The following is a 144179-nucleotide window of genomic DNA, read 5'->3' on the forward strand; positions in this document are numbered from 1 at the left end:
TTATCATTATATAATAATGGAAATGGAACATATATCCAGAATACCTATTAGTTTTCAAATCAAATTGTCTTATAAACATGAACAATATCCTATTTGTGAGGATTTTTATGAAAATAACCCATAATCTTATAGAAAAAACATCAACACAAAGTTAATCTTAATACTATGGCTTAAAACATTGAATAATTACAAACCTCCTCTAAGAGGTCATTAGCTACACTGTGATCTATGTAAACAGTGAAATAATTCAACAAAAATAACAACTATAAATACTAATATAGTAGTATAAAGAAATCTTTGGTTGATAATTTTTAGGGTGTTTGTTTTGAAAAACGTTCAAATCAGGCCTTGAAATTACTAGCTTTGAACTTGAGATGATCCTCCTACCTCAGTGTTTCAAGTGCTGGGATTACAGGCATGTTCCACCAAGACTGGCTGCAATCTTTATAAATGGTACTAGGTGGAAAGAAATTTAGACCTTAACTCCCAAAAAAACACACCAATATTAGTATAAACTGGATTAGATAAATTAGAACATGGACAGTATAAGTTATCATTATATACTTCAGAACATATTCCTTTCATATATAATTTCATATTATAAGAACTCTCCAATGTTATTAAAGAAACATCACAAATATTCTGGCTTGGAACTTGAAATATATCAATACATGGGATTTATCTAAATACAGCAGTCATCAACACTGATTTCATATTGAAAATGCCTGGTGAAATGTAACCTGTGTGTTTCAAGCCCAGAAATTATGATTTCAATGACATGGTAAACATAGTTTGAAAATCAAGATTTTGAGGGTATGGGGAGATGGCTCAGAAGTTAAGAGCAATTACTACTGCTGCAGAGGACATAGGTTTGGTTCTCAGTCAAACCACAGTGGTTCATAACTGCCTGTAACTCTGGGTCCAGGGGATGTGATGACCTCTTCTGAGCTCTGCAGATTTCTAGACGCATGTGGTGCAGATAAATACATTCACACACACACACACACACACACACACACACACAGTTGGTGCTGGAAGTCCTTCTGTATATGTGATGCTTTCATTGGTTATTTCACTTGGAGCTTGTTTTCTTCTTGGCAAAACTGGCCTTTGGACAAGGAACTACCCATGCATTGACCACTGACAATATGCACCATGTCCAGACAGGACAAGCAGGATATAAGAAAAAAGACTGTCAAATCTTGCCAAGATCTGGTTAGATGATTTTGAAAATTTTTCTGCCTCTGAAAATGGTCTGTCAGTTACTCTATGCTTTAGCCAAATTTGGTTGCTCCAACCTTGCAAATGAAACTTTGGGTGATTGCCCAACTAACCAGTTGTCTCTGTCGTTTTTTGTACATTTTGGAAGTTGCTTGATTGCACTTCCTGCTTACTCAAGTAATATTATTTCCCTTCCCAGTTCTTTGACTGGATTGAAGACTAGATAGTCATAGTTACTTTTCTCTTGTGACTTGGCCAATTTATTTATAATACAAGACTTAGACTCCTTAGGATAGGATAATTATTGAAACATTTATCACATGTTTTTTGCTTGATATTGATTATGCTCGTTGTAATTCTAATTTTTATACTTGATATTTGTTCTTACTGTATGTAATTTTGTATTAGGCTTAAAACTCTCTTATTTAAACAAAAGGGAGGTTGCTATAGGAAATCCTTCAGCCAGTAGCCTTTAGGTAACCAGCCCACTTGGGCATGGCCTCTTATACTATACTATAAATGCCTCTCTCTTCCGGCTGCTGGATTCGGTTGCTGTTCCCCATTCGAGCAGAGGAGTGTGATCTGTGAGTCTACTCCTAAATAAATAATCCTCTGTTATACTCAATTCTGAGCTAGTGTAGGGCTTCTTTTTAGTGTCTGTCTTCATACAGCTAATAAAAATTTTAAAAGTATTTATAAAGGTTCCCTGGTTTCTCTGACATGAATCTGGGATTCGAAAATCTCTCAACCAGCCTGTCTCTTCTGTTTATCTTTTCTTTCTTTCCTGTCTCCTTTCTTTATCTTTCCTGCCTTTTAAACAAATGTAGGAGAGAGGTAGGTATGGTGGCACAGACACACAATATCAGCACTATCAAGGCAAAGGGAGGAGGACTGAGAATTTAAGGTCACCTTGGGCTAAATAGCAACTTCTATGTCAAGCTGGGTACATAGTGAGACCCTATCTCTGTAAACAAAACTCAAACATAAATAAGGACTATGAAATATGCTAGAAATTTCTCAGTGTTTTCACAAATGTATATTCTCCAAAGGAATTCTGAGAAGCGAACTAAACAACACAGTTGGAAAGCTGACCATTCAATATTCAATCTAAATAAACCTTTAAGGAGGCTTTCTGCAGGCATAGAAAATTAATAGCCATGACCTATTAATTATAGAACTGGAGACATGGAATTAAGAGATGCAGGTATAAAAAGAAACTGCAGCCATTTTACAATGAGGTAAAGGAAAAACCTATTTAGAGAACACGATTAGGGGAATTCTAATTTTCTCTTGCCATATTTGATTAAGTGTTTTTAAAATTGTTTTTATTGAGTTATAAATTTTTCTCTGCTCCCCTCCCTTCCTCCACCCCCCTTCTAGCCGTGGCCATGATACCCACACTCCTAATTTACTTAGGAGATTCTGTCTTTTTTTACTTCCCATGTTGATTAGATCTATGTATGTCTCTCTTGCAGTCCTCTTTGTTGTCTAGGTTCTCTGGGATTGTGAATGATAGACTGTTTTTCTTTGTTTTATGTCTAAAAGCCACTTATGAGTGAGTATGTGTCTTTTCTAGCTCCATCCATTTGTTTGCAAATTTCAAGATGTCATTTTTTTTTCTGCTTTGTAATACTCCTTAAGGGTGATACCCATATTGCTTTATACTTAGTTCCTGAAGTCAAGAATAGTACACATGGTCAAATGGAAGACCATACAGTAAGTTACAAAGGTATTCTTTGATTGTTGATTTGGCTTCCATATTAAAAAACATGCCTCTTTCTTGAAGAGAACATAGAGAGTTTTTTTATGAAAGAATAAACTCTGGAATCAAACCAATCAAAATTTGAATGAATTGTGGTTCCATCATGTACTAACGAAATGTCTTGAATGCATCACTCCCAGTTAGGGAACCCTAACTTCTGTGTCTCCGGCTGTAAACCCTATGTAAAGTGTTCGGAGGCATAGCCACCAACTGAGTGCTCCTTGTAAGTGCTTCCCTTGTGTTTTTCACACTGACTAGGCCTCAGTGTCCTTGCCTTTGTAGTGGTACTAATGTGGGCTATATATTACAGCTCAGGCTGTAAGACAAGGAAGCTCAAATATTGGTTCTTAATCAGTTATTTTAACTTTACATCTGTTACATCAAAATAGGAGTACTTCGCTTCTATTAATTTTCTAAGATTTAAACTCATCAAAACAAAATGTGGTACAAATAATATAGCCATTAAGACTGTTCAGTTAAGAATATTTAGGATTTTAGATACTATGTCATGAAATATCCATGAAGAGTTTCAAGTTCTATATTATTTCACTGAAACAAAAATTTCAGAAGACCCAATCAGCACTTACAGCTGCATTATGTAAAGAAAATTATATTTTCTTCATTCTTGTCCTTTGAGGAACTCAAAATGAAATATTTAAAAGATTTTTTAAAAGAAAAACTAGTTAAGATTTTGGATAAGTCATTCAACCTTGACTAAAATTCATTTGCCTTTGTAAAATACAAAGTTCCTTTCCTACTACCCTTTGTTAGAATATTATGTTTTATCCTTCTTCTCCCTGTTTCTTGAGTCTTTGGATATATGTATATAAAAACATACTACCAAATGAAAAATAAATAAAAGACCACAAGTCACAGAGCACATCACTTCCCCTGGTTTCAAAAACAATAGAAAACAATGGAATACTAGTCTATGATAATAGACATGAAATGCTAATGAAAAAATATGAAACTCCTTTGCTTGTTTTTACAGATAATATTCAACATCAGCCAAGACAGAAATCAATATGTTTTACAGGTAGCAAAAAAAAAAAACCATAAGGAAGCATAAAAGTATGTGACTTTGTCATTGTCGTTCAAAGACCATCTTAAGGAAATAATTCAAAGAAAGGAAAGAAGCAAGTTGTGCAAAGAAGAAACTTCACTGCATTAAATCAGTGTCTGCCCATCCCTGTCTCTGTCCCTCTCTCTTCCTATGAATGTGAAATTCTTAGTGTATAAAGTATCTTCTTACAGTCACAATTTTTAATATTGAAAGATGAAGTCCTATATATCCTATGATGCCATGAATGAATTCAAGCACCAAGGAAACTTACCTCTACTGATAACCATTCACAGACAACACTAGAAGATTCTATGTACTGGAGTAGAAATGTAATTATTAATCTCACCTAGATATAAACCTTGAGAACAACAATAGTGACCTGACTGCATGATATACCCACTGGTGCAATAGTGTCATAAATGCCAATGGAGTAACCAATATCCCTGCTCTTTTTATTAAATTTAAAATCCAATAGAATTTTTTATGCTCCATGAAATAGAGCTAATTAATATCTGGCACTATTAACAAAGCCAATGACCTGAGACTCAATAAGTCATAGGCCCTAGAGAAATCCTGCTAGCATTCTGCTAAGTGAAAATGGAAGTAAAACAACTCCTAATGGTATATTGCTATTCCAAAAGATTAGTGCATTACTCAGTCTTCATCAGAGAAATTTTGGTGATTAAGACAGAGGCCCAGAACTGTATAATATACGGAGAGTGACAAACTTTATATTACTTTATATCTTTCTCACATCCCTCCTCTCAAGGCTCATGGATCTGTGCAGAAGGAGGCAGAACGATTGTAAAAGCCGGAGGATGATTCTTAGGAAGCAGAATTTTCCAGAAACAACAGGACTGATGCACATATGAACTCACAAAGACTGTAAAAGCATATCCAAGAACTGCATCAGTTCAAGTCAGACAAAATCCAACCTTGAAGAAAGGCAAGAGGACACAAGGTCTTGCCCCTAACCAAAAAGCTATTTTCCCTTTATAACTGCTAGGAGAAAAAAGTTTTCCTCAGTGGAGAGACACTGGGTCTAACAACCATACTCCAGGACAGGCTACATGCTAAGAAAGTAATAGGTCAACAAAAACTGGAATCCATGGTTTTTTTTTTTTTGTTGTTGTTGTTGTGGGGGTGAGTGGTTTTGGGGAAGGATCTTTAAGGAGTTGAGGAAAGAGAAAGAATATGATCAAAACATACAGATCTAAATATATACAAAAAGCATGCCATTTAAGATAATGCAGGCAGACAGAGCTCCAAAAAGAACTGTCTTGAAAAAGAGATGCCAAAATCATACTTTATTATCTAATAATGTTTCTATGATCTGATTGAGAACCACAATTAACACAGTTCTCACACCTGTGATTTAATATTAAACTGGATACAGAAATATGGTGACATGATAGTATCTCTTGCCGTTCATGCCCTATGCATTTCAAGAATGATGCTCTTGAATTGGCAAAAACAGGTCCTGATCTCAAAGGGATTTCAGTTCTTCAGCGGACAGGTAAGATGCGGAGGAGGCTGTGAAACGACCTCTGTATATGACATGGTTATCATAATCATGAACTTATAACAGCTGTGGTTATGTGCACAAGCCGTATACAAGATCAAAACAGCTAAAAGTTTAGCCTGGAAAGAGAGAAAAAGATTAAGGTGCATAGCTTGAAGGAAAGGGAGTACTTATTTAAGTTGGGAACATGTGTGGAATGTGAAGTACCGACAGGACACACAACTACTCAAAATACAGTTGGTGATAAAGATACAGAATGGAGGACAGTGAGCAGTGAGAACATTGAGAATGGATAAGCTCTAAGATGTGAATGTATTGAAAGGAAGGACTAAAAGATTAAAATGGTAATAAAGTTGGAGTTAGATAACACACAAAAGGAAAGCAGAAAGCAAAGAGTGGGAAGCAGGGAATAATGCAAAAGTTGAATTTCACAGAATAGGTTTGAGTAATGATAGTGGAGTCAAGGAATGTACCAGAGAAGGTCTATTTGTTTTGTCAAGAGATCATATTCAGGAGCTGGAGAGATGGCTTAGCAGTAAGAACACTGGTTGCTCTTTCGGAGAACCCAGGTTTAATTCTCAGCAGCCACAAAGCTGCTAACAATGTATCTGTAACTCCAGTTCTAGAGGATCTGACATCTCTGGCCTCCATGGGAACTGCACATATGTGGTACAAACACATACGCGTAGGCAAAACACCCCCACACATAAAATAAACAAAATCTTTAAAAAGAGAGAGAGATTGCTATTTATCATTGAGAGTCACTATTCAGCATACTATGATTAACAGAGAGCCAAGTATACAGCTAGTGGAGACACCAATGGGGAGGGTGGTTTATTAGAAAACATGATTATTCGGGACTACATCTAATTTGGAAGAAAATAAAACAGTTCTTGCAATATGGTTCCCAGGAAAAGGCAATGTGAGTTAAAATACTTGTTGATGAAAGAAAATAAGCCAGAAGTGGTTATGCTTTGTCTGATAAATGCCTCTTATATGTGGTCTTGCTAGGCTTTTTGTTTGTTTGTTTGCTTGCTTGCTTGCCTGCTTGACTGCTTGCTTGCTTTGTTTTTAGTTACATGAAGATCTGAGTTTGATCCCAGCATCCACATAGAAAGCCAGGCTTAGCCAGGCTGTGGGGACACATGACTTTAATTCTAACACTTTGGTGGCAGAGGCAGGCCTGATCTACAGAGTGAGCTCCAGGACAGCCAGAACTATTACACAGAGAAACCCTGTCCCAAAAAAAGAAAAGAAAAGAAAAAGAAACAAATAAAAACAGGCATGAATCAACGATGATCCAAAAATATTCAGTAGAAAATTTCAAAAATAAATAATTCATAAATCAGAAATTGTGTGCCATTCTGAATAGCATGATGAAAATTTACATCTTTCCTCAATCCTATCTAAGCTAATCTATCCCTTTGTTCACTGTGGTGTGTATACTAACTACCTCATTATTCACTTAGTAAGTGTCTCAGCTTTCGAGACAACTATCAAAACATATTCGTGTAACCCTTGCATATAAGGCCATATCAAAATGTCTACATAATTTATTTCACTTCATCAGGTTGACATTGTATGATCTAACATCAGCATAAAAAGAAAGAATATGGTACAAAAGATATTTAGGAAATAAGTGAGACATCATAGTCACATAACTTATTCTTATAAATGCTTTATTTTTTCTACTTTATTAACAAACACTGTTAATCTTTACTGTGTCAAATTTGTAAAATTATTATAGAGTTGTAGGTATAAGAAAACACTATGTGGGTATATGTATATATGATCCAGGATTATATATGATTTCAGGCAATCACTTGGGGTCTTAGACTGGTATCACCTGAATATGGGGAAATTACTATGTATCTAATTGTACACTGCATAAATATATAACCAGTAACGTATGAGGACAGATGGAGTAATCCAAAACAAAATAAATGAGGGACTCAGACTCCATCGACAGACATTGGTAATGATCAGTCTCACAGGCAGTATTGAGAGAAAGAAAACAGCTGCTAAAGAAACCAGACAGAAAAGATTTTATTCTGTATACATGTACATACTTCTATATTCAAAGTTAGGACAAATTGATCTCTGCTATTGAAAGTCAAGCCAGTAGCTACACTTATAGAAAGTGAGCAGAATGGCCCCACTGCAGTTCCAGGGTTGGTGATCAGTTGCTGTTGATCTATGTGAGTGCTAATAATAATGGTGTTTCCACTGAACCTGATAGAAGAGAAAATGGGAAGTACCCTACAACATATGGGCACTGGAGATCGCTTCCTATGTATAACCCCAGCAGCACAGACATTAAGGGCAACATTGAATAAATGGGACCTCCTGAAACTGAGAAGCTTCTGTAAAGCAAAGGACACTGTCATTAAGACAAAGAGGCAGCCTACTGACTGGGAGAAGATCTTCACCAACCCCGCAACAGACAAAGGTCTGATCTCCAAAATATATAAAGAACTCAAGAAACTAGACTTTAAAAGGATAATTAACCCAATTAAAAAATGGGGCACTGAACTGAACAGAGAATTCTCAACAGAAGAAGTAAAAATGGCCAAAAGATACTTAAGGTCATGCTCAACCTCCTTAGCGATCAGAGAAATGCAAATCAAAACAACTTTGAGATATCATCTTACACCTGTCAGAATGGCTAAAATCAAAAACACCAAGGATAGCCTTTGCTGGAGAGGTTGTGGAGAAAGGGGTACCCTCATCCATTGCTGGTGGGACTGCAAACTTGTGCAACCACTTTGGAAATCAGTGTGGCGGTTTCTCAGAAAAATTGGGATCAACCTACCCCTGGACCCAGCAATACCACTCTTGGGAATATACCCAAGAGATGCCCTATCATATGACAAAAGCATTTGTCCAACTATGTTCATAGCAGCATTATTTGTAATAGCCAGAACCTGGAAGCAACCTAGATGCCCTTCAATGGAAGAATGGATGAAGAAAGTGTGGAATATATACACATTAGAGTACTACTCTGCGGTGAAAAACAATGACTTCTCGAATTTTGCATGCAAATGGATGGAAAGAGAAAATACTATCCTGAGTGAGGTAACCCAGACCCAAAAAGAAGAACATGGGATGTACTCACTCATAATTGGTTTCTAGCCATGGATAGGGGGCCACTGAGTCTATAATTTGTGATCCTAAAGAAGCTAAACAAGAGGGTAAACCCAAGGAAAAACATATAGATATCCTCCCAGCTATGGGAAATAGACATGACTGATGGGCAAAAAATTGGAATCTTGGGGGTGGGGTGGGATGGGGATGAGGGGTGATGGGGAGAGAAAAGTGTGAAGGAGAGGATGAGGGGAACTGGGGGAATCGGGGTGATTGGGGATAAAGGAAGGTTGGATAGGGGAGCAGGGAAACTCATACCTTAGGTAAGGGAACCACCTAAGGGGTGGCAAGAGACTTGAACTTGGAATGGCTACCAGATGCCCAGGGCAATGTCCCCAGTTAGTTCATTGGGGCACCTGAGGATAGGGAACCTGAAATGAACCTATCCTATAATCATACTGATGAATATCTTGCATATCGCCATAGAACCTTCATCTAGCGATGGATGGAGATAGAACCAGAGACCCACACTGGAGCACCGGACTGAGCTCCCAAGGTTATAATGAGGAGCAGAAGGAGAGAGAACATGAACAAGGAAGTCAGGACCATGAGGGGTGCACCCAACCACTGAGACAGTGGGGCCGATCTATTGGGAGCTCACCAAGGTCAGCTGGACTGCTACTGAAAAAACATGGGATAAAACCGGACTCTCGGAATGTGGCGGACAATGAGAGCTGACGAGAGGCCAAGGAGAATGGCACAGGAACTTTCAACTGGCGATAGATCGAGAGAGAGACAGAGACCCAAATTGGAGCAACGGTCTGAGCTCTTAAGGTCCAAATGAGGAGCAGAAGGAGGGAGAACATGAGCAAGGAAATCAGGACCACGAGGCGTGCACCCACCCACTGTGACAGTGGAACTGATCTATTGGGAGCTCTTCAAGGCCAGCTGGACTGGGAATGAATAAGCATGGGTTGAAACTGGACTCTCTGAACATGGCGGACAATGAAGGCTGATGAGAAGCCAAGGACAATGGCACTAGGTTTTGATCCTAATACATGAACTGGCTTTGTGGGAGCTTAGCCTGTTTGGATGCTCACCTTCCTGGGCCTGGATGGAAGTGGGAGGACCTTGGTCTTCCTGAAGGGCAGGGAATTTGGACTGCTCTTCAGTATCGAGAGGGAGGGGGAATGGACTGGGGGGAGGAGAAGAGGAGTGGGGATGGGGGAGGGGAGTGGGGGGAGGGGGCAATGTGTGGGAGGAGGGGAGGGAAATGGGAAACGGGGAGCAGTTGGAAATTTTAATTAAAAAAGAATAAAAAAAATGGAAAAAAAAACAATATAACAAATCCTATTTGTAAAGATACCATATGCTGTGTTGATAAGACTTAAAGGAATTGAATAGGAAGCTATGGTACACTGGCTAGTTTTCACAGTGCTGGAAGATACTATGTAAGCAATGGAGAGAGTATTGCCCATTTTTGGATCTTGAATACACTATACCAAACTGCCAGGTAAAATGAGCCCACTAGAAAAATTGTGATACATTTGCTATTGGGATAATAAACTGTTTACTGATTGATAAAAAAAAAAATAATGGTGTTTCACTTTATGATAACACATCAAGGTGTATGCTTATTAGTCATATGTATAACATTTTTTCTTGTACTGCTGGGAACTGAAACTAGGGTTGGTCTTGAACATGCTACTCAAGTGCTCTGCCACTGAGCTACTTTCCTTGGCACTATTTGCATACTTCAGGGGGAAAGGTAAAATAAAATAACATGCAGAATTGAGTTATAATACAATGATAAAAGTGTTCTTGTCTGCTATTGTAAATAGAACTGCTGGTAGCTAAGCGATGCTACATATGTAGTGATGGGGTAAGAATGCTCCCATGGGCTCATACATTTGAGTGCTTAGTCAGCAGGAAGTGGACAGCTTTGAAAGAACTAGGATTAGGTGTGTCCTCCTGGAGGAAGTATGGCCTTGTTGGAGTATGTCACCAGGAATGGACTTTGAGATTTCAAAAATCCATGCCAGGTCCAGTGTCTATCTCTCTCTGTCTCTCACTGTCTCTGTCTCTGTCTCTCTCTCTCTCTTTCTCTCTGCCTGTTTGTTGCTTTGTTTCAGAATGTAAAGGTCTCAGCTACTTCTCCCACACCATACATGCCACCATGCTCCCTGCCATGATGACAATGGACAAACATCTGTAGTCAGGTCCTTAAGTTTGTATAGTAAACACTTTAGACTCGGACCCACTTCCCCAGCTCCCAGTTTTCATTTTATGTATTTGCTGAACCTGAATGTTAACTCTGAGAAAATACTTAAGTTTTCTACTCTGTCTTATAAAAATGATATGATCTAAGCTACTAAGACCCAAACTTAGTGAGGCAAGTTAAAATATTCTTTTGTGTTCAGAAGGTCTAATGCCTCTGAAACTTTATTATATTTTCAACTAGGCCATTTTATAAAACATTTCATTTTTTCAGCTAATTCAAGCGCTCATTAAGTATGAAAAATGTTTCCACCACATTTGAAACAAATAATAGCCATCAACTCACTAATCCTTACAAGTATATACATCTTGTCCTTGACATGTAATTGCTTATGTGGCCAAATAATCTAATTTTAATAATTCAAAAGGTATTTAAATCTGTTAATTTTTGTACTTGGAGCCTATTCAAAGTTTATTACATTTAACCAATTCTGTGGTTTGGAAAATATCCCTGGTGATTAAAAATATCCACAAGGAAAAGAAATCTTACAAGGAAGTATGGAAGGTACATTTAGTTCCCCAAGCTTCGCAATATTCGATGCCAAAAACATACGAATGGACATGGTGACTTTGTTCCCTGTACCTTCCTCTAATAGTTATTGACGCTTACTAGATTACAAATGTCTGACTCTTTAGAGAATCTAAAATATACTGCACAATTCTGTTGTCACGTACCTCTGAAAAGGAAGAAAGCTAGCACTAGAATCAATGTGTACCCAAAGTACATAAAGGTGCTTCTGATGCCAGTCACCTGAAGTTTGGTAAAGAAGTAATGAATTGCATATAGAAGAACATAAATGGATGTAAAACTGCCGGTCCAAAAGGCTCTCCACCACCAACCACAATCCTGTTAAAACAGAAATAAAAACTGCTTAGGTGAAATCATAGCTATAAATATAAAGTCATTATATTTATAACACAAGATGGACTCTATAACATTACTAATTAAAAGTAGAAAATGTAGTGACTGGAAAGATAGTTCAGTGGTGAGGATCACTGGTTGCACTTCCAGAGGACCCAGGTTTGATTCCCAGCACTCACATGGTGGCTCACAGTTCTCTCTAACGCCAGTTCCAGAGAATCTCATGTCTTCTTTTCACCTCTGCAGACACGGCACACACATGGTGCACAGGCATACATGCAGGCGAAACACCCATACAAATTTCTAAAAATACAAATAAAAGTTGATTTTCCATAAGCAATTTAATAAAACACGTAATTATGTCATGTTTGAGATGCTCTAGCTACTGTAAACTCTATTTCCAGGGATATCACATGTGCCTTCTGAAGCATGAAGTTATAATTCATGGGGAATGCAATTTTAAGACTGCCTCAGGCATTCAGCTCAACTTCCTTTACTGCCATGAGTTCTGCTGTGCCCAGTTTGGAGTCTCTGTAGTAACTATCATCTACTGCAAAAACTAAGTCTCTCTGGAAAAGCTGACAGTAGCACTGCTCAATGGTAATAAAAACATTCAGGTGGAAATATGGCAGGCACATCTTGTCCACTAAGGAAAACAATAGCAATGGTTCGCTACTAGAGCTAATAATACGACCAAATAGGATGTTGACTAAGCTTACTATGGCAGGCACGAATTTCCGCCTACCCACAATATCTCAAATCCAATAAAAATCAATTGGCTTCCCCAGTAACAGACTTGCCACTATTGCACCAATGCCAGATGCATTGCCTGGCTATTTGATAATATAACATGAAGGGTCCATAGCTAAGTAGGACTGCTAATATGACAATTCTCCTATGGCAATCTCTATCCTCTTTACTACTATAAGAACCAAACAACAGGGAGGGAGGTTCCGGGTCAGTTTCAGTTTGATTCATCCATGTCTTCTGACCAAATGACTATCTAATACTAGTGGGCAACCAATAGTAGTGGCAAGAATCTACTGTTTAGCCCTAATGTGACACCTATATAACCACCGCTGAGTCTCAGGAGACATGGGAATAAGGAGCAGAAAAAAAAGTCAGAGGAAAGTTGCAGAGTGTTATAGGATGCTTTCTACTGTGCGTGGCATGGTCACTGCACTCTCAAACTCTCAGAAACTGTGATTCTCAGCACCAGGCATGTACAAAACTGAGACTGTTAACATTCTATCACAGAAGAGAATAGATCACAAGACCCCGCCCTCACCGAGTAGGTAAATGAAGTTAATGACTGCTAGGAAAGAGAGAGGTATTTTCTTCAGTGGTATAGCCACCTGTAAGTCACACATGTCCTATGCATAACCCCTCCCGCATGCTCCTGTAAGAAATCATAACTAAATTCTATGGGTTACCAAAAGGAAAAGATATGACAGCGAAAGGGGAACTAGTTGGAAAGAGTGGTATCAAAGGGAGTGGGGGGGTCACAAAAGAAAAAGTTATGGCATATGAACAAATACATTATATAGATAGAGGAAAAGCTCAGGATAGGGCAGTTATGTTGGTGGGGCTTCATGAGTGCAGCTTTTGGCATTACTAGGAGATACAATCTCACAGCAAGCTCCCTGATCCTCTGACTCTTAAAAATATTTCTGTCACCTTCTTCCCTAGTATTCACTGAGCCTTAGGTACAAAAGTGTTTTGCAGATGTATCTGTTAGAACTGAGCTCCAAAACTCTGTGTTTTGATTGATGTGATTTGTTGTAGTGTTCTTCATCTGTTGCGAAGAGAAGTTTCGCAGACATATCAAAGTGGATGGGGAAGGGAAACCCATGAGACCTCAACCCTACACAAAGACAACTAAGAGACACTAAGGATGGGGGAAACAGTCTTCGCCAGGAAGAGTACACCAATTGCTTATTTTATGCCAAATGGTTATCTCTGAAAACATACATACAAGTAACATTATACAGACTGAGTAGGTTGTATTTAAGGATTTATATGTACATATATTTATTCATGTATTATGCAAATCAATTTTTAAAAGAGGGTACAAATTTGAAAGAAAACAAGGAATGATATATGGGAGGGTATTTAGAGAGGATATTCAGGAAATGAAAAATATGTAATTATAATCTAAAAAAATAGAAGAAAAGTTCATAATGAAACCCATTATTTTAAAAAATGCAATACTATGTCTAGTGATGACTTAGGTCAGTTACAAGAAAAAGTATTGGGGCGGCGGAGGCACCAGCACGCAGGCAAGTCCGGGCGGCAGAGGCACCGGCGTGCAGGCAGGCCCGGGTGGCGGAGGCACCGACAGTCAGGCCCGGCAGGCAGGCCTAGGCAGCGGAAGCACCGGCGCACAGACAGTTCCGGGTGGCGGAGGCACCGGCAGGCAGGCCTAGGCGGCGGAAGCACCGGCGCGCAGGCAGGCCCGGGCGGCGGAGGCACCAGCACGCAGGCAAGTCCGGGCGGCAGAGGCACCGGCGTGCAGGCAGGCCCGGGTGGCGGAGGCACTGGCAGTCAGGCCCGGCAGGCAGGCCTAGGCAGCGGAAGCACCGGCGCACAGACAGGCCCGGGCGGCGGAGGCACCAGCACGCAGGCAAGTCCGGGCGGCAGAGGCACCGGCGTGCAGGCAGGCCCGGGTGGCGGAGGCACCGACAGTCAGGCCCGGCAGGCAGGCCTAGGCGGTGGAAGCACCGGCGCGCAGGCAGGCCCAGGTGGCGGAGGCACCGGCAGGCAGGCCTAGGCGGCGGAAGCACCCGCGCACAGACAGTTCCGGGCGGCGGAGGCACCGGCAGGCAGGCCCGGGCGGCGGAGGCACTGGATACAGGATAGTGCGGGCAAGAAACAGTGAAGCCTGCACTGAGAACAGATTGCCCCGCTACAATTAAATCAAACCCAATAGATAGCATCGGTAAGAGGAGATGGGCAGACGCCAAGGCAAGAATTCACCCAACAATCTGAAAAACAACATGAAAACACCAGAACCCAATGACCTTACAACACAAGGACTTGAACACCCTATCACAAGAGAAGAGGAAAAAACTGACTTTTTGAAAGCAATAGAGTCCCTTAAACAACATGTAAAAAACGCCCTCATAGAAATGGATGAGAAGTATAACAAAAAGTTTGAAGAAATGAGTAAATACGTAAATGATACCCTGGGAAGCCAAGAAAAAACGATCAAACAGGTAATGGAAACAGTCCAAGAATTGAAAACTGAAATGGAAGCAAGGAAGAAAACACAAACTGAGGACCAGCTGGATATGGCAAATATAGGTCAACGAGCAGAGACTACAGAAACAAGCATAATCAACAGAATACAAGAGATAGAAGAAAGAATCTCAGACTCTGAAGACAACATAGAGAAAATAAACGGACTGATCAAAGAAAACACCAAAACCAACAAATTCTCATCACAAAACATTCAGGAAATATGGGACACAATAAAAAGACCAAACCTAAGAATAATAGGGATAGAAGAAGGAGAAGAGGCACAGCTCAAAGGTCCAGAAAACATTTTTAACAAAATTATGGAAGAAAACTTCCCCAACATAAAGAAAGATATTCCTTTGAATATTCAAGAAGCATACAGAACACCAAACAGACTGGATAAAAAAAAAACGTCCCCTCGCCATATAATAATCAAAACACAAAATATACAGATTAAAGAAAGAATATTAAGAGCTGCAAAGGAAAAAGGCCAAGTAACTTATAAAGGTAAACCGATCAGACTTACACCTGACTTCTCTATGGAAACCATGAAAGCCAGAAGGTCCTGGATAGAGGTACTACAGAAACTAAGAGACCATGGATGCAAACCCAAACTACTATACCCAGCCAAGCTATCGTTCACTATCAATGGAGAAAACAAGACATTCCAGGATAAGAACAAATTTAAACAATACGTTGCCACAAATCCAGCCCTACAGAAAGTAATAGAAGGAAAATCACAACCCAAGGAATCCAACATTGCCAACACTGCCTACAATAACCCAGGCATCTAGCGACCCTTCAACAGCACAACTCAAAGAAGGGAGACACACAAACTCTTCTACCAAAAGCAGTAAGAATAACCGGAGTTAACAACCACTGGTCATTAATATCACTTAATATTAATGGTCTCAATTCACCAATAAAAAGGCACAGGCTAAGAGATTGGATACGAAAACAGGATCCAACAGTCTGCTGTTTGCAAGAAACTCATCTCAACCACAAAGACAGGCATCTACTCAGAATAAAGGGTTGGGAAAAGGTTTTTCAAGCAAATGGTCCTAAGAAAAAAGCAGGTGTGGCCATACTAATTTCTAACAAAACTGACTTCAAACTAAAATCAATCAGAAGAGATCGACAGGGACACTTTATACTCATAACAGGAACGATTCAGCAGGATGAAGTCTCAATCCTGAATATCTATGCCCCTAATATAAAAGCACCCACTTATGTAAAAGAAATATTGCTAAAACTCAAGGCAGACATCAAATCACACACACTAGTAGTAGGAGACTTCAACACACCTCTCTCACCAATGGACAGGTCAATCAGACAGAAAACTAATAGAGAATTAAGAGAATTGTTGGAGGTAATGAATCAAATGGACTTAACAGACATCTATAGAACACTCCACCCAAATAGGAAAGAATACACCTTCTTCTCTGCAGCTCATGGAACCTTCTCGAAAATTGACCACATACTTGGAAACAAAGGAAACCTCCACAGATACAAAAAAATATCAGTGTCCACCTGTGTCTTATCAGATCACCACGGATTAAAGTTAGAAGCCACCAACAAAGCTACCCCCAGAAAGCTGACAAACTCATGGAAACTGAACAGTCAACTACTGAACCACACCTGGGTCAAGGAAGAAATTAAGAAAGAAATTAAAGTCTTCCTTGAATTTAATGAAAACAAAGAGACAACATACTCAAACCTATGGGACACGATGAAAGCAGTGCTAAGAGGAAAGTTCATAGCACTAAGTGCCCACTTAAAGAAAACGGAGAAAGCATACATTGGGGACTTAACAGCACACCTGAAAGCTCTAGAAAAAAAAGAAGCAGACGCGCCCAGGAGGAGTAGAAGACTGGAAATAATCAAACTGAGGGCAGAAATCAACAAAATAGAAACACAGAAAACAGTCCAAAGAATCAATGAAACAAAAAGTTGGTTCTTGGAGAAAATCAACAAGATTGACAAACCCCTATCCAAACTAATTAAACGACAGAGAGAGAACACGCAAATAAATAAGATCAGAAATGAAAAGGGGGACATAACCACAGACACAGAGGAAATTCAGAGAATCATTAGATCTTACTACAAAAGCCTGTATGCCACAAAACTGGAAAATGCAAAAGAAATGGACACTTTTTTAGATAAGTACCATATACCAAACCTAAACCAAGACCAGGTGAACGATCTAAATAGACCTGTTAGTCGCGAAGAATTAGAAACAGTTATCAAAAATCTCCCTTCCAAAAAAAGCCCAGGGCCAGATGGTTTCAATGCAGAATTCTACCAGAACTTCCAAGAAGAACTAATACCTATACTTCTTAATGTATTTCACAATATAGAAACAGAAGAGTCATTGCCAAATTCCTTTTATGAAGCTACAGTTACCCTGATACCAAAACCACACAAAGACCCAACCAAGAAAGAGAATTACAGGCCTATCTCACTCATGAACATCGACGCAAAAATTCTCAATAAAATACTGGCAAACCGAATCCAAGAACACATTAGAAAAGTTATCCATTATGATCAAGTAGGCTTCATTCCAGAGATGCAGGGCTGGTTCAACATACGCAAATCTATCAATGTAATCAACCATATAAATAAACTGAAAGAAAAAAACCATATGATCATTTCATTAGATGCTGAAAAAGCATTCGACAAAATTCAACACTCCTTTATGATAAAGGTCTTGGAGAGATTAGGGATACAAGGGGCATACCTAAATATAATAAAAGCTATTTACAGCAAGCCGACAGCTAACATTAAATTAAACGGAGAAAAGCTCAAAGCCATCCCACTAAAATCAGGAACACGACAAGGATGTCCACTCTCTCCATACCTCTTCAATATAGTGCTTGAAGTTCTAGCAATAGCAATAAGACAACATAAGGGGATCAAGGGGATCCGTATTGGAAAGGAAGAAGTTAAGCTTTCATTATTTGCAGATGATATGATAGTATACATAACCGACCCCAAAAACTCTACCAAAGAACTCCTACAGCTGATAAACACCTTTGGTAATGTGGCAGGATACAAAATCAACTCCAAAAAATCAGTTGCCTTCCTATACACTAAGGATAAGGAAGCAGAGAGGGAAATCAGAGAAGCATCACCTTTCACGATAGCCACAAATAGCATAAAATACCTTGGGGTAACTCTGACCAAGGAAGTGAAAGATCTATTTGGCAAGAACTTTAAGTCTTTGAAGAAAGAAATTGAAGAGGACACCAGAAAATGGAAGGACCTCCCTTGCTCTTGGATTGGGAGGATCAACATAGTAAAAATGGCAATTCTACCAAAAGCAATCTATAGATTCAACGCAATCCCCATCAAAATCCCATCAAAATTCTTCACAGATCTGGAGAAGACAATAATCAACTTTATATGGAAAAACAAAAAACCCAGGATAGCCAAAACAATCTTATACAATAAAGGATTGTCTGGAGGCATTACCATCCCTGACTTCAAACTCTATTACAGAGCTACAGTACTGAAAACGGCTTGGTACTGGCATAAAAACAGAGAAGTCGACCAATGGAATAGAATAGAAGACCCAGACTTTAGCCCACAAACCTATGAACACCTGATTTTCGATAAAGGAGCTAAAAGTATACAAGGGAAAAAAGAGAGCATCTTCAACAAATTGTGCTGGCAAAACTGGAAGTCAATCTGTAGAAGAATGAAAATAGATCCATATATATCACCATGCACAAAACTCAAGTCCAAATGGATTAAAGACCTCAATATCAGTCCAAACACACTGAATCTGATAGAAGAGAAAGTGGGAAGTACTCTACAACACATGGGCACAGGAGAACACTTCCTACGTACAACCCCAGCAGCACAAACACTAAGGACATCATTGAATAAATGGGACCTCCTGAGACTGAGAAGCTTCTGTAAAGCAAAGGACACTGTCACTAAGACAGAAAGGCAACCCACTGACTGGGAGAAGATCTTCACCAACCCCGCAACTGACAAAGGTCTGATATCCAAAATATACAAAGAACTCAAGAAATTAGACCGTAAAAGGTTAATCAATCCAATTATAAAATGGGGCACTGAGCTGAACAGAGAATTTTCAACAGAAGAAGTTCAAATGGCCAAAAGTCACTTAAGATCATGCTCAACTTCCTTAGCAATCAGAGAAATGCAAATCAAGACAACATTAAGATACCATCTTACACCGGTCAGAATGGCTAAAATCAAAAACACCAATGATAGCCTCTGCTGGAGAGGTTGTGGAGAAAGGGGCACTCTCATCCATTGCTGGTGGGAATGCAAACTTGTGCAACCACTTTGGAAAGCAGTGTGGCGGTTTCTCAGGAAAGTCGGGTTCAACCTACCTCTTGACCCAGCAATACCACTATTGGGAATATACCCAAGAGATGCCCAAACATACAACAAAAGTATATGCTCAACTATGTTCATAGCAGCATTGTTTGTAATAGCCAGAACCTGGAAACAACCTAGATGTCCTTCAATGGAAGAATGGATGAAGAAAGTATGGAATATATACATATTAGAGTACTACTCAGCAGTAAAAAACAATGACTTCTTGAATTTTGCATACAAATGGACGGAAATTGAAAACACTATCCTGAGTGAGGTAAGCCAGACCCAAAAAGAGGAACATGGGATGTACTCACTCATATTTGGTTTCTAGCCATAAATAAAGGACATTGAGACTATAATTCGTGACTCTAGAGAAGCTAAATAAGAAGGTGAACCCAAAGAAAAACATATAAGCATCCCCCTGAATATTAACCTTCATCAGGCGATGAAAGAAGACAGAGACAGAGACCAACATTGGAGCACTGGACTGAAGTCTCACGATCCAAAGGAGGAGCAGAAGGAGAGTGAGCACGAGCAAGGAACTCAGGACGGCGAGGGGTGCACCCACACACTGAGGCAATGGGGATGATCTATCGGGAACTCACCAAGGCCAGCTGGCCGGGGACTGAAAAAGCATGGGACAAAACCGGTCTCGCTGAACATAATGGACAATGAGGACTACTGAGAACTGAAGAACAATGGCAATGGGTTCTTGATCCTATTGCATGTAATGGCTTTGTGGGAGCCCAGGTAGTTTGGATGCTCACCTTAATAGACCTGGATGGAGGTGGGTGGTCCTTGGACCTCCCACAGGGCAGAGAAACCTGCTTGCTCTTTGGGCTGAGGAGGAAGGAAGACTTGATTGGGGGAGGGGGAGGGAATGGGAGGTGGTGGCGGGGAAGAGGCAGAAATCTTTAATAATTAAATTAATTAATTAATAAAAAAAAAGAAACTAAAAAAAAAAAAAAAAAAGAAAAAGTATTATAGAAATTTAAGATAGACCTTGTAGCTAATGGGATTTTCTAGCTAAATTCAGGATCTATGGGGGACATGAGGTCAATATGAAGCCTGATCTTGCCATGACTCATGAACTGTGTCTTTTTCCCTTGTTCATTATGGTGTGTCTTCTTCTGTAATAAACTCTAGCCACATGTATACTGATGTTTGGTACCATGAGTTCTTCTGGTTAATTATTGATGTTCAAGATATCCCAAGTATTTTCTAAGAAATAAAATATACCCACAATATGCTTGCTTCTTTATGCTCACTAACGATTGTTACATCTTCTATTTATGATAAAAATGCACCAGAAAATTTATCAGTAGCTAAATATAATACATATTTAATTATATATTTCATACCTACATCTAAAGAATAAAATGCTGCAAAGCAACAAGTACTATAATCATTCTCATAATTCTTTATTGTTACCTTTAGACAATGACATTTAACAATAATAAAATGATGATTTATGAGATTTAACCTAACCCTAGTGCTAACCCTGAAACAAGGTGAGGCTAGAGAGATGGCTTAGCAATTAAAAGGGCACACACATAGATAGATGGACAGACAGACAGACAGACAGACAGATAGATAGATAGATAGACAGACAGACAGATAGATAGACAGATAGATAGACAGACAGATAGATACATACATACATAGATAGATGATAGATAGATAGATAGATAGATAGATAGATAGATAGATAGATAGATAGATTTTAAGAGAGAGACGTAATCATGGTGGTGGCAAAGGCCTTTAATCCCAGCACTCTGGAGGCAGAGGCAGGTGGGTCTCTGTGAGTTCAAGGCCAGCCTGGTCTACAGAGCGAATTCCAGGACATATATAGAAGAAGAGAAATATATTAGAAGAAGAGAAAAGGACCTGCAGCGGGGACCTCAATCCCACAAAATATAATCCTTGCCAGCACTACAAAGAAACCTTTAATTGTTTTTCAAAATCACTGTCCTATGTCTTTTACATGTCTAAATGAAAATTAGTCACCTACCCCCATATTTTTAAACTCAAACCAGCCTCCCACTGCCATATTTTTTCAATGTTAACTGAATAACAAGCAAAAATTACAGTAACCACCCAAAGAGAAATTGCTTTCTTTTTAAATCTTGCATCTAAAGTAGCACTCAGTAGCTACATCAAAGTCGAAATATATCATTAGGAACGTATAATAGAGAACTTATCCCAAGTAGTAAAAATCATGAAGTTAGTATTTATTTCAATACCCTTCTGAGAACACACTCTAATTCCAATAATGCAATTTTAGAATACTTAAGTAACATTAATATCTGTGTCTTTACCACAGCACACAGTCGAAAATAGCATAGCAGAACTGTAACTTCTGAACAGCAAATCATAAGAATTAAAAATACTAAGAGAAGGAAGGCAAACAGGTAGTGCATATGAGCAGACTTAAAAACAAGCACAAGATTTAAATTTTTAACATTACATAGAAAAAGACTATCACACAATTCTCGATGTTTTTCCTTCTCTCCCTGCCCCTACTCCCGCAAACCCTCCCTTTCCTCATCTTCCCCCACCCCTTTCTGAAATAGGATCTCAACATAACTCTGGCTGTCCTGGAACTCACTTTGTGGACCAGGTTCATAGAGATCTACCTACTTCTTCCTCCCAAGTGCTGGGATTAAAGGTGTGTAGGACCATGGCTGGCCAGCCTTTAAACTCTTTATTCCAAGCCTCCAGTCATCCACATAGTACTAAAAGTAATCTCTTACTAACATACTTTCAGATTTCAGCCTCACCTTTTCTAGAAGTGTACACCACTTTTTACCCATGTTTATCTGTTTACATTACTAAGTTTAAACTTGAGACTCATCAATATCTCTACACAGATTAAAGTTGTCATTTTAGAAACAAAAGATTTGTAATTGCCATAAATATCGCTAAACATATTATATACCAGAAAATGACAGACTCAAATATGCCTTTGCATTTGAAGCTCTAAAGATGCCTCTCCAACTATGTCTTCATAGTGTGGTGCAAGGAATTCTATTAACTAATCTTTCAAACAGGCATCTTTTAAAACTATGTGTGTGGGTTGTATTTAGGGCAAACCAAAAGAAATCAATGACTACCTTTGTCATTGGAAAGCTGAACTGATTACATCGGAAAGAATAACAAACATCTTTAAAAGCCCCCTGAATCCAAGCATCGAGGCACATGCTACTCGTACAGGCATACGAGGGAACTCAGCTGCTCAGGAAGCTAAGGCAGGAGGATCACAAATTCAAGAGCAGTTTATGTAACTTAGTGAGGCTGTCTCAAAATTAATAGTAAAAAGGAGGGCAGAGGAGCCCCTCCTTTGAATGCAGAAAGCCCTCATTCCAGATTCCAGTACAATTAAATTAATTAATCAACTGTGGTTCATTTTTAAAGCTGGGAGTATTGAGAAAACCATTAAATTAGTAAATACTTCACTGAAGTATAATATGAAATATATTTGGGTGTGAGGATAATAAGCAAGGTTGGCGGGAATATTCTGTAATTAATAAGCATGTACAAGTTACACACACTACTTTTTCAATGTAGAAAATATTGATTCTTATTTTGACACCTTTTTGACAGATTTTTTTTTCTGAAGTTGAACCTAGGGCCTTGGAAGTGTTAAGCAGGCACTCTCCCACGGAGCTAGACAGGCAACCGAAAGCCCCAGAGTCGACCGTTTGCCTTTCAAACCAATTTGTCCCAATCCTGCTTCAAAAGCCAGGCCTTAGAATGGACATGGCTAATTCTTCTTTTTGAGGACTTAAAAGATTTGTTTGAGCCAGGCAGTGGTGGCACACACCTTTGATCCCAACTCTTGGGAGACAGAGACGGGAGGATCTCTGAGTTCAAGGCCAGACTTGTCTACAGATCAAGTTCCAGGACAAGATTGTTTGAAAGACTACTACGGTTTAAACAAAAAAGTATTATTAAAAAATAATAAAAACATAGCTACTGCATTTTACTTCTTTTTTAAAGCTAATGTTTTTTATAAAGTAGTGTGTGTGTGTGTGTGTGTGTGCATGTCACTGTGTTAGATCCAGTGGAGCTGGACTTCCAGGCAACTATGAACTGTCTCATATGGGTGCTGGAAACAAAATTCAGGACCTCTGGAAGAGCAGTAAGTGCCCACAAGCACTGTCGCTACTGACTTGTACCTATTGCCTTTGTCTGTCTCCAAACCTCTCTCCATAGCAATATGCTAGCTGGCCAGTTTTTAAATCCAGCTAAGAACATAAAAGAAAGAAAGGGGTAAAGCCAGCATGATGGCGCACAACCTTAATCCCAGCACTCGTGAGGCAGAGGCTGGCGGATCTCTATGAGTTCCTACAGGACTAGTTCCAGGACAGTTAAGACTACACAAAGAAACCCTATCTTGAAAAGAAGAAAGAGAAGAAATGAGAGAGTGGTCATCAAGCTAATGTAGTAAAGCGCTTGCCCATATTTTTGGAGGCAGGGTCTTGCTCTATGTAGCCCAGGCTGGACCTGTCCTCATACTCTTCCTGACTCAGCCTCACAAACTGCAGGGATGGCAGGGGTCACAGGCATTTGTCATCACACAGAGCTGACTTTTCTTCTTCTTTCCTGTGCTGAGGATAGAACCCAGGGCCTGTGCATCCTAAGCAAGCGCTCTACTACTAAGCTACCTCCCCAGCTCAAGCTAGCGCGCTTTGAAACAGAAGGCACAGTTACTCATTTTGCAAATACATATAACCATTACATTATCATAATTTTTAAATCATGACAGATTAAAAGTAGCAAAAAAAATGGTATAAGCAACAGGTATTCTGACACCAGATCTAATAGTTGACAGGAAGAAAACAGAAAAGGACTATGTACAGCTCAGTACACATGAAAACTCAAAAGCCAATAAAGCCAATAATCTGCATATTAATTTTAGCTGAGGAATTCTAAATATTCCTTTGGAAGGGCAATATTAAAATATAAAAATCAGATCTCCCCTTTCCATATTTAGGTGCCTCCCACCCTACGGTTTCCATATGCCTGCTGTCCCACGAGGTTCAGTTAAGTCCTGGAAAATGTCTCTAAGGCATGGAAAACAGCTTACCAAGAGGTTACTTTTCCAATTTTAATTTTTTTCCTGTGTGTCTATGTGTGTGGGTGCAGGCATGCCACTGTACTTGTATGGAGGGCACAGGATTACTGGTGGGAGTCAATTCATTCCTTCCATAGTGTGAATTCAATGATCAAACGCACGTGGACAGGCAATCTCACTGACCTCTATTTATTTATGTGGATGTCTGTTTGTGTGTGTGTGTGTGTGTGTGTGCCCGTGCCCACAGAGGCTAGCTACTAGAACTGGAGTTACGGGAAGTTGTGAGTCACCCACTATGGGTGCTGGGAACTGAATTAGGTCCTCTTGAAGAGCAACAAGTACTCTCAACTGATGAGCTATTATTCCAGCCCCAAACCCTGGTTATTAATTTTTTTAAGTAAATCTTCATAGAGAATTCCATTAGAGTCATGTTTAAAAGCTGCAAATTAAATCTGTTCCCTAGGAAATTAACCAAAGCCAAATTAATATTTCCTGAATAAAGTAAAGATAGATGAGATATTATACAAGAATTTAACCTCTTTGAAATGATACAAAGTCAATCAAAAACTAAAACTTTGAGGTTTTTACTTGGCATGAAGAAAGCCCTATGCTCAATCCTACCAACACAAAATTTCTAGTCTTTATAAAATATGTATATTACTATAAACTAAAGCCATTCTACTGTGCTGTACAACATTAGAACTTATTAATTTAATTTTATTTTGGTACCTATCATCCATCTTCCTTGATTTTATCTTCGAACACTGCACACAAGTCCTGAACCATTACATTATTACTGAACTATTACCATATAAATATGCACTAATGTTATGGATTAAACCAAGCTTGAATTTATTGAGATGTGATACTCACCAAATATGGTTTAGAATGTAAGGAAGTTGCAGAAAAATACAGCCAAAGGGTAAAAGACTACCAAGTATAATAGTTGGCTTGATAAAGAAACTCCTTTTGGGACTCACAAGAGGAGTCTCTTGTGTTTGAACTGGAAACTCAAACTGCTTAAAAATACATAAAGCAACAATAAAAGTGAGTGAGACAAATTCATAGACATAATGACAATACAATACAGAATCCTCAAACTGAACAACACATGAACATCATATGGGCTAGGACTAGATCACCACTGTGCAATAAAAGTACAATGTAAATAGGGATATGATACATACATATATATATATATAGTTTTTAAGGTTTTTAGTAGTTACATAAAAATATAAAAAGTAACAGGCAAAATCATTTTAAGAGTATATCTTATTTGCTATAACAGGAGTATATTTTATTTGCTATAACAACTAGTCTTTGAAGTCAGGTGTGGTGATTTACACACAGGCACGTGCTATCAAATCCCGATTTTGCTAGGGATTGAACCCAGGACGTCTTGCTTGGTAGCCAAGCACTCTACTGATCGACACCTGCAGCCCTGGGTATCTTCCTTTGCAAACACATTCTAATATGAAATAGGCATGTTTAAAAGCTCCCTCCAAATTTACCTAAAAAAATTATCTTCTAAATAAATTTATCAATGAATTTGTCAGCAGTATTCAATTTTTTTCTTTTTCCTGTTTTCTGTAGAACTCCATTTTCTACTTCATCAGGGTTTTTTGCTTGTTTGTTTTTCTTCTCTCCTCCCCACCCGCGTCTCAAACTAGTTTTGTACAGTCCTTTTGCAGAGTGGGCATATTTAGTCTTTTGGGGGCATCTGCTCCTTTTCTCTTATACATAGAATTAGGCTAACTGCAAATCTGTAACTGATCATCCCATTTCTCGATTGTGTCTTTGCTCTCTTCTCCCACTATAAAAGCATTTGCAGTCCAAGACAGTTGATGTTAGCCTTTCTATACTATGTCCTTTTAATTTTGTCCATCAAAGATAAATGTGATGATGTGGAAAGTATACTAAACAGTGTCTTAAAGTGTTGCTGTCTTTTACTTATTTTATATCTTCAATTCAAAAATGATTTAAAGGTTGTTTTATTGGTATTTTTGTATTTTATTTATGGCATATACACAGTAAGGTATTTCAAGCATCAATCAAAAGTCAAAAGCAGTATTTTTAAAGTTTATCTCTTCCTTTTTCCCAAAGTACACTCCCAAAAAATGTTAGTGGTGCTGAAACTCCAAAGCAACATGCAAACAGACTTGCCAATGTACTAAAGGATACAGCAGCTGGTGAATGTTCTATCCAAAGAATTAGATTCCTAATAAAGATACCAGCGAAGACAATTCTGAGGAGAGGGGTAGAGAACACCATTGCACAATATACTGCCAGAAAATGTTATAAAGATATTTAATGCGAATGTCAGAACATTGTTTTGGTGAGAATGATTAGTTACAATGTTAAGCCCTAGAAACATATTACATCACAATGCACAAATTGGTCCTTGAGCTGAGACTTAAACATGTTATCACGCAATAGCAGTTAATTTACAAATATGATTACAAATCCTCTCATCTTTACATCTTCAAAATCTAGCAGAAATAGAAATAATGTATAGATTAATATGTCACTAAACAGTATAACGAACCCATTGAAGAAGCAACATATATGAAAAACAGGTTTTTGAAACCCAAACTGAAATAGGCTGTGTGATGCACTCAAAATCAATAAAACACTTGCTAAATGAACTAGCTACAACAGTGGCAATACTAAGTGTGTCTCCACGTGTTCCAGATGAATTTGTATATGACTATGATTGTGTTAGAATACCCAAAATACAAACTTGAAAAGACATAGACAAAGACTAACTTATGGAAGTCTCTGAATGTTAAGGAAAACAGACTTTATCCTGATGGAGGAAGGTCATTGGCTAATAAAGAAACTGCCTTGGCCCATTTGATTGGCCAGCCTTTAGGTGGGTGGAGTAAACAGAATAGAATGCTGGGAAGAAGGGAAGTGAGCTCAGATGCCATGCAGCTGCTCCCCAGGGCAGACGCGATGAAGCAAGCCGCCAGGTCAGACATGCTGAATCTTTCCCAGTAAGACTGGTGCTACACAGATTATTAGAGATGGGTTGATTGGGATATGAGAATTAGCCAGTAAGGGTTAGAGCTGATGGGACAAGGAGTGTTTAAAAGAATACAGTTTGTGTGTTGTTATTTCGGGGCATAAGCTAGCCAGGCAACCAGGAGCTGGGGCAGCAGGAACACAGCCCGCAGCTCTCACAACATTATCCCATCAAAATCCAGGATGAATTAAAGAGGTATTCATCCTGTTTAGAGACCCTCCCACTTTCAAGAGTTCTCTCTCACTTTTCCTAATCTATGTTTCCCTGCTCAAAAATAAAAATTAAAAATTGAGCTGAAGAGGTTTAAACTCCAATTTGTTATGATTACATGCATTTGGGGGGACGATTAATGTGTAACACAGTGCATGTGTGGCGGGTGGCGATCAGCCTGTGGGGGAAGATAGAGTCTGTATAATGTGGTAGTTAAAACATAAAGGGGATGGTCACAAGATAGAAAGACCTAGCTGACAAGAGTCTGACTAAAGATAGCATATTGAACTCATGTAGCATGAATTCTAATTGATCTTAATAATAAAAGCCCAAAGTCAGATATAGGTGTTAATGCTGAAAGATCAGAGAAGCAGAGCAGCCAAACACTAGTTCTTACCTCCACTGAATCCTCAGACCAAAGGGGCTATCTTGACCCTATGAATCCTCAGACTAAATGCTCTGAGCTCCTGTATCCTCGTGCCTTATATTCCTCTCTCTGCCCAGTCATGTCCCTGCCTGTCTCCACCTCCCTAGCTCTGGGATTAAAGGTGTGAGTCACCACTACTTGACTCTGTTTCTTTTTTAGACTGATTCAATCTCGCGTAGCCCAGGATGACCTTGAACTCAGAGATCTCTGTGCCTCTGTCTCCTAAAGTCTGGATTTAAATGTGTGTGCCACCACTGCCTGGCCTCTATGGGTAACTAGTGTGGCTAGTCTGATATTCAGGCAAGCTTTATTTGTTAAAGCACAAACAAAATAATATCACCACAAACTCATGCATTTGGATCTCCTTCCTTTTCAAAACCATGATAAAAATATAGCAAAAAAATTATAAAAAGTCATAATTGCAAAACTTTGGATGTTACAGGAAAGAAAAACATTGGAAAAAATTTTAGCTCTAAATAGTGGGCCAGGTAAATAGTAACTAAACCAATATATTTGAGAAAGTTGCCTTCCAACCTCATAGCAGAGAAAGCTGAGAGGCAACTGAATTTATATTGAGAGCTCCGAAAAGGCTGAAGAATGTTCAGAGGCCAAGTCCTTCTCTAAGCACGCACAAAAGGTGACTTATGAAAGTTAGCCTAAGAAGCTAAGAAACCTACAAATTCCTGTACCCACTAGTCACAGCCCAGCAACTTCCCTTCCCCCACCTCAGCAGAAGACTGAAGGGTCTACTCTCTTGGGAAGAAGCCTTCAAACGCAGGAGAATAATTTTCGAAGTCTATCATAAGGCATCCTTGGAGCAATTAGCAGCGATATTACAACCATAAAACAAGAAGAGGAAATTTTAAGGACTTTCGAGGTAATAAAAGAACTCTTGGGAGTTAAAAATATGACAAGAGGAATTAAAACCTCAATAAAATGGTTGAGAGATAGATCTGATCAAATGCCTTAAAGAGAAGCCCAACAGAACAGCAAAAAGCGCAACAAGAGGACAATAGCATGAAGAAGCTGGGGTGCAGGAGCTGAAGGCGTGTGCGCACCACACCAGGTTCGTAACAGGCTCTGTCTACGGACCTTGTTTGAGACTTTTCCGGAAATAACTCTTCCATCTTAAGTTCCCTCAGGTCCAGTCCAAAACTAGAATCCTAATGCTGCTTTCTTTCCTGCCCTCTCTTGTCAATGCCTTATTCAAGAACATTGCACCGGATGCTGTTCTTCTTCAATTATAAGTTACAATTATAAGTCATTTAAAAACAAATTTCCACTATTCTTTCATTTTACTGTTTGTACTTCACCGCCCCCCCCCCAACTTGTATTTAAGATCTTTTCTAGCAAGACCCTTTCCAGCAGGTGTATCTCTTCTACTTTTTAACTGGATATACTTTCCTTTAAATGCACCTTCAATTTCTTTCAAACAATAACAAAGCCTCTGCTTCCTGTTTTTAAATGTTTTGTGCCTTATAAGGAAGCCTGGTTTTCCATGATTTAACCACACTCCCCAAAATGCTTTTAATACCTTTCTGTTCTAATGAATTTGTTTAATCATAATATTCCTTTGCCAAATTTCCTACTTTTGAGATTCATTTCAGCTGTTATCATTCCTTAGCCAGAAAATTACTTCTCACTTGACAAATCATAGCCTCCCTTCTTAGACATAAACTCAATTAAACCATCTCAACAATGTCCCTTTAGAAAGTAAACTCTAGAATGTTAATATGAGGTTTAATAAATCTATAACTATTCTGAAACATTATGTTTTTGCATGCTGAAAATTTCTTACTATGTCAACCTTATTATTTCTAGACTTTTAGTAGCATGTGATAAGCAGAAAATTTAGAGTTAAATTTGAGTCTCCCCGCTTCATCTTCCACATGAAACATTTATATACATATTCATCGAGTATCTGCTGAGTATTTACATGTTAATCTTTATAAAAATCTTGCTTTGAAGAAAAGATAATCTAGTAATATTCAGACACCACAGACAAATAAATTACAATGCAGTGTGGGAAATACAGAGCAGACGAATGAGCAGAGGGCACTAAGACACTAGAAGAAAAGGACAAAACATTTTAAGCTCAAAAACCAATTTCACAATCCATCAGTTTATTTCTCTAAACAACACTGCAACACGGGCACTAGAGGCAAGGAAATGGACATTCAGAGAAGCTATGGGACTTACCAAAGTCAGTCAACCAGTGCTGAATTTTACAATTCAAGCTTTCTTCCAGTTGAATGTCGCAATATATACCCATCAAATTATGTTCCCTCTTCCTTCTCTATTGCTTTATGTTTTCTTTCACAGACTAGAATTTAACCCAGTACCTTACATATGCTAGTCCATCACTCTGTTGTCATTGATTTATATTCTTAGTCTAATATTTATCGCTTTTAGGGTTACATAGAGCAAAGGCATATAGCCTTTTTGCACATAACTCTAAATCCATTTATAAACTGAGAAAATTAAATTCTCCTTCACCTTAGTATAGTTGAATAAATAATAATTCTAGTACTTTATGATGCTTATCATCTGCATATGATATCCCATAAACCACATCTGGTTTCTGAATTTAAAACTGCATTCTGTTTTCCAGTACTGAGTAGAAAACAGAAACTTTATCTTTATCTCTCCACTTATACAACAATTGACTCATAAAAGACCTAAACTCTGAAGCTTCTACAGGACAATATAGGGGGAACTAATTTAAGATCTATGAAGAATAAGACTCCAATAGCTCAGGAAACAGTTACAAGACTTGATCAATCGGATTATGTCTGCAGTATGGAACAAAATATTTGCCAAATATTCAACTGACAGGGATATATATGTGGGTGTGTCTGTGTGTGTGTGTCTGTGCATACATATATAATATACAAAATTAAGGCAAAATACCAGATAATCCTTCTAACAATGAAAATGGATATGCTCATATACTTTTTTTTTCTTTTTTTTAAAAAAACGATTGTTAGGGTTACAGTTTTGTTATGTAACACTATGCATAGTAACCAAACTATACAATCACCACCAGTACCTGTAAGCAACCGTGTGGTATTTTATCTAGCCATAAAGAAAAATAAAATTATATTGGCAGAAAATTGGATGAAAGTGAAGATTAACATGTTAAGTGAAAAAGCCTGCTCCAGAAAGAAAAGTATGTTTTCTTTCGTGTAAGGAAGGGAAGGAACAGAGATAAAAAATGTCACAGATACACAGAAAGAAAAGAACAAAATTAATAAGTGTAAATCCTGATTAACATTATGTTAAATGTAAACTAATGCCATAACTTGAAGAGAGAAATGTCAAAAGTAGAGGAGGAACAATAGGAGAAGAGAAGGGAAAGGAACAAAGAACAAGGACTTAACTAAGAGGCAGGGTCATATTTAGACTCCGGGAAGGAAAATGGAAGAGAGTTAAGAGAATGTTTTACAAGATGGTGCTGTATCTCAGGGATAGAGTATTTGCGTCGCATACCCAAGGGCTTCAGTTACATTCTCAGCATCAAACAAACAAACAAAAACTGTTTTTCTGAAAAGAGACAAAACCTGAAAATACTAAAGGGAATGAAACATTAGAAAAAAAAAAACAATTTAGCTTGGTGTTTAAGAGCACTGGTTGCTCTTCCAGAGGACCTAGGTTCGATGCCCAGCACACACATGGCAGCTAACAAACAGATGGAACTCCAGTCCCAAGGGCTCTGACACCCTTTTCTGGCCTCTGTAGGCACTATATACCTTTAGTACACAGGCTTACATTCTGGAAAACACCTACATACCTAAAACAAAAATAACAAAAATGCTTGGGGAGAGAAAAGTGAGACAGGAATATAAGAGGTGGGGAAGGAAAAGACCAAAGAGCAGTTCAAAAAGATCAATTTAAAGAAATATACTAAAAACCTAACATATATAATGATATCTGGCAAAACATAATTCATATAAAATGTGAGACAACTTAGTGACCACACATGTCTAAGTAGCATTGTGTGGTATAGTGACTTTTGAGCAAAACTGCTTAGGCCTAAATTCTGCCCATCCTCCCATGGATGGCCTTACACTCTGACTCATACATTCAACACTGACTGCAATCAGTGGGTCATAAAGAAAAAGAAAAGGTATGACCTTGGGAGGGTGATGTGGGAAATCTGGGAGAAGTTGGAAGAAGAAGAGGAATAGGTCTCATCAAAATACCTTGTATTTATGCATGGAATTCTTGATAGATACATATGATAAAAATTTTAAATCATTTGTTTGGGGAATAGAGATGCTTAGCAGTTAATAGTGCTTCCTGACTGGATGTGGGAGGCAGAGACATGGAGATACTTGCAAGCTGGAGGCCAACCTGACTTACTGAACCTGCCAGGGTTACAAGGTGAGAGTCTGTCTCAATAACAGAAAGCAACTCCTTACAAACCCATGGTAAAGACCTTGTCTCCAAAAAGACACTAAAGGACCAATGACATGTCCCCTCCAGCAGAAGTGGCTGCTGCGCAAACCTGATAGCCCAAATTCAGTCCCTGGATCCCACACTGGAAAGAGAGAACTGACTCCCAAGAGTTTTCCTTGACCACACTCATGCTGTGACACCGCCATACCCACACTTAAACATACACACACACATACACACACACACACATCACTTACACAGTTGTGTGCATATACTCAGGTGCATATGCGTTCACACACAGAGAGACAATAAAAAAATTACAGAAATAAAAAAAATGTAAAAATAGAATAGGAAAAGCAGAGGAGTGATTCCTGTTCTTCAAAATGACCCAAACCAGCATCCACATCCATCTGGCAGCTCACCACTGCCTAGAACCCACTGCCTGGAACCCTAGATTCTGGAAATCTGATGCTATCTTCTGGCTGGTGCAGATGCCAGCATTCACATATACATACTAACACACAAGCACACAGACATCCATATAAAATAAAAAAAATTAAGAAGCATTTGTTTTTAAAATCTCCATGAGCAAAATGAACAGGAAATCAGATAATGGAAAATAAAAAAGATGTGAGAAGCCATGCAGGCAGTGAGAAATGTGAGAAAAAAATAATTCACACTACGGAGCCCATGAAAGGGTCAGAAACTGATAACAGCAGGTATTCTATGAGTAACGAGAAGAGGTGGGAAGTGACTAAAGGAAGAGACTTTTGTGAAAGCTTTTTGAGAAGTGGGGACTTCTATTTCCTCCCTCCCTTGCAGCAGATATCTGGAGGCGTCTTCTCAGTGCTAGAGAACAGCAGACAAGGCAAAGGAAATGGCTACTCTGAAATGCTTAAGTAGCCAAATACACACTAAATTTTCTAGGTTTAGACACTCTCTGTCTTCTCCCACATATCTCTTAGAAGGGTACTGATCAGATAGTAACTCCCCAGACAGGAGACTAGAAAATATGTCTCTTGGGTAAGTGATTAGACACATACTTAAACCCTAAAGATAATGTCCTAGGAGGTTTCCAGAAAAAAGAAAAAAAAAGAATAAGGTGGAGAGTGATAGAAGCAAGATACTCGATGACCTCCTCTGGTCTCTACACATGCATGTATATATATATGTATATATATATATATATATATAGAGAGAGAGAGAGAGAGAGAGAGAGAGAGAGAGAGAGAGAGGAGGGGGGGAGGGAGGGAGGGAGGGAGGGAGGGAGGGAGAGAGGGAGGGAGGGAGGGAGGGAGGGAGAGAGGGAGGGAGAGAACTGATACAAAACAATAGCTAGAGAGTCTGGTTCAACCTACAGTGAAGATCTGAGTCTCCACATGTCTCTATATGTTGATAGTGTTTATTATCTTATTCCCAGACATTTAACAAGCTCTCTGTATGTAGCCCACTCTGGCCAAGACCTCATTATATAGAATAGGCTGGCCTCAAATTTGAGGTGAGCTCCTGCCACAGTCTCCCAAATGCTGAGATTGTGGCATGCACCACTATGCCTAAATATTCCCACACATACATATATATAAATAACAGCAGTTGTCAGGCCTTTAGGAAAGACATGAAAAATAGAGGCTAAAAATGATTTTCAAAATTGGAAAGTAAACTCAAAAGAAATGACACTATTCATCAAAAAAAGAATACGCAGTTAGCTCGTTACTATCTTAACCCATGAGACACAGACAAGATGTTTTGGTGTGTGTGAGAGAGAGAAATGTACCCTGTAGGCTGAGGTATTTCAGCACTCTGTCTCCAGCTGGTGATGATGTTTTGGGATGCTATAGCACTTTTAGAAGGCATGGCCCTGATAGAAGATGCATGTCCCTGAAAAGGGCTTTGAGAATTCACAGCCTTAGCCCACTTCCAGTTTGTTCTCCCTCTGCTTTGGAGCTTATAGTTGAAGATGTGATCTCACCTCTTTCTGTTTCAGGCATTCTCACCATCCCTCCTTATCACCATGGACTCTCCTTGTGGGACAGTAAGCAAAAACAAAACCAAAAGCAAACAAAACCCTTCCTATAAGTTGCCTTGTTCATAGTGTTTTATGACAGCAACAGAAAAGTAACAAAATATACAAGCTAGGCAATTGCTGTGTCAGGAAGAAGAGCTCCATCCCCGAGAAGCGATATTTTAAAGGAATGTTCAGAAAACCAAAAGATTCCCATCGTGGTGATGTAATTTCAGTACGGGGAAACTGAGACAGGAAGACTGACTCAAGTTTGAGGCTGCTTAGGGTAACATAGCAAGACCTTGCTTCAGAAAAACAAACCAAAAATGAATAAATTAAAAACTCAATGGTCATAATGCAAAAGTAGCAGTAAAAAATTCACAATCTAGAAAGTGAAACAAAAGCTGAGTGTTGTACTTCAAATTTCAGTACTTGGGAGACAGATGCAGAGATTGCTACAAACATAAGGTCAGTCTGACATACATATCAAGTTTCAGCCCAGCAAGGGCCACATAGTAGTGAGACGCTGTCTCAACAAAACAAAATTTCAGTCAACCTTGGGAAAGATCCCAATAGAAAAGTACCTGTGTAGTGGGAGCTGTGGGCCTCTTCCCACAGCCCGGCTCATGGCTGCCTAGCTAGCTTATGCCCCGAAATAACAACACATAAACTGTATTCTTTTAAACACTGCTTGGCCCATTTCTATTCATTTGTGTAGCACCCCAAGGTGTGCTTACCGGGAAGATTCTAGCCTACGTCCATCCTAGGTCGGAGCTTTATTGCGTCTGCCGGGGAGAGGGGAGCATAGCGTCTGCTCCAGAGAGAAGAGCTGTCGAGTCTGAGCTCACTTCCTCTTCCTCCCAGCATTCTGTTCTGTTTACTCCACCCACCTATGTTTTAACCTATGAGGGCCAAGCAGTTTCTTTATTACTTAACCAATGAAATCAACAGATTGATATATGACACTCCCACATCATACCTGCTTTGCATGTGCAAGGCTTTGGTTTTAATTCTGAGTGCTGTAAAAATAAATAAAAGTACTATAAGTCATACAAAACAAAAAGCACATCTATAAAGAAAACATCGATAAACCGGATGCATCCATGTTCACATCTTTTGCTATACAAAAGACAACCACTACAAGAAATAGTTATAAATTCTATGGCAGAGAAATGACTTGTATACATAAAAAACTCAAAATTGGACAAGAAAGAAACAAAGTAGGAGTGGGTATGGATCTCAATTGCTAGAGTATAAGAGTAGCAAACACAAAGGCCATTGTAATTCTCAGAACTGCAGAGAGCCGAGTGCAGCAGTGAATACCTAGAATCCTAGCCCTTGGGAAGTGGAGGCAGAAGGGTAAAAAATTCAAGGTCATCCTTGGACACAAGGCAAGTTCAAGGATAGCGTAGGTGACCAGAGATCCTACCTCAGAAAAAAAAGTCAATAACAGAAAAGAAAAAAAAAGAAGCTAGTAGATAGGCGCATGCCTGAAATCCCAGCACTAGGGGGATGTCTTAGGGTTTTATTGCTGTGAAGAGACACCACGACAAGACAGCTCTTATAAAGGAAAACACTTCATTGGGGCTGGCTTACAGTTTTCAGTCCATGACTGTCACGGCAGGAAAGATGGCAGTGTGCAGGCAGACATGGTATGGAGAAGTTGCAGAGAGTTCTACAACTTGATTCACAGGCAACAGAAGCAACTATATCCCACACTGAGTGTAGTGTGAGCACGAGAACTCAAGGCCCACCCCACAGTGACACACTTCCTCCAACAAGGCCACACTACCTAACAGCACTACTCCCTATGGGTCAAGCATTCAAGCACATGAGTCTATGGAGGCCATTCCTGTTTAAACCACCACAGGGACTAAGAATGGAAGATTGTAGACAAGGAAACATGGAGAAAAGAACCAATTAAAAATGGGTAAAGATTTAGGCCTGTGAGATGGCTCAGTGGATAAAGGCACTTGCTTTGAAGTCTGCTAGCCTGAGTTTGATCTCCAGAACTCACATGGTGGAAGAACAAAACGAGTTCCTGACTGTTGTCTTCTGACCTCCATACACTTACCACGGGACATTCTTGTACTTGAACACACTCAATAAATAAATAAATAAACGTAAAACACACACACACATACATATATATACATATATATATGTAATTGTAATGAAGTTTTAAAAAATAAGTAAAGATTTGAGTAGACACATCACTCACCATGAGACACTCTTGACCTTGAACATACTCAATAAATAAACACAAAACATGTATATTTGCATATATAAATACTTGTAATGAACTTTTAGAAATAAGTAAAGATTTGAATAGATACTTCACATGCCTAGCATGAGCAGTGCTCTACATAGGACTAGGAGTGAGAGGGGGATAGCAGAAGAGGGAGAGAGGGAAGGAGAGAAGAAAGGACGGAGAAAGGGGAAGGATGGAGGGAGGGAGAGGTGGGTAGAGAGGAGGAAGGAAAGTGGTTATCTTAGGAATAGAAAGGAAGGTCTGAGGAATTTATAAGCAGTAAAAAGAATGGCTTCAGTGAAAAGGTAGAATAGATGTCTAAGAGAGGAACAAGAGCTGAATGAGCCAGGCTCTAAAAGAAGTGCGAAGGGAACAGAAAGGATCCCAATAGTGGTAAAGTTGCCTTCCAATCATAGTTTAAGTGTTAATTGCCCTTGTAAGGCCTTCCCAGGTGTGTCAAGCTGAAGCAGTCTTTTCCTCCACTACATTTAATATATACCCATGTAACCTCCAGGCTTTCTAACAAGTAGAATTTGTACTAGTTAATATTTTACATACATTTTCATTCCCTCCTCCTATCTCAACAATGCATTAGCTCCTAAATTATTCGGAAACAGAATTTCAAAGTCATGTTCTATTTATTTCTCTCAAGGTACCTACTAAATACAGTAAAACAACATCAGCAACAACAAAATCCTGCAGTAAGAAAGATCAATGAATAACTATCCAGCGCAGTGACTGATTCTTTTTCTTTTTTTTTTTTTCTTTCTTTTTTTTTTTTGGTTTTTCGAGACAGGGTTTCTCTGTGGTTTTGGAGCCTGTCCTGGAACTAGCTCTTGTAGACCAGGCTGGTCTCGAACTCACAGAGATACGCCTGCCTCTGCCTCCCAAGTGCTGGGATTAAAGGCGTGCGCCACCACCACCCGGCTAAAAGGATGGTGTGTCTGTCTCCCCGTCGGGGAATCGAACCCCGGTCTCCCGCGTGACAGGCGGGGATACTCACCACTATACTAACGAGGACGACTCTTTTTCTTTTCTTTTATTATTATTATTAAAAATTTTCACCTCCTCCCCTCCTCCCATTTCCCTCTCCCTCCCCCCATTCCCCCCACCTCTCCAGTCCAAAGAGCAGTCAGGGTTCCCTGCCCTGTGGGAAGTCCAAGGTCCTCCCCCCTCCATCCAGGTCTAGGAAGGTGAACATCCAAACAGACTAGGTTCCCACAAAGCCAGTACACGCAGTAGAATCAAAACCCAGTGCCATTATCATTGGCTTCTCATCAGCGCTCCTTGTCAGCCACATTCAGGGAGTCCGGTTTGATCACATGCTCCATCAGTTCCAGTCCAGCTGGCCTTGGTGAGCTCCCATTAGATCAGCCCCACCATCTCAGTGGGTGGGCGCACCCCTCGCAGTCCTGACTTCCTTGCTCTTGTTCTCCCTCCTTCTGCTCCTCATTTGGACCTTGGGAGCTCAGTCCAGTGCTCCAATGTGGGTCTCTGTCTCTATCTCCATCCGTCACCAGATGAAGGTTCTATGGTGATATGCAAGATATTCATCAGTGTGGCTATAGGATAGGGCCAGTTCAGGTGCCCTCTCCTCAGCTGTTCAAGGAACAAGCTGGGGACATCTCCTTGGACACCTGGGAACCCCTCTAGAGTCCAGTTTCTTGTCAACCCTAAAATGGCTCCCTTAATTAAGATATATACTTCCCTACTCCCATATCCATTCTTCTTCCATCTCAACCGTCCCATTCCCCCAAGCTCTCCCCATCCTCCCCTTCTCACTTCTCTCTCCCCATTTCCCCTTACCCCCACCCCCAAGCTCTCAATTTTTGCCTGGCAATCTTGTCTACTTCCAATATCCAGGAGGATAACTACATGTTTTTCTTTGGGTTCACCTTCCTATTTAGCTTCTCTGGGATCACGAATTATAGGCTCAATGTCCTTTATTTAAGGCTAGAATCCACTAATGAGTATGTACATACCATATTCATCTTTTTGGGTGTGGGTTACCTCACTCATGACAGTGTTTTCTATTTCCATCCAGTTGTATGCAAAATTCAAAATGTCATCGTTTTTTACCGCTGAGTCTTTTTCTAAAGCATTTACTTTTAAATGTGTTTGCATGGATAAATACATGCCAAGCATGAACATGCCACAGCATACATGTGGAAGTCAGAAAATAACTTGTAGTAGTTGGTTCTCTCGTCCATCATGTGGGTTCCTGTGCTCAAACTCAAATTTTCAGGCTTGGTTGGCAGCAAGCATTCCTACCTGCTGAGCCACTTCACTAGACCCCACAAGCTGGCATTCGTATGTGTTACCCCAAGTATTACAGTGACAAATAATGACATTTGCACTGGCACTTTTTTACCAAATATATTCAGTTTCATATTCATCTGAGTCTTGAACTTGAAGCATATCTGAATATTTCTGAAATATATCTGGAAAGTTGTCAAGGTCATGTCTTTCTTCCATAAGTGGAATAAACCACTCACCTAAGGAAAGATCACCTATTCTGATTCGAGTTTATGGTATAGAAAACCAGACGGCTCCATTCACAAAGAGGGGAAGCAACTAATTATGCTAATTTAAGTCAGTCAAAAATCCCGAGGAATATAGATCTGATGTGCAATTTTATAATGTGTAAAGTTGCAATGATCTTAACCTTTTCTCTTGAGTGTGAATCAGCAGCATATAGATGAAAATGATTACACGTCCAGTGACGGCATCACTAATGTGCAGTATTTATGGGACTATACTGAGTCCCAGCATTATTAGAGTCTTTCCTGTCATTCTGTCACCAGTCAGAACACATTGGACCCTTCCCTCATAGTATAGTATAGCTCTATAGTATTTTCAGTATAGGAGCTCTTCTTCTGTTGTGATGCACCTGGAGCTTTAAAGATATGTTTCTAAGTAAATAGGAATACAGTACCATAATACAATTAAGATACAATCCAATATTATTTTCCTTCCAAATAAAAGATCTCCTTTCAAATACATTAGGGAATACTTTTCCTTGGCATTAAAGAGCGTGATGTGCACTGAATTGTGTTCTCCGAAACTGATGTGTTAAAGTCTTAGCCACCAATGTTCTATTTGTATGGGCTCTTGGAGACATAATTAGGTTTACATGTGGTTGTGAATGTGGGAACCCCTGAGATTAGCAGCACAAACCCAAAAGGAGGGCCCCCAAAGAACAGCCCTCCTTCCCTTTCCTCCCCTCCCCTAATCTTCCTTCTTAATCTCTCTGACTTGGAGAGAAGCTTGCTATTTTCAAGTCAGGAAGAGAGCAGTAGACACAACTATTTTAGCACCCTCAAACCCATGTGCCTACAGACCCGTGTAAAAGTATGTTTCTGTTTCCCAGGTTATCCTGTTTATAACATTTGTTGTGGCAGCCCAAACTAAGATAAAAACTTCAAAAAATATGAAGGTAAAATCCTAAGCAACCTCCACCTTGATCAGTGAAGTATGATGAGAAGCTAAGCTAACTGGCTAAGACATAATGGGACATTCACCTACACACACACACACACACACACACACAGTCTGTCTTTAAGAGACTGAATAGCCGGGCGGTGGTGGCGCACGCCTTTAATCCCAGCACTCGGGAGGCAGAGGCAGGCGGATCTCTGTGAGTTCGAGACCAGCCTGGTCTACAAGAGCTAGTTCCAGGACAGGCTCCAAAGCTACAGAGAAACCCTGTCTCGAAAAACCAAAAAAAAAAAAAAAAAAAAAAAAAAAAAAAGAGACTGAATAAACTTTCTCACAACCACTGCACAGCAGCTGCCCCACCTCCATATTGACTTTGAATGCACCTACAACTGTCACTAATGATGCTGCAGTGACAAGGAGATACAGGAAAAAAATAATCACCAAAGGCAGCAACAAGGCGAATAACAAAATGCCATGTGTAAATTGTCACTACCGTATGATGTGCGAGGCAAGATGCTTAACTCTGATGCTCATTGACAGAATCTGCTTCGGAAACAAGGATCAAAATGGAGCATGTAACAGTATAATTGCCATCTCTTTGTGCTGGAGTTAAAATGTAGAGGAGAATGCAGATACAAAAGTACGGGAATACTGCAGCTACAGAGAGCATAGCAGTCATTCGGCTCCTTCCTGCTCTTCATTACAGTGCACAATCTTTTCCAAGGTGAAACCTAAGAAGAACATAATTATATAGAGAGATGGTAATATGAGATGCTCACCCAAGAAATAACAATGTTGTCAGCAAAAAAAAAAAAATGCATCTTCCAGTTTACACCTTTAAATGCTGAGGAAGTAAAAAGCAGAATAGTTACTGAAATGCCTTGATTTAAACCATTTTACAAATACTGTAGTGTAGCCGAATGGTGTTGGCACACACCTTTAATCCCAGCACTGGGGAGGCAGAGGCAGGTGGATCTCTGTGGGTTCAAGGTCAGCCTGGTCTACAAGAGCTAGTTCCAGGACAGCTGAGGGCTGTTACACAGAGCAAACCAGGTCTCAAAAAATTAAAATTAAATTTAAAAAATACTGAAGTGTAATCAGTACATTACAACTGTACTATAGGGTAATAGTACAAAATTAAAATTGAGTATGTTGGCTAAAATTCCTTGTAATTTTTTTTTTTGATCTTTTTCTTTAAGGTCTTTTAATTTCTACATTTAACACACCAAATTTCTGGAATAATAACGATGGTAACGCTTACTCTTGCACATCTTGGCAGACACATATCCAGCGGGGATTTCCAGTAAGAGCCACAGCAGAAGAGCATAGTTCATTAAGGCACTTTGATCAGCAGGGGTAAGAAAACCCAGGCCAGCCAGAACTGAAGACAAAAAACAAAATGGGGGCTGTCTGAGAACAGCCTCCAGCTTTCTGGGACGTTAAATATTATACCAGTAATGCATTATGTAAAAAAAGACAAGGAAATGTACTAAGAGAAGTACTTAAATCATATTGAAAACAAACAATATTCAGTTATCTACTTCCCTGACCATTTAAGTGAAAAGATTTGATTTTCAGTTAAAGGTATGTGGAAGTTTTATAGTTGAATTAGTCTTTAATTTCACTAGGTCAAAGTCACACAGTTTCCCCTTCCCTATTCCAATAATCATCCCAAGAATAGCAAGTTATTTTTCCCCTAAAAATTTTTTTCTCAGCTGGGTGGTGCTGGCGCATGCCTTTAATCCCAGCACTCAGGAGACAGAGGCAGGTGTACCTCTGTGAATTCAAGGCCACCCTGGGCTACAGAGTGAGTTCCAGGACAGCCAGAGATACACAGAGAAATCCTGTCTCGAAAAGCAAACGAAAAATTTCTTTTCTCTGTATTTTGTCAAAGTGAGGAATAAAAAATTCAAAAGAAGACAGTTTCGGGAGGGGGAAGTGTGTTCACATTGGATTTTTTTTGATTATTTTTTTTATTTTTATTTATTTATTTATTTATTTATTTATTAAAGATTTCTGACTCTTCCCCGCCACCGCCTCCCAATTCCCTCCCCCTCCCCCATCAAGTCCCCCTCCCTCGTCAGCCCGAAGAGCAATCAGGGTTCCCTGCCCTGTGGGAAGTCCAAGGACCACCCACCTCCATCCAGGTCTAGTAAGGTGAGCATCCAAACTGCCTAGGCTCCCACAAAGCCAGTACGTGCAGTAAGATCAAAAACCCATTGCCGAATATCATTAGGTGTTGTATTGCTGACCCTTTTTTAATTTTTTACACTGACAGTTTTTAGTTCTATCCCAAATCTCTGGATTAGTCTCTGATTCTAGGACATCCAAGAAGTGTTTCCTCTCATGGAGTGGGCTTTAAGTCAAAGCAGACATCGATTGGCTATTCACACAAGTTCCGGGTCACCATTTCCCTAACATATTTTGCAGGGTGGACAGATTGTAGTTTGAAAGGTTTGTGACTGGATTGGTGTTTCTATGTCTCTTTTGGCAGCCTGCAGAGGACCTTCCCTCTACAAAGACACTAGGAAGTAAGGGTGAAGGTAACATGTAGGACACCAGCTTGACATCTCCATGCTCAGTGAGTTGTACTAGTGCCGTCCTCATCAATGGGGCACTGCTGTTGGTTTGTGGAGAACAGCACATGGTCCTGGTCAACAGTCTGGGTTGTTTGGGATTTCCATGGGACTCCTCTTGGCCAGCAATTCAGTAGGAATCAGCCTAGTCCCAGTACTGGAAGGCCATTTGGCTATAAGTGATGTCCAGTTAAAACTCCTAATGATATTCTGCTATAGTCATAGACCAGCACCTTACTCAGCCATTGTCAGGGAAGCCTCCTCAGGCAGCGCACAGGATCTTATGCAGATACCACACAAGGAGAAAGATTCCTTAGGACACTTATCTCTAAAGGGGATGTTTCCTTCAAACCCCTCCCCTCAGAGCTCAGGAAACCCATGGAAGAAGATGTAGAATGTTCAAGAGTCAGAGGGGATAGAAGACAATGGAAGAACAAGTCCCTCTGAAATAACTGAGTAAGGCTCATATGACCTCACAGAGATTGAAGCAGCAAGCACATGATTGACACCAGGTCCTCTGTGTTGCTATCTCTTGAAATTCTGTTCTTTTTCTAATGAGCAAAAGAAAGGGAGTGGACCTGAGGGGGAGGGGAAGAGGACAGAAGCTAGGAGAAGTAGAGGAAGAGACTATACTCAGGATATATTGTGTTAGGAAAGGATCTATTTTCAACAATAAAAAAAGAAAAAATTAAAAAACTGATTTCCATAAAAAAAAAAAACCCATTGCCATTGTTCTTGAGTTCTCAGTAGTCCCCATTGTCCACTATGTTCAGTGAGAGCATTTGACTGCACATTGGACTTTTAAGATGCCATTGACCTTCGAAACATCTAATAAGCCATTTTCTGCACACCTTTGTTCATAAAATTATTGCTTTGGCCATCGAGAAGTGACAAGCTCCATTCTGAGCTCACAAACTAAGACAGCACATGTTCTTAGGTCATTTTTAGACTGCCTTCTAACAATGCAGTTCAAGAACTGGGCATGGGAGCACATACCTGGAGTCCCAGAATTTGCGAAGTGAGGGCAAGGGGATCAGGAGAACAAGTCCTTGGCTACATACAGAGATCTAGACCATTCAGTGCTACAGGAGACCATGTCTCAAAAATTAAAAAAAGAGAAGCCTGGGGATTGTAGCTTAGTTAGTAGCACACTTGTCTCGAAGACTAAGCCCTGGGTTTGATTTCCAGAGCTTCACAAAATGGTTGTGGTGACATGTGTCTATTTGTAGTACCATCACTTGGGAGGAAGAGGAAAGAGGATGACAAGTTCAATTTCATCTGCAACTACATGAAACCAACTAAGTAAATGCAAGGTTAAAAATAAAAATTAGAATGTCATTTCAATCGGACACTTAAAGATCTGTTCTTGTAGGTTGAGGCCATAGCTCAGTCTGCAAAGTGTTTACTTTGCAAGTACAAAGACCCAAGTTCGATACCAAGAACCTGTGCTAAAATATTTGGACATGAGCTGGAGAGATGACTCAGCAGTGAAGAGCACTGGCTGTCCTTCCAAAGGACCCAGGTTCAATTCCCAGCACCCATATGACAGCTCACACCTGTCTGTAACTCCATTTCCAGGGCTTCTGACACCCTCCCATATATATACACACAGAACGCCAATGAACATAAAATAAATATAAATTATCAAAAGAGCCAGGCAGTGGTGGCATGCACCTTTAATCCCAGCAGTGGGGAAGCAGAGGCAGGAGGACCACTGTGAGGTTGAGGCCAGCCTGATCTACAGAGCAAGTTCCAGGACAAGGTTACTCCGAGAAACCCTGTCTCAAAAACAAATTGGACATTGTAGTGCAATTCTAATTCCAGCTCCAGGGAGGTAGACAGATGGCTCTCTGGGGTTAATTGGCTGACCAGCCTACTTTAGTTGGCAAGTTCCAGGCCAGTGAGAAAACTTGTCTCAAAAAGAGAAAAAACTAAACAGAAAAATCAAAACCCTGCTCTGAAGCTTACCATAGTATTTCAAAATGGTAGCCTTTGTTTCAGGTGTCCCCCAGTCCACTGAAAATACTCTACTCGTACCAATTTTCAACAATGCATCTCTCTACCTTATAAGGTAAGAAATATATGGTGTTTTAATTTTTATTTTGTTTTGCTTTTTGTTTAAATCTATGGATTCTGGCTGTCCTAGAACTCACTTTGTAGATCAGGCTAGCCTAAAATTCACAGGGATCCACCTGTCTCTGCCTCCCAAGTGCTGAGATTAAAGGTGTGTGCTATTTTGCCTGACTGTGCCGAAGCTTTTAGGCAAATTATTTAGAACTTATGGGGGAACATTCTTATACTCACATCCGGCATTTGAAAAGACAGAAATATAAGTACTAAAAACCATGAATTTTCTTAAAATTGAGAGTACACTTTTCAAAATTATTTTGTGCTTATAAATCAAAGTCTAACACATGTCAACAGTTCACCACAAATGTTTAGGTTATACCTGGATGTACTCACATAAAGAAAAAATGTCATTATGAAAACTCGTGTTCCTTGGCCGAGAAGGACCAACAGCAACATTCCATGTTCTGAGAGCTTGAATTCATTCCCATGAATTATTCTCCATCTAAACTGCCTCTGGTCATACACCTGCAAGTAAGAAATTCTGTAATAAACATGTTAGTTAATATGACAAGTTACATGAAAGGGAAGTTTCCACTCTAGACAAGCTAACTGGAAAGCAATGGCTATAGATTGCTTTGGCAGGTTTCTGGATGCCCTGTGAGCCTGCTACATGAATAAATCCCTCACTTAAGTTATGTTTTGCATTAGTGTGGTGTGTTAATTATATAGAGCACATAGTTTGCTGTGTTTTCATAAAGAAAGCAAAGTTATTTTACCTAAGGAACTCAACAGATTCATAGAAATTTTAAATTCGTCAATATGCAAACATTTACAAGAACCAAGATAGTAAATATGGTATAACATAAATTATACGACCCTGCAACATTGGTAGTTCTATCTCATCTTTTAAGTCAATTAAGAGTTTCTTAAAATGATATTTTAAGTCATCAGAAACACCTATCAAATATAACCAGAGATATTACCCAACAACTCTTTAAATCAACTTGTACTTTTAAACAAACTCATACAATGCTATACTTTCCGACTGTATAATTCAGTGGTTCTCAGTCTGTGGCTTGCGATCCCTTCAGAGTCAAAGAGCTGTTTCACAGGGACCATTGGAAAACACAGATATCTACAGTACGATTCATAACAGTAGCAAAATTGCGCAACTATGAGGTAGCAATGACAATAACTTTATAGTTGGGGGTCAGCACAACAGGAGGAACTGTGTTAAAGGGTCACAGCAGAAATATGTATAGTCAAGGTACTACACTCTAAGTAGGAATTCAACAGCTGACAACTAAGCGGAATATATATCATGTTGAATCAAAATGTGCAGTTCTACTTACAGAAAGGTTTACATGATTGTATTTGGCAATATCTTTACAGATACTCTTTAAAATGAGGATAACCGCCAGTCCACACAAGGAAAGTACCACAAAAAAAGGAGTTTATGAGTCTAGAAAATTTTGGAAAGGGAAAAAAAAGTTAGAATTGGCCAGGTGGCTCAGCAGATTAATGTACCTGCTACCAAGACTGAACCTGGATCTGATCCGGTGACCCATATGGTTGAAGAAGGAATCTGACTCCTTAAAGTTGTCCTCTGCATCTCTCTCTCTCTCTCTCTCTCTCTGTCTCTCTCTCTCTGTCTCTCTCTCTCTGTCTCTCTCTCTCTCTCTTTCTGTCTCTCTCTCTCTCTCTCACACACACACACACTATATATATATATATATATAAATGTAAATGCCTGTGGTGGTTTGAATGAGAACAGCCCTTGAAGGCACATATATTTGGATACTTAGTTGGTGGATGGATTAGGAGGTGTGACCTTATTAGAGGAGGTATGTCACTGGGGGTGGGTTTTGAAGTTTTAAAAGCCCATGCCAGCTCCAGTTTCTCCCTATCTGCCTCCTTCTTGCTGATAAGATCTAAGCTGTTCACTACTGACTGATCCAGTACCATGCCTGTCTGTCCACCTCTGGACTAGCCTCTGAAACTGTAAAGCAAGTCCCCAATTAAATGCTTTTTTTAATAAGTTGCTTTGGTCATGGTGTATCTTCACAGCAATAGAAAAGCAACTTAAGAAAAATGTTAAATTTCTTTTTTAATTTTGATTTATTTGTTTTGTGGGTTTTTTTGAGAAGCTGAATTTTAAATTTATTTCACATACATGTAATGCAATTTTAGCGTGTTCCCCCATTACACTGTACTGCTTCCCTTCTGCTCTCACTGGTCACCCACCTCTTCCTACCTAGTTTCTCTTCTGCTTTTGTTTATTTATTCATTCATTCATTCGTGAATTTCATTATGGTTGCTTATAGGATCCTGGGTAAAGGATAAGGAGACTTGGGAGTATGGTCTCCATACCATTGGCTACACACTGAAGAAAATGTCTCTCCCTCCCCAGCAACCAGGGAAGGGCAGGGTTTCATGAGCTACCCTTACTCTCCTATGGATCCTGTGTGTGTCTGGGGGAGGGGGGTCTGCTCATGAGCCCTTCCCTGCCTGTGACAGGATGTTGGCAGGCCCAGTCTTGTGAGAGACTTAACAGTAATCACAATTGATTTCAAAATGCTTAATTGAACATTAAATAGAAAATATGTGAGCTATAAAAGAAAGACATCCAAAATTATTACTCAATCTATCCATTTTCTAAGGTTAAATTCAGACCACAGACTAAATACATCCAGGACAGACATATTTGTACACTCCTGTGGTTCTAACATTTAGGAGGCTGAGACAGAGAATCATAAGTTTGAGGCCAGCCTGGGCATGTTGGTGAAGTGCTAGGTGTATAAGCATGAGTTACCACACTTCACTTCAGAATTTAAAAAAAAAAAAAAAAGTCAGGTCATTAAGATACCTCAGTGAGTAAAGACACTTGCTGAGAAGCCTTAAGACCCAAATTAGATCCCCATAACCCACATACTGAAACAAAGAACTGAAAGAGCATGATCGATCGGCAGTTAGAATTAACCAGACTAGCTCTAATATAAAATATTAAACTTTAATAAAGGGAAGAAGGGGAACTTACAAAACCAGGGTTCCAGCGATTCAAGAGCGCAGGAAAACAAAGAGGAGGAGACAAACGCACGTGGATGTTTATATGTTTTCTGTGGCCCAAGGGGAACACGCCCAAAACAGAATGTGATTGGCTGATGTTCCCCATCAAAGAACTGAATCTCACAAATTGTCCACTGATACTTGTAACATGAACGGGGACCTGTTTGTTTGTGGTTTTCTGTCCCGCCCGGTTCCCCATAACTGTTTGGGGGCCTGCTTGTTGTTGTTTTTGTCCTGCCCGGTAACCCACAACTGTTTAGCCCCAAAGAAAATCACACATAGGTCTCTATAAGTTATAAACTGATTGGTCCATTAGCTTTAGCCTCTCATTGGCTAATTTTCATATCTTGATTAACCCATTTTTTTGATCTATGTTAGTCATGTGGCTCAGTACCTTTTTTAAGTGGGGCAAATCACATTCTGTTGTTTTGGTGATCTGGGCAGGAGTGGGAGAAATCAACTTTTTCCTTCCCAGAATTTTTTTTGTTTTTATTACATCATTTTTACTTTTTGTCTGTTATTTTTTTTTTTTTTTTGCCTATATTTTTTACCTGGCCAATCAGCGTTTATTTGAAACATGATTGACAGAATACAAACAATTTGCCACAGCAGATATTCGCATGCACGCATGATAAATGGTTTGTTTTTGTTTAAGAATTTTAATTGAAGTGTTTTGATCAAGTCTCCCACATTCACTTCCTTCCAGCTTCCCCCTATATCTCCGGAGCCCAGCACCTTTCCTTCCCAGCTTCATGTGTTCCTTTTCTGTAATCCCACCGAGTCCACTTGATGTTGCCTATCTATGTACTGACTAGAGCATGGGCAGCGTCTTGGGTACCACATCTCTAAAGCAAACTGACTCCGCCTCCCCCAGCAGCTGCCAGTACCAACAGCAGAGCTTCATGAGCCTCTCCCTCATCCCTGCTGGGATTTGAGCTGGCTCCATCTCTTGCAACAATTGTGGCAGAAATAATGAATAATTAAAAATCTATGCCAAAGGTAAAATCAATATCACAAACTTAATTTTGGATCATGACACTGTGGGATAAAGTCCAGGAGTCATAGGATTACTGACCTCTTAGTCAATAGACTAAGACTTTTATATTTGTGAGAGTCAGAGCAAAATCTCCAAGGATGCCTTATCTATTAACTATTACTGTTTATAAGACTAAACCTCTTTCTTTTAAATCCTAAAATCAAAACCAATTGCTTTTGCAATCTCAGCCAGATCTACACGATTAAAAACTTACTGGTTAATGAAAAGGCTGGAACTATCTTCCTGAGACACCAAAAGGAGTAACAGTAAAACACATATAGCTCACACCAATTATTGTATATTTTAAAACCAGAAAACAAAGTAACATGTATATGAATAGGTATTCCAATTGCCCCAATGAGCATGCACTGAAATGTCACACTGTCCCTGTAATAAATGCAATTACTACGTGTAGATGTAAAATAAAATATATAAGCCAGGAGCAGTGATGCAGGCCTATAATTCCAGTATGCAGGAGGGTTGAAACTTTCGAGACCAGTTTACCCTACAGAATGAGACACTATCTCAGAAGAATAAGATAGGTATGCATATACATACTTGTAACCCCAGCATCTGGGGGTAGAAGCAAGATTACAAGTTCAAGGATCACCTAGTCTAAGAGATACTGTCTTTGAAAAAATAGGAAATCTCTGTGTCTGTCTCTATCTCTGTGTGTCCCTTTCTCTGTTTCTCTGTCTGCATCTCTCTATGTCTGTGCCTCAGTCTCTCTCTATGTATCTCTGTCTCTGTGTGTGCGTGCGCATATGTGTTTAAAAATGAAAAATAATAAATAAATCTTTTTTCCAAGGGAACTTCTGGGTCTGATCAACATAGGGTGCTTTCTAAATGAAAGACTTCTCTAGAAATTTCCTGTATGGTAGAGGAAGAGGAAGAACATGAATAAAAATAAGACCATATTCATTCTCTCTCTCCCACAGTCAATTCCTCCTGTGACAGGGAGTATCTTGCTTTTTTAGCTCAGGCTGACCTCAGAACCATGACCCAACTGCATCTATGCTAGGATCTGAGTGTGTGCAACCACACTCGGGTAAGACGCTAGTGTCATTTTAAAGGCAGTGGGGACAGAAGAAAAATCAACACCTCACAAATATTCTAGCACAGCGTGACCCCTTTCCTGACTTCCAGTTTGCTTTTACAGCTTTCTCCTGGCCTCAGTTGCTTTACTCTAAGAAATGGGAATGACGGAACAAATTCTAAATATGTACCCTCATTTCCTCTCTGCATGACCTCCTAATCTGTTAGCTTTTCCTCCTCGCATTGCCAGCTCTTCCTAGCAACCCCAATCAATGTGCACTCAGTATGTCCATCCTTCAGTTCCTAAAACTGAAACTGCCCCTTCCTGGCCAGATTTTTTCAGGAGCCTTCAAAAGGGTCAAACTACATAATTGAAAATCAAGATCTTTTACTTGGAAGATACTATAATGGAGGATTCATTTAAGCAGAAACCTTTCTGCTTCATTAACCACTTGGAAACGGTAGTGGCACTCGGGATAACAGGAACTAAAAGAAAATCCTGTCGAATAAACAGACTCTCACTGCCAGACATTATTTCAATACAATCCTCCAGTTTGTAGAACCTGCCAATTTGAAATCTGTTAGTCTGTCACGTTGAACTGACCCGAAAACTTCTTCTCTACTGGTTAGATTTCATTGTGCCAAAAGTGCCAGGCAGGCTTCTAGCAGAGAAAAGTCTCGAACATACCCATAGCCAACTCTGCATGCTCCACTATTGACATGCCAGGCAAGATGTGCCCATGACTAAGACAGTGGCATGAAAGTTATTAGAGAAACCAGTTGTTTGGGGATTAGATTTGAAGCCTGTTCTACAGGAAGGAATTTAAGCCTGGTACTAAACAGCTGGTCAAAAGCTCATAATGGCCACGGAGGGCTGAAATTTAAATGTCATGCTGTTAAACAAGCCTTCTAAATATTTCTGTTTATACCCGTAGATTAGTGCTGCTCTCAGACATGACCATAGAAGCTTCTGTCTCCGGTGGTCAGCAATTGATAGACTCATCGCTAGTCAAAATGCTGAGAATAAGCATCTATTGAGTGGCCAGCCATAAATGGGATATTTATATCATCCGTTGTCTGCAAGGGAGCACCACAGAAGAGAAATGGAAAAAATATAAGAGCCAAAAGATAGGGATGAGTGCTATGAAAACTGTCTTTGGGATATAACATAGCCATTGTACCAAAAAATCTCACTGTTCCAGGTCAAGTCAACAAGATCAGACAGTCGACATTCCAACAATCACCACGAATTGTGCTCAGGAGGTTATTAGCACAACAAAGAGAGTACAGAAGAACGATTGGGACAGGTCAGGGTGGCTCTGGTAGAAAAAGGGGAAGTTGGGAATGTGCATGATTACATCCCACCCCCCCCTTCTCTCTCTCAAGTTTTCATGACATTCCTACCTTCCTCTACCCAGTTACTTACATTTCCTTATTCTTGGCTTGCTCACACCATCTGAGTCCACAGACAAACAGACCCTCGCATTTTGTTTGCTGTTTCACTCCCTCCTGCCTATGTCTTACAAGTTGTCTGGTCTATCCTCCTGCTTCTGTCCTCCACGTTCTGGGATTACTAGTGTGTGTCACTACGGCCAAGTTTGGTTTTCATCCATTGCATAAAGCCTACTTCCTCAATTATGTTCTGCCAACCACCTCCCATGTCGTCTATGTGAAGACACAGAATCTAAGGCATCACAGCTTCCTTTCTCTTCAGCATAAGCATTAATTAGTATATGTAAAATATATTTCTTTTCACCAGATATGTTAGGAGGTAGAAGAAGGGAATGAGAGGGAATCTATCCCAAAGGAAATGCCACTCAGTATCATCCTAGTGACAAAATACCTTAACTTAAAAATAAATATACTACCCCTGGAGGGAAACAGGAAGGAGGAATCAAAGTTTAAAACCATCCTGAGCTATACAGCAACTTCAAGGCAAACCTGGGATACATGAAACTGTCTCAAAACAATAATAGAAAAAGGATATTTATAGTAGGAGGATCCAACTAAGTAGTAGAGAACTTGCCTTGTATATACAAGATCCCAGGCTCAATCCCCTGTGGCCACCCTCACCTCAAAGATCCGAGAAAAATTCACCATTTATGCTTGCTATCCTGCAGTTACTTTGTCTTTATTTTACAAAGTGCTTACCCAGTCCACTGAATGTTGATCTCGGTTGCGGACTCTAAATCATAATCCCATTCAGAAGACCACTTGGTCATTTTGCTTTCCTAAAATGAAAACATAAAATCAAAAGACTGAACTTTATCTGACCATTTGTGATTTATTACTCAGAAGCATATAGAAGCCTATTCTGCATGGGCCTTTGCCCCTATCCTTCCAGTTTCGTGGAATCATAATAGTTACTATTATATCTTAAGCTTCCTTTCACTCAGTAATGTTGAATTCATTACAAAAAAGAGGAGGCAAAAGCAGGTGGATCTCTGTGAGTTCAATGCCAGCATGGTATGCTGAGTGAGTTCCAGGGCACACAGAAATACTCTGTCTCAAAAACAAAAAGGAAAAGGTCAAGGAAAGACCTAGAAAGAAAATTGTTGCTGTCCAACAAGACAGCATCTTTCTGCTATTATTTTTTGTGTAGTCTCAAACCCATCAGACACTCCCTTTACCCTTTTATCCTGACATATTTCCATTTCCACTGGAAGTCCTTATAACGCTTGCAAAAGTACATAAAATTTTACATAATGAGTCCCTGTAATATTTGGGAAATTTAATCCCCACAACCAAAAGGCTCTTCAGGATAAGGATAGATGGTAGTGATCTGCACTGGCATTAGAAAGAAGGAAATGCATTGACAAGTGACATGTCCAAGACAGAACTGACTTTAAAAAGGTGGGAAGTACATATGGCAAAATTATGCTCTCCTGCCCAGCAGGTACTTGCTGCATGAGCAGGCCACGTGAGTTTGATTTCCAGAGCCAAGGGACAGGGAACGGAGAGCATAGACCCCACAAAGCAGTGCCCTAACCAAAACACACACACCAGGAACACATAATAATCGTCTTTTAAGTTTTCAAATCTCATTCCCTGCCCCCCAGAAAGTTATATACCTATATGGCAGATGCAAATATTGTTTTGGAAGGATAAATTAGAAAAAACAAAGGTTATGCTTTCAGAAAGACAAATCAGAGATATGAGAATAAAGGTAAAGAATTTCCTTATACTTTCCAATAGACAGCACCTGCAAATATTACAGCTGTTATCAATATTATTTAAGTTAAAATAAAAGACAACTTCTTTTACTATAACTCAACAACTTTGCTTCTTACAAGTTCATGTTATCCACAGCTACATAGTTGAGTTCAAGGCAGCCCGCACTACATGAGACCCCATCTCAAACACAAAAATAAAAACAAAATCTGGAGGAAAAAAAAAAATCAGCTAAGTGTTTAAACATCTTTTTGTACCAAACACTGCCATCTGCTGGAAATAATAGGTAATAACGTGAATTAGTCATCCCCACCCCCACCCCCCCAATAACTATTTAAAAAATCTAAGGCACTTGAGAACAATGACAAATATAAAAAGATAACGAAGTAAGAAAGAACCTTATTCTTAACTACTTAAAATTAATGAATTATTCTTGGTTTTTCTATCCCAAAGTATCAAAATCTTTTTGTAAAGTAGCAATTCTCATAAAATAATATATGACAAGGCCGGGCGGTGGTGGCGCACGCCTTTAATCCCAGCACTTGGGAGGCAGAGGCAGGCGGATCTCTGTGAGTTCGAGACCAGCCTGGTCTACAAGAGCTAGTTCCAGGACAGGCTCCAAAACCACAGAGAAACCCTGTCTCGAAAAACCAAAAAAAAAAAAAAAAAAAAAAAATATATATATATATATATATATATATATATATATATATATATATATATATGACAAATCGGTTTTTAATGTTGGTAACAGTGACACAGCAACGAGGGGGGAAACAAAGACTTCTTTATCCATAATATAGTACCCCGTGATGTGTCATCGTCAATAGAAATTATGCAGAGACTCAATTTTGTCGGGAATTCGATCGCTAGCCCAGTGGTTCTCAACAGGAGGAGCAGCACCCCCTACAGGGCATAATGAAAACATGCGTCTGCTACCGGCTTTCAGAAGCCAGGTGTCCTGCAGGGCACAGGGAGATGACACAAAAGAAAACCCAGGAGAATTGTGCTGTGCCTCACACCTTTCAAAAGTCACGTACGTGAAAAACGGCTTGTGATTGCCTACCCTCTGAGTTCAACTTTGCTTCATCAAGTATTTTATATGATTTTAATATGTAATAAATATTCCCGCTCAAGAAGGTAACTAGGTAACTGTCTTATTAAATTAGGAGAAAGTTGTACCGTACTTGTCTTGGCATGTTAAGAAAACTGACTGAAATTTCAAGAAGTCATAGCATCATTTGAAAAACAGCAGTATTTGGGCCAACAATTTGCGATTTTCTTGTCTTCCCATTATCACACTTACAATGACTATCCACATAGACGCAAGCAAATAAAATGGATAAAATACACAAAGGGTATATTATTTTTTAAAGTTACTACTATCTCCCCTTTATGTTATCTTTAGGATGTTACACTGGTATTTGTTAAAATTGCATACACAGACAGATTTTTTTCCTATTAGTCACAACACAGAATAGTAAAGGGAGAGTTCTAAAACATTTGTTATTAAAGGCCCATCACTCTGAGACTGGAAACTCCCTGATCTAGTGTATCTCCCTCATTTTATTCGAAGGAAACTGGTGTCCCAGGCAAGGAGAAAATGAATTTCCTCAGAGTCTAACATTAGTTGGGCAAGCCAGACCCCAAAACTTGTGATTCATAATTCGCTATTGGCTTATGCTGTCTGAAAATGCAAACTGCTCTTCCCAATGAAACAAGGTCATGAGGCTAAAAGTATAGCTCGGTGTTACAAATTGTGCCCCGAGTTTCACACTCCACACTCCACAAGCAAACAAAGCATGCAGTGCATAAATGTAGATGGTCTCAGGCTAGCTCACAAGGGGAGCTTATTTAACTAGAATCCACAACAGAAACGTTTATCATTACAATGAAGCAGAAAGATCTTTGTTTGGGAGTACGAAAACAATGGGGCTTGCATTGGCTCACGGAGGTGGAAAAAAACAGCGAGAGGCCTGTATAGGTCTGTATATGTATGTATGTATATATATATATATTAGCTTGGTGTTTCTGTGGGACTCCTAAGAGTGGAAGTAGGGTTGTCTCTGACTCTTTTGTCTCCTTTAGGACTCTTTTCCTGCTATTAGGTCCGGCCTCAGTATGACAGCTTTGCCTTGTCTTATTGGATCTTGTTGTGTCCTATCTGGCCATTTTCTCTGGGAGGCAGGCCTGCTCCTTTCTGAAGAAGAAACAAAGGGGGAGCGAATCTGGCAGAGGGGGCCTGGAAGGAGTAAAATGAAAGGAAACCGTGGCCAGGATATATTGGGTGAGAGAAGAACCTATTTTCACTAAAAATTTTAAGAAAGAAAGCAGGGCCAGGCAGTGGTGGCACACCTTTAATCCCAGCACTCAGGAGGCAGAGGCAGGCGGATCTCAGTGAGTTTAAGGCCAGCCTGGTCTACAGAGCCAGTTCCAGGTCAGCGAGAACTGTTACACAGAGAAACTCTGTCTCAAAAAAGTCAAAAACAGTAAGGGTTATTTTTGCTTGGTTGGGTTTATAGTTGTTTGGGAGGTCACTGCGTGCATACGACATATTTTTAACAAATTCATTCTCCACTACCCAAACTTAATTTACTTTCCCACACTAAATGGGCCTAGTGGGTTAACTGAGAGTACATGAAGTATAATATTTGCTTCTGTTTTTAAATAGGCTTTCACTATGTAGCTCAGGTTAGCTTCCGTCTCATGATTGTTCTGCCTCAGGCTTTTCAATACTGTAAAACGATTTATAAGAGCATTAGGAATACATGGATTTTAGACCAGTGTTCAATAGTTCATAATAAACTCAATATTCCTAATTCATAAAAGTAAAAATGAAGGCAATGAGTTCATAATCAGAATTGAAATATTAGTCATAAAAGCAAAGCAGTATTTACTCAAATGCTAATATAATTGATTCGGTCTTTCCTTTTGAATAAAATGTATTATAAACTGGTTTTGTATTACTTGAGAACATGTATCATTCTCTGAAGACATTAAAATACATTCACAAAGATTCTTAAATAAAAGGCAAAATAAGATCTAGGCATGATGGCTTATACTGGTAACTCCAACACTTAGGAGGTTAAAGCAGGAATCACCATAAGTCTGAGGTCAGACTGTGCTGCAGAATGAGTTCCAGGTCAGTCCATCCTACAAAGCGAAATTCTCTCTCAATACTTCTCCCATCCGTGTCCAAAACACGGACAAACAAAACTCGAAAAACTAAAGATTATCATGCCACATCTGAACTTCTCTGTGGCCAATAATTGCCTGATCAGGGGCTCAAACTCACAATCTCACTCACAGTTCATAAACCCCTAAGTCTAGACAGCAGTTTGTAGGTGGCTGGCTGCCTTAGGGTGGCAGGGGAAACAGTCCCAGGTACAGAGGTTGTAACTCAGGTGGTTAGGAGCATGTAGTTTCTACATGGCACTGACCTCCATTACGTGGTTCAATGTGTGTACAGAATTTAGTTTTCCATTTGTGCCCCTGTGTCATTCTCATGTCAAGATTCTACCTGTGCCCCCATCCCATCTCCTGAATGTCTCTACACCAGAGGCACATGTAAGACTTCCATGGTTCAAAGCAGGATGCCGCACTGTAGTTCACCCAGTTACAGATTCTAGAATCAATTCATGTCACAGGGTGTGAGGAAATTTCCTATACTAAGAGAAGCAGGAAAAAATATGTGGAAGCCAAAGAGACAGGACCCATGTGGAGGTCCATACCTCCACCAAGGGAACAGGCACTAGTCACATGTGCCACCTCAAGTTTGACTCATGCTCACAGAAATAATCCTAAAGTAGTAACTTCAAAGTAGGTTTGATAAACTTCATATAGGGATAAAACTATATTTCCGTACCCCAAAAATATTAAACAAAAATAAATAAAATAATATAAAAGCAAGCAGTTTACAAAAAAAATGGGAACATCAGCGGGAATATTCATTAGGAAGCTTGATATATGTGTGTGTACATATATGTATATAAACATACCAACCCCATAAAATTATCTGCTCTTTTACATATTCTGAAAAGAAGAATTAAATGAATGAGATGTGAACAAGACATGGTGGTGCACAGCTATAATCAGAGCACTTAAGAGGTAAGGGCAAGAGGATCAGAAATTCAAGGACAGATGGGATACAGCAGACACTGGAGGGAGAAGGGGAAAGCAGGAAGAGGAGGAGGAAGAAGAGAGGTAGAAGGGGAGGATGGGGGTGGGGAGTGAGAGAGACAGACAGCTAGACTAATTCAAGAAGGAACCACGGCCTTATGCATTCTCTAATCTCATTCCTACAACTTTAGAGTGACGAAAACTTCAGCTTTAAGATAAATACATACTATTTATGTGTCTAGTCTATAAAAAGCAAGATGAGAGCTTGGAATACTTGCCTGAGATTTCACAGAATATGTGTAGACCATGTTAAAATTATTTGTATCTTCTTCAGTAATTTCTAAAGGGGGTTCATTGCAAGTTAGGTGATTTTCATCTGTATGTTTATAGCTAATAAAAAAGAAAGGGGGAAACTTTCCATTACATTCCTTATTTAGAGCACTTTTTAAACTCACTATCCACTGGCCTCCCCCTCTTGACTTGGAATATTGGAGTTACACTAATGAATACTAAATGTACCCAACAAATGGGACTCTATATACTACCTAAAACTATACTTAAGAACATTCCTGGCTGAGGAGTTCCATCCAGAGGGAACCTTCATCTGGCGATGGATGGAGATAGAGACAGAGACCCACATTGGAGCACTGAACTGAGTTCCCAAGGTCCAAATGAGGAGCAGAAGGAGGGAGAACAAGAGCAAGGAAGTCAGGACCGTGAGGGGTGCACCCACCCACTGAGACGTTGGGGCTGATCTAATGGGAGCTCACCAAGGCCAGCTGGACTGGGACTGATGGAGCATGTGATCAAACCGGACTCTCTGAATGTGGCGGGCAATGAGTGCTGACTGAGAAGCCAAGGACAATGGCACTGGGTTTTGATTCTACTGCATGTACTGGCTTTGTGGGAGCCTAGTCTGTTTGGATGCTCACCTTCCTAGACCTGGATGGAGGGAGGAGGACCTTGGACTTCCCACAGGGCAGGGAACCCTGACTGCTCTTTGGACTGGAGAGGGAGGGGGAGGGGAAGTGGGGGGATTGGGGAGAGAAATGGGAGGTGGGGAGGAGGTGGAAATTTTTAATAATAATAATAATAATAATGTAAAAAAAGAACACTCCTGCTGGGCATGGTGGCATACACCTTTAATATCAGCACTCAGGAGGCAGAGGCAGGTGGTATCTCTGTGAGTTTGAGGTCAGCATGGTCTATAAAGCAAGTTCCAGAACAGGCTCCAAAGCTACATAGAGAAACCCTGACTCAAACACCCCCCCCACACACAAAAAAGCTACTTTCAGGGGCTGGAGATTTAGCTCAGTGGTAGAGCGCTAGCAAGTGCAAGGCCATGGGTTCAATTCCCAGCAGTCATGTGGTGGTTCACAATGATCTGTAATGAGATCTTGTGCCCTCTTCTGGCCTGCAGGCAGACATGCAGGCAGAATACTGTATACATAGGGAATAAATAAAATCTTTTTTAAAAAAAGAACATTCCTTTCACCTGAAGAGAAACAAAATAAATTCTACCAGAGAATGGCTTTTTTCTTCTTTTGACTCACCTGTTTTCAATAGCTTGTAAATTTAACTGTAGGGCTAAGATATTAAATACATGAAGAATAAATCATATTTGTAAGCACCCAGATATGTGACAGCCTACTATGTATAAAGCACCAAGCTTAAGTAATGAAAGTTGTTACTAATATACACTACTAATGGTAGCTAAATTACTATAGCCAGTATGGAAAGTGACTAGAGGTTCCTAAAATCTACCCACCCAACTTCTGGGTATATCAAATGGAGATCAATGAAAATCTCTCTGGGCTCAAGGTACAATGTTAGATCTCTAATTGTTCAGTGTGTTTAAAAGTGGGCCTCCAGGCTCTTCCTACATATTTCCAGGGATAGAATTCTCAATAATTCTTAAGCTTTCTTATTCAACTGTTAAGAGAGCTCTAATCATTAGCAGATTCTTCCACTCACCTAATAGACTCTACTGATACTAAAGCTGTCCTCTCAAGAAAAACAAATGCAAATATATTTTCATTAGCCCTTTATAAGGGAGAGGACCTGCCCAGAACTGTGCCCATCCACTGCGGACCTGTGCAGGCCCCGTGCTTGCCACCTCCGCCTCTGTAAGCTCATACAAGCTGTCAATTTTGACTAAAGGTCAGAGAGTTGGGACTTCTGTTCCTTCAAGGTTATTATCAACAGTTCAAATAACAGGTATGGCTAATATCCAAAACTGGTATTTCAGGTATTAAGAAGTAGATCTGTTTCTACCTCAAACAAAGATCAAGGCTCCATTCCCTCTTGATTTAGAGAGTTGTACTTTCTCAAGGCTATTGTCAACAGGTGTGGCTAATATCCAGCCCTGATATTTCAGGTATTAAGAAGTAGGTCTGTTTCTCCCTCAAATAAAAGTCTAAGGATTCAATTAGGTTCCTACTCTTTAGGAAGGTAACTATGGATTCTACTCAGAGAGAAGTTTGCCTACAGAATATTTTGGTCTAGGGTGGAGCATTACTTGTCTTGTTCTGGCAACAGAATGTTTAACTAAGAATGTAGCCTGTAATCCCTCACCTGGTCTCTTCATTCCTTATATCATGTGAATGCAGTTTTTAGTCTTACCCCTATCTTTGGGGGTCGGGGTATTTAAGCAAATGGAAATTAAACTATGTTTCTTTTTATTATTTTCACTCATGTCTTTGTTCTCCTTACTTATTTTTCTAATCCCCATGCCCCTACCCTGGTAAGTTGCGGCATCCTTGTCGAAGTTGGTCTCCGGGACATACGGACCAGTTAGTATAATTAATCGGCAAGGGGCAGATTCAGTGATAAATCCTGTCTCAAACATTAGGTGGAGAGCAAATGAGGAAAACATATCCATCTGATATCAGTCTCTGATCGCTATACAATACATTCACAGAGGGGGGGGCAGAGAGAGAGAGACTGGAAGAAAATAGGTAATATTTCACTGTAATATGTAAATATGTAATATGTAAATATGGTAAGAATGCTTTAGGAAAAACAAATAAGCATTTTTCCACAGATTTTAGAAGAAAATGGGCAATATTTCACTGTACTAGCTGAAAGGTTTATGGTAATAATGCTTTAGGAAGAGTGAATAAACATTTTTCTCATGGGGATTAGCAGGTAGTTTTGCAATAAGTTATTCAGGGTTGGATATGTCCCCTAAAAATATATGCCTCCTTAAAGGATATGCTCAAGTTCAAACTCCCAATACCCATGAATCTGACTTTTATTTGGACATAGGGTCTCTACAGATACATTCAAGTAAAAATGAGGTAACAATGATATAATATTAGTAGAGCTGCTTATTGTGTTTTTAAGACAATATCTCACAGATCTCACTCTGCATGTAGCCCAGGCCAACCTGAGACTCACTATAAAGCTGTCCTGGCTACTTTTATGTCAACTTGACACAAGCCAGAGTCATCTGAAAGGAAGGAACCTCAATTGAGAAAATGCCTCCATAAGATCCAGCTATAGGACATTTTCTTAATTAGTACTCATGAGGCAGAGCCCAGCACATTGTGGATGATAGTCTTAGTATCTATAAGAAAGCAGGCTCAAGCCAAGTGGTGCATGCTTTTAATCCCAGCACTTGGGAGGCAGAGACAGACAGGCAGACCGATCTTTCTGAGTTTGAGGCCAGGCTGGTCTACAAAGCGAATTCCAAGACAGCAATAGCTACACAAAGAAACTATCCTGGAAAACCAAAAACCAAACCAAACCAAACAAATAAACAAAAAACAGCGGGCTGAGCAAGCCTTGGAAGCAAGCTAGTAAACAGCACTCCTCCACGGCCTCAGCATCAGCTCCTGCCTCCAGGTTCCTGTCCTGTTTGAGTTCCTGTCCTGACTTTCTTCAGTGATGAACAGTAATAGGAAGTGTGAATCAAATAAACCCTTTCCTCTCCTTTTCTCCTCTTTCCTCCTCAACTTGCTTTTGGTCTTGGTGTGTTTCATCACAGCAATAGGAACCTTAATGAAGCCAGTAACCAGGGCTAGCCTCAAACTCATAGTAATTCCCCTGCCTCATTTTCCAGTGTGTTGGAACTATAAGCACCAGACATGATAAGGACAGGGCTTATTAAACTTTATCCACTCTTTTAAAACTGTATTTATTTTTGCAGCTGTATATGGTATGTCTGAGTGTGTAAGCACGAGAGCATGCCCATGCCAGTTTTTGGAAACTGGTTCTAGTCTTTGACCTGTGTTGTTTTGATTTTTAACTTTTCTCTTCTTTCTTTCTTGTTTCCTTCCTTCTTCTCTTTCTCCTTTTAATTCTTCCTTTGTTTTCCACCTGGTTTTGAAGAAGAGTCTTTCTTATTGCTACACTGCGTATAGCGATGGTATAGTTTGTGAGCTAGATGTACAAAAGCCCCTGGGACATTCCCTGTTTCTGCCTCCCATCTTACTATACAAATGCAAAGATTACAGACATGTGCCACTTTGTTCAGCTTCTACATGGGTTCGAGAGTTACCAACTTAGACCATAAGGCTTACACAATAATTGCTTTTACCTGCTGGGCCATTTCCCTTGCCCCACTTTCTCCAGCCATTTGACCCGTGTTTTCTCATCCAAGAAATTTTTTTTTTATTGTTTCTTGATTTTCATTTATTTGATATGTAGTACTGTATGATTTCCCCCTTCCATTCTAGGTATTTTTATAATCACTTTACTTTTTAAATGAATTAGCTCAGCATTCTTATGAATTAAATAGTGTTATTCTCTTTTGATAGGCATGATGTATGAGACCCAGAGAGGAAAGTTACATGTCCAAGAGTAAGCAGACACTGGTAGCATGGTAAGCCTAGCAGGCAGTCTGTCATCCAAGAAAATTTTACGTAACCTTGAGTATATTAGGTATGAAATAGATATGCAGATTAAACATTTACTGATAAATCATTAAGAAAATAATCTTTTGGTAACATATAATTTTAGCATGTATTAAAGGGGAAAGAAATTTTTAATACTAATGGGATAGATGTACTTAATTATTTTTCTAGAGTGAATTAAAATCCTGGCTCAGTATTGACACTGTAGAAAATAATAACTTCAGTGTTTTCAGCATTCATCAATATTTTGATTTTTATAATCAATACTAAGAATGTCACATCATATAAACGTATAGTACAAAATATCAAGCATATGTTTAAGGCTGTTTCAGAAATTGTTGGTAATTCCATACTAATTTCAAGCCACAATCCTTTTAATAGGTTTTCTTTTTTTATGAAACTCAAGTCAGCAACTCAAACCACACACTTTTTTTCAATACAGGATCTCATGTAGCCCAGGCTAGACTCTCAGTTGCTAGAATTACAGGTATATGTCACAATACCTAGTTTATGCAGTGTGGACATCAAAGCCAGGGCTTTGTGCATGCTAGGCACGTACTTTACTGAGTCACGTCTCAGACCCTCAAACAGTACAGTTGTTAATCAAACATTCTAGCACAGTATAATCCAAAGATATACTACTTTGAAGTTTACGTGCTGAAGAATGATAGTAGGCAATATTAAGTCTTTGTTTTCTGAAATTAAACCATTATGATTTTTAAAATTATATAACATTTTTATCTGTTTTGTGTATGGGGGATAGGGTGGAGAGTGTTCACATTCCATAATAGTTTGTGTAAAAACAATAGGTCATGACTGGGGGTTTGAAAATTATTATCCTTGGGTTGTGGATGCAGTTCAGTTGTAGAGCACTTGGCTAGTATGCACAAAGCACCTGGTTTGAGCCCAAGCACTATATAAACCTGATATGGCGATACACATCTGTAATCTTTTGGGGAGAGGCAGGAAGATAAGTTCGAAGTCCTGGCTGACTACTCAGTGAGTTGAAGGACTGTCCGGGATGCATGAGACCCTGTTTCAAACAAACAAACAAAAAAACAAACAAACAAATTCAGGTCCATTTGCTTAAACTCCATTTGAGTACAATAATTTTGGGGGGAGTGGTTTTTTAATTTTGTTTTTGTTTGGTTTGGTTTGGTTTGTCGAGACAGGATTTCTTTGTGTAACAGCTCTAACTGTCCTGAAACTCTCTTTGTAGACCAATCTGGCCACCAACTCACAAAGATCCACCTTCCTCAGCTCCCCAAGTACTGGGATTAAAGGTGTGTGCAACCACACCTGGTGAGGACAAGGTTTTGATGGAGACACCCTACAGAATTTTTCCAAGACTTTCTTTGTAGAAATACCATTTATCAAACTTTCTTTGTTGATGTGATATATTGCCTTTATAATAAATATACATTCCCATGAGTACTTAGGTCCCTTTCTAGCTTGCTACTCTGCTCTACTGTTTTTAATATACCTTTTAAAAATGAAAAAGAATCTCATTTTTAAATTGTTAAACTCAAGTACTTCCTTAAATTGTGTTTGGCTTTGATCAAGTTTCATATGTTTTGATTAAAATCAAATCATGGTAGAATAGTTGCAAGACAATGTAATGTGTTTATAAATTTAAAAGCATGAACACCCCCCTCTCAAACAACTGTTTTGTCACTTTGATTTTAAGAGTCTCAATAATTCTCGAATTCTGTTGTCTCATAATTCTTACCCTTAAATTTTAAGTATCCTTTTAAAGCCAGCATTTGGTGGGGGGAGAACATAAAGTAGGATGGGCACAGGAGATGGGAAGGATCTGGAATGAATGACGAGAAGGGAAAATATAATCAAAATACATTGTATGGAAAATATTTTAATTAAAAAATTAAAATTTGGGGCTGGAGAGATGGCTCAGAGGTTGAGAGCACTGACTGTCTTCCATAGGTCCTGAGTTCAATTCCCAGCAACCACATGTTGACTCACAACCATCTGTAATGAGATCTGGTGTCCTCTTCTGGCCTGCAGGCATGCTTGCAAGCAGAATACAGTATACATAATAAATAAATCTAAAAAAAGAAAAAAATAAAATTCAAAAATTATTATTTAAGGAAAAATTAGGTATACAAAAGTGTTTATGATTATGTAAGTCATATTTACATACATATATTTCATTAAAACTCAAAATATAGCCGGGCGGTGGTGGTGCATGCCTTTAATTCCAGCACTCGGGAGGCAGAGGCAGGCGAATCTCTGTGAGTTCAAGGCCAGCCTGGTCTACAAAGGGAGTTCTAGGACAGGCTCCAAAGCTACAGAGAAACCCTGTCTCGAAAAACCAAAAAATAAAAATAAAATAAAAAAATTAAACTCAAAATATAAAGGGAAACAAGCATACACACACAGAGACACATAAAATAATTTAAAATTTGGGAGTGATAGGGCAAACTAGCAGTTAGGGGGTGAAGGCAAGAGGATAAAGAATTCATTGTCATCATAGAGTCACAGTGAATTTGTGACAGCCCAGAGAGTGACATGAGACCCCATCTCAAGAAAAGTCAATCATTCACTGTGTGTGTGAGTGTGCATGTCCATGCATTCATGCCTGCTTGTATGTGTGTGTGTGTGTTGTGTGTGTGTATGTGTGTGTTGGGGAGGGTACATTAAATCTGAAAATTACAAGGTATTGTAATTTACTTTCTAAATAAATCTGAATTTAAAAGTGAATTTTTAAAAAGCAGACAAAAGTCATTCATGTGACACACACCTGCAATCCTAGCACTCAAGAGACTGATACTGGAGACTCCCCATGAGCTCAAGGCTAGCCTGGGCTACATAGTAACTTCCAGTTCAACCTGTCTCACAAACAAAACAAAAAAGTAAAAAACTAGGGAAATAATATAAGTTTTGTCAGATGTAGCAAAAGTCCCCAGAGTAGTATATTAATGACTGAGAGTTTCTATAAACTACCCTTCATACCAAAAAGAAATAAGAGTACTAGCAACTGGACATCCAAGCCAGAAACTAAGGGTTGGTCTATACTCCCCTCGTATTTCACCTTTATCCCTAAACATTGTTCGAAGTTTTAACACAAAAGATATTAAAAGCTGTCACATGTGTGCACCTGTAATTCCAGTACTTAGGGGTAGAAGCAAGACCAACTGGGGCTACATGAGATTCTCTCTTGGAAAGAAAGAAAGAAAGAAAGAAAGAAAGAAAGAAAGAAAGAAAGAAAGGAAGGAAGGAAGGAAGGAAGGAAGGAAGGAAGGAAGGAAGGGAAGGGAAGGGAAGGGAAGGGAAGGGAAGGGAAGGGAAGGGAAGGGAAGGAAAGGAAAGGAAAGGAAAGGAAAGGAAAGGAAAGAAAAATAGTTTGAGAGCCATACCATAAACACATTTCAAAAAGCATGGGATCTCAGTACTCTACAGGCTACCAAAAAAGAAACATAGGCACCAACCCAGTCACAAAATCTTTGGCCTACAATCTGTCCTGCCTGCAAGATATGTGAGGACAATGGTGGCACAGAACTTATGGAAGTAGTCAACCACTGCCTGATTTGACTTAAGGGCCCAACTGCACGAGATGGAACCCATACCAAACACCAGAGTTAGACAGCCCAGAGACCTAGAATAAAACCATATACTACTGCTCTAAAAAGTGTCAATAAAATGACTCCTAATGCTATTCTATTATATTCATGGATCAATGCCTTGCTCAGACATCATCAGAGAAGCTTCTGTGGCATTTGAGAACAAATACAGAGAACCACAGGCAGGCGTTACTCATAAAGGGCAGACATTACTCAGAGAGCCTTTGGAACACACAGCTCTAAACAGGATGCTTCTTTCAAATCCCCCCCTCAGAGCTCAGGGAACCCCCATACAGAAGGAGGTAGAAAGAATTTAAACATCAGAAGGAATGGAGGATACCAGGAGAACAGAGTCGTCTGAATCAGCTAAGTAAGATTCATATGAAGTCAGAGACTGAAGCAGCAAGCAAAAGGCCTACATTGGGGCTTCATCAGGTGCTCTGCATATATATGAGAATGTTAATGAGTAGATCTCTGATTCTTGTGCCTTGGGACTCTTTTCCTTCTGTTGGGTTGCTTTGTCCAGCCTCAATGTGATGGTTTTTAATTTATCATATTATATTTTATTTTGTCAGGTTAAAAAATAATAAAAAAGATAAAAGGCCTGAGTTAAGGTATGACCTCTGCTGCTGTGGGAAAATGGTCTTGTACCCTGTAAAGATTTGCCACCTGTATTGGTTTAATAAAACACTGTTTGGCCAGTAGCCAGGCAGGAAGTCTAGGCGGGGCGACAAGAACAGGTGAATTCTGGGAAGAGGAAAGGTCAGTCTACAGTTGTCACCCAGAGGCAGAGAATGCAAGATAAGAACGCCTCACTTATAAAAGGTACCAAGCCACATGGCTAACACAAACAAGAAGTATGGGTTAATTTAAGATGTAAGAGTTAATAAGAAGCCTGAGCTAATAGGTCAACCAGTTTATAGTCAATGTAGACCTCTGTGTGTTTCTTTGGGATTAAAGGACTGCGAGACTGGGCGGAACAGAAACCTCTATCAACACCCTGCCATTTCCCAGCTGTTATGATCCTAGTCAAACTATATGTCTTATCTGAGATTCAGCTTCCTCATCTCTAAAACTTCAGTTCTAGGCAGGAGCAGCTTAACTGTTCAAGAATTAATCACTGTATGTGACATAAGCAGCAACACTAAGATTACACAGTAACTGATATTCAATCATATTTTCCATAGCTCATGACGGGCTTCTGCTTAACTCCTTTTTATTTATTTCGGTAGCTATAAATCTTAAGCTTACACCACAGACTCATCCTCAGCTATTCACAGTCTCCCAATTACAGTATGCTATTTCACACTTCCAAATTTTGGATCACATTAATTTCTTGACTACAAATGTTTACCCTTCCATTTGCCTGCCTGCACTGACCCCAGTTCCCTATATATAGCATGCTGCTGCATTGATTTCTTTACTAGCCTATTTTCTCTACTTAAGACTATAAATTTAAAAAGTCAGAGACAAAGTACATTTAATCTTGTATCCCCAAACACATAGCACATAACCTAGATGGTGTTCCATTAATGTTTTCTTTTTTATTTTATTATTTTTATTTTTCCATTCAAAAAAATTTAAACTTCTTCTCCTCCTCCCATTCTCCTCCCACTCCCCCACTCCCCCTCTTCCCTCCCCCTCCCTCCTTAAGAGAGGGAAGGGAACCCTGCCCTGTGGGAAGTCCAAGCCACCCCCACCCCATCCAGTCCTAGGAAGCTTTGCATCCAAATAGACAAATAGACTAGGGTCCCAAAAAGCCAGTACATGCAGTAGAAACAAGTCCCAGTGCCTTTATCAATGGCTTCTCAGTCAGCCCCCATTTTCAGCCACATTCACAGAGTCCGGTTTGATCGCATGCTCATTCAGTCCTGGTCCCGCTGGATTTGGTGAGTTCCCATTAGAACAGGCACAGTGTCTCAATGGGTGGACCAACCCCTCGCAGTCCAGACTTCCTTGCTCATCTTTTCCCTCCTTCTGCTCTTCAACTGGACCTTGTAGCACAGACATCAAGAGCAACAGTGAATAAATGGGACCTCCTGAAACTGAGAAGCTTCTGTAAAGCAAAGGACACTGTCATTAAGACAAAAAGGCTTCCTACTGAATGGGAGAAGATCTTCACCAACCCCGCATCAGACAAAGGTCTGATCGCCAAAATACATAAAGAACTCAAGAAACTGGACATGAAAATTCTAATTAGCCCCATTAAAATTGAGGTACTGAACTGAAAAGAAAATTCTCAGCTGACGAAGTTCGAATGGCCAAAAGACACTTAAGGTCATGTTCAACCTCCTTAGCAATCAGGGAAATGCAAATCAAAAACAACTTTGAGATACCATCTTACACCTGTCAGAATGGCTAAAATCAAAAACACCAGTGATAACCTATGCTGGAGAGGATGTGGCATAAGGGGAACACTCATCCATTGCTGGTGGGAATGCAAACTTGTGCAACCACTTTGGAAATCAGTGTGGCGGTTTCTCAGGAAATTCGGGATCAACCTACCCCAGGACCCAGCAATACCACTCTTGGAAATATATTCAAGAGATGCCCTATCATACTACAAAAGCATTTGTTCAACTATGTTCATAGCAGGATTATTTGTAATTGCCAGAATCTGGAAACAACCTACATGCCCCCCAATGGAAGAATGGATAAAGAAAATGTGGAACATATACACATTAGAGTACTACTCAGTGGTAAAAAATAATGACATTTTGAATTTCCCATTAATGTTTTCCAAATGAGTAAAATATAAAGTAAAGCATAAATGAGGCGACATTCTTGTACTCCCATTTTAAGATGGTAATACTTACATTGATCCAGCAAGGGCTTTTCAATTGGTCACTTGGACTATTAAAAACATCCTATTGGGAATACTAATATGCAATAGTGGTTTCTATCTTCCATGTCATAACACCATCTGACTTGTGTGTTATCAATAACCCTAGACAAGAATATTTTTAAAATAAGAGTTTTAATAAGCATTCCATATCAAGCGACATAAATGTGATCTTACCCATATTTAAGTTCAATTTTCACCAAACTCAAATCACAAAATTTTACTTTTCAAATGAATGTATCCTCCAGATAGGATTCTTCCAAGAGTCTCAGAGGGGGTTTTCCTCAAAGGATCTTGGCAGAAGTCAAAGCTATGAAAGAGGTTTGAGTAAGATGTTTTAAAATGGCAAGAAATCAGTCTTTATAATTCATGTAGCCTCTGCATTGTTAGCAAGACTGCTGTTAGGTTTCAAACCTGGGGCAAATGGCTGAGGTGCCCATTTAACATATCAAAGCAGACACTGGCTGCCAGGTTCTCCCTGCATCCTTCAATCCTTACCTGTTACAGAGCCCTCCTGCTGAACTCTCAAGCCCAGGAGCTGGGCTGCTCTTCCCTACATAATCCACCCATTTTGGTTACCCACTCTCTTTGTACCTTTGGGCTTCCTGGCTGCTGCACCTGGTTCCCCTCACTCTTCTCTCCTTTGCCCCTCTCCCCTCTCCCCACATGGGACAGCTCAGTCTGGTTCTGTCCATGCTGGACTCTCCCAGATGTTGCTGTCTCTGCCTCTACTTGTGCTCTCCTGCATTTCTATCTCCACCGTACTTGGGAGCAGTCTTGTTCATATTTCTTTTTCCCTTTTTTCTTTTTTCATTCTGCTGTGAATAAAACTATGACCTAGAATTTATGAACTATGTACCACACTATAAATTTCTCATTAGAGTATGTAATTGCTAAATGTATTACTTAAAGGCTCTTTTTACAGCTCTTCACTTTTCTTAACATGAGAAATGGCAATTTAAAAAAAAGAAAACCTCATAATGTCTTGTGGGTTAAATTTCAAATTACACAAAAATAAGAAAAACAGCCATTTCAAGTCCATATTAATTCTAACTCTGTATATTCAGAAACCATAAATATTAGTTCTGATCAAAAGCAAATTTAAAGTGCCAACTCCTCCCCATATATTCACAAAAAATAGCAGATGAAAATAATTAGAATTTTCTTTCAAGTATTATGAGTATAAGATGATTTAAGTAGAAAATAAGATACATAGAAATCTTGTATGTATTTTAAAAGTCAAAATCTTTGTACAATCTAAAGAGAAGCCAGGGCATTTTATATATTTTAAATATTCATGTTACCATTGCTGTTCTTTTGGAGACAAGGCCACACATGCACAGAGAATACAGCCTCTCAGTGGACCACAAATCTCAGCAGCACAATGGAAAGCCACGCATGCGCAGGACATTTTCTCCCAGACACCTAGAGCCCCCTTAAAAGCGGGGCATCTCAACCCGCCTCCCCCTTTTTTTCCCTTCCGTCTCTTCACTTCCATCCCTTATCTGTTACCCAATCCCATTAAAGTTTACCCACGTGGGACCCCGTGTGTCTCGTGTTTCCTTTCCAACCCCGCAGAAATAATAACATTTTGGTGCCGTCTGCTCGGGGACCTGTTTGCCCCGGTGCCCTCACCTGAGGCCTTGGCTCCGGGTTTTGGTGCCTCCCAAAGCTCGGGGCCTCCCAGGGACAAGGTCAGAACTGAGAACCTGTGACCACTCCACATGCTCCACTTACCTCAACGCGGCCCTATCCAACCATCAGCGGCTGATTCGTGAGTTTACCTGGGTTGGCTAACCATCCCCTCTCACCCGGAGGAGGCCGGCCAAGCTCCCAGCTTCCTCTGGCGTGTCCTGGGTACGGTTGCTAACCGCCCCCCCCCCCCGGCCTTCCACCCTCGGCTAGACCTGTTTTTATCTGCGCCCGGAAGTTTGGTGCTTCTGGTTCTCTTTCCTCCTCTCCTTTCTGCTCTTTCTCTGTCCTCTTTATGTACGGGCTTGTTACGGTGCAAGCGCCTCAGCTGCAAAGGGCGGCCTTCAGGCTTAACTGTCCCCTCCTGTTTGGGACCCCCGTCTCCCGTCGGAGACTAGGATCAGGTCAGTGAGCCCATAACATGGCCCTCTGGTCACTCGGATACCTGTGTCCAGAGCAGCTATGTTCGTGGCATCTTCGGGTGACTTCTGTGGATATTTTCATGGTTCTAGCCATGGGCGCTAAGCCTTCAAAAACAGTTCCCCCGTCTTCTCCCCTGGGACAGCTGTTGGAAGCTCTTCAGCCTCACGCCTTAATCCAGATTCGTCGGTGATGCAGCTGCTTCTTCTCCTGGCCCCACAATCTTCTGACACTAACATGCCCTTTCCTCTTCCAGCCTCCCAAGTGGACCCTCTCGTGTGGGACACCCATAATCCCGCCATCGCTAAACACCACTCCCCCATCGTTATTCAGTTAAAAAATCCCACCAAGTATATTACTCAAGCTCAAAACCCCCTCTTTTCCCAAAGCCTCAGAGGACTAAAACCCATAATTTCTGACCTTCTAAGGAAGGAGCTGCTCCGCCCCACCTCTTCTCCCTTTAACACCCCTATACTGGCTGTTAAAAAATCTAACGGAACTTATCGTTTGATTCAGGACCTCCGACTCATTAATTCTGCTGTTGTTCCTCTTCACCCAGTCGTCCCTAATCCCCTCACCCTTCTGTCCAACATTCCTTCAGGAACCTCCCACTTCTCAGTTTTAGACCTCAAGGATGCCTTTTTCTCTATTCCCCTCAGCCCTCAATCTCAAAACATCTTTGCCCTCACCTGGACAGATCCTGATACTAATTTCTCCACACAACTAATCTGGACCATCCTCCCTCAGGGATTCCGGGACAGCCCACACCTCTTTGGCCAGGCTCTGGCCTCTGATCTGCTCTCACTGTCCCTCCTTAAATCAAAACTGGTACTCTATGTTGATGACATCCTGCTGTGTAGCCCATCTTTGGAGACTAGCAGGACTGATACTGCTGCCTTATTAAATTTCTTATCCAAAAAGGGCTACAGAGTCTCACCCTCTAATGCTCAATTGTCCACCACTCAAGTAACGTATTTGGGATTAAACATAACCCCAACCCAAAAGGCCATCACTCTGGACAGGAAAAAACTAATTCAATCTCTTACAGTTCCTTCCACCAAAGAAGAGGTTTTATCATTCCTGGGAGTGGCTGATTTCCTGCATTCCTGGATCCCCTCCTTCTCCCTCCTTGCCCGCCCTCTATACGAAGCAGCTCTCGGCTCTCTGCATGAGCCCCTTCTTCACCCTATCACAAAACCCTTCTGGAGACTCCAGCAGGTCCTTGCCCAAGCCCCAGCTCTCCATCTTCCAGATTTAATCCGCCCCTTTTCTCTCTACGTAGCAGAAAAGGAGGGCTACGCTCTGAGAGTCCTAGGTCATTAATTGGGACCCTCCTTCACACCTGTAGCTTACCTGTCAAAGAAAATGGATCTCACCACTCAGGGCTGGGCACCCTGCATATGTGCTTTGGCGGCCACTGAACTTCTTATTCGTGAGTCAAAGAAACTAACCTTCGGAGCACCCACTGCAGTCTTCTCTCATCATAACCTGTCCAACCTCTTAACTTACAAAGGCCTACAGACCCTACCCCCTTCTCGAGTTCTTTCCCTTCAGGTAGCACTGGTGGAAGATGCCAGTCTCACATTTCAGTGCTGCCCACCCTTTAATATTTCAAATCTTCTACCTCAACCTAATGTTAATGATTCCCCATCCCATTCCCGCGTTGAGGTCCTAGAGGACCTACTGCCTCACCCCTCACATATACAGGAGGGCAGCCTGTCCCAGGCTACTCATACCTGGTACATGGATGGCAGCTCCTTTCTATGTGATGGGACTCACAGAGCAGGTTATGCCATAGTATCAGACATGGAGATAGTTGAGGCAAAGGCACTCCCTGCTCATACTACTAACCAGCAGGCTGAGCTGATAGCTCTCACCTGTGCCTTTCAGTTAGCCAAGGGACAATCTTTAAATGTCTACACAGATTCTAAATATGCGTTTCATATCCTGCTGTCTCATGTGGCCATCTGGAAGGAGTGTGGGATTCTCACGATGAAGGGAGGCTCTATTACAAACTCAGAGCATATCATGGACTTACTAAAAGCTTCCCATCTCCCTAAAGCTATAGGAATTATTCACTGCCAGTCTCATCAGTCTGACAGCTCTATTGTCTCCAAGGGAAATAATCAAGCTGACAGAGCGGCTAAGACAGCAGCACTCCAGAGCCCAGGTCTGCCTCAGCTACCTCAGGGAGTCCTTACAGCACAGCCCACAGCCTCGCAGACACCTCCTGACACCCAACAGATCCTGTCCTACCTACACCAGCTCTTTCAACCCAATGAAAAAGCTCTACTTCATTTTGTCAGGACGTATATCAAACCCACACCTGAGGATATCAGGTTCCTAAAAGCTACCACTGCCTCCTGTCAGATCTGCCAAAAGTCAGATCCCAGGACCAGATATCGTAGCTTTCCTTTCCCTACTCACCAAGTCAGGGGCTCCATTCCGGGAACTGACTGGCAGCTGGATTTTACTCATATGCCCACAGTCAAGAAAATTAAATATCTCCTGGTGTTGGTGGATACAATGTCTGGGTGGGTTGAAGTCTTCCCCATCTCTAACAAGAGAACCCAGACAGTTTCTGATATTCTTCTCTGAGAAATTGTTCCCTGGTTTGAACTTCCAACTTCTCTTCAGTCAGATAACAGCCCAGAGTTTACTTCCCAGATTTCTCAAAATCTGTCTAGGGCACTTGGAATCCCCTGGAATTTTCATATACCATACCACCCTCAGTCTTCAAGTAAGGTAGAACGGACTAACCACTCTTTAAAGGATGCCCTCGTTAAGATGTCACAAGAACTTCACCTCAACTGGGTAAGGCTTCTGCCTCTGGCCCTTCTCAGGCTTCGGGCTCTCCCAAAGGGCCCTCTTTTCATTTCACCCTTCAAACTCATGTATGGGCGGCCGGTTTTAACCCCTGGCCTCCCATCGGGAACCTCTCCCCTTCCTGATCACCTGCTCACTCCCCTCCTTTTCCACCTACGTTCACTGCTGTGGGACTTCACAGATCACTCACTACCTCAACCATGTGCTAACACATGTCCACCGCCAGTTAAAATAGGAGATAAGGTTTTATTCTCACCTCCAGGTCAACGTCCCTCACCCCTTTCCCCTAAATGGCAGGGTCCCCTCAGAGTAATTCTTCTAACTCCCACAGCTGCCAAGCTCGAGGGAATTCCTCACTGGATTCACCTGTCACATCTGAAACCGTTCATCCCCACGGCTCAAGACAATCCTCCTTACACGGTAACTCAGACAGGACCGTGTTCTCTCAAGTTCCAAAGGACAACAGGTTCAGCCCCCTCTACTCCAGTCTAAGGAAAACAGTGGTCTCATTTTTCATTTAATCCTCCCGTGCTAATACACCCTCCCTTCTCTAAATTCCTAAATAACCATCCAGCTGTCTCTACAGAAATCATCATCAAACACGGAACCAAGAGGTTCAGGTGATAAGCAAATTCTTAACAAAGTTCCTGACATAACAGGTTCGTCACTGACTGCAGCAGTGACCCCTAAAATGTTAAGGAATATATGATTAAAATCTATTTCTTTTAAGACATTTTCTTTAATCTCCAAGACACCAGCCCGACCCACCTGAACAAAGCAGACACAAGCGGATCATTAACGGAATAAGTATCATTCAATTAACGGAATAAGTATCATTTACTTTTTTATCATTCTTAACCCCTGGCCTCTTCCCCTGGCCTCCTAAAGCCCCCTCCCCGCTCCACCCCAAATTTCCCCTTTAATCTTTTTTCTCTCTACTAATGCGACTTTTGTTTTCCAGCATCTTAATGATGACCCAGCTACTCAAGAGCCAGACAGATGCGATCTCCAGACAGATGCAATTTCTTCAATCAGCCACTCAACACCAGCGGACAAGACATAATCAACAGGACATCATCAGGACAATCGGACGCTTCCCGGATCCCTTGACGCCCAAAGCCAGCAGGAAGCAGTCATGAGAGACCGGGCTACACCCCTATTCCCTACCCATTAAGACCCTCAACCCCCCTCAATTTTTTTTTAATAAAACCAAAAGGGTGAAATGCTGTTCTTTTGGAGACAAGGCCACACATGCGCAGAGAATACAGCCTCTCAGTGGACCACAAATCCCAGCAGCACAATGGAAAGCCACGCATGCGCAGGACATTTTCTCCCAGACACCTAGAGTCCTCTTAAAAGCAGGGCATCTCAACCCGCCTCCCCCTTTTTTTCCCCTTCCATCTCTTCACTCCCGTCCCTTATCTGTTACCCCACCCCATTAAAGTTTACCCACGTGGGACCCTGCGTGTCTCGTGTTTCCTTTCCAACCCCGCAGAAATAATAACAACCATATATTTTTATGTCTTTCTTTATAATGAATATCAGACTTGATTTTAGTAGAAATAGGGTAACACCAAAAGATATCTTCCTCTTTTTTCTATAATATAGATAATTAGTTTTCTCCAGATGTGAAGTCATATTGAGGTGGATCACATAAAAACAGAACATTACTGAACAGAACATCATTATTCACTAAAAACTCCCACATGAACCTTTATCCTGTCATAAAATCAAGCAACAACTCTAAAGGTGTTTTTACCATATATGCTACACTTACCTATCATAGTTATAAGGTAGTACAGTTTCCACTGAGTACAATCTATCAGCATACACTTGTACTGATGACTAAAGAAAGGAAAAGAATATTTATTAGTAATACAACAAGCTAGTCTTTCCAAAACACAAAACTAAACAACTAAGAGGTAATCTGACCTATTGCTGCTAACCATTTACAACTGTATGGCGATAAATTCCCCCTGAAGTTGGTCATGGCCATGCTACTCTATCACAGCTATAGGAGCCCCAACTAAGACAACTGGATTCTCTAGATGAATGAAATTAGTTTCTCTACCATTCTTTTGTGGGGAGGAGTTTGAAAGAGGGTCTCTGTAGCCCTGACTGTCCTGGAACTCACTTTGTAGACCAGGCTAGCCTTGAACTCACAGAGATCTGCCTGCCTCTGCACCCCACCCCCGTCAAGTGCTAGGATTAAAGGCATAAACCACCAAACCCAGCTTCCACCATGCTTAACTGTTTCTTGGTTTTTCAAAGCAAAGTTTCTCTCTATAGCTTTAGAGCCTGTCCTGGAACTTGCTCTGTAGATCAAGCTGGCCTCAAAATCGTAGAGCTTCACCTGTCTCTGCCTCCCAAGTGCTGGGATTAAAGGCATGCACCTCTACCACCCAGCTTCATACTTAACTTTAAAAACAATTATAAAACCCTTTCAGAATATGGTAAAAACACATACTTATCAAATTCTCTGACTAGCTTTTAAAAACATTTTAAATTTTATTATTTTACATATATACATGTTTTGCCTGCTTGTATGTCTGTGCACCACCTGCATTCAGTACCCAAGGAGGCCAGAAGAGGGAGTTGGAGTCCCCTAAAACTTGAGTTATTAAGAATAAAACCAGAGAGAAAATGAAATTGAAATAAAAAAGAAAGTGGTAAAGAAACAAGTCAAAGGGGGAAAAATGAAAGGTCATGGAAAAGGAAGAAAGAAAACGCAATATAAGTATAGACAGGGTGTAGGAGCCAACCATGATAAGCTAAATAGAAACAGACCACCCAAAGTTCTTCCAACCATTATCACCTTGCTGTAGGACCCACAGGGATACCCTTCCTCCAAGGGTTCATCTTGAGGACAGTTTCTGGCCAAACATCTTGCTGCAGTTGCTGGCTAAACATCCTGTTTGTTCCTGTGCTCCCTCTGTCCCCTTGGCACTTAGTTTAGGGGTTTTGTTTACTCTTGAGCCCGGTAAATTCTCACCTGCCTGGGGGGGGGGACTCTCCATTGTACAGCAGTTAGGTATATAAGTATTTTTTCTAAGCTTGAATAAACGGCATTCAGCATTCTCTCCTCAGGAATGACCCACATCTTTTGGGTGTTCCTTTAAACTCCAGGCCGTCGCCGGGCTCTTGAACTGTATGGGTAGAGAGTAATGCAGGCGTTACAACCTGCCAGAGTAGGATTCAGTCATTGGTAAGTATAATGGAGGTCTGAGTCTCAGTAGTTTACCCTGAAGCAATACCTGGTTGCAGGAAGAACCACAAACTGAGATTACCTGAGCACCACCCAAGAATAGACCATCCAAAGGAAATGCCTAAAGTTCCAACCATTGCAGATAGGATCACCTGCCGGTACACACTCACAAGGACACCCCTAGACAAATGTCAGCCAATCAGGGGTCCTGAACCTCAGAAACCCCTCACACACCTCCACCTTTACTACTATAAAAACCCAACTCTATCTGAGCTTGGGGATCTCCAGTTATTCCAATACATTTGACATGTGGAGAGACCGAGTTTGCAAACTTGTATAAAATAAAGGTTCCTAGTCAGTTTGGAGGGGACTTCGCAGATCTGGACATAACAGGGGAAAAGAAAGAAATAAAGGACAGAGGAAGAGAAGCAGTAGAGAGATACAAAAAAAGGAAAGGAGGGAGAACTGTGGTTGGGATGTAAAATGGAATTTAAACAAACAAACAAGACAGGAAAAGAAAGGGAAAAAAGAAAAAAGGGGAGAAGCCATAAGAGAAGGGCAGTGGTAGTGCATACCTTCACTCCCAGCACTCACTTAGGATCTCTGTGAGTTTGGGGCCAGCCTGGTCTACAAAGTGAGTTGCAGGATGAAGGCTACACAGAGAAACCTTGTGTAGACAAAAAGACGGGGTGGAGGTAAAGAATGGAAGAGGATGAAAGAAGGAAGGCAGAGGGTGTAAGAGGTGATGAGAGGGAAGGTGAAAGAAAACTGGAAAAGGGAAGGGGGAAGAAGGGAGGCAGAGTGTGTGGAGAGGAGGATGAAAGGTGAAGGAAGTGTGATGGAGGGGAAGGAAGAAAGGAAACAAAAGAATGAGAGAAGACAGAGCAATGGGAGAAAAAAGAAAGAATGGATGGATGTGAAGGAAAATGAACAGAAAAAAGAAAAATACAGAAGCAAAAAGACTGAGAAATAGATAAAGTGAGAGAGCCAAAGAGAAAAAGGAAAGATAAAACAAAATGGAAAGGAAACGTGAGAAAGACAAAACAAAAACTGAAAAAGAAGGAGGAATAAAGACAGGAAAGAAAAATGAAAGTGAGAAAAAAGGCCCAATAGGCCAGAGTACACCTTTTTTATTGGTTTTTACTGAGCTCTACATTTTTCTCTGCTCCCCTCCCTGCCTATCCCCTCCCCCTTCAGTCCTCCCCCAAGGTCCCTATGCTCCTAATTTACTCAGGAGATCTCAGAGTACACCTTTACTCTCATCACTTGGGAGATAGATAGAGAAGGATCAGAGTCCAACATTATCCTTGACTATACTGCAAGTTCTAAGTCAGCCTGGAAGACATGAGACCCCAGCTCAGACAAAGACAACATGATGAAAGTTTCAAAGAAGAAAAAAGAACAAAGAGTAGGAAGGACAAAGAAACACAAAGACAGAAATAAAAAGACATTGGCTAAGGTAAAAAAAAAAATGAAGTTAAAAAGGGTGAAACAGAGTAGCAAAATGGCACGACAGAGAAAGAAGAAAAAGAGGTAAAGGGGGAGGAAAATGGACAGAAAGAAAAGGGTGAGAGGAAAAAGGAAAAGATCGAATGAGAAACTGAAATACAGTGGAAGAGAAGGAAAAGACAAAAAAAGTAGAAGACCCAACGAGAGAAGAGGAGAAAGAAGAAACTGAGAATGAGTGATACAGGGGAAATGATTAAGAAGAGGCTCTGTGGGAAACAGAGAGGGAAAGAAAACGAGGGAGTGAGTGGAACCACAGGAGGAAATGGAAGAAGAATAAAAAAGAGCCAGAAATAATAAAACAGGACAAAGAAATGCACAAAAAGAATAAAGGTGGGTGCAAAAAAGGGAAATAGAAGGAGGCCATTGAAAATGAGAAGTGGAGCAAAGAAAATGAGACAGAAAATGCTAAAAGAGAAAACAGTAGGAGAAAAGGGAAAGAATGAAAGAGGGGGGAGGGGAGAGGGAGGGGTAAAAAAACAAGAAGAAAGATAAAAGTGTGGGGGAGGGAAACTGGAGGGCTATACCTCATACTACGATATAAAATAACCTGCAAGCTCTGTTCTTAAAAGAAGAAAGGTGCACAAAGTTGAGCTAATCACAGTGGTTAAAGATTCAAAGGAGTCGGGCAGTGGTGGCATGTGTCTTTAATTCCAGTACTCAGGAGGCAGAGGAAGTCAGATCTCTGAGTTTGAGATCAGCCTGATCTACACAGTGAGCAAACCCTGTCTGGACAAACCAAAATAAGTAATAATAATGATGATGATAATAAAATAAAAAGAAGTACGAGTCCAGTGCTGGGGCATACCCTATAATCTCAGCATAAGGGAGGCAGAGGCAAATGGATTTTGAGGTTAATGCCAGGCTCTGTTAAACAAAGCAGACTGTTTTTAAACAAACAAATGGGACATGCATTGTCATGCCCTGCAATCCCAACATCTACAGGCTTGACACTAGGATGGTAAACTGTTGTTGGAAATCAGCCTCGGCTACTTACCAAAACCAGATCCCCCCTCTCTGCCATTTAAAAAAAAAAATGATCGTCAATTCAAGTCCTCAAGGTCAGTCTGCTGCTGTGAGACCTTACCAAAAAAAAAAAAAAAAAGCAAACAAATAAATAAACAAACAGGGCCGGAGAGATGGTTCAGAAATTAAAGCACTTGGTTCCTCTTCCAGAGGTCCTGAGCATCCACAGGGTAGCTCACAGTCATCTATAAAGAGATCTGGTGCCCTCTTCTGTCGAGAAGGCATACATGCAGGCAGAACACTGTGTACATAATAAATAAATAAATCTTTAAAAAAACAAATAAAACCCACGGTGAAGGAAACTAACACTCAGATCACCGTGGAGATGGCAGATGCCACTCTAGGCTACAGAAGACAAAGTCTCAAAAATTGAAAAAAAAAAGTAAGTTGAGCACAGAGGTGCACATCTGTGAAGTACAAACTTGCAAAGTTGCCAAGTTCAAGGCTAGCCTGGACTACAAGTTTAGATCCTGACTAAAAAAGCACTTGGGACAGGAGGGTGGGGATGGGAGAAAAAGGATGACAAGGACAGAGCAATCACAGTTCCATTTCCTGAAAATTGACTAAATGCCCCACGTGGCAAATTCAGTACTATCAGCCTATAGAAGTAGACAACTAATGAGTGTTATAAATTTTGAAGGGCCTGGGAGGCCAGAGGGAGCAACCAAGGATCAGAACAGGAAAAGTGTGTAAGCCCAGGAGTGATGGGAGCAGAAAGACAAGACCGGAGGGGAGGGGTGAGTGGGAGGGGAAGAAGGAGGAGAAGCTGAGGGAAGAGGGCTGGCTTGGGGCCAGAGGTGGAAGAGGGAGAGGAGGTGATGGGGAGGGAAGGGATGCCTTGGAAGGAGAAAATGGAATAGGTCGCTGGGCAACAGGCAGAGAATGGAGGCGGAGTCAGCCAAGGAGCCTCAGGGGAGCCCAAAGTCCCTGGAGCTCACAGACAGGGCTGGGAACCACCAAGGGAAGGCTAAGGTGGGGGCTGGGGGACCAGTGGAGATGTTGCGAGGACTTAAACCCAGGAGGAAATATGGCGCCATGCCAAGACGGTGCGCCTGGGATGGAACAGCCCTTTGACTTCGCTGGGGCCTTTCCTCTCAGGGCTTTCCCTCCCCAGCTCCTCATCTGACAGTGGGAGTTGGGATGGTCCTCCTCACAGTAGGTGATGGGAACAAGTCCCGGAAAGTAGAAAGCCTCACAGGTAGCAACCAAGAGCCATAGCCACAGTAGCCACCTTAGCCCAGGGAGAGCAAGGCAGAGCTTGGTGGCCAAATGGAAACCACCAGCATCTTAAGGATGAGAGATGAGATGGGAACTACTGGCCCGTTGTAATGCAAACTATCCACCGACAAGTGGGCAGGACGAGAACTATCCAGAAGAACTGTTAGAGGGTCTTGCTAGTCAGTGGCTCAAGACCCTGTTGCTAGGACTCCAAGCAGTGACAGTCAGTGAGCAGGCAAAGAGCGCATGCCTGTGTATCCTGTATTCTTTGTACTTTGCCCAGAGAGAGGCCCAACTTTCCCACCATTTTAGCCACGTGTCAGTGGCGTGGCTATGAGGTATCAATGAGGTGGCGTGAGGTTGGGGAGGGTAGACCAGCTCAGTGATTTCAACCTCTAGTCTCACTTCTGAGGTATTTTCTAAGACTCAAACTAATCCCAGGGAAATGGCTCAATGAGTGAGGAAAGGTGTTTCCTTCAAGCCTGAGGACTGGAGTTTGATGCCTATGACCAACAGTGGAAGAAGAGACCTAACTCCCCCTACAAGTACTCCTCAGACTCCCGTAAGTTGGCCTTCCCATGACACATGTTCCCCACTCAAACAAAAAAATAAATGTAATTAAAATGTAAAAAGAAAATACTCTTGATAGTATTACCATAGCTCCCCCATCTTCTCTGTCAGCTGAGCTTGCAGAGATGTGTTGGGGTGGAGGTGGGGCTGTGTAGGAGAATTTCAGGGCCATGTGGTCCAAGCATAGATGCACACTCTTAATCCAGGACTCTGATGACTGAGGCAGGTGGATTTCTGTGAGTTTGAAGCACCACCCTAAACTCCGTAGCTAATTCCAGGCCACCCAGGACTACACAATAAAACCATGTCTCAAAAATGTGGGGAGGAAACTGTCAATCAAGTACTTTGATTTTAAACAGCTTTCTTTGTTATGAGGCAATAAATAAAACAATGTACGATTTTTAAATTTTATTTCGTCAAACTGATTTTTACCCATTATTTTTAAATAAGGCTTACAGAATTGGGGGGGGGCAGTAATATTATTTTGTTTTATTTTATTTGAGACTGAGTATCACTCTGTATCTATGGCTGGCCTGTGGCTTGCTACATAGACCACCATGACCTTGAACTCACAGACATCAGCCTTCCCCTGCCTTCCAGTGAACTCACAGAGAGCTGCCTTCCTCTGCTTGCTGAAGACAAGTATTAAAGGCATGTGTCACTGGAGCCCTGACTCCAAAGTTTTTTCTTTCTTTCTTTCTTTCTTTCTTTCTTTCTTTCTTTCTTTCTTTCTTTCTTCCTTCCTTCCTTCCTTCCTTTTTTTCTTTCCTTCTTTCTTTTTTTCTTTCTTTCTTTCCTTCTTTCTTTCATTCTTCCTTCCTTCTTTCTTTCTTTTCTCTCTCCCACTCTCTCTCTTTCCCTTTCTTCCTTCTTTCCTTCCTTTTTTTTAAGACATTGTTTCATTATATAGCCTTGGTTAGCCTGGAACTCACCTTATAGACCAGTCTACTATCAAATTCACAGAAATCTACCTGTCCCTGGTCAAACAGAAGGCCTAAATATTTTTCTTGGGTTTGAGAAAAAGGCTCACTAAGTTGCCCAGGCTGACCTTGAACTTACCCTGTAGCTTATGTAGACATTGTAATTACAGGCCCCTTGCCTCAGCCTCCTAACTTGGATTACAAGTCTGTGCAACCTGGCCTGGTTTATACTGTAAAATAGGAACTGTTTTCTTTTTTCTTTCTTTTTTAGTTTGAGTCATGTTGTCACTAGGTAGACCAGGCTGGCCTGAAACAGAGATCCACCTGGAATTAAAGGCATGCACCTCTGTACAGAGCTTAATTTTTAAAATCTGTATGTCTTTGTGTTTCTTTTTCTTGCCTTGCTGAACTAGCTAGGATTTCCAACAGAATATTGAACAGAAATGCAAAGAATGGATTTCTTGACCTTCTTTTCCACATTCTTGGGGGGCTGTGGCTTGCTACATGGACCACCATGACCTTGAACTCACAGATATCAGCCTTCCCCTGCCTTCCAATGAACTCACAGAGAGCTGCCTTCCTCTGCTTGCTGAAGACAAGTCTTCCATCACTAAATGTTGATATTAACTATGTATTTTTTTCATAGAACTCTTTAACAGGTTAAGAAGTTTGCTTCCTTTTCTAGTCCACTGAGAACCATCTTTCTTTTGCCATAAGAAAACATCAGAAACAAACAGCTTAAAGGGGGAAAGATTTCAGAGGTTCAAGACCTGCTTACTTGGTTCTCATTCTTTGGCACATGCTAAGACAGAACATGATAGCAGAGGGATGTGGCGGGAAAACTTACTATCTTCACACAAACCAGGAAGCAGAGTGGGCTGGGAAGGAGCCAGCAGCAAGATGTTCAAAATGAACAAGATTCGAAGATGTGCCCCAGGGACCTGCATACTTCTTCCATCCTCGAACTCGTGATCCTCCCGCCTCCAGATCCTGAGCTCTGGGAATACAGGCACTTGGGAAGGGGACACTATAACAAATTACCCATTGTCTTATATGAATTTTCCAGGGTTCATTTTCCCAATGCAAAGTGGTAATATCTCCATTTTATGTGAGGAGAAGAAAACATAATTGGTGCTAGGCTACCCAGCTGTTATATTAAAAGGTAGGGCTACTCAGTCATAGCACATGTCAGTCATCCCAGCAGGAGGCAGGTGTAGAAGGAGCTGCAGGCTGTGTTCCTGCCACCCAGCTCCCGGCCGCCTGGCTAACTTATGCCCCAAAATAACAACACACAAATTGTATTCATATAAACACTGCTTGGCCCATTTCTATTAATGTGTGTAGCACTACAAGGTGGTGACTTACCAGGGAGATTCTAGCCTATGTCCATCTTGGGTTAGAGCTTCATCGCATCTGCCTCAGAGAGGAGAGCTATGGAGTCTGAGCTCACTTCCTCTTCCTCCCAGCATTCTGTTCTGTTTACTCCACCCACCTATGTTCTAACCTATCAGGCCAAGCAGTTTCTTTATTAATTAACCAATGAAAGCAACAGATTGATATGACACTCCCACATCAGGCAGGAAGTTCAGAAAGTAGGGGCTAGCCTGGGCTACCCAGCAAGTTTGAGTAAAGTCTGGGCTACATGAGACTGTATAAAAAATAGTCAAAGGAAAAAACTTAATGCTAATACTGATACTGACAAAGAAAAAAGAGGAGACTAGAAAGAAGGTCTGGCACTTAATATGGTTATCAAATGTAATGGTAGAAAGGGCATGTGAAGTACATGGCAGTGCAAATATAACTTAATGTGAGGTGAAATTTCAATCTACATCAATTGAGAATGTTTCAAAAATAATGAAAAAAGTCGCATGAAACCTTTGAATCTTGAGGGAGGATACTGTGATGATACTTGTGGTGGTTTGAATGAGAATGATCCCCATAGGCTCACATATTTGACTACTTAACCCCAGTTGGTGGAACTGTTTGCAAGGATTAGGAGATGTGACCCTGTTGGAGAAGATGTGTCACTGGGAATGGCTGGGCATTGAGCTCCCAACCGCCCCCCATTCCCAGTTAGTTGTCTCCACCAGCAGCCCTCTCTTCTTTCTCTTTGACTTGCCGTTGTTATCTCGGGACGTGAGCTCCAGCTACTGCTCCATTGCCACGCCTCATGCCTGCCTACCGCCATGTTCTTTGCCAGATGCTCACACTCTAACCATCTTGGAATCATGAGCTCCAATTACATGTTTTCTTTTATACATTGCCCTGGTCAAGGTATTTTGTCATGTCAATAGAAAAGTGACCGAGACAATACTTAAAGAAATTAAAACATGGATCTTGAGAAATTGCTCAGTAGTTCAGGGCACTGGCTACTCTTCTGTTGTAATAAGAGCAGCGGGCTACATTCCTGGCACCCGGCCGCCCGCACAGCTAGCTTTATACCCGAAATAATTACACGGAAACTGTACTCTTTTAAACACTGCCTGGCCCATTAGTTATAACCTCTTATTGGCTAGCTCTTACGTATTGATCTAACCCATTTCTAATATTCTGTGTAGCACCATGAGCTGGCTTACCAGGAAAGATCTTAACCTGCGTCTGTCTGGAGTGGGAGAATCATAGCGACTGCCTGACTCAGCTTCTTTCTCCCAGCATTCTGTTCTGTTTACTCCACCAACCTAAGGGTTGGCCTATCAAATGGGCCTAGGCAGTTTCTTTATTAATTAACCAATGAAAGCAACAGATTAATACAAGACCCACCTCCATCATTTCCCCTTTTTCTGTTTAAACAAAAAAGAAGGCTTTTATTTTAACATAGTAAAATTACATATACCAAAACAGTTATCAAACAAGAATTACAGTTACAATATTTATATCTATTTTATCTTTTATCATAACTAAGGAAAACTACAACTATGTATCCGTTCTTCAACTCCATCAAAGACTCCAGAAGGATATAATATTACCTAAGCAAACAAGAAATAAGAAACTTCAAACTCTAGAAATGACAGAGACATCTCGCTGCCTGGACAGTCACCCAAAGTTCTTTTGTACCATTGGTGTCAGGAGCCATGTCCCCCCCAAAACTATTATAGGGATCACCGCCCTGAGGAGTTTTGCAGAGGGCTCCACTTCCCAATTGTATTGAGAATTGTTTTATTGACAAAGCCTACCCCACACCCCCACACCCAAATTGTCTGTTAATAGAGAGCTATCTGTTAGCGAAACCTGCCTCACACTCTAACTATCTAGAGAACTAGGTGTGTCAACTTGTGAACTCCTGGCAGAGGAATCGTGACCTGACCGATTGTAACCTCTTGGCCTACGTGACCTGCGTGGACCATGTGGCAAGATCCCATGCCCCAGCCCCCCAAGCTCCTCATCCAGGGGCTATATAAGCTATAACCATGACTCTAATAAACGGAGGCTTCGACAAATTTGTCTAGCCTTCTTCCTCTTATCAGCCCATGTCTTTCAGGTGGTACCTCTCCGTGACCCTGGAATAACTGACCAGCCAGGCGGGTTACAGACCCTAGACAGAATAACCCGTCAAGGCGGTCGACACATTGGGGCATCCGTCTTTGGCCTTCAGGCCCATAGTATCCAGCAGACTCTTCCATGAAGCAAGAAATTTCAAAGACAGTTCAGTCATTTTCTGCTGTATCCTGCAGAATGTCTCGCAGACTCTTTCATGAGTCAGGAACCCCGAAAGACCATCTCACCTTTAGTCAAGTTCAGCAGTCCTCTCTCTGTGGGTTCTTCGTGTCCAGTTTATGCAACAGTCCAGGCAAGAACAGTTTCTTGCCCAAATGGCTATCCAACTCCATAAGGAGCCTCTTCGATGCCCATCTTCCTCTTGAAGTAGCTTGGTGCTGCCATGAGCAGACATGTCTCATTGTCATGAAAAGCCCTAAGTTATTAAAATATTTTAAATGCCATATTCCGCAGTCTTTGAAAGATATGAAGAATGCCCATTCAATTGCAATATGTCTCTATATATCTAGAAAATCTAACTAACATGACTACAAGCTTGACTATTATTGATGATTATCCATTAACAACCTATATTTCCTAATTATACATTACATTTTAAATGAACTACACAATCATAATGCCTTAATCAAGATTAGAAATATGCATATACATATAACAAAATTGACCTTAAAATCCCTACCAATGCAAATTATTCATATCTATATCCTATCCCCCTTTAAATGTGAAAAAGAACATTTATAAACCTTATTTGGGAACATGAGCTCAGTTTTTTCTTTCCAAACTGCTTCCTGCTGCTATGGGGGCGCTGTTATTCAGGTCTTTTATGGTGTAACCTGTCTGCCAGGTTCATCTCAGTCAGCAGTTGAGTGAAATAATTTTCTGAAGGTGTTCATGGCAACCTTTCAGGAGGGGGTGGTCTATCATACCATATTGAGATAGAAACAATCCACAGGGTCTCATCCTCTGTGAAAACAAAAGAAGACCCTCTCCAAAGCATCATATCCTTAGACCCAAATTCTGAAATCATAATACCCTTATATCCATTCTGGTTCCACTTGGCAGCCCATATAATGAAATGTCTCTCTGTACTTAGCTCCTTCACAGTCAAAAATTTTAAAGAAAACACAATAATACAAAGAATCCAGACTCTCTGTGAATTTTCCATTTTTAAATGGCTTATTTTTCTTTATTTCTTTTAATCTATAACTATCTGTACTCTGTCTCTTTAAAGACTTTATCCTTTTTTTTTAAGGGCATTAACTTTATTCTCTCTCTCTCTATATATATATATATTTGTCTCTCAAGCCTACGTACACTCATCCAACATTGTGATACATTTAGTGGTCTGAATCTGTCCTATTGTGAATCTGTAACTTTTTTACTTTCCAGAAGCATTTTTTTAAAATGCTAAGCACTTGTTAAAAACTTAAGTTGCACCATGTAGGGGTAATACTGTACCGCCTGCGTGTGCTGCCCAGTCTAAACCTTAACTGCGCTGTTATTACGGTAATTACGGTAGTTCCTGCCTGAGACCAGCACAGTTCAGTATGGCAGAGCTGAGCCCTCCTGCCTCAGAGCCATTCGGTGCCCCTGAGCCACACACAGTTCCAGGCACACAGCAGTCCACATTGCCATCAAGCAAGTCGTAGCACTTTACTCCAAATGCTCCATTCAAAGACTCTATCTCCCGCAGGAACCAGACAGAGATAGCGATGGCAGCGCAGCCCAGAAAGCTGGCATTTTAAAACAGCCAGTTTTTTCCTGCTGCTGAGTCAGGACAATTTCTTTGCGGCACGCCACCCAGAAACAGCAAAAAGCTGTCTTAAATTCTCTCTCTCCTTTTTAAGCCCTTTCAGGTTTTCCGTGGCATTAGTTAATCACGTTGAGCGCCACTCTGTTGTGTGGAGCGGCGGGCTGTGTCCCGCCACCCGGGCGCCACTCTGTTGTAATAAGAGCGGCGGGCTACATTCCTGGCACCCGGCCGCCCACACAGCTAGCTTTATATCCGAAATAATTACACGTAAACTGTATTCTTTTAAACACTGCTTGGCCCATTAGTTATAACCTCTTATTGGTTAGCTCTTACATATTGATCTAACCCATTTCTAATATTCTGTGTAGCACCACGAGCTGGCTTATCAGGAAAGATCTTAACCTGCATCTGTCTGGATTGGGAGAATCATGGCGACTCACTGACTCAGCTTCTTTCTCCCAGCATTCTGTTCTGTCTACTCCACCCACCTAAGGGTTGGCCTATCAAATGGGCCAAGGCAGTTTCTTTATTAATTAACCAATGAAAACAACAGATTAGAAAGAAATCACTCCCACATAACTCTTCCAGAGGACATGGGTTCAGTTCCTAGCACAAACAGTTCATGACCTTATCTAACTGCAATTCCAGGAGATTTAATGCATCTTCTAGCTCCATAGGCACTGTATACACACTTGGTACTCACACATGCATGCAGAAAGAACATCTATACTCCTAAAATATAGAAAATAATATGCAATATTTGTGATATGTGGTGATCACAAACAAGGGTGTTCTGGTCATATGAAAGAAAACACATAAATATATTAGGGTAATGTCTAGATCTTAAACAGTTAATTTTCTAAGTTTCTAACCATATGGAATCACACCGATTTCAAGTATTGCAACAAAGAAATGCTGTGATGCACAGAATCAAACTATGTTTAAGTCACATTCTTAAATCAGCACTATAAAAGGAACATGTGTGCCATAATAGAGCAAGCACTGCCTCCAGAGGAACACTGTATCTTTCATAGTGTGCTGAACGTACCCGACCAGATTACCTCTAGGGTTCCCAGCCTTGCCTTTTCCTTCCCATTCTCTCCAAATCTAATTATGGTTCTTCTAAATGGATTAACTCATTTTGGATCATGGTTTGCTCCTCTTTAGAGCACTCTACTGACCAGGCCTTGGGGTACAAGCATGTAAGGCCAGCTACTCAGGAAGCTGATGCAGGAGGATAGAAAAAAATCAAGGTTTTCCTGAGTTATAGAGGGGATTTGAAGAAGCCCAGAGAACTCAGACCTCGTATCAAAAGGAGAAAATATAAAAAATGAGCTGGAAAGAGAAACCATCGATAGAATAATTGGCTAGCATAGGTAAAGCCCTAGATTTGATTTTTTTTTGTACTGCAAATAATAATAGTGATAATGATAATAATAATAATAATAATAATAATAATAATAATAATAATAATAATGGAGGTGAGGCTGACTGGAGAAATAGCTTTGTCAGTAAAGAGCTTGCCTTGTAAACATGAGGGCCTGAAATGGATTAATGGATTTCCAGAACCCACATGAAAAAGCTGGCCATGGTGGCTTGTAACCACAGTGCTGGTGCATCTGGGATGACAGGCAGAATTCTGAGCCGTTTCCTAGCCAGCTCTAGCCTACTCTGTGAGCTCCAGACCAGTGAGAGATACCCTATCAAGATACTATTAGGATGCTGCAGAGTGTGGTGGTACATGCATTTAATCCCAGTGCTGAGAAGACAGAGGTGGGCAGATCTCTGTGAGTTCCAAGGCAGCCAGCACTACACGCTGAGGCGGTGTTTCAATAACAACAACAATAATGAGGATGGCATAATGAACCAGAGGACTTAAGGGCTAGTTTACATTGAAACAACATAGGACCAATAAAGACATACAATGATTTACCTAATATATGGCAGACATTGGATGTCCTGGGACAAAAACCAAACAGTAAAGTAGTCTGTTATATAACTGGTTTTGGCAGAATGCCACTTTTGTGTGATTTTGTATAAATAGAGTATTGAGGCCAGAGGCTTGAGTTTTGTGTTCACCTTTACCAGCCTGAATCTGTGTGTCTGTCTTTACGCCTGTGTGCCACCTGCCTGTGTGTGGCCATGTATGCCAATGTGTGCCTGGGAGCCTGCTGACAGTTGCCCACCTAAGAGCCTTTGTCTAGAAAGACTAAAATGTGTCTTATCTGCCTGTGAGTCCCAGAAACCTCTTCAACCTCCCAGTCTCCCACAATTCTCCTCTTTTCCTAGCACTGGGGCATGAGCCTCATACCCGACATAGTTGGCAGGATGCAACTGTGGGGCAAAAAAAAAAAAAAGGAAAATAAAAGAGAAAGATTAGAGAAGAGATGAACTGAAGCTCGGCAACTCCAGGAAATCTTCTCCTGCCAAGACACTGCCTAAAGAGGAGTCAGTGAAGATGGAGGAAGTAAAGTCAATGGCTGTTTTAACTGTTTAAAGAACATTGTAAGGATACTTTGTGGTGAGAAACTGAGGTGTGTGAAAGAAAGAAACTGAAAACTCAGCTCCATTTATGATTTGGAACATGATCTCATTAACATATATATACATATACATGCACAAACACACACACACACATATATATATATAGTGTGTATGTGTAATATATATATAATATTACAGTCATAGCCTGGGTGGTCTATCCCCTGCATCTGTGAGACCAGGGTGATGTGGAATGTATATGCATTGCTTTTACTGGTTGATAAATAAAGTTGCTTTGGTCAATGGCTTAGCAGAGTAAAGCCAGTTGGAAAATCCAAAGATATATATATATATATATATATATATATATATAGAGAGAGAGAGAGAGAGAGAGAGAGAGAAGGCAGAATCGATGAGACACCATGTAACTGCTGAAGGAGAAAGATACCAGAACATTACCAGTAAGCCACAGCCTCATGGTGATATGTAGATTGATAAAAATGGATTAATTTAAGATGCAAGAGCTAACTAGGACTATGCTATTAGCTGAGGCTTGTAATTAATAGAGTTTCTGTTTGATTATTCAGATCTGGATGGCCAGGAAACAAAAGTGCAATTTCTGTTTACACCAGGGGGCAGATAGTATCCTACTGAGAGGGGAGGAGATGGAGACATTGCCTTCTGTCACCACCAAGTTCTCTTTAAGGTGGTGCCTGTAGGTCATGAACGCACAGACTAAAAATCAATGTCTAGTGTGTCCCTCCATGGCTAAGTATATCCTAGGGGTGGAGCTAAAACGCCTGGCTAGGGAGGATCCTGGACAACCAGAGGTGTTATGTTTATTCATTATTAATCTTCCACTAATATACAGAGTGTTAACCATTGTTGACGCTGCAACTTACTATACTTTAGTTCATGGAACTCTAACCTGCTTTCTCTGGCCATCTACATATGTAGGTAGATAACGTGTTCATAAAGTTAAGTCAAATCCAGTGACTTTTGGGGTATCTGTCATTTGCCCCCCTCCCCATACACAATGTATGCTTCTCTTAAGCTGAATATGCCCTAGGGGCAGCAAGTCTCTAAGAAACCACCGAGGAGTCCTAACTGCAAATGAAGAATGTGAAACCACTGGAGAGAGGCCATCCTTCTCTGCCCCCAAGGGCTGCAGACAGCAAGAGGAGTGGTGGGATCCACAAGCACCTGTTGCCTGCAGGCTATGGCAGTATAGTATGGGCAACACATAGGCCTACACTGCCCCCGTGTGGTCAAGTGTAGAAACCAGGACAGTGATGCCAGTTGTCTAAAAGGGGTGGAACATAGGGAGCAGAATGTCTTAAGAGCAAGCTTATGTTTAGACAACATGGCACCAATTAGGATAACCAGTATGAGTCAGTAAATATACGGATGTCACAGAATGTCCTAGGACCCCAAAGTAAATAGCAATATACTATGTATTTGATTTTGGCAGAATGTCACTTTTGTGTGATTGTATATAAACACATCCTTGAGACCAGAGGTCTGAACTTTTGTCTCCACCCTCACCAGCCTGCTTCTATATGACTGTCCTTAGGTCTGTGTGCCACCCACCTGTGTGTGGCCATGTATGCCAGTGTGTGGCCATGTATGCCAATGTGTGCCTGGGAGCCTGACAGCTACCACCTAAGAGCCTTTGTCTAGAAAGACTAAAATGTGTCTTATCTGCCTATGAGTCCTAGCAACCTCTTCAACCTCCCAGTCTCTCATGACCCACTTTTGTTCTTGCAGTAGAGCACGGATGTCAAAGACAGCTCCTCTTGTTGACCTCTGGCCTCCACCCACATGCATGCACATATACATGTGTACCCGCACAAGCACGCACAGAAAAAGAGAAACACATAAAAGAGCTATGGATATAGCTTATTGGTAGAAGACTTATATGTGTGAGATCCTAGGGTCATTCGCTAATACAGCATAAATAAATAAAAAATGCATATACATACATATATACATACATCCATGAATGAATCCCTTTACTGAATAGATAACTAAATGTAATGTGGGATCTTGAAAATTAAAAAAAAACATTAATTAAAAACTGATGAAACCCAAATAAATCCTGTAGTTTTTTTAGTAATATTATACCAATACTGATTTTGTAGCTTGGTCAAGTACCATGGTTATGTAAGATGGACATATTAGTAGAATCTGGGTAAAGAGAATACAAAACCACTCTGAACTATTTTTTATTTATAACTAAGCCTCCTTGATGTTTTTTAATTTGTTCTGAGACAGGGTCTCACTGTATAGCCCTGGCTGGCCTGTAACTCACTATGTAATATAGGCTGGCCTCAAACTCAGAATTCTGCCTGCTTCTGCTTCCTGAGTGTTGAGATTAAAGGCATGCATTACCACACCTGGCTTCTTTTTGGTTTTTTGTTTTTTGTTTTTTGTTTTGTTTTTTGAAACAAGGTCTCATTGTGTAATACTGGTGGCCTAGAACTCTTAGACCTATGTAAACCAGGCTGGCCTCAACCTTCTGGCAATACTTCTGCCTCTGTCTTCACACATTTTATAAAATAAAAGCATTGAATTTTTATAAAATACAAGTATTGAAACTGTGTTACTGACACTGATGTTTAACGTCAATGTAAACTTGAGGAAGTTCCTTGGAACCTGCAGGACTGTTGTTGAAATACGGAGCAGCGGGCCGCTTCCTGCCACCCAGCTAGCTTTACCCGAAATAATTACACGGAAACTGTATTCTTTTAAACACTGTCTGGCCCATTAGTTCCAGCCTCTTATTGGCTAGCTCTTACATATTGATCTAACCCATTTCTAATATTCTGTGTAGCACCACGAGCTGGCTTACCAGGAAAGATCTTCACCTGCGTCTGTCTGGAGTGGGAGAATCATGGCGACTGACTGACTCGGCTTCTTTCTCCCAGCATTCTGTTCTGTCTACTCTAAATTCTACCCTATCAGAGGCCAAACAGTTATTAATTAACCAATGAAAGCAACAGATAGAAAGATGGCCCTCCTCCATCAGACTGTTTCTTCATCTGTTAATGGGAATATTCATAAATTAGGTATGGAATACTCCTCAAATTCTCAGAAGGTAAACTTGGCTGACAGCCAGAAAAGTATTAGACATTCTATAATCATTAGGCATTAGCATAAGGAAGTTAGGTGACCAGGGTCTAACCTTTGGAAAGGTTGCTGGGACCCTGACATTTTCCTCTTTTCACTGCACTTCTTGGTGGCACTGAAGTGAGCAGTTTTATGTTCTCTACCATCCTTGCCTCCACACTGGCCCCAAAAGAACAAAAGCAATCAACCAGGGACTGAAACTTCTGAAAGTGAGCCCAAATCAGACCTTTCTTTACACAGACCTTTAGTAATAGATAGATGATTACTATGGAATAATAGTGAAATAACGAACCTAAAGGTTTTTTTAATGATGCAATAATTTGTCTAAAATACTTCTGTTTATTTTGAATACATACTCATAAACAAACTTGAAATAGAAGGGGTTTTTCTTATACTGGTGGAGAACATTGTATTAATGTTTTGCAGAAAAACAAACCAGATAAATGGGTGGATGGATGGATAGATGATTAGATGGATGGATAGATAGATGATAGATAGATAGATAGATAGATAGATAGATAGATAGATAGATAGATAGATAGATAGACAGTAGGCAGACAGGGAGATTTATTATAGGAATTGGTTCTCTCAGTGGTAGAGACCTGGAATACCCAATGTCTGCCCTCTGCAATCTTTTGAGCTAGGAAAGCTAGTTATAGAATTCCATCAAACACATATAGAAAATTCCACCCAAACACAAAAGAATATAATTTCTTCTCAGCACCTCATGGAACCTTTTCTAAAATTGATCACATTCTTGGTAACAAAGTAAACTTCAACAATACAAAAAAATGGAATAACCCCCTGTATTTTATCTGGTCACCATGGTTAAAAGTTAGAATTTTAAAACAACACTAATTTCAGAAAGCCTACAAACTCATGGTAATTGAACAGTGCTCAATTGAGCAACGCCTGGGTCAAGGAAGAAATAAGAAAGAAGTTAAAGACTTCCTAGAATTCAATGAAAATGAAGACACAACATACCAAAACCTATGGGACACTATGAAAGCAGTGCTAAGAGTAAAGTTCATAGCACTAAGTGTCGATAAAAAGAAAGTGGAGAAATCTCACACTAGTGACTTAACAGAACACCTGAAAGCTCTAGAACAAAAAGAAGCAGAATTACCCAGGAGGAGTAGACAACAGGAAATAATCAAATTGAGGGGTGAAATTAATAAATTGAAACAAAAATAATAATAAAAATAATCAATGGAACAAATAGGTTTCTATTTCCAAAGTGGTTGTACAAGTTTGCATTCCCATCAGCAATGGATGAGTGTTCCCCTTACTCCATATCCTCTCCAGCATACGTTATCATTGGTGTTTTTGATTTTAGCCATTCTGATAGGTGTAAAATGGTATTTTAAAGTTGTTTTGATTTGCATTTCCCTGATCACTAAGGAAGTTGAACATGACCTTAAGTATCTTTTGGCCATTTGAACTTCTGTTGAGAATTCTCTGTCCAGTTCAGTACCCCTATTTTTAATTGGGCTATTTAGAATTTTAATGTCTAGTTTTTTTATTTCTTTATATATTTTGGAGATCAGGCCTTTGTCTGATGTGGGGTTGGTGAAGATCTGCTCCCATTCAGTGGGTTGCCTTTTTGTCTTGATGACCATGTCCTTTGCTTTACAGAAGCTTCTCTGTTTCAGGAGGTCCCATTTATTATTGCTCTTATTGTCTGTGCTACTGGGATTATACATAGGAAGTGGTCTCCTGTGCCAGTGTGTTGCAGTCTACTTCCCAGTTTCTCTTCTATCAGGTTCAGAATGGCCAAATTGATATTGAGGTCTTTAATCCATTTGGACTTGAGTTTTGTGCATGGTGATAGATATGGATCTATTTTCATTCTTCTACAGGTTGACATTCAGTTATGCCAGCACCATTTGTTGAAGATGCTTTCTTTCTTCTATTGTATAATTTTAGCTCCTTTGTCGAAAAATCAGGTGTTTATAGGTTTGTAGGTTAATATCCGGGTCTTTGATTCGATTCCATTGGTCAACATCTCTGTTTTTATGCCAATACCAAGCTGTTTTCATTACTGTAGCTCTGTAATAGAGTTTGAAGTCAGGGATGGTAATGCCTCCAGAAGTATCTTTATTGTATAGGATTGTTTTGACTATTCTGGGTGTTTTGTTTTTCCATATAAAGTTGATTATTGTTCTCTCAAGGACTGTGAAGAATTTTGTTGGGATTTTGATGGGGATTGCATTGAATTTATAGATTGCCTTTGGTAGAATTGCCATTTTTAATATGTTAATCCTGCCAATCCAAGAGCATGGGAGATCCTTCCATTTTCTGGTGTCCTCTTCAATTTCTTTCTTCAAAGCCTTAAAGTTCTTGTCAAATAGATCTTTCACTTCCTTGTTTAGTATTACCTCAAGATACGTTATGCTATTTGTGGCTATTATAAAAGGTGAAGTTTCTCTGATTTCCCTCTAAGCTTCTTTATCCTTTGTGTTTAGGAGGGCTACTGATTTTTTTGAGTTGATCTTGTATCCTTCCACATCACTGAAGGTATTTATCAGCTGTAGGAGTTCTTTGGTAGAGTTTTGGGGGTCACTTATGTACACCATCATATCATCTGCAAATAATAAAAGTTTGACTTCTTCCTTTCCCATTTGAATCCCCTTGATCTCCTTATGTTGTCTTATTGCTACTGCTAGAACTTCAAGCACTATATTGAAGAGGTATGGAGAGAGTGGACAGCCGTATGTTGTTCCTGATTTTAGTGGAATGGCTTTGAGTTTCTCTCCATTTAATTTGATGTTAGCTGTCAGCTTGCTGTATATAGCTTTTATTATATTTATATATGAACCTTGTATCCCTAATCTCTCCAAGACCTTTATCATAAAAGGGTGTTGAATTTTGTCAAATGCTTTTTTAGCATCTAATCAATGATCATTTGGTTTTTTCTTTCCATTTATTTATATGATTGATGATATTGATATATTTTCATATGTTGAAGCAGCACTGGATCTCTGGGATGAAGCCTACTTGTTCATAATGTATAATTTTTTGATGTGTTCTTGTATTTGGTTTGCCAGTATTTTATCAAGAATTTTTGCATCAATGTTCATGAGTGAGATTGGCCTGTAATTCTCTTTCTTGGTTGAGTCTTTGTGTGGTTTTGGTATCAGTGTAACTGTAGCTTTATAAAAGGAGTTTGGCAGTCACTCTTCTGTTTCTATATTGTGACACTACATTAAGGAGTATAGGTATTAGCTCTTCTTGGAAGTTCTGGTAGAATTCTGCATTGAAACCAACTGGTCCTGGGCTTTTTTTGGTAGAGAGGTTTTTGATAACAGCTTCTAATTCCTCACGACTTACAGGTCTATTTAAATTGTTCACCTGGTCTTGATTTAATTTTGGTATATGGTACTTATCTAAAAAAATGTCCATTTCTTTTACATTTTCCAATTTTGTGGCATACAGGCTTTTGTAGTAAGATCTAATGATTCTCTGAATTTCCTCTGTGTCTGTGGTCATGTCCCCCTTTTCATTTCTGATCTTGTTAATTTGCGTATTCTTTCTCTGCTGTTTGATTAGTTTGGATAGGGGTTTGTCAATCTTGTAAATTTTCTCCAAGAACCAGCTCTTTGTTTCATTGATTCTTTGTATTGTTTTCTGTGTTTCTATTTTGTTGATTTCAGCCCTCGGTTTGATTATTTCCAGTCTTCTACTCCTTCTCGGTGAGTCTGCTTCTTTTGTTCTAGAGCTTTCAGGTGTGCTGTTAAATCTCTAATGTGAGCTTTTTCCATTTTCTTTATGTGGGCACTTAGTGCTATGAACTTTCCTCTTAGCACTGCTTTCATAGTGTCCCATAGGTTTGAGGATGTTGTGTCTTTATTTTCATTGAATTCAAGGAAGACTTGCAGAGCAGTGAGTGTGCACCCGCCTGGCCAAAGGGGAGTACAGGGCACCTCCAGGTCCTGCTGCAGGGGCTACTTTGTTCTACACGACCCTCCCCTCCCGCTAAGTATTCCCTCTTGTGTGCGGGGGTCCTTGGACCTCCAGGAGTCCCTGTCCCTGTGTTGAGGACAACCATCCAGACCGGTGAGTGGGTGCCCCATCCTGGGGCGGGGTGTAACATCCTCAAAAGGAACACAGGGCCCCTTCAACTCCTGCTGCAGGGGCTTCTTTGTTCCACATGATCCTGCCTCCCCCAAGCCTTCCCTGTTGTCTGCAAGGTCCTTGACCCAGGAACAGTTTCTAGTTCTGCACTGAGACTGTCCACCCAGAGGGGTGAGTGTGTGCCCGCCCAGCCGGAAGGGAGTCCAGGGCACCTTCAGCTCCTGCTGCAGGGGCTTCTTTGGTCCACATGACCCTCCCCTCCCCTCCCAAGTTTGCCCTTTTGTCTGCAGGGTTTTTGGACCTCCAGGAGTCCCTGTCCCTGTGCTCAGGACAACCATCCAGACCGGCGAGTGGGTACCATCCCAGGCTGTGCTGGACTCTCCAGGAAAGGAGCATAGGGCCCCTCCAGCTCCTGCTACAGGGACTTCCTTGTTCCACATGACCCGGCCTCTCCCAAGCCTGCCCTATTGTCTGCGAGGTCCTTGGCCCAGGAACAGTTCCTGCTCCTGCACTGAGGAGATCCACCCAGAGTCAGTCACAGCATAGATTGGACCAAGACACCAAGACTCTCCTGGCTGCATTTGATGGAATAGATAAGCAGGCACCAATGCAAGAATTTCTCCAACAACCTGAAAGGCAACATGACAACACGAGCTTCCAGGGATCACACAACAAGAAGACTTGAACACCCTATTCCAGAAGAAGTAGAAGAAATCGACTGTAAATGTAATATTATGAAAATAATAGAGGACCTTAAACAGGATGTGAAAAACTGCTGTAAAGAAAAGGAGAAGATAAAAAAGGAAGTAGAAATGAATAAATCTCTCAAAAATACCCAAGAAAACCAAGATAAAGCAATTAAACAGGTAATGGAAGCAGTTCAAGACTTGAAAAATGAAATGGAGGTAATGAAGAAAACATAAGCAGAGGGAAGGCTGGATATGGAAAATCTGGTTAAATGAACAAGAACTACAGAGACAAGTGTAACCAACAGAATACAAGAGATAGAAGAAAGAATCTCAGACACTGAAGAACTATAGAGGAAATAAAGTCACTGATTAAAGAAAATAACAAATCCAACAAATTCTTTTTATTTTTTTATTTTTTTTGGCTATTAAAGTAAATTTTAATAACTCACTCTATCATTAATGTAATTGTTATTGCTAACTTCATGCCCTCTTTTTTTATTAAAAAAAATTTTCCACTTCCTCCCTGCCTCCCATTTCCCTCCCCCTCCTCCCACCCCTCTCCCTCTCCCCCCCTCCCCAACAAATTCTTAACACAAAACATCCAGGAAATCTGGGACACCATGAAAAGACCAAGCCTAAGAATAATAGGGGTAGAAGAAGGAGAATAACAGCTCAAAGGCCCAGAAAATATATTCAACAAAATTATAGAAGAAAACTTTCCCAACCTAAAGAAGGATATTCCTATGTAGGTACAAGAAGCTTACAGAACACCAAATAGACTAGATCAAAAAAAGCATCCATTCACTGTATAATAATCAAAACAAAAAACATACAGAATAAAGAACGAATATTAAGAGCTGCAAAGGAAAAAAGTCAAGTAACATATAAAGGGAAGCCTATCAGAATTACACCTGACTTCTCTATGAAAACCATGAAAGCCAGAATGTCTTGAATAGATGTGCTGCAGACACTAAGAGACCATGGATGCAAGCCCAGACTACTATACCCAGCAAAGTTTGCATTCACCATCAATGGAGAAAACAAGATATTCCAGGACAAAAACAGATTTAAACAATACATAGCCACAAACCCAGCCTTACAGAAAATACTAGAAGGAAAACCACAAACCAAGGAAGCCAACAACACCCATAATAACAGAAGCATCTAACAACCCTCCACCAGCACATTTCAAAAAATGGAAACACACAAACACTATCGCCAGAAAATTAACCGGAGTTGGCAACCATTGGTCATTAATATCACTTAATATCAATGAACTCAATTCACCTATAAAAAGGCACATTAAGAGAATGGATAGAAAAACGGGATCCAACATTCTGCTGTTTACAAGAAACAAACCACAACCTCAAAGACAGACACTACCTCAGAGTAAAGGGTTGGGAAAAGGTTTTCCAATGAAATGGACCAAAGAAAAAAGTGGGTGTGGCTATTCTAATATCTAAAAAAATTGATTTCAAATTAAAATCAATCATAAGAGATGGAGAAGGACACTTTATACTCATAACAGGAACAATTCATCAATATGAAGTCTCAATCCTGAATATCTATGCCCCTAAGATAAAAGCACCCACATATGTAAAAGAAACATTACTAGAATTCAAATCACGTATCAAACCCCACACACTAATAGTAGAAGATTTCAACACTCCTCTCTCACCAATGGACAGGTCAACCAGACAGAAACTTAACAGAGAAATAAGAGAACTAACAGATGTAATGAATCAAATGGACTTAACAGACAACTACAGAACATTCTACCCAAACAGAAAAGAATATAACTTCTTCTTAGCATCTCATGGAACCTTCTCAAAAATTGATCACATACTTGGTAACAAAGCAAACATCCATAGATACAAAAAAATTGTAGTAACAACCTGTTTACTATTGGATCACCATGGAATAAAGTTAGAATTCAACAATTTCCATCCATTTGCATGCAAAATTCAAGATGTCATTGTCTTTTTTACCACTGAGTAGTACTCTAATGTGTATATATTCCACACTTTCTCTATCCATTCTTCCATTGAGGGGCATCTAGGTTGTTTCCAGGTTCTGGATATTATAAATAATGCTGCTATGAACATAGTTGAACAAATCCTTTTGTAGTATACTAGGACATCTCTTGGGTATATTCCCAAGAGTGGTATTGCTCGATCCTGGGGTAGGTTGATTCTGAATTTTCTGAGAAACCACCACTCTGATTTCCAAAGTGGTTGCAAAAGTTTGCATTCCCACCAATGATGGATGAGTGTTCCCCTTACTTCCCATCCTCTCCAGCAAAGGCTATTGTTGGTGTTTTTGATTTTAGCCATTCTGACAGGTGTAAGATGATATCTCAAAGTTGTTTTGATTTGCATTTCCCTGATTGCTAAAGAGGTTGAGCATGACCTTAAGTGTCTTTTGGCCATTTGAACTTCTTCTGTTGAGAATTCTCTGTTCAGATCAGTACCCCATTTTTTAATTGGGTTAATTAGCATTTTAAAGTCTAGTTTTTTTGAGTTCTTTATATATTTTGGAGATCAGACCTTTGTCTGAAGCGAGGTTAGTGAAGATCTTCTCCCATTCAGTAGGTTGCCTTTTTGTCTTAATGACAGTGTCCTTTGCTTTACAGAAGGTTCTCAGTTTTAGGAGGTCCCATTTGCTCAATGTTGCCCTTATTGTCTGTGCTACTGGGATTATATGTAGGAAGTGGTCTTCTGTGCCCATGTGTTGTAGACTACTTCCCACTTTCTCTTCTATCAGGTTCAGTGTGTTCAGATTAATATTGAGGTCTTTAATTCATTTGGACTTGAGTTTTGTACTATCCTGAGTGGGGTAATCCAGACCCAAAAAGAGGAATATGGTATGTACTCACTTATAAGTGGATTCTAGCCATAAACAAAGGACATTGAGGCTATAATTCGGGATCCTAGAGAAGCTAAATAAGAAGGTGAACCCAAAGAAAATCATATAGTTGTCCTCCTGGATATTGGAAGTAGACAAGATTGCCAGGCAAAAATTGGGAACTTGGGTGTGGGGAGTGGGGTGGCAGTAAGGGGAGAAGGGGAGAGTGAAGGGAGAAGGGGAAGATGGGGAGAGCTTTGGGGAAGAGGTGGTTGGGATGGAAGAAGGGTAGATATGGGAGCAGGGAAGAAGATATCTTAACTAAGGGAGCCATTTTAGGGTTGGCAAGAGACTTGACTCTAGAGTGGTTCCCAGGTATCCAGGGAGATGTGCCCAGCTTGTTCCTTGAGCAGCTGAGGAGAGGGCACCTGAACTGGCCCTATCCCATAGCCACACTGATGAATATCTTGCATATCACCATAGAACCTTCATCTGGCGATGGATGGAGATAGAGACAGAGACCCATATTGGAGCACTGGACTGAGCTCCCAAAGTCCAAATGAGGATCAGAAGGAGGGAGAACATGAACAAGGAAGTCAGGACCCCAGGGGGTGCTGGGGTGCTCCCACCTACTGAGACAGTGGGGCTGATCTCATGGGAGCTCACCAAGGCCAGCTGGACTGGGACTGATGGAACATGTGATCAAACTGGACTCACTGAATGTGGCTGACAATGAGGGCTGACTGAAAAGCCAAGGACAATGGCACTAGGTTTTGATTCTATGGCATGTACTGGCTTTGTGGGAGCCTAGTCTGTTGGGATGCTCACCTTGCTAGACCTGGGTATAGGGGGGAGGACCTTGGACTTCCCACAGGTCAAGGAACCCTGACTGCTTTTTGGACTAGAGAGGGAGGGGGAGTGGGAGTGGGGGGAGTGGGAGGGAAATGGGAGGAGGGGAGAAGGTGGAAAGTTTTAATAAAAATAAAAAATTAAAAAAATAAAAATGAAAGTAAAGTCATTGACTTATAAAAATAGAGTAATTCCCAATAAAAAATTCAACAATAATTCTACCCTCAGAAAGCCTACAAATTCAATTTATTTCTTCAAAGAATTAGTTTTTGTCAAATAGCTCTTTTATTTCCTTGGTTATTTTTACCCCCAGATATTTTATATTATTTGTGGCTATTGTGAAAGGTGATGTTTCTCTGATGTCCTCTCAGCTTCTTTATCATTTGGTTATAGGAGGGCTACTGATTTTTTGAGTTGATCTCTATCCTGCCACATCATTAAAGGTATTTATCAGCTGTAGGAGATCTCTGGTAGAGTTTTTGTGGTCAGTTATGTACACTATCATATTATCTGCAAACAATGAAAGTTTGTCTTCTTTTTTTCCAATTTGAATCCCATTTATCCCCCCATGTTGTTTTATTGCTATTGCTAGAACTTCAAGCACTATGTTGAATAGATATGGAGAGAATGGACAGCCTTGTCTTGTTCCTGATTTTAGTGGAATGGCTTTGAGTTTCTCTTCATTTAATTTGATGTTAGCTGTTGTCTTGCTGTATATTGCTTTTATTATATTTAGATATGATCCTTTTATCCCTAGTCTCTCCAAGACCATTGTCATGAAGGGGTGTAGGATTTTGTCAAATGCTTTTCAACATCTAATGAAATGATCATATGGTTTTTTCTTTCAGTTTATTTATATGATAGATTACATTGATAGATTTTCATATGTAGAACCAGCCCTGCATCTCTGGGATGAAGCCTACTTGATCATGATGGATGATATTTTTGAAATGTTCTTGAATTTGGTTTGACAGTATTTTATTGAAAAATTTTTTTTTTTTGGTTTTTTTCGAGACAGGGTTTCTCTGTGGTTTTGGAGCCTGTCCTGGAACTAGCTCTTGTAGACCAGGCTGGTCTTGAACTCACAGAGTTCCACCTGCCTCTGCCTCCCGAGTGCTGGGATTAAAGGCGTGCGCCACCACCGCCCGGCTATTGAAAATTTTTGCATCAATGTTCATGAGTGAGATTGGTCTGTAATTCTCTTTCTTGGTTGAGTCTATGCAATTTGGCTATCAGGTTAACTTTAGCCCCATAAAAAGAGTTTGGCAATGACCCTTCTGCTTCTATTATATGGAGCTCTTTGAGGAGTATAGGTATTGGCTCTTCTTGAAAATTCTGGTAGAATTCTGCAGTAAAACCATCCTGCCCTGGGCTTTTTTTGGTTGGAAGGTTTTTGATTATAACTTCTATTTCTTCATGGCTTATAGGTCTATTTAAATTGCTCACATGGTTTTGATTTAATCTTTATATATGGTATCTATCTAAAAAATTCCATTTCTTTTAGAATGTCCGGTTTTGTTGAGTACAAATTTTTGTAGTAAGACCTAATGATTCTCTGAATTTCCACAGTGTCTGCTGTTATGTCCCCCTTTTCATTTCTGATTTTGTTAATTTGGATGTTCTCTCTCTTCCTTTTGATTAGTTTGGATAAGGGTTTGTCAATCTTGTTGATTTTCTCAAAGAACCAGCTCTTTGTTTCATTGATTCTTTGGATTGTTTTCTGTGTTTCTATTTTGTTGGTTTCAGCCCTCAATTTGATTATTTTCTGTCTTCTACTCCTCCTGGGTGAGTCTGCTTCTTTTTTTTCTAGAGCTTTCAGGTATGCTGTTAAGTCACTAATGTGATCTTTCTCCATTTTCCTTTTGTGGGTACTTAGTGCTATGAACTTTCCTTTTAGCACTGTTTTCATAGTGTCCCATAGATTTGGATATGTTGTGCCCTCATTTTTGCTGAATTCAAGGAAGACTTTATTTTTTTTCTTTATTTCTTCCTTGACCCAGTGGTGGTTCAGTAGTTGACAGTTCAGTTTCCATGAGTATGTAGGCTTTCTGGGAGTAGTATTGTTGTAAAATTCTAACCTTACTCCATGGTGATCTGATAAGACAGTCGGGTTACTCCATTTTTTTTTTGTATCTGTGGATGTTGGTTTTGTTACCAAGCATGTGATCAACTTTCAAGAAGATTCCATGAGATGTTGAGAAGAAGGTATATTCTTTTCTGTTTGGGTGGAATGTTCTATAGATGTCTGATACATGCATTTGATTTGTTACATCTGTTAGTTCTCTTATTTCTCTGTTAAGTTTCTGTCTGGTTGACCTGTCCATCAGTGAGAGAGGAGGGTTAAAATTGCCCATTATTAGTGTGTGGGGTTTGATGTGTGATTTAAATTTTAGTAATGTTTCTTTTACATATGTGAATACTCTTATATGAGGCTCATAGATAATAAGGATTGAAACTTCGTCTTGATAAACTGTTCCTGTTATGAGTATAAAGTGTCCTTCTCCATCTCTTCTGATTGATTTTAATTTGAAATCATTTTTTTAGATATTAGGATAGTCACACTCATTTGTTTCTTAGGTCCATTTGATTGGAAAACCTTTTCCCAACCTTTCACTCTGAAGTAGTGTCTGCCTTTGAGGTTGAGGTGTGTTCCTCTTTTAACAGCAGAATGCTGGATCCCGTTTTTGTATCCATTCTCTTAAACTGTGTCATTGTATAGGTGAATCGAGTCCATTGGTATTAAGTGATATTAATGACCAGTGATTGTTAACTCTAGTTATTTTTTGGTGGTAGTGTTTGTGTGTTTCACTTCTTTGGGTTGTGTTGGTGGAGAGTTATCAGATGTCTATGTTATTGTGGATATTCTTAGCTTCCTTGGATTGAGGTTTCCTTCTAATATTTTCTATAAGTTTGTGGATATCTAATATTTAAATCTGTTTTTGCAATGAAATATCTTGTTTTCTCCATTGATTGTGAAAGTTTTGCTGGATATAGTAGCTGGACTTGCATCCATGGTCTCTTAGTGTCTGCAGCAAATCTATCTAGGACCTTCTGGCTTTCATGGTTTCTATTGAGAAGTTGGGTGTAATTCTGATATGTTTTCCTTTATATGTTACTTGACCTTTTTCCTTTGAAGCTCTCAATATTCTTTCTTTATTCTGGATATTTCATGTTTTGATTATTATATGGCAAAGGGATTTTTTTTTGATCCAGTCTATTTGGTGTTCTGTAAGCTTTTTGTATCTTCATAGGGATATCCTTCTTTAGATTGTGAATTTCTTCTATGATTTTGTTGAATATATTTTCTGTGACTTTGAGCTGAGTTCTTCTCCCTCTTCTATTCCTATTATTCTTTTGTTTGATCTTTCCATGGTGTCCCAGATTTCCTGGATGTTTTGTATTGAGAATTTTTTGGATTTAATGTTTTCTTTGACCAATGACTCTATTTCCTTTATAATATGTTCAGTGCCTAAGATTTCTTTTTCTATCTCTTGTATTCTGTTGGTTATACTTGTCTCTGTAGTTCCTGTTTGTCTACCCAGATTTTCATATCCAACCTTCCCTTGGTTTATGTTTTCTTTATTACCTCCATTTCAGTCTTCAAGTCTTGAACTCTTTCCTTCACCTCTTTTCTTTTTTTGATTTTCTTGGGTATCATTGAGGGATTTATTGATTTCCTCCAACATTCTGTTTGTCTTCTCTTTCATTTCTTTAAGGGAGTTTTTCATTTCTTCTTTAAAGGGATCCATCATTTTCATAAAGTTACATTTAAAGTAGTTTTCTTCTATATCTTCTAGGTTAGGATGATCAAGTCTTCCTGTTGTGGGTCCACTGGATTCTGATGTTACCATGTTGCTTTTTAGGATGTTGGAGGAATTCTTGCATTGGTGCCTGCCCATCTTTTCCTGCAAATGAGGCCAGCAGTGTCTTGGCATCTTGGTTCGATCTTTGCTGTGGCTCTCTGAGTACTTGGGAGTTTTTCTTGCTCTGCCCTCTCTTAGAACCCCTTAGTATTGCAACAAGCTCTGTTGCAAGGTTCCAAGGACATTGCAGGTAAAAAGGCAGGCTTTGGGGTGCAGGGTGTTTTGGGGGAAAGCCCAGCAGCAGGAACACTCCTGCAGGTTCTGTCCCACTCAGAAGGTCCCGGAGAGTGGCAAGTCCAGCTGTCTGTCCCTATGGCTGCTGACTCACCACTCCAGTACACTCAACACTGGAGCAGGCTGTGTTTCAGCGTTCCAAGGACCTCACTGGGGAAAAGGCAGGCTTGGGGGCAGGGTAGGCTGGGGAATATTCAGCAGCAGGAACACTCCCTGCTGGCTGGCCAGAAAATCTTCCTTGCTATATTTATTAATGAAGAATCACTAATTACTTCTCTGTCAGAAATATTTGAAAGAAAAGAGAAATGAGAACATTAAACACCAGAGTCCTGTTCAAGTGATCAGTGAGGCAAGGCACTATCTTCAGGTTTTTTATTTTCATTGATGTTACACACATACAGACTCCCACAATACAATTTTCTTATTCCATATAAATTTACTTAAATGCTTACTATTAATTCTATCCTTTGCAGAATTTTTATTGGTCTCTTTTTATTTGCAGCTGTTTTGTTCAGTTATTTTTTGTCATTTTTTTTCTTTTAATCTCTCCTCCCAGTCACTGACAATTTCACTTATTTTGGTAACCTTCCCTTTTATATTTTCAATTCTATTACTTCGTTATATTGCGATATAATTGCTCTATATGACTGCTGATATTTTTTTTTTTTTTTTTTTTTGGTTTTTTCGAGACAGGGTTTCTCTGTGGTTTTGGAGCCTGTCCTGGAACTAGCTCTTGTAGACCAGGCTGGTCTCGAACTCACAGAGATCCACCTGCCTCTGCCTCCCAAGTGCTGGGATTAAAGGCGTGCGCCACCACCGCCCGGCGACTGCTGATATTTTTTAAGGCATCTGAATATTTTTGTAGCATTTTGACTATCACAATATCTTTAGATTCTGTTAGTTGAGAATTATGAAGTTGCTGATGTGCCACGGTTCATTGTTATCTGTTGTTTATGTTGCTTCTTTGTTTTTATATGACATTTGTTGGGACGTATGTGCTTCATTTGCCACCCTTTGTTTTTTGTAAGCATATTTACAGAAGATTGTATTTGTAAATAACTATGATTTCTGCCTCTATTTAAAAAGAAGACAACTGTATCACTGCCCCACAATGTTTTACCAGCAGTTTGAGCATTGATATGTATCGATATGTAGAAAAACATACCAGTACACTTAACTTGCATACCCAATAAAGTACAAATATTAGCAATACCAGGATGTTTGTTGGTGAAAACGTAGGTTGCATATTATTTTTAGAGATAAGTATAACAATATTTTGAGAAGAGATCAAGAAATTGAGAAAGGAGGGAGAGAGTGGATAATTAGAAACAAGAAAGAACATAGGTTGTAACTATCAGAGGAAGGAGAGAGGCAACTGAGAAAATAGAAATGTAAAAAAGTTTTTTGTATTTACAAGAAAGAGACATTTAAGTATTAGATAAAACTTGATGGCTTAACAATTAATGTATAAATTTGCAAATAAAAATAGAAAAAAATAAAAAAGAATACATGTAAAAAGAGACAACAACATGAAACATAAGACATATGACCTTCACTCAAGTTTTTTTTGTCAGTAATATTATACTGTTTTCCCCCTCCATATATATATATATGTATAAATATATATATATATATGTACATATATATGTATATATATATATATTCTCTTCAGTTATAATGGGGAGAGGTTGCTAATCTCAGTAATTCAGAGGAGGTAAGTCAGTATGCCCTTCCGTATAAGAAAGATGGCCAGTTCAATTCCTAGCAACCACGTAATGGAACACAACCAACTGTAAGGGCCCTATGGCCCTATGGCCCTATCGCCCTATGGTCCTATGGCCCTATGTCCTGGAACTAGCTCTTATAGAACAGGCTAGCCTTGAACTCACTGAGATCTGCCCACCTCTGAGTGCTGGGATTAAAGGCGTGCACCACCACAGCTAAAAATCTGTTTTTAAGAATGGTTTTGCAGTATTTTGTTGAGATTCAATTGATCATAAACATGGGAGTTTGCTTTGGGTCCCGAAAGCCAGGACCAAATCAAGTCAATTTCTCAGGGGAGAACTTTGGTAAAATCTCTAAACTCCCCCTTCAACGTGTCAGTTACATTTTCTGGTCTAAAACCCTCCATGACTGAACTTCCCCACTGGAGCAGAGTGGAACTCTAAGGGTCACCACTGGGGAACAAAGACTTGCCCCACCTAGGAGAAAACACCACCATTCCACAAAGCTAGAAGGATCCTCGATCTGCAAATAAAGGAAAAGGTAAAGGAAAGGCCCAGACTTGCAGGCTGGGGACTCCTCAGCCACCCTCAGCATAGGCCAGCCTCGTCGTTGGTGCAGCACAGGTGTGAGCAGACTGGCTTTGAAGACATCGGTCGCTAGAGCACCGGGGAGGCCACACCCAGGCTGTACTGGAGCCCACGAGTCTGAGTCCAAAGGTCCACGAAAGCCAATGGGGATCACTGTTTTAGAAAACTCACAGAAGAGGAACTGCCATTTGGCTTTGTGCAGGGGTGAGGAAAGAGCCGTGGCCTTGCTCTCCTTGATGTTGCTTTACCATTCTGTGGGTGAGGCTGGGCTTCTTATCACCTAACACCAGAGAGAAGCTCTGTGAAAATGGAATTACCCGTCAAGGGGCGCAGACTTTGGCAGGTGGAATAGATGCAGCTGGCCCCGCAGGAAGCAGGTGGTGTGCGGAACTGTGGCGTGCTGGGTAGGGTTGCTTTGTTAATTTGAAATACAGTATGATTATCTGGGAGAGGGAACCTCAACCGAAAAAAGATTGCCTCCATTAGACCAACCCGTAGGCAAGTCTGTGGGGGTATTTTAAAAATTATGATTGGTGTGGTGGGGGGGGGGGTTCAGTCCGGGAAGAGTGGTGCCACCCATAGGTGGGTGGTTCTGGGCTGTATAAGAAAGGAGCAAAGCCATGGGGAAGAAGCCAATAAGCCGCATCCCTCCATGGCCTCCGCTTCAGTTCCTGCTTCCAGGTTCTCGCCTGGAGTCCCTGCCGTGGCTTCCCTTCATAATGGACTGTGGTTGGGATGCATAAGCCAAAGAAATCCTGTCCTCCCCAACTTCTTATCAGTCATGGTGTTTGATCAGAGCAGTAGACTCCAAAGTGAGACCTCTGGTCTGGGGAGGTTAGGCCTGGAGGGACGACTCGAGCAGCCTGGGCGTCTGTGTGTTCGCTGTCAGGGAGCAGATGCTTCATGATCATAGGCTGTTAGGTCTCACACACGAAGAGCAGCCAGGGGAGCACATGTTCTCAAGTGTCATTGGATTTAATACTTCATTACCAATGGCATGTCGCTGTGTGTGACTGTGCAAGCTGCTCCCCAGCATGCCCAGGAAGCAAGTCAATCTTGAAGTATTTGTTGATGAGTACATTTTATTTTTAGCTGAAGCCTTGGCCAGAAGGAGGCCACATTGGAGGAGACTAAGGTTTAAGGGGAGCCATCTCGGCACACAGCTGCGGAAAATAATTATGAATGCTGACGGGAACCCCAGGGGAGCTGGGGATGGGGCTTTCCCTGGAAATCCTTGACTGAGGGCATGGCTCTTCGGTGGCAATGATCTGAAAGGGACAAATGTGTCCTTCTGCTTTCCGACCTCCAGCCGGCCCAGCTGCCATCTCCAGAGACTCGCCCATCTCGGGACCTCAGAAATCTGTTTTCAGATTTCAGTTTGGACAACTTTTTCCTGCTATGACCAGACACCCATCACATGGGCCTTCCCGAAGGGGACCCAGCAGGAGGGCCTGGGCTATCTGCAGGGCAGAATTTGTCTTCAGTGGCCTCTTTCTGCCACTTTCATCTTAGGCTCTTGGGGGTGAGATATTTTTTCCAGTAGCTATTGTGGAGAGGGAGCCCACAAACCCTTAAAGTCAGAGGACAGCTAGTGGGAATTGGTGCTCTCTTCTCACCACGTGGTTCATGGAATTAGGTGCTCAGCCTGGCAGCTGGCGCCTTTACCCTGGCTCCATCCTGTTGATTGGCAACCACAGGTTCTATTCCAGTCTTTATACTAGTACTAGCCCTCAGTTCACACTTTAGAGTTCATAGATGCGCATGCGCACACACACACACACACATCTGTATATGTACATATATGTGGATTGCAGCATGACCTTACAGACTTCAGGAGAGTTCTTATCGACTTCATGACCTTATAAACTCAGAGAGTTTATGAGACCTCAATTAGATTAAGAGGCAGAGAATTAATAATGATTAGGCATCAGTTTGGATTGGCAGGAAGGATGAAAAGGGCTTGGTCCCAAAGGCTCCAAGAGCCAGCCCCAGATAGCAGAGGCATGGGCACTCATTAGAAGTGAAGGGATAGGTCGAAAGATGGATAGATGGGTGGATGGGCAGGAGTCAGTTGGAGTGGGCCAGGTCAAGGGATTCCACTGGCTGAAGCCCTGGGGACAGCTGGGAGTCCATTGACTGGTGGTCCTTGTCACATGCCAGCTTATCAGATGGCACACTGGTGAGACCATCGCCACCACAGGGTTAGTGTCCTTTTTACAGGGTTCAGGAAAGGTGTTACATGCTCTGCTGGGCTTGTGTATTTGATAAAACACCTTTTCCACATTTATTTTATGTGTGTCTCTCTGTGCGTGTGTGTTGGTTCACGTGTGCCATGGCATGCGTGTCTGTGGAGGTCAGAGGATAGCTTGCAGGAATCGCTTCTCTCCTTCCACCATGTGGGGTACAGGGACTGAGCTTGGGTTCTCAGGTTGGGCAGCAAACACCCTTACCCTCTGAGCAACCTGGCAGGCTGGGTCTTTGTATTTATTCTTGACACGGTTTTAATATACCTATGGGCCCACCTGTTCCGAGTCTACTTCATTAAGTTTTTGGGTTACCTTGTTCTTTTGTGAATTTACTGGCTCATGTGTCACGGTTGGAGCTGGGCAGGTGGTGATACATGCACAAACAACATGTAAAGTCACCACTCAAAGTAGTGCCAGCTGCTGCTTTATAAAAGCATTCACCCTAGAAAAAGGCATGACCCGAAAGCCTCTGTTGGGACAACATTGAGTAACCTAGAACAGATATGGTCTAATCTCCCTGTGGCCCAGGTTGGACCATAGCATGGCAGACTGTCCCCCAGACTGGATAATTTTTTATATGTTCTTGGATTCAGTTTTCCAGTATTTTATTGAGAATTTTTGCATTGATGTTCATGAGCAAAACTGGTGTGTAATTCTCTTTCTTGGTTGAGTCTTGGTGTGGTTTTGGTATCAGGGTGTGTAGGGGTAGCCCCAGCCAATCACCTTGCTTGTAGGGCGGGGTTGCCTGAGGATATTTTTTACTAATAAATATTGCTGGCATGCTCTCCCCGGCCCCTCTGCTTTCCTGTTCTCCTCTGGAACCACGCGTTCTGTGAGTTTCTCCCTAATTAAAGCTGAAAATATTCTTATAATTTCTGTCTGCCTTCATTTACGCCTATACACCTGGCGCACCGTCGGGCTTTTTTGCCCCCACCCCTGAGCGACCCGGGACATGGACTTGATTTTTAGTTTGAGAGAACTGCACGCCCCATCTCGCAGCCCTCTGCCTGGGTCTTAAATACACAGCATGCTCCCGGCCCAGCTGCCAGGCGCCCTGCTGTTTTTCAGTGTGCTAGAGTCCCAGGTACAGCCGCAGCTCTGCAGATGGGCGACTCACATGGGCCCCGCCCCACCCCGCCCGTCAGACTTACTAGGCGGAGCACATTAACCCCTCCCTGCCGCTCTGCCCGACTACAGCGGCAGAAGTAGCTGAGCTTCTAAGTCACTGAACATCTGCAGCAACTCGATTTTTCCTGGCACTTGCTAGAAAGTCAGCAAACGGGACTCCTGAAGGGCGACTCGGCCCTGCCCACCATACTAAACAGAGCTCAGCCGCGGCTCGGCGGATCACTGACTTGGCCCCACACGAGTCTGTGCGGCCCCACCCTGCCCGCCAGACTTGCTGGGATTTAGCAACAGTGGTGCAAGCGCCTCTGTATTCAGCCCCCCCCCTCCCCCCCAGCGCCTAGCAGTAAAACACCGTGATCAGTACACAATGCCACTCCGTGCAGGTGACTGCTCTGCATACCCTCCCGGCGGGTGGCTGAGTCCGGCCCTGACTCTGCCCCGTTTCCTGGCCCTCCCCTCTGCTGCTTATAGTTAACTTTCGGTTTTGGGTTTTGAGCAGACTTTTTAGGCCGGCTCTGACTCCTGCCATGTGGACTCAGGTGCACTTCGCCAACACTGGCAAGAAATGGTCATTACAGGTAAAATTTCTTTTATAAATAAAAATAAATACTGATTTAATTGAAAATGTCTGAAAACGTTACCATTCAAGACTTTAACAGCCTTTTTGATTGTACCATGTGGGAGATTTTACAAGAGGTGTCTGTCACCCCACATCTATGGATCTTTCTGGGACTCGTAGTTTTCCTTGGTACTATATGGTTTGATAATAGAAATATAGAAATATGATAAAGTCTTTACGAGATGAATCCAGGATTCTTTGTTTTTTTTTTTTGTTTTGTTTTGTTTTGTTTTTTCCCGAGACAGGGTTTATCTGTGGTTTTGGAGCCTGTCCTGGAACTAGCTCTTGTAGACCAGGCTGGTCTTGAACTCACAGAGTTCCGCCTGCCTCTGCTTCCCGAGTGCTGGGATTAAAGGCGTGCGCCACCACCACCCGGCGAATCTAGGATTCTTTTTTTTTTTTTTTTTTTTTTGGTTTTTCGAGACAGGGTTTCTCTGTGGTTTTGGAGCCTGTCCTGGAATCTAGGATTCTTAAGGCAAAGGTTGAATGCTTAAAAACAATTGAGAATGACAACAATCTTCTCAAGAATCAGTTTGAAGTTCTCCAGGAAGAGAATAGATCTTTGTTTAACATGACTCGATAAACTGAGCAAAATTTAGAAAAGGTACAGGCTGATATTAAGGAGAAATTCATTACTATGGAAGAGGGAACAGCTGATTTGGATCGTAAGCTTCAGTCCCTTTCTACAGGAACTGAAACATTAACTGAGAGAATCAAAACTGCTGAATGTGACAATCGGATTTTGTCTAAAGCTTATGACAGATTGAAAAAAAATGTCAATACAAGAAGGCACAGTTTATGCCATGAAAATTATGTCCAAAGATGAAATGTTATCTCTAATGGACAAACTTCATACTTTAGAATCCTCAATGAAGGCTTTGGAACATAATTCTGGACAGGAGATTCAGACATTGCAGAAGGCAATGGTGAATAGAATTGAAAAGATTAAGGAATTTCTAAGTTCTGATGAAGAGGAGCAAAGGGTAGAAAGGCAAATTTTAACTCCATCTATGGGTAAATCTCTCCGGGACAATTCCCACAAAGCTCTACCTACAGCTCTACCTGCCTTTCCAGTAATAACAACAGAGAAAGTGATTGGTTCCAGAAACCCTAGGGTCATCAAGGAAGATACATGGGAGCCTGTCCATATGAATGATCTCAAAGAAATTAAACAGGATGTTATGACTTTTGGGATGCACGCCTCCTTTGTTAAAGAGATGCAAAAATCATGGGCTGGAGCAAACAGGGCCATGCCCTTTGATTGGCTTTAATTAGCCTCTGCAGTCCTTGAGAGTGGACTGCAATTGAATTGGAAAAGCTTATTCAGGCAAGAGGCTAGACTTTTAGAACAGCAGGAAAGAGCGAAGGGAATTGAGATTTCCCTAGATCAAATTCTAGGTGAAGGGCTCTTTTCCAACCCTCAGGAACAAGCTAATTATGATGAACACACACTCTCCATATGTACTACAGCATCCTTAAGGGCTTGGGACAGGGTGCAAGATCCAGGACAGAGAATGGAATCATTTGTCAGAGTTAAACAGGGTCAGAGAGAACCCTTTAGTGACTTTTTACAAAGACTAACTAAAGCTGTACAAATAGGGATATCTGACCCAGAAGCAAGACGTATAATGATTGAGTCTTTGGCTTATGAAAATGCAAATGTGGAATGCAAAAGGATCTTGGGGCCTTTAAAGCTCCGATCAGTGCCCTTGGAAGAATGGGTCTTGCATACACTGAATGTTGATACATTTGACTATGGCACTGAAGCATGGGTAGAAGAAGCAATTTCCAATGGTAAAAGGAGACACCAGAATACCAAATGTTTTAATTGTGGCAAAATGGGTCATATGAAAAGGAATTGTAGACAACAGATTTTCAGAAATAATAATAATGCATCTTCTAGAAATAAAAGAAATAGGAGGACTCAGCCTTCAGGTTTATGTAGGAGATGTGGGAACGGCAGACACTGGACGAATGAATGCAGGTCTACAAGAGATAGACAAGGCAACCTGTTATAGACGGGAAATGCGAGAGGGGGGCCTCACAGGCCCCCATGGCAAATATGGTTCAGTCATTTCCAGTTACTGCAGAGAATGTGCCTCGTCAGGACAGTTAGGAAGCCCCATGCCTACTGTTACAAGCAATAATGATCAGAAGGATGAGTTCTGTGTATTTTGGCAAACTTCTATAAGTGATCAAAGACCAAAGCTAAGAGTATGTGTAAATGGCATTTTTATTACTGGCCTGCTGGACACAGGTGCTGATGTAAGTATCATTACCCAGAATCTTGGCATCTGTATTGGCCTCTTCAGGATGTAAATGTTCAGTTCCTGGGAATTGGAACCCTATCTCGAGTAAGGCAGAGCACGAGATGGGTTGAATGCATAGGGCCAGAGGGACAAATAGGAAAATTAAGGCCATATGTAGCCAATATTGCAGTGAATTTATGGGGTTGTGACCTATTACAACAATGGAATACCCAAATTAACATTCCTGCTACTTCTAGAGCCTATATTTCTAAGAATAATATTAAAAGATATTACAAACGTAGAAAACCGGCCATTTGGGCTGTACAAGAACACAAGCAATTGATGTCCCTTCAGAGATACCAACAGCCTTGACTCTAAAATGGTTGCCTGAGAAACCAATATGGACAAAGCAATGGCCTTTAGCTGAGGAAAAGTTACAGACCTTAGAACAGCTGGTACAAGAGCAATTAGATGCTGGACATATAGAAGAATCTACCAGCCCTTGGAATTCTCCTGTATTTGTGGTTAAGAAAAAAATCAGGTAAATGGAGAATGGTGACAGATCTCAGGGCTATCAACAAGGTTATTCAACCTATGGGCCCTCTGCAATCTGGAATTCCTTTGCCTTCTTTATTACCAAAAGGATGGCCTCTCATAGCTATTGATTTAAAGGATTGTTTCTTCACTATACCTTTACAAGAACAAGATAGAGAAAAGTTTGCCTTCACAGTACCTACTTATAATAATTCCCAACCTTCGAAGAGATACCAGTGGGCTGTCCTCCCCCAGGGCATGTTAAATAGCCCCTTCCTATGACAATATTTTGTAAATCAACCATTGCAAATGATATACAAGAAATTTCCCAAATCGATAGTATATCATTACATGGACGACATTTTGTTATCCGATTCAAACATGGATACCTTTGAAAGACTGAAGAAATAAAGATAGTTTTATCTAAATGGGGATTGCAGATTGCTTCTGAAAAGATTCAGAGGGGAGATTCTGTTAATTATTTAGGTTATAAAATAGGTTTGCAAAAAATTAAGACACAAAAGGCACAAATTAGGGAAGATCGCCTATGGACTCTTAATGACTTTCAAAGACTGTTAGGAGACATTTCCAGTCTATGACCAGCTATTGGGATAACACCTGATCTAATAATTCATTTGAACAAAACCTTGGATGGTGATAAAGATTTGAACAGTCCCAGAGAATTAACAGCTGAAGCAGAAAAGGAACTGACAATGATTGAGGAAAAATTACAACAGGCACATGTGGACAGGGTGAATCCAGAGCTCGATTGTATTCTCGTCATACTACCATCGAAAATTTCTCCTACAGGAATTTTAATGCAGAGAGATGATATTATCTTGGAATGGATCTTTTTACCACATAAACCAAGTAAGAAACTGAAAACTTATGTGGAAAAAGTCTCTGAGTTAATTATAAAAGGCAAGCTGAGACTTCGTCAACTAGCAGGCATAGACCCAGCAGAAATTATAGTGCCTTTCACTGCTGATGAACTAAAGAAATTATGGGAAGATAATGAACCATGGCAAAGAGCTTGTGCTAATTTTTTGAGAGACATTAATAACAACTATCCAAAAAGCAAGAGGCTTAACTTCATAAAGAGAACTTCTTAGATCTTTCCTCGAATCATCCGTGATGCTCCAATAACCGGAGCCCATACATTTTATACTGATGCCAATAAATCAGGGAAGGCAGGTTACAAATCAGAAGACTTGGGTAAGGTGGAACAAAGTCCTTGTGATTCTGTCCAGAAAGCAGAATTATATGCCATTCTTATGGTGCTAAGGAATTTTAAAGAACCTATTAATATAGTTACTGATTCACAATACGCAGAAAGAGTTATTTTACATATTGAAACTGCTGAATTTATACCTGATGATACAGAACTAACCTCATTGTTTATCCAGGTACAAGATATGATCAGGAACAGGCTTTGCCCTATGTATATAACACACATCCGATCCCATACGGGTCTACCAGGTCCTCTAGCACAAGTAATGCAGAAATTGATCAATTATTGATTGGTAGTATGCTACAAGCCTCTGAATTTCATAAAAAACATCATGTTAATAGCAAAGGCTTGAAGAAAGTGTTTTCTATTACATGACAACAAGCTAAGGAGATTGTGAAGAAATGCCCTACTTGCTCTTTCTATAACCAAATGCCACTGCCTGCAGGGGCTAATCCAAAGGGCACTCAAAGGAATAAAATTTGGCAGATGGATGTGTTCCACTTTGCAGAATTTGGCAAATTAAAATATGTTCATGACACCACTGACACTTATTCAGGTTTTCAATGGGCAACTGCTTTAAGTTCAGAAAAAGCTGATTCAGTAATCACTCATTTATTAGAAGTCATGGCTATCATGGATATACCTACACAAATAAAGATGGATAATGGTCCTGCTTATGTCTCTAGGAAAATGAAATGGTTTTTGGATTATTACAATATTAAGCATGTTATAGGTATACTACAGGTATGACTACAGGTCAAGCAGTCATAGAAAGATCAAATCGAACTATAAAGGATATGTTGAACAAACAGAAAGGGGTGGAAAACACCCCCAGAAATAGGTTACATAATGCTTTGTTAACCTTGAATTTTCTCAACGCTAATGAGAAGGGAACAATGGCTGCTGAAAGTCATTGGATAATGGAAAAGTCTACTGAACTAAATCAACCAGTTTATTTCAAGGATGTGCTGACCTCACAATGGAAGCCAGGAGATGTGCTGCATTGGGGAAGGGGTTTTGCTCTTGTCTCCACAGGTGAGGAAAAATTGTGGATACTGTCAAAATTAATAAAGGTTAGGTTTGAAGAAGAGAAGACACTTGGAAAAGATAAATAACAATTCATTCACAAGGATGGCGATCATACTGATGGTAAGAAATACAGATAGGTTGGAGGCAGGGTTCTTTTCTTATCTCCACAGGAAAATACTCATCTTCAAAGAATTTAAGGGACCCTGAATATTTAATTACTGATGGATGGAAACTAGTTATGACCCACTAAGGATCGGCAATACAACTATATATGTACTGTAAGTATTAATTTTTTTATATAGGTCTTATCAAACATTTCTTTATAAATATGTAGAGCTGGTTTTGGAGTTGGACTAGGGCTCATTCCCTCTTCAATCCCAAGCCTTTTGATAAGAGATATTTCACAGTTTCGGTCTCAGGTCAGGAGCCATGAAATGGGACAGAATAAGAATAATTATATACTTGATAAACTTTCTTTGCCTTTCCTCATATCTGTGTTTTTCTTTATATGTCAGTATATGTCTTTATTGATAATGTTTAAATTTCCCATAACAAACAACAAAATTTCCTACAGTAATCTTTGAAGTTTCCAGGACGAAGATGGGGCCCCACGACATCAACTCAATCTGGTTATTATGATGTCATGAATTTTATTTTAGCGCTAAAATTAGACCTGTTTTTTGGTACCAACTGCACGAGACAATTTCTAATGGTGCACATTTTTGACAACACTCTGGCCGGACCTTCTCAAAACGCTCAAAGGCTAGTTACAATTTTCTTAGGTCAAAGGTGAATTTGGGAATTTTACCATCATTTGCTTTCACAGGACCCCCTTAGAAGAACATCGCCCCCATGTCAGATAGAAGCAATCTTAGAGGACAACATCCCCTCTCCCAACAGAGTTTGCCCTCAGGGTTAGGGACATCATTTAGTGGTTGGTTTAGGGATGAGGGGATGGGGGAGATATTTTATGGAATTAGGGGTATTTTCAAAAAAAGGGGGGGAATAACTGGTTTGATGGAATGATTGGTATTTGTGAATTACTGTTTTTAGAAAATTGTATTGGTACTGTTTCTTGTATATTGATATATTGAATTTTGAATGTGAGTGTTCCTACCTCTATTTTTGTATAAGAGTATGCTTATTACTTTGTCTATATTATATTGATACATTTACCATATTACAATGTACATTTCTACCTCTGATATTATTTATATAATAACATTGTTTACATTTGATATGTAAAGACATTGTTTACAGTTGGAGATCATTGTCTTCATATATTGCACAGTTGTTTATTCTCTTAGTCTTCAAATTAGATAAGTATTCAGAATTATATGTTTGTCATATTTATTTTTAGGTTAATCAGGTTTTTTTAGATACATAGAGATTATATTTAGTATAGATAGTATAATCTTCAGCCTCTTCGAAGAGCTGTAGAAAAATGGCCTTTAATCTAACCTAGAATTCCATGCCAACGAGACACAATCACTCCTGGCAACACCACTCTACTCCCGAGAGAATATTGAGCACCAAAGACACTCCACTGGGAGTTTGTCTTCTTGGCAAAACTGGCCTTTGGGTTAAGAAAAGTCCATACCTCAACTACTGACAAAGATATAGAATATCCATCAGTGGATGAAACAGGATTGTCTTATCTTGCCAAGACAGAGTAGGATAGTTCTAAGAAAGTTCCTTGTCTTTAATAATGGTATATCAGTTATGTTAGGCCTTAGCCAAAGTTGGTTGACTCATCATTGCAAACAAGACTTTGGGTGATTGCCCAGTTAGTCAGTTGTCTCTGTCATTTGTTGCACATTTTGGATATCTCTCATTTGTTAAGTAATATTAATTCCCTTCTCAGATCTTTGACAGAGTTGAAGATTTGATAATTGTAGTTACTCTCTACATTATTTAGACTCCTTAGAATAGAATGTTTAGTGTATTTATTATTTGTTCCTATTGTATATAGTTGTATTTGGTTTGGCTCTATCTTATTTAGACAAAAGGGGGAGATGTAGGGGTATCCCCAGCCAATCACCTTGCTTGTAGGGCAGGGTCACCTGTGGATATTTTTTACTAATAAATATTGCTGGTGTGCTCTCCCCCGGCCCTTCTGCTTTCCTGTTCTCCGCTGGAACTATGCGTTCTGTGAATTTTTCCCTAATTAAAGCTGAAAATATTCTTATAATTTCTGTCTGCCTTCATTTACGCCAGTACAAGGGTGACTGTAGCTTCATAAAAAGAGTTTGGCAATGACTATTCTGTTTCTGTTATGTGAAACACATTAAAGAGTATAGGTATTAGCTCTTCTTGGAAGTTCTTGCAGAATTCAGCATTAAAACCATCTGGTCCTGGGCTTTTTTTGGTTGGGAGGTTTTTGATGACAGCTTCTATTTTCTCACGACTTATAGGTCTATTTAAATTGTTCACCTGGTCTTGATTCAATTTTGGTATATGGTACTTATCTAAAGAAAAATGTCTATTTCTTTTACATTTTCCAATTTTGTGGCATATAGGCTTTTGTATTAAGACCTAATGATTTTCTGAATTTCCTCAGTGTCTGTGGTTTTGTCCCCCTTTTCATTTCTGATCTTGTTAATTTGCAGGATCTCTCTCTGATGTTTGATTAGTTTGGGTAGGGATTTGTCAATCTTGTTGATTTTCTCAAAGAACCATCTCTTTGTTTCATTGATTCTTTGTATTGTTCTCTGTGTTTCTATTTTGTTGATTTCAGCTCTCAGTTTGATTATTTTCAGTCTTCTACTCCTCCTTGGTGAGTCTGCTTCTTTTTTTCTAGAGCTTTCAGGTGTGCTGTTAAGTCTCTAATGTGAGCTTTCTCCATTCTCTTTATGTGGGTACTTAGTGTTATGAACTTTCCTCTTAGCACTGCTTTCATAGTGTCCCATAGGTTTGGGTATGTTGTGTCTTTATTTTCATTGAATTCAAAGAAGACTTTAATTTCTTACTTTATTTCTTGCTTTACCCAGGGGTGGTTCAGTAGCTGACTGTTCAGTTTCCATGAGTTTGTAGGCTTTCTGGGGGTAGAATTGTTTTAAATTCTAACTCTATTCCATGGTGATCCAATAAGATACAGGTGGTTACTACAATTTTTTTTTGTATCTGTGGATGTTTGCTTTGTTAATAAGGTTCCATGAGATGCTGAGAAGAAGGAATATTCTTTCCTATTTGGGTGGAATATTCTATAGATGTCTGTTAAGTCCATTTGATTCATTACATCTGTTAGTTCTCTTATTTCTCTGTTAAGTTTCTGTCTGGTTGACCTGTCCATTGGTGAGAGAGAACTGTTAAAATTTCCTACTATTAGTGTGTGAGATTTGATGTGTAATTTGAGTTCTAGTAATGTTTCTTTTACATATGTGGGTGCTTTTATATTAGGGGCATAGATAGTAAGGGTTGAGACTTCATCCTGATGAATTGTTCCTGTTATGAGTATAAAGTGTCTGTCTCCATCTCTTCTGATTGATTTTAGTTTGAAGTCAATTTTGTTAGATACTAGTATAGCCACACACTTGTTTCTTAGGTCCATTTGATTGAAAAACCTTTTCCCAACTCTTTACTTTGAGGTAATGTCTGCCTTTGTGGTTGAGGTGTGTTTCTTGTAAACAGCAGAATGGTGGATCCTGGTTTTGTATCGATTCTCTTAACCTTTGCCTTGTTATAGGTGACTTGATTCCATTGATATTAAGTGATATTAATGACCAGTGTTTTTTAACTCCAGTTATTTTTTTTTTTGGTGGTAGTGTTTGTGTGTTTCCCTTCTTTCAGTTGTGCTGGTGGAGGGTTGTCAGATGTCTGTGTTATTATGGGTGTTGTTGGCTTCCTTGGGTTGTGGTTTTCCTTCTAGTACTTTCTGTAAGGCTGGGTTTGTGGCTACGTTTTGTTTAAATTTGTTTTTGTCCTGGAATAACTTGTTTTTTCCGCCGATGGTGAAAGGAAGCTTTGCCGGGTCTGGGCTTGCATCCATGGTCTCTTAGTGTCCAAAACCTTCTGGCTTTCATGGTTTCCATAGAGAAGTCGGGTGTAGTTCTGATAGGTTTACCTTTATATGTTACTTGATCTTTTTTCCTTTGCAGCTTTTAATATTCTTTTTTTATCCTGTATGTTTTGTGTTTTGATCATTATATGGTGTGGGGATTTTTTTTATCAGTCTATTCGGTGTTCTGTATGCTTCTTTTACCTTAATAGGAATATCCTTCTTTAGGTTGGAAAAGTTTTCTTCTATAATTTTGTTGTATATATTTTCTGGGCCTTTGAGCTATAATTCTTCTCCTTCTTCTAAGCCTATTATTCTTAGGTTTGGTCTTTTCATGGTGTCCCAAATTCCCTGCATGTTTTGTGTTAAGTCTCTGTTGGATTTGCTGTTTTCTTTGATCAATGAGTTTATTTCCTCTAAATAAATCTAAATAAATAAATTTCCTCTAAATCTAAAATTTGATTGCTTTTTCTTGGTTTTTTTTGGGGGGGTATCTTTGAGGGATTTATTCATTTCTTCTAACTTTTGTTAGTCTTCTTTTCCATTTCTTTAAGGGAGTTTTTCACATCCTGTTTAAGGGTCTCTATCACTTTCATAATGCTCCATTTAAAGTCAATTTGTTCTACTTCTTCTGGGTTAGGGTGTTCAAGTCTTCCTGTTGCATGTTCGCTGGATTCTGGTGTTATCATGTTGCTTTTCAGGTTGTTGGAGGAATTCTTGCATTGGCACCTGCCCATCTCTTCCTTCAAATGCAGTCAGGAGAGTCTTGGCGTCTTGGTCCAATCTTTGCTGTGGCTAATTGTGTACTTGGGTTTTTTTTTTCTTGGTCTGCCCTCTCTTAGATCCCTTCAGCACTGGAGCTGGCTCTCAGATCTCCCCACCCTGAAGCAGGCTGTGGTGGTGGATCTAAGGACCCTGCAGATGAACAGGATTGCTTGGTGGCAGATGGGATGGGGTAAATAGAGAAAGCCGGTAGCTGGGGAGACAGCCCGCTGAATGGCCAGGAACATTTAGGGAGTTGGTGGGGGCCTATACTCCATTCTCAGGGCATTCAGCCTGCCAGGCGGGCACACACTTACCCCTCTAGATGGATCTCCTCAGTACAGGAGCAGAGCCTCTTGTTGGCCAAGGACCTTGCAGACAAAATGGCAGACTTGGCGGGTCGTGTGGAATAAAGCAACCCCTGCAGCAGGAGCACTCACCACTGGGTCCCCAGACCCTCAGGTCAATAGCAGGCTGAGTTGGGGATCCTAGGACCCCGCAGATAGAAAGGAGTGCTTGGGGGCAAGCTGGGATGGGATAAATAGAGAAAGCCAGTAGCCAGGGAGAAGCCCGGCTGAGTGGCCAGAAACGTTTAGGGAAATGGAGGGTGCCTGTCCTCTATTCCCTGGGCATCAGGCCAGCCGGGTGGGCACACACTTCGGGATTGTTTTTCTATAGAAGTATAATCTTCTCCAAAGATTTGATCTTGGGAGATTTCCATACCCCTAGCTTTACTCCACTGTTCAATAGCCTTAGCCTCTTTTCTGAACCAGGTACTCCATTGTAATTGTGGTCCATGCTCTAAAAGAGCTTAACCAACTCTATCCAGTCTTTAGGGATAATTCTATTACAAACTGACCATGAGTTAACATTTGCTTCACAAAAGGTGAATGCATGTCATGTTAGATTATTGTTTCCTTGAATCTCCTTAAATCTAACATTGGCAAAGGAGTTCATTCAGCTCTTACAGAGCCCCTAGAATTAGGCAGTTCCTGTAAGGTTACTGAGTATATTAAAGTTATTTATCTTGAAAACCTTAGGATGTTCCTCTCTATTCTTATGATGCAATGCTAAAATTGGTTCTCCCTTAAATTCCTCCTTCTAGATTCAAATATCTCTGTGAAATGTTTATTAGGTTTTTCTAAGATCTGTATCTTAACACTCAGATTAACCAACTTTTTAGTGATAAAACAAAAATGATAATTCTGACAATGTTTACAATTGACATTACATGAATTCCATCTAAATTAATTATCCTCTCACTTAATGTTCCATTTTCAAACTGTCCAACATATTATCATACAGAGATCCAAATCCCTCCAATGTAATGATGTTTCCCATTTTTTTAATGTGGGAAAAATCTCTCTCTTTTTAATAATTTCTCCCTTTAAGAATTCCCTATGGTAATGCATAGTGGTGGTGGCACATGCCTTCAATCCCAGCACTTAGGAGGCAGAGGCAGGCAGATCTCTGTGTGTTCAAGGCTACCCTGGTCTACAAGAGTTAATTCCAGGACAGGCTCCAAAACTACAGAGAAATCCTATCTTGAAAACAAAAACAAAAACAAAAAAAGGAATTCCCTATTGTCTTCCAAATCTGCTGATGACGGTGATGAAGATGTAAGGTTTATTGTTGCTACAGAGAACAGTAAAAGCCTGACTGGATTTCAAGGCAGCTACATACTTTGGCAGCAGCCTGAGAGGGGGGTTCAGGCATAGTCTGCCAGGAGAGAAATAGAAAAGCCTAGCCAATACGGCAGTAGGAAGCCACTTGTTGGTTCCTGGCTGCCTGGCTAGCTTAGACCCAAAATAATCACACAGAAACTATATTAAGTAAATCACTGCTTGGCCCATTAGCTCTAGCCTCTTATTGGCTAACTCTTACATATTAATTTAACCCATTTCTATTAATCTGTGTATTGCCATGTGGTTGTGGATTACCAGCTAAAGTTTCAGCGTCTGTCTCTGGTGAAGCTACATGGCATCTCTCTGACTCTGCCCTTCTTTCTCCCAGCATTCAGTTCCATCTTCCCCACCTACTTAAGTTCTGCTCTGCTATAGGTCCAAAGCAGTTTCTTTATTCATTAATGGTAATCACAGCATACAGAGGAAAATCCCACATCACCAACTCTGGCCACTTGTAGCTCTGGCCTATGCCAGTAGCTATAATGTCACAGCCAAATGTTATTTTCTTCTCATGAATTTGTACCCCAAATGTTTGGTGCCAAATTTAGCATGAATAATAAAAGCAAAGAAAGATATTGCTGTTCAACCTGAAGATCAGAAAAAAAAAAGCAGCCAAGCCGCTAGAGAGATCTTACCTCTACCAAGGTTCAGACAAAGAGGTGCTGCTGCAATGTTCTCCACCAACCTTCAGACTCCACATTCCACAGAGTTCCTGTCTCTTACCATTCTGTTTTTGTCTCTGCCCAGCCATATCATTCCTGTTTCCACCTCCCTAGTGCTGGGATTAAAGGCATGGGATCCCAAATTCTTGGATTAACTTTGTGTGAGCTCTGTTTCTCTTTTAGACAGATTCAATCTTGTATAGCCCAGGGTATCCTTGAACTCACAGAGATCCTTCAGTCTCTGAGTTCTGGGGTTAAAGTTGTGTGCCACCACTCCCTGGCCTATATGGCTTACTAGTATGACTGAGTGCTTTGCCATCTGATCTTAAAGCAACTTTATTAAAATACAAATAACATATCACTGTAGATAGCCTTATCTATATAGCAAGTTCCAGGCCAGACCTGGATTATGAGGCCCTGTTTTCAAGCAAACAAGCAACCCAGAATTTTCAGTGGTTGCAATATTTGATGGCAAGGAATACAGAAAGGAAAACCTGTGCCATGTATGACTCCTTGATTTCAGATCAAGAGCTTGTATTTAAACACAGCATACTCTGAGAAGCACAAATAGAAAGTATAAGATTCTAGATAAATGTTTAGCTCTGGAATGTTGATATGTGTTAGGGAGTTGATGGCTTATGAATGAGAGAAGAGAGAGTACAGTATAAGAAGATGATGTAAAACCAGTCTTTGGAAAATTTAGCAACTTGCAGTCTGACAGAGGATGAGTTGCAGATTTTGATGAAGCAGCAGAAAGGAATTTGAGTAGAAAATCTGAAGAATGTGATACCATATGTAAGTGCTGAATTCAGATGCCAGGAGAAGAGAATATTTCACGGAGGAAATGTGCCAGAGAATCACATGCCAAATTAGATAGAAGTTTTCTTTTAGGTTTGGTAACAGATGTGGGAAGAAAGCTCTTGAAGCTGGGTGTGCTGTGGTACACAAGCAATTCCAGCGCTAGGTGGGAGAAAGAAGGGCAAGGAGGATTAGGAGTGTGAGCTTGTCTTTGGCTAAATAGGAAGCTCACAGCCAGATTGGGATAGATGAAACCCTGTCAGATAGAAAGAAAGGAAGGAGAGATGTAGGGAAAGAGGGACAGAGGGAGAGAGGGAGGGAAAGCTAGATAATTGGAGAAAATGATCACGATAAAAGATAGGAGTGGGTTGAGAATTGAGTGAGAAGTGATGAAATGGAAGTATTTTAAATTATATAAGTACAAGAAAGCTATATAACCTCCTTTGAAAAATCAAAACATCCCTGTATAGTGATGTACATACACCTTTAATCCCTGGTCTACATTGTCCCAGTTCCAGAAAAGCCAGCCTACATAAAGAAATCCTCTCACAAAAAAAAAGAAAGAAAGAAAAATATTATAGAGAAGACAAAACTTCCTTTTGATAACTACCATTTACCATTAATCTGAGTTCTCTTCTGTCTTCTATAAATAAGCTTTGTTACATGATTTTTGTGTGTCCTTCTCATTTTTATTTATACACACAGTGGTACATATACTTAATTATGAGTTATTTGTGCTATAGCATGACATAGAATGGACTAATTTATTTTAAGATAAGATATAAAATTAGCATATCATGGGCTAGAGAGATGGCTCAGTGGTTAAGAGCACTACCCTACCTCTCTTACAAAAGACCTCAGTTCAGTTCCAGCAAATACTTTTCAACTGCCTGTGGTTCCAGTTCCAGGATATCTGTCTTCCTTTGACCTCAGTGGGCACCTGAATGCATACAGTATGCATAAACTCATGTAGTCACATAATAAATAAATACATAGTTTTGGGGGGGTTTGTTTGTTTGTCTGTTTTTTTGAGACAGGATTTCTCTGTGTAACAGTCCTGTCTGTCCTGGAACTCACTCTGTAGACCAGGCTGGCCTCACATTCACAGAGCTCTGTCTGAGTCTTCTTCCTGAGTGCTGGCTAATATGTATTTTTTAAATTAGCATATCCCATATTATTTGACTGTTTCTCTTTTTGGTTTTTGAGACATGTCTTTATGCTTTCAGACTGGCCTTGAACTGACTATGTAGCCAAAGATGACCTTGATTTTCTGATCATCTGCTTCCTAAATATTTGGATTACTGTTGTGGATTTTTGGTTGTTTTGTTTTTTCTGTTACACCACAGGGTTTCTCTGTGTAGCCTTGACTGTCCTGGGACTTGCTCTGTAGACCAGACTGGCCTCAAACTCAGAGATCTATCTGCCTTTGTCTATCGAGTGCTGGGATTATAGTTGTGAGTCACCATACACAGCTATATTTATTGTAATTTTAGTAGTAATTTTTTCTCTATGATCACTAATAGTTCTGTAAGAAATTATCTTATGGACTCTATCCTTGACCTGTTTGATACTTCTCCAGAGGGAATAAGAAATTTAGTAGAGCCAGGTATGGTGATGTATGCCTTTAATTACAGTACTCTAGAAGCAGAGGCAGGGGGATCTCTAATTTCCAGGCCATCCTGGTCTGTCAAACCCTATTTCAAAAAAAAAAGAAAGAAAAGAAAAGAAAAAAGAAAGAAAGGAAAGAAGGAAGGAAAAAGAAAAAGAAACTGTAACACGAGGGCCAGTTGTGGGGATTTCTGTCCTGCCCAGTTCCCACAGCTGGCAAGTCCCAAAGAAAATCACACAGAGATCTCCATAAGTTATAAAACTGATTGGTCCATTACCTCAGGCTTCGTATTAGCTCCTTTAATGTGTATTAACTCATCATTCTTATCTATGTTAGCCACGTGGCTCAGTAGCTTTTTCAGCAAGGCAGGTCACATCTGGCTTCTTCTGTGGTCTGGGCAGAACTCAGGAGGAATGGGCTTCCTCCTTCCTAGAATTCTCCTGTTCCCATCGTCCCACCTCTACTTCCTGTCTGGTTGACCTGCCTATACTTGCTGCCTGGCCAATCAGCGTTTATTTAAAATATGATTGACAGAATACAGACAATTCTCCCACACCAATTTTTTTTTAAAAAGGAAAATATTCATAGTCCATTTTTCAGGAATGTGGGCATAGTTTTTCAGGCTACTTCCTGCTGGTTGGGGGCACTGATAGTCTTATGGGGACCTAAAGAAAATTTAGAATTATCATCAGGTCCTGACTGGAGTATCCTGTGAAGCTTGGTCTTCTCAGGCAGCAGTCTTAAATCTGTTCTGGATGTAGGACTCAGACATCTGGGTCATCTGTTCCTGCCAGAGATTTCTCAGGTGGTTTTCCTTAATCAAACCTGAGTTTTCTTAACTCAGAATGAATCCACAGCCTCTCATTTCCTGTGGAAACAAAAGCAAAATCTCTTCTCCATATCTTTTGACTTCAATTTTGAAGTCAAGGTATTTTCAAAATACCTATTAGATTAATTCCGGAACATTTATAGGCAAATATCTTTTAGTAGCTGTTACTCCTTCCTCAGCTTTCAAACAATTCAAAGAGAGCATAATAACATACAGTATCGAGATTCTCTGTGTATTTTTCATCTTTACGTGGATTTATTTTAAACTCTATTTCTTTTATTTCTACTTTTAACTTTTGGCCTTTTGAGACAGGTTCTCTGTACAGGTAAGTCCTAGAACTCCCTCTGTAGACCAGGCTGTCCTTGAACTCACAGAGATCCACTCACCTCTGCCTCCCAAGTGCTGGGATTAAAGGTGTCCTCCACCACACCTTGAATTCACAGAGGTCTGTCTGCCTCTGCCTCCCAAGTTTGGGATTAAAGGCATGTGCTACCACACCTTGAACTCACAGAGATCTGTCTGCCTCTGCCTCCCAGGCATTAGGATTAAAGGTGTATGCCACCACACCCAACTACTCTCTTTCTTTCTTTTTTAACTTTAAGAACTTTAACCTTTAGCCTGCATATATTTTTAACACACTGTAAAGCATTTCGAGGTTTTCTTTGTCTTTGAATCTCTCTTTACTGTGCATCTCTCTTTTTCTGACTACATGAGTCTTTAATTTGCTAAGCAGTATGGAGAGGATTAAAGCCATGGTTTTGACAACTAGATCCAGCCCATTTCTTAGCTTTGTGCGATTCCAGCCTCATGGCGGAGGTACCAGCTGGAGCCAAGTTTATTGCCACAACTCTATGGCATTTCAAGGTCCTTTCCAACAAGCAAGCTGCAACACTCAAATGCTCTCTTGGTTGCTGACCTCCTGCCTCAAAGAGTCAGAGTTTGCACTGGCAGGATGGCCCAGGAAGCTGGCATTTTAAAGTGGCCACAGCTTTTTTCCTGCTACAGTTAAAAACCAAAAAGCATGTGTTCAGCTTTTTATCAACACTGTAAGTGTTTTGTTGCAGGACCTCTTAAAGGAGCTACAAGATTTTGCAGCTAAAGCTGAACGAGGAAGTCTCTCTTAGGTAAGAGCTCTTGCTTGCCTCTAGCAAGCAGAACATATCCAAGAAATTGCTGCTACTAAGAAGCCATGATTTCCTCTATTCTTTCCCAAGCTTTCTGTCTTTCTGTGGATGCAGTTATCCATGTGGGCACCATTCTGTAGTGACGAGGAGCGGTGGGCAGCTTCCCGCTCCTCTTACTACAGTTTGGCTGCCCAATGTGGTCGGCTAAATCCACTTAAAAACCTGAGAGGGCTTAAAAAGGAGAGAGAGAGGGAGAGAGAGAGAGAGAGAGAGAGAGAGAGAGAGAGATTAACACAGCCTTTTGCTGTTTGTTGGTGGTGTGCTGCAGACATAATTTCCTGACTCAGCAGCCTTAAAAAAAAAGCTGCGCCATTTTAAAATGAGGCTTCCTGGGCCCTGCTGCATTTGTGGGTGTTTGTGTGTCAACTCAGGGTTGGGAATAAAGTAGCTGAGACTATGCCTGTGGTTCAGCTCTTCCTACCTGGGTAGGCAGCAGGATCAGGTCTACTAAAAAGTAGCGGTTTTGAAATACCAGTTTCTGGGCTGTGCTGTCATGGCAATCACTGTCTGGCTCCAACAGGAGACAGAGCTTTTGAATGGGATTTTGTGAGTAAAGTGCTACTACGGCTTGCCTGATTGCAATGTGGACTGCTGTGTGCCTGCAACTGTGCTCGGCTCAGGGGCACCAAATGGCTCTGAGGCAGGAGCAGCTCTGCCATGCTTAACTGTGCTGATATCAGGCAAGAACTATCATAATTATCATAACAGCACAATTACGATTTAGACTGGGCAGGAAACAGGAGGTACTGTATTACCCCTACATGGCGCAAGCTAAGTTTTTAAGAAGCGTTTAGCACTTTAAGAAGTGCTCCTGGACAGTAAAGAATTACAGATTCACAATAGGACAAATTCATACATAAAAGACCTCTAAATGAGTCACAATGTTGGATGGGTGTATGTAGATTTGGGAGAGAGAAGAAAAAGAATATAGAGAATAAAGTTAATGCCTTAAAATAAAGTTAATGCCTTAAAAAGGGTAAAGTCTTTAAAGAGACAGAGTACAGCTAGTCATAGATTAAAAGAAATAAAGAGAAATAAGCCACATAAAAATGGAAAATTCACAGAGTATCAATTATATGTATTGTGTTTTCCTTAAATTTTTTGACTGTGAAGAAGCTAAGTACATAGAGACATCTCATTATATGGTCTGCCAAGCTAAACCAGAATGGATATTATAAATGTATCTTGACTTCAAAATTTGGGTCTAAGGATATGATGCTTTGGAAAATAGGTTCTTCTTTTGTTTTCACAGAAGATGAGACCCTGTGGATTGTTTCTAGACCAATATGGTATAATAGACCATGCCCTCCTGAAAGGTCACCGTGAACACCTTCAGAAAATTACTTCATTAAACTGCCAACTGAGATGAACCTAGCAGACAGGTTATACCATGAAAGACCTGAATAACAGCACCCCCATACAACACAAAGCAGTTTGGAGAGAAAAAACTACATCCATATTCCCAAATATTGTTTATAAATGTTCTGTTACTTTTAAAGGGGAGATTATATAGATATAATTAATTTGCATTGGTATACATTTTGCTTTATTGATATAAAGTTCAATTTTGTTATATATTTTCTGCTCTTGATTAAGGTATTGTGATTATGTAATTAATTTAAAAATGTAATGTATAATTTAAAAATATAGGTTGTGAATGGATAATCATTATAATAGTCAAGCTTGTAGTCATGTTAGTTAGATTTTCTAGATGTATAGAGATATATTTCAGTTAGATAGGCATTCTTCATATCTTTCAAAGACTATAGAATATGGCATTAAATGTTTTCGTAACTTAGGGTTTTTCACGACAATTAGACGTGTCTGTTCCTGGTAGCACCAATCTACTTCAAGAGGAAGAAGGGCATCGAAGAGGCTCCTTTTGGAGTTGGTTAGCCATTTGGACAAGAAACTGCTCTTGCCTGGACTGTTGCACAAACTGGACATGAAGAACCAACAGAGAGAGGACTGCTGAACTTGCGAAAAGGTGAGATGGTCTCTCGGGGTTCCTGATTCATGAAAGAGTCTGTGAGACATTCTGCAGGACACAAAAGAAAGTGACTGAACTGTCTTTAAAATTTCCTGCTTTATGGAATTTTCTGCTGGATACTATGGGCCTGTAGGCTGAAGATAGATGCCCCAATGGTACAGAAAAACTTTGAGTGACTGTCCAGGTGGTAAGATGTTTCTGTCATTTTTAGAGTTTTGAAAGTTGCTTACAATGCACTTTCTGTTTACTTAGGTAATATTATATCTTTCTGGAGTCTTTGATGGAGTTGAAGAATGGTTAGTTATAGTTATAGTTACCCTTTGTCATGATCAAAGATAAAATAGATATAAATATTGTAACTGTAATTTTTGCTTTATAACTGTTTTGCTATATGTAATTTTACTATGTTAAAGTGAAAGCCTTTCTTTTTTGTTTAAACAGAAAAAGGGGAAATGGTGTAGAAGGTTCTTCTGTTTGTGTGTTGCTTTCATTGGTTGAATAAAGACACTGCCTTGGACTTTTGATAGGGCAGCCCTTAGGTGAGTGGAGTAGACAGAACAGAATGCTGGGAAGAAGGGAAGTGTGGCAGACACCATGGCTCTCCTGCCCAAGACGGACGCTGGTTAGACTCATGCCGGTAATCCACAGTCAAGTGGCAATACATATTAATGGAAATGGGTTAGATCAGGATGTGAGAGTTGGCCAATAAGAGGCTAGAAATAATGGGTCAGTCAGTAATTTAATTAATACAATTTCCATGTGATTATTTCAGGTGTAAGATAGCCAGGTGGCTGGGAGCTGGGCGGCGGGACACAACCCTCTCCTCTTTACTACAAGAAACAGTTATACTACTTGTACTTTTTAAACTTATTATTTCATTTTATTGAAAATAGATTTTTCACACAATGTATTCTGATTATAGTTTCCCCTCCCTCTACACCTGCCAGTTCCTCCCTACTTCCCTCCCATCTAGATCCACTCCATTCTACCTCTCATTAGAAAACATACAGGAGTTTAAGGGATAATAATAAAATAAAATATCATAAGACAAAACAAAAACTGACACATCAAGATAGATCAAAACAAACAAACAAACAGAAGGGAAATAGCCCAAGAGAAGAAACAAGAAACAGATCCACTGGTTCACACACTCACAAATTCCATAAAATTCCTTGGAGCAAATTAAATTTTCATTTGCAAGTGATTATCACCTAGAGATTGCTTCTGGGTTCAGAATTGGGGCCTGTGTCCCCAACTCCTTTTAGCTCTAGGACCCCATCTGTTTCAGACCTTTGCAGGCCCTGTGCATGCTCCCCCACCCCCCAACACACACTCCCTGCCTCTCTGTGAGTTCAGATGTGCATGGATTTTGTTGATGTAGAGGCCTTGTTTTGTTTTGTTTGGTTTGGTGTCCTTTGTGGCAACATGGTCGAAAGAATGATGCAAATGACACAAAGTGAACAATGCAGTGGGGAACTTGAGAGAGGCTCCAGGAAAAAGAGGCAAAAGGCCTTTTGCCTCAGGTGCATTTCATTCCCAGAATTGTTCTTGGATGTGATTTCATGCCTCCTCTGACAAGCAATTACAGTCAATTTATGAGACATATTTATTCTTGTTTGATGTCGAAACATAACTACAGAACCCAATTTGGTCAATGTATCCTGAATCTGGATATGGCTTTCTGCCTTGCCCTCGTGTTTTCCCATGTATAATCTATAGTACATACCAGGCAATTGTGTTTAAATTGGTCTGTAATAAGAAAGTTCTGGGAATGGGCTGCTCTGTCAATATTAATAAGTACTTACTGATGTTTATTTACATGCTTTTCTGATCATCTTTTTCTGACCTCAAACAACCTTCCTTAGATCACAGCTTCCTTTGTTACATTCATGTATAAAGTCCAGTGAAACTGGAGTCAGGCTGTCTAGAGCATTAGACTGCAGTTTGGCCCATTCTTTCAGGTCCTCAGATCCCAGGTCTGGCAGATACAAATCTGCATAGACTGGTGAAAGTTGACAGCCCTCCACTTCCTTTGGCTCTTTTTTTTTTTTTTTTTTTTGAATCGTCTATTTTTTATTTACTGCCTGTGATTCCAACCTCGGCCATTTCTCTGATGGCTTGGTGTCTTAATACTTTATCTCTTTTTTTTTTGCCTTTAAAGTTTTTTTTTTACATTTTAATATTTAATATCCTCTGGCTCTTATATTCTTTTTCTGAGGGGTTTCCTAAGCCCTGAAAGAGGGGATTTGTTGGAGACACCCTGTTTATGGCAGAATATTTCGAGGTCTGTCACTTTCTGCAAAATGTCTGACTGTGGGTCTCTATTCCCATCTACTGCTGGAGGAAACTTCTTTGATAATGGCTGAGGGAAACACTGATCTATGAGTGCAGAAGAATATCATTGTCATTTTATTGCTCATTTTTTTGTTTTTGATTTTAAAACAGTAGTATTTGGTTTTACCCTAGGTATCTGGGCTAACTAATCTCAAATGCTGGGTAATCCAAGCAGTGTTGGGTATGGGTTCCCGCCTATGGACTGGGCCTTAAGACAAATCACATATAGTTTGGTTACTCCCATAAGCTGTGTGCCTCATTTCACTAGCCTATCTTGTAGGCAGGACACCACTGTAGATCAAAGGGTTTGGGGATGCATTTGCATCTGTTTCCTCCTGTACCAAAGAAGCTAGACCATTGGGATGAAGTGACAATGTAGGCACCAACTCAACTTCTCCATGATCAATTAATTGCATAGGTGCTGTCTTCAGCAATGAGGTCTTTCTGTCAGTTTGTAGAGAGCAACCTATAGCCTTGGCAATAGCCTGGGTTGTTTAGGGGTTCCCATGGGACACCTTTAGCCAAAATCTGGATTAGATGTAACCTAATCTTTATACTGGAAGCTCCATTTGTTGACAAGTGATGGCCAATTGGAACTCTGTCCCCTCAATTATTTGGGGATTTCATCTAGATCACCTTCATATATGTATATATTTCAAGAGGCTTCTACTGTATTAGTTTTGCATACTATCCTTTAAATGCCCCTTAATTTTAGCTGTCTCTCGTATATTTGTCCCTTGTCTCCCTTCTTCCCTACCTGTACCTTGATCCTCTCATTTCAATCCACTCCATCCATACTACTTATTCTATTTCCCTTTCTTAATGAGATCTCTCTCTGCCCCCTCCCTCCCTCCCTCTCTCCCTCCCTCCCTTTCTCTCTCTCTCTCTCTCTCTCTCTCTCTCTCTCTCTCTCTCTCTCTCACACACACACACACACACACAGATACACACATGTCCCTTACTCTATACATAATCATTGTGAGCCTACAGATTGTAGCTTGGTTATAATTGAATTCATAACTAATATCTACATATAACATATTTTTCTTTTTGAGTCTCGGTTACATCACTCAGGATGTTTTTTTTTCTAGTTCCATCCATTTACCTGCAAATTTCATGATTTCCTTTTGTTTTGTAAACCGCTGAGTAATACTCTACTATGTATTGAAGGACATCAAGGTTGTCTCCAACTTCTGGCTATTATGATTAGAGCATCAACAATCATGGTTGATCGAGTGTCTCCATGATGAAATGAAGCATCCTTTGGGTATATGCTCAAGAGTGGTACAACTGAATCTTAGGTAAATTCAGTCCCATCTTTCTGAGGAACTGCCACACTGATTCCTGTGGTGGCTGTCCAAGTTTGCATTCCTCAACAATGGATGAGTATAGATTGCCTTTTTTGATATGATGGCCATTTTTACTACACTAGTCCTATCATTCCATGAACATGGGAAGCCTTTTCATCTTCTGATATCTTTTTCAATTCTTTCTTCAGTGTCTTCAAGTTTTTATCACACAAGTCTTTATATTTTATAATATTTGAGGGTGTTGTGAAAGGTGCCATTTGCTTGATTTCTTTCTCAGTCTGTTTACCATTTGTATATACAAAGGCAGACATGGTGCTGAAGACATAGCTGCGAATTCTAAAGCTGGGTCGGAAGGCAACAGGAAAAGAGTGACATACTTGGACTGACTTGAGCTTCTGAAACCGCAAATCCTTTCCCCAGTGACACACCTCTTCTAAGAAGGCCGCACCTTCTCCAACAAGGTCACATATACTAATAGTGCACTCCCCACGGGCCTATTGTGGCCATTTTTATTCAAACCACCACAAATACTTCTATTATATTTATAAAGGCTATTTTAAGATCTTTGTCTTATGCTTCAGCTATATTGGAATACTCAGGGCCTACTGTGGTAGGATTTCTGGGCTCCAGTAGAGACATACCCTGACTGTTATTGATCATGTTTTTGCTGTGGCATCTAGGCAGATACTAGAGTTTGGGAAAATTGTATTTCTAGGTGCTGATAATCTGGTTTTGTCTTTGTTGGGTAGGTGTTTTATTCCTTGTTTTTTTTCTGTTGTTGTTGTAATCTCTATTTCTTAGGCAAGTGTGGTGTTTGTGTGTTGTCTAGCAGGAAATTGTTTTAGGATCCTGATAGATATGGCCCCTGCGGGTTCCTGGCAAAATGTGTTTCTAGATATTGGGATTTGAGACTTAGCAATAGGGATGGAGCTGGTGTTAGTGGTGCACGCCTTTAATCCAAGCACTCCAAGCACTCAGGAGGCAGAGGCAAGTGGATCTCTGTGAATTCAAGGCCAACCTGGTCTACAAAGCAAGTTCTAGTGTAGACAGGGAAATCCTCTTGAGAAAGCTCTCCCCCTCCAATAATAATAAGGAATGGGGATATGCTAGGGAATGCTGAGGGTTTTCACAAGAGTAAGGAAAGCACGGTGTTCTACCAGGATCTGTTTAGTCCACTGGGAATGGGGGTAAAGAATAAGGAGAGGCCATAATAGGAAGTCTGCTACACAGCTGGGGGGAGACTAGGGGCTGGATAGAGAGGAGAGAAGGGAGAGTGATGATCTCAAGCTGACCTACTTTCTTCACTGGCCTATTTGCTTCTCTTCCAGGCTTGACTGGTGGGTTCTCAAGGAATGGCTGCAGGAGTGAGTGGTTAGGATAACAGGATGGGTAGGGAGGATGGTTGGAGGAGATCTGCACCATCCTCTGGAGATGGGAGCAGAGAGAAAGGGGAGGCCACAGCAGGTGATCTGCTATAGACCTGGGGGTGAGACTAGGAGATTGGACCTGGAGGAAGGAAAGGAGATGTGAAAATCTGCAGTTAACCTACCTGCTTCCCTGGCCAACACGGCCTGCAAGGTGCCTGCTCATGCTTGTACTTTCTACATTTTAATATATCCTACCAAACTGTACTCTCAAATGGCTGTGCTAATTTCCTATCCCATACGTGATATATAAGCCTCCTCTGTATATCCAATAACTCTTTTGTTTTTCTTCATTTTTATTTTCATATTGGTAAGCACTTACCATTGATTCTACTATCTTAATAGATTTTAAGTACACAATATATTATCATTAGAGTTAGGGTCTCACACTGCACCTCAGGCGGGCCTGCAACTCACAGCAATCCACCTGCCTTAGCTTCCCAAACACTGGAATTAAGAGGCATGAGCCATTTTGTTGGGTTTATAATATGATGCTGATATCTAGAGACATAAGACCATATAGAAGATAGCTAGTGCTTATTTGTCATGAATAATTTAGTGTTATGGTTTGGATAAGTGTCCCGCAAAGGCCCTAGAAGGAGGTCTGTCTTTGGCCACATGCCGTGGGAGGTGGCCTTGGGACTCTGGACTTTTCACCTTTCTCTTTTGCATGCATCTGCTCATAAAGTACATGACTTTTGCTCCCTTTCTCTGCCATGCCTCCTCCATGATATGCTGCCTCTCCACAGGACTAAAGCCATAGGACCCACGGACACCAGGTTGAAACCTCTCCAAATAACTGCCCAAATAAATATTTTCTCTTCATAAGTAGAATATCTCAAGCATTCGTTATAAGGATGGAAATCTGGATAACACATTAAGATTGACTATTTCAGATAATTAACCTAAGTGGAACCGTACAGCATTTCTCCATTTGTCAATGTCTCGTGTAACTTAATACCCTTTAGAGGTCGTCTACACTGCTGCAGATTGCAGGATCTTGTTTTCTTCTAAGTCTCAATAGTATTTTATTCTATACACGCACCATACTTTTTGAAACAGGAACTCCTTTTATAATCCAGTTTGGCCTTAAATTAAAGACCATCTCCTCTGCCTTAGCCTCTGCAGGGCTAGGATTCCAGACATGTGCCACCATGCCTGATCATGGACAACATTATCTTTATCCATGTGTCTGTTTCGTAGGAACAGCCAAACGACATTTGGGTTGTTTCTGCCCTTAAGCATCATGAATAGCAATGCAACAAACACAGGAGTATTAGTATCATATGAGTTCAGGTGAGTGAGTGTGTGTGTGTGTGTACACCAGAGGTTGACATCAGGTATCTTCCTCTACTGTTCACCATTTGATTTTATGAGACAGGGACTCTCACTAACCGTGAAGTCTCCATTTGCCCAGCCGTGAGATTACGTGTGTATACACACACACACACACACACACACACACACACACACACACACAGAGCCATTCTTAGTTTTTTTGAGACAAGATCTCTCTACAAAGCTCTTGGAACTCAGTCTGTAGAACACATTCACTCCTTCAGTTCACAGAGACAGACTTGTTTCTGCTAGAATCAAAGCTGTGCACCACCAAACTTGGCCCTCATTCCTGTTTTTTGCTTTTTTAAAAAATGTGGGTGTTGGGGATTTCAACTGAGCTATCCCCTCAGACTCTGTTATTTGATCTCAATTTTAATGCTTTATGATTAATCTCCAAACTTGGATTGCTGGAGCAGATGCTATTCCTGAGTGCCTCTTGAAATGTTTGGCTGCAGAGACGTAAATTGCCATGTTCTATCTAGAAGATGGATGATCAAGAGAGGGAGGGACATGGATGAAGAAGTCCTGAGCATGTATCAATGTGCAGGAGCAGTTTCCGACCGAGCATTCCAGAGGGGAAAAAAAAGAATATTTAGTGACACACATTCCTAAGAAGACGAGAGCGGACATGAGCCAAAGCACAGACAGAAGCAAAGCTGGAGAAGAAGCTTTGGGTTTCCCTTCTGGTGATTCCCTGGCTTGCCTGTCTCCTCCAGGCACGTGATAGCACGTGCTGTGAATCCCAGCACTTGGGAGGCTGACTCAGGAAACCTGCAGATCTGCCACCACTCTCCACTTTATTCTGAAACTGTCTCCAAAAAAATCCTTGGGAAGTAGAGAAAGGAGATTCAGAAGTGCAAGGTCTTCAGTGGGTACACTGTGTGAGGCAAGTCGGAGTTATATGAAGAGTTAATCTCAAAAATACAAAGCAAACAAAGAAATGACTTTTTTTTCTGGGCCTGACACAATAATGCAAATCTTTATTCCCAATGCTCAGGCTCAGGAAAAATTCAAGACCAGCTTGCTACACATAGAGTTACACCAGAGAAGGTCACTGGGACACCGATTCGAGCCAATAGAAAGTTTTTTATTAGTTGGCTGGCCACTACCCTGGGTGTTAGAAACCCACAGGCAGTCCCAAACCTTTCTCAGGGTGAGCTTTTAAGCACAAAAACCACATCCTGGGGTTGACATACCTCAGTTACCAAGGGCAGTCAGTCTTAGAATTGGAACTACAGAAGCTAAAAAGCAAGGTTAGTACCTTTAGGGACTTTCCCAGAACTATGGAATTTGATGTATTATGTCTTTGCTCCCATTTTAGCAGGTGTTAAAGTCTCCATGCTGGCCTCTTAGGTCAGAATGGTGGAGTGTCTCTAACATGGTGTTTTGCTAATGTCCAAGAGCCTGTCACAATAGCAAGTTCGGGGCTAGCCAGGGCGACAGAATTAAACCCTGTTAAAAATAAATCCCCATCCCCAGAAATACCGAATACAAAATGAAATACAAAATGCTTCCCCTGGGTTTGGAGAGGTGGCTCAGAGCTTAAGAACCCTTGCTGCTCTTGTAGAAGACCTGAGTCAGATTCCAAGCAGTGTTAGAGAGACTCACAACTGTCAGTACCTCCAGTTTGTGGGGAACCAATGCCCTCTTCTGGCCTCTTTGCAGGCAAAACCACAAACATAAACAATGTAAGATAATAAATCTTTAAAATCTGTTCCTTTTCCTCACCCTTAATCCCAGGTTTTATGATTCTTTGGATCTGGGGATGCTGTTCTGGAGCATTAATTACACTCTGAGAACTACTATGTACTATTCTACACGGTAGGAGGAGTAGAAATAGGGTGGATACAGAGTTGTGTTCCTATGCATATTTGTAGTCAGAAGATAAAGAAGTTCCCACATGCAGGGTGGTGGTGGCGCACGCCTTTAATCCCAGCATTCGGGAGGTGGAGGCAGGCAGATCTCTTTGAGTTCAAGGCCACCCTGGTCTATAGAGTAAGTTCCAGGATAGCCAGAACTGTTATACAGAGAAACCCTGTCTAAAAAATACTTCCCATATAATAGCTTCTATTTTTTTGGCCAAGAGTATGTAAGTATAAAAAACAGGTACATAAGTGGAATATGTGGTGATAATAAATTATACAGAATCTGTTTCATGTAATCCCATCCCATCCCTCTCCAATCCCATCCCTCTCCAATGTTTTCAGAGTTGATCACTATTTTTACTTTACAAAAGTCAGTGCCAAGAATGTTGCTTCACAGAAATAGGTCATACAAAAATGGCAGAAGTATGATTAGGGTGGTTTCAGAAGTTGTTAGAAATTTTGACCTAGTCTAGAGTCAAAATTAATTGAACATTTTTGATTCTGGAGACAGGGTCTCTCTATGTAGTCCTGACCACTTTGGAGCTTCTAGAGACCCTCCCTGTCTCCCTGGGATTAGAAGTCTGTGCTACCATGTTGAGCTCGTTTAGCATTTGTCTATGTGTTGTGAAATTCAAATCAGCAACTCAAAAGGCAATCACACCACACCCAGCTAGTCCATACATGTTTTATTCTGTTAATCCAATTCATTTTCTTCACAGAAAATCTCCACTATCTTCTATTTATTTTCTAATAATCATCCCCCAACTAGACTATAAGCTTCATTAGGGAAAAAAAATCAAGTCTGTTTTATGTAGTGATATTTCATTTGTATTTTAACAAGTAAAGCTTGCCTGAAGATCAGAGAGAACTGCCTCACTGGTCGGTCAGCCTTACAGACCAGGCAGTGGTGGTGCACGCCTTTAATCCCAGTACTAGAGAGGAATATAAGACAGGAGGAGACAGCTCTCAGACAATAATCTTCATTCTGAGATCCCTGGAGGCAGGATCACCAAATTACAGGCCAATCTCACTCATGAACATTGATGCAAAATACTAAATAAAATACTAGCAAATCGAATCCAAGAACAAATCAGAACCATCATCCACCATGATCAAGTTGACTTTGTAAGACTTTAAGACAATCCTGAAGCCATTTTTGACAATTCTGAATCCTCTCAGCCTCCGTGCCATAGTGCTTCCCCTCCTCCCCTGGGAACCAAGGACCTAACAGCTACACTCGCACGTACTCAGTTCCTGAACAATTACCCATATACGTATGTTTTGGTTCAGTCTTCTGGGAAACGGGGTCAAAATGACCTCTTACCTCACCTGATCTGGCAACAGCTCTCCAGTCAATTATTGGTAATAGCCCTTTCGAATAAGCCAATCAGAATAGTCAAAGAACAACCCTCCTTGCTTCTGTGGCCCCTTTAAAAGTCGACTGTACCAGCTATTCAGGGGTCCCTCGGCTTCCCGAATGCTGGGGGACCCTGTCATGACAGAATTAATAAAATCCTCATGTTTTTGAATCGGCTGTGGTGTATGAAGTGGTCTCTGGGGGCGAATCCTCCTCGGTGTTTGGACGCTGGAGTCCAACAACTTCATCCCACAGATGCAGGGATGGTTCAACATATGAAAATCTGTCAACATAATCCACCATATAAACAAGCTGAAAAATAAAAACCACACGATAATCTCATTAGATGCTGAAAAAGCATTTGACAAAATACAACATCCCTTCATGATAAAGGTCTTGAAGAGAGCAGGGATACAAGGAACATATCTAATTATAATAAAGGCAATATACAGCAAGCCAACAGCCAACATCAAACTAAATGGAGAGAAACTCCCAGAGATTTCACTGAAATCAGGAACAAGACAAGGTTGTCCACTCTCTCCATATCTATTCAATATAGTTCTTGAGGTCCTAGCTAGAGCAATAAGACACCAAAGGGAGATCAAGAGGATACAAATTAGAAAAGAAGAAGTCAAACTCTCACTGTTTGTGGATGATATGATAGTTTACATAAGTGATCCCAAAAATTCTACCAAGGAACTTCTACAACTCATAAACACTTTCAGCAATGTAGCAGGATACAAATTTAACTAAAAAAAAATCAGTAGCCTTCCTGTACACAGATGATAAAAGGGCTGGGGAAGAAATCAGAGAATCAACACCCTTCACAATAGCCACAAATAGCATAAAATATCTCAGAGTAACTCTAACCAAACAAGTGGAAGACTTGCATGACAAGAACTTTAAATCTTTGAAGAAAGAAATTGAAGAAGACACCAGAAAGTGGAAAGACCTCCAATGGTCTTGGAAAGCCAGAATTAATATAGTAAAAATGGCAATCTTACAAAAAGCAATCTACAGATTCAACACAATGCCCATCAAAATCCCAGCAAAATTCTTCAAAGACCTCGAAAGAATGGTACTCAACTTCATTTGGAAAAGCAAAAAACCCAGGATAGCCAAAACAATCCTGTGCAATAAAAGAACTTCTGGAGGCATCACAATCCCTGACTTCAAAGTCTACTACAGAGCTACAGTACTGAAAACAGCCTGGTATTGGCATAAGAACAGACAGGAGGACCAATGGAACTGAAAAGAAGACCCAGATATTTTCTTTATCAGCGATCTTCAGTTCTCTTTTTCAGTATATATATCTTCCCTGATTGGCTTTTGGTTCTGACTTCAGAGGCAGACTGAGGTCTTTATGTAGCCTTACTGGTGATCATGCTCTTACCTCAGCCTAGTGAGTCTAGGGATGACAGACATGAGCCACCGCAACCTGCTTTTCTGATGTGTTGATCAAATTTCTTCTTTAATGTTGTTCACTAAAGCCATCCAGTTTACTTTCCCTTGGCACTATCCACAATATATGATCATTCGTTCTATTTGTTAATTGGGGTTTTATTTGTTTGATTTTGATTTGTTTTGAGACAGGGTCTCACTAAGCCCTAGCTGTCATTGAAATTGATATGTAGATCAGGTGGCCTCAAACTCACACATCCACCTGCCTCTACCTCCCAAGTGCTGGGGTTAAAGGTATGAGCCAAAACACCAGGGTGAATTTTTTAATTTGTAAGTAAATTAAAACCCCCTCACCAGCTCAGCGGTAGTGGCATAGGTCTCTTAATCCCAGCACTCAGAGGCAGAGACAGGTGAATCTTTGAGATTAGGTCAACTGGGTGAGTCTACAGAACAAGTTCCAGGACTGTTAAACAGAGAAACCCTGTTCAGGGACAGGGTGGGAGGAGGGAGGAAAAAAAAAAGGGAATTTCCCTGATTCAAAAGGGGTTTTAGCTGGGCGGTGGTGGCGCACGCCTTTAATCCCAGCACTTGGGAGGCAGAGGCAGGCGGATCTCTGTGAGTTTGAGACCAGCCTGGTCTACAAGAGCTAGTTCCAGGACAGGCTCCAAAACCACAGAGAAACCTGTCTAGAAAGAAACAAAAAAAAAAAAAGAAAAGAAAAGAAAAGAAAAAGAAAGAAAGAAAGAAAGAAAGAAAGAAAGAAAGAAAGAAAGAAAGAAAAGGGGTTTTAAAATGTATTTTTCCCTCCACAAGGCATATAAAAACTTAGAATCAGAACCTGCTATGGTAGTTTATGCCTGTAACCCCAGTACTTGGGAATTTGAGGCAGGAGGACTGCTGTAAGTTCCAAGACCAGCCTCAGCCTGATTGAGACTGTGTCTCAAAACACAAATTATGAATGCTCACTTGAAGTTCAAACATAATTGGTAGCATTCTTTTCCTTTTTTTTTTTTTGTTTTGCCGGGTCTTTTTGAGACAGCATCTAACAAATCCAGGTTGTTATGGAACTCACAGCTTCACAGATGCCCTATTTCTATGTCCCGAGTTCTGAGGTTAAAGACGTGGGACAGCACCCGGCTATCGTTGCACATTTTCGTCTTACTTGTTTTTGGTTGTATACAGATCTAATAGGTAGTCAGTAATTGTTCTGTATAGATGGTTTTTCTGTGCCATTCAAGTTGCTTTGACCTAACATTTACTTACCAGATTCTTCCCTTTTATTAGTTAATCGCGCAAGAAAATTTGGGCAGTTATAGGGTGGCAACTAAACTTCTTTGTTTGCTATTTCTACTACATTGGCATTGTACTATCTACCATTTTCACATTACTTTTGGAATTAAGATGCTATGCAAAAGTAAAAGTTTTGCGCCATGCTTGGCGTACTAAGTCGCTCAATACGTTTACTTTTTTATTCAATAAATCCGGTGCACCGTTTTAGCAGAGAGCTAAAAGCGCCTTGGAGGAGAATGAGTGGGGGCAGGGCAAATGGTTAAAATTGCACACCGGCAAGAACTTTAAGAGACACGGGAAAGAGGTGGAGCAAACAGTGAGTGATACAGGAGACGGCCAATGAAGAGTCTGGGAACCACTCCCCTCCCTCCCTCCGTGCTTCAAATTCTAAGCTTAATTTCCATCCGGGTTCTTCAGCCTCGTTCCCGGGTAGTATAAAGATTGCTGTCTCCTTTGTTCGCCCTCGTTGCGCAGCAGTCCTAGCGTCATTTCTGTTCCGTTTCGAGAATCAGCAGCTGTCACTGGCGCTGCGCTGCTGGAAGGCTCCATCGGCGAGCTCGTAGGAGCTTGAAACGTCGCCGTCCCCTCGGGTAGGAGCCTCCTTCCCTTGCCCGGTTTTCCGTACAGTCCTTGTCACCTTAGGGCTCGAGATCATTTGTTTCCCGGAGATAGTGGTGGCAGGCGCCATTTTAAGACGCCCAAAGGTGCAAGCCTATTTAAAGCCGACAGGGTGGAAGTAGCACACTAGGGGGTCCATTATCTTGCGTGCGCGTCTGCAGGAGGTTTGGCTGTCGCCTGTCGCCTGTCGCCTGAGGGCGGAGGGCGCAGCGCGCAGCTTTGTAGGTGGGGCGGGAAGCAGAGGGACCGCGGAGCTAGCTCCGGGACAACGCCTGTGCCAAGGATGGGATGGTGGACTTCTCTGCAACTTCTCTGGTCCTGGCGGTAAGGAGAGGAAGCATTTGGAGTTTTCGCCGCCACTGTCAGTGGCAAAAGTTAGTTTGTCCGGCGGTTGTTTGGTGTTTTTGGGTTGTATCCAAGTGTCGCCATTTTGTCTTTAACACGCGGTTTTTAATGAGTCTTAATTAAGTGCCAGCACAGGGAAAGAGTTATAACAGTGTGTGATTTTGAGTTCCGTTATCTTGTGACTCCCGCACCTTTTATCTTTTTAATCGGATAGCAATCCTTTGTTGGGTTAGTTGCGGCGACTTTGTTTTCTAACTTAGGAGTTTTGTGCGGAAACTTACTAGGAAATCTAAACGAGAAAAGGGCTTGGTCGTTACTTAGTGCAGCCGGCTGATGACCTTGAATGAATAGGAAGTCTTTTTACACCCTTCGCGGAGGGGAAGCAAGTAGGGTGATAAGTAACGGAATGTTTAGAAGATAACGAATACAATAGGCGGGTGTGGTGGCCAATGTCTGCCACTCTTAAGGCTGCAACCTTGTATAAAGTAAAATACATTCAAAAGTAAAAGTTGCCTTTTCAGGTGTTGAAAAGCAGTTCATTAACTAAAAGCAGCCCGGGCAGAGGAAGAGGATTGGCTAATTAGGCAGGCCCCTTTAAGCTGGTTAATGAAAACTTCATTGCACTGTTGACCAAAAGTATTTCAGTTGGTTTTCTACTGTTCTGGAGGGTTATCGGAGTCT

General features: G+C 40.5%; 1 protein-coding gene, 1 non-coding gene and 1 pseudogene across 2 annotated transcripts in view; 1 reads left to right on the forward strand and 2 right to left on the reverse strand.

Moving 5' to 3' along the window:
• Positions 1-5682: 5682 nt before the first annotated feature.
• On the reverse strand, positions 5683-109007 carry LOC130867504 (transmembrane 9 superfamily member 2-like; annotated as a pseudogene).
• Positions 37720-37791, reverse strand: Trnad-guc (transfer RNA aspartic acid (anticodon GUC)). The gene has a single exon. It is a non-coding gene; the product is annotated as a tRNA-Asp (tRNA).
• A 33958-nt stretch (positions 109008-142965) lies between the features above and the next one.
• The window catches only part of Rbmx (RNA binding motif protein X-linked), a 9634-nt gene continuing 8420 nt past the window's right edge, over positions 142966-144179 (forward strand). The window contains exon 1 of the mRNA XM_057759379.1: positions 142966-143125. The gene's annotated coding sequence lies outside the window, so the exon portion shown is untranslated. The remainder of the gene's footprint in view (positions 143126-144179) is intronic.

This window comes from Chionomys nivalis, chromosome X (genome assembly GCF_950005125.1).
Source record: "Chionomys nivalis chromosome X, mChiNiv1.1, whole genome shotgun sequence".
Taxonomy (NCBI): domain Eukaryota; kingdom Metazoa; phylum Chordata; class Mammalia; order Rodentia; family Cricetidae; genus Chionomys; species Chionomys nivalis.